The sequence below is a fragment of the Lissotriton helveticus genome, chromosome 12, assembly GCF_964261635.1.
Source record: "Lissotriton helveticus chromosome 12, aLisHel1.1, whole genome shotgun sequence".
NCBI lineage: Eukaryota > Metazoa > Chordata > Amphibia > Caudata > Salamandridae > Lissotriton > Lissotriton helveticus.
This window is the reverse complement of record NC_136073.1, coordinates 102,825,504-102,969,682: the sequence shown is the minus strand read 5'-3', so window position 1 is coordinate 102,969,682 and position 144,179 is coordinate 102,825,504. Positions and strand designations below refer to the sequence as shown.

Here is a 144,179-nt window from a genome sequence, read left to right as displayed (position 1 = left end):
TTTCTCACCCCAAAGGAGCCAACAAGGAACACGGCCTGAAAGTTTGGAAACTGTCGAGAGACAAGTCGCCATTGTTGACTTGCGAGTTGGCCTGACCACACTGGTTTGTCCTGCTGAAATCTCCAGAGCTCCTTGCCATTGAGTAAAAAAACTTCTGTAGGCTCATAGATTTATTGCGCTGCAGCAGGCCGTAGTATTCAAATTAAAGTCCCGACTCGAGGAACAAGAGGACTCGGAGTCGAGAGAAAAGCTAAAAGAAAAAGGCTAAGGGGTCCATTAGGATGTCAGGCGGTGCGGAAAAATGAATTTTCCTGCCCGCAAGTAGCGGAATTCACGTCTGCCATATTAGTGTGGCCAAACACAGACCATTTCCTGTCCGCCGCGGTGCAACACGCACTGCCATCAAAGTGCGCCAGCCGCCGGGATAGTAGGAGCCAATGGAGACTCATCGCCGTGCGGAATTACGTCCGCCACGCTCCGCAAATTAGGATGCCCCAAACAAGCAGACGCACCAGAGCAGAGACCCCACACAATCAGAGGTGGTGGTGGAAGCTCGACAGCGGAGCACGAAACCAGAGTCCCGGTCCACATCACCCGGTCACGGCCGCCATGGACCCAGCTCTACACGTTTTTCCGGTGCTGTACCTGCTACATCACCAGCAACTCATGGACCACCGCTGATGCCGCTGCTGGTACGCAACTACACAACACACAACACATGGGCTGACACAGGGTCCAAATCCACATCAGACACCCTGGTGGGGACAAGAACAAATCCTCAAGGGCACCCACCCATGATCCACCTGCCACCAAGTCACCCCTCCGCATCCAGGATACACATACACCGTGATCTTGCAGCAATATCCCAGTCACGTCACCGCAACAGTGAAAACAAGGGAATACATGCACACAATGCAGAAGGCAAGGCCAGCCAAAGGCATGGGCAAGGCACAAATACTACAGGGCCACACCTCCTCCCTCCACACATTAGCACACCCCATGAAGGCACATGCCATGTGCCTATCCTGTGCACCCCCATGCACATCAACAAGCCACATCAAACCACACCCTTCACCACACAACAAACAACCAGGGAGACAGCGACTGCTGGAGTGGCTGCACAGTAACACACAACACACAGCACAGTAGCACAGGGTCAGGGAAACACAAACACCACAGCTCCACAACACCCAGGGAAACAAAAATGAGTACAAGTACCAAATGAACACATACAAGGAACAAACATACAAATGGACACACAGCCTGCACAGTCACACATACATACCACAGCCTGACACACAGACACATACACACCCCAACTGCCAACAGCAATGGAGCACAACAAATAGGAAAACCAAAGTGGGATGCACACAAATGGAAGGCCATGGAGACACACAACAAGCATGTGCACATCACATGCAAGACAAGGAACACAGATCACCCCCTCAGACCATCAAACCACACATGGCTGGAACAGTCAGTGAAGTCAAACTACAGACACCACAGTGCAACAACACAGGGAGACAGCAAGGCAAACAATGTATAGGCACAAGGATGAAAGGAAGGCCCTGAAGTCAAAGTTTTTAACAGCCAAACAAGCATACAACCACTTCACAGGAGTACACCACCAGCACAACACACAGCACAGGGCCCATTGACACACACCATGACTACCAAACACCAGGAGGAATGTACACATATACCCCCTCACACCAGCAGCACACAACACCAGTGCCAAACACACTGAAGGCTGGCAATACTTGCCAGTCTATACACACACAAACAAACACACACGCTGGTTGTAGCCACAAACATCACACACACACACAGGGTTGCCAGAACAAATGGCTTCCTAAAAACAACAGACAAACACATAACCCAACAGAAACAGACACAGAACCACACCAAAAACAGACATGATTTGTGCAGCCAAACTGTGGAAAGGCAATGGGAGCACAGACACAACAGGAGTGCGCAACCTTATCACTCAGGAACAATGCACAGATAACATACCACAACACACACAAGAAGTGCACCATCACATAACAACAGAGCCACATCAAAGAAACAACAGAAACAACAGATGCACATGCAAAAAAATCAGAGCAAACACTGCAGGGCATCAGGGGATGTACACCAGGCAATGACAAGGCAACATACACACAGCACTGCACGTACAACAAGCAGTGTGTGCACACCAAGCATACCAGTCACACACAGACATGAGTGACACAACATCAACCCACATAACAGAAATCAGCACAAAGACAACAGCACACCCGGGAAGTGAAGCAATACCACAGCCAACACACATACATCCAACACAACAACAACAGATGCACAAATCTGGGATACAAAGGTGGAATCAACTTGACCAGAGGACTGGGCAGCACACACCGCTGAACAGCAGATGAGCAACCATGAATGCCAAACAGCACAAGAACATCACAAATAAACAATTGGGGAAATATACTGAGTGGCACATTGCTCCTGGACAAAGAACTGAATCACAAAGCACAGTGACACAAATGAAGTGATGAGGAGGCACACACACATAGAAACCAAGGGGACAGCTGACATCTAAGTGAAGTGTACTGCACACCAGTAGTGGACATGACAGAGGGAGTTCAGACCCACAATGGGTAGGCATCTGAAGCACATATAGGAGATGGCATGACACCACACACAACATGCCATACTGGAGGCAAAAAGGCACCAAGTGACAGCAATGCATGAGAAAACACAACCACAATGGCAGTGTGGAGCAGCAGGTCTGCACAGTCTACACAAACAGTATCAGGACCCATGGATGATCAACACACTCTGCATACTCACAAGTGACATAAATAAAAAGTAGGAGTCAGACAGAACTGCATGGACACACCAACACAGTGTACAGTGCACAACATACAACTCACACATGTGCATACAACCACATCCACAGGGCTGAACAATCCAAACAACAGGCACCCAACTCCTGGGTGACACGTGTGTAGTTGACAATGCAGGGGCACACACACATCAATACTCCCTAAAAGTCACACCCTTCACACTGCACACTTCTGGACTACTCAAGAGCATGCATCTAAGGTAGGCCATGGGAGCAGGATGACTGGCCATCACAAGATGACCACACACATACACTGCTGTGCACACATAAAGGAATAACACACATACATGATGACACTGGCCAGCCTGCCTGAAAATCTGTGGACAGAATCACACTCTGTGCTGACAGTGCCCCCAACCTGACACGTGAAGAATCTAACCAACATTTACAAGCCATGAAAATTACAACTGCATTACAGGTAAAATTCACATCATAGACATCACAAGTATCAGTGTCATGAAGAACTGAAGACCATGTCACCCCTGTAAAAAAAGAGTATGCGAGCAAAGACATTGGTAATGTTGAAGTGGAACACAGAGCATGGGGCACTGTCAACCATATACACACACTAAAATAACTTTATTCAGTAAGGACACTGACAAAACAGACAATGGAAGCAACTGTCGTTATTCATATATTGCACAGATAGGCACCAACAGTAGAGAAGAGCAAGGCACAGAATGCAGAGCATGCCCATGAGAATCTGCACAAGCACGGTCAAAACAGGAAGCCAATGGCCAGTTCAGGGAGCACAGCATATCCATTAGAATCTGCACAGGCAAGGGCAAAACAGCAGTCCAAAGTGCAGAGGAAGTACATGAGAATCTGCACAGGCAAGGGCAAAACAGCAAGGCCAGTGGCCAGTCCTGGCTGTAGAGAGAGTACATGAGGGGCTGCACAGGCATGGGCAAACAGGAAGGCTAGTGTCCAGGGCAAAGTGCAGAGCGAGTGCATGAGAGGTTGCACAGGGAATAGGCCAACACAGCAAAGAGCAACCAGGCCTGTGTCCAGGGCAAAGTGCAGAGTGAGTACACGCGAGGCTGCACAGGAAAGGCCAAAACAGCAATGCCAGTGGCCAGTGTAGGGTGTAGACTGAGTACATGAAAACCTGCACAGGCAAGGGCAAAACAGCAAGGCCAGTGGCCAGTCCAGGCTGCAGAGTACGCACATGAGAGACTGCACAGGGTAAGGTCCAACACAGCAAAGAGCATCAAGGCCAGTGTCCAGGGCAAAGTGCAGAGCAAGTACATGAGAGGCAAAACAGCAAGGCCAGTGGTCAATCCAGCAGAGTGGCAGTCCTTCAGCAGCACAGCAGTCCATCATCCAGGCAGAGTATCTACAGGTTCAGAAGTGTACTGAAGTGGTGTTGTCCGAGGCCATTCTTTTATTGACAGTTGTGCCTTTAAAATGGGGTGAACCTTGCCTTTGAATTGCACTGATGCCTTACCTCTCTTGCCCTGGTTCCAGACTAAATACAGCCGGTATGCACTCCTTTGTGTGGGGAAAGGACACAGCCTATTCAGGTGTAATTTAGGCTGTGTCCAGCTCCTTTTTCCAGTCCTGTCAGTGATGGTCCATGCAGTCACACCTAAGTTCCCATTGTGTGTGTCTGTATAGGAGGAATACTCAAAGCCCAACTGCCAACTACAGCCAGTGATGTGACCAGAGACAGGCTGCAGGCACGAAATTGCTAAGGCAAAAAAACTGCCACCTTTCTAAAAGTGCATTTTCAGATTTGTAATTTAAAAATGGGCTTCATCAAAAGTTAGGATTTTAAATTAGGATACCAGAGAAACCAAACTTGAACCAGTCATATCTTCTCATTTGGAAATTACTCTTACAAAAATGCAATATGGTAATCCTAATATTATCCAATGGGAGATATAACCATTGAAGTAGTGAAAAACAAATTTAATTGTTTTTCACTATCAAGACATGTACAACCTAAATGTACATGACCAACTTTTTAAATACCCTGCAACCTGCCCTTGGGGCTTTCTAGGCCTACCAAAGGCGTGAATTATATGCATTAAAAAGGATGGTTTGGAGCTTGCGAAAGGTTTGTTATGCCAGGTCGACACGTCAGTTTAAACTGCACACACAGACTATGCGATGGCAGGCTTGCGACATGGTTAAAGGTCTACTGAAGTGTGTGGCACAATGCTTGCTGCAAGTCCACTAGTAGCATTTAATTGACATGCCCTTGGCACATGTACTGCACTGTTCTAGGGACTAATCAGAAATGTAAATATGGCAATTGAGTGTGAGACAATTCTACCCTGTTTTAAGGAGTAAGAACATGCACTTTAGCAATGGTTAGCAGTGGTAAAGTGCACAGAGTCCTGAACCAACAAAAACAAATTCAGCAAACTAGTGAGGAAGAAGGAAAACATTTGGAGTTGACCCTGCTGAAAGGGTAATTTCCAACAATCACCTTAAAGTTACATTGTTGTTTTGTTTCGTGTGAACCTCTGACTGCTGTGATTCTCTATTTTCTACGTATAAGTGGGTGATGGTTAGTTAAAAAAGGAGGTGAAGTGATGTGGATTACAAATATAGGGATCCTCAACATGATGCAGTCCACAAAGTAAAGAATGATATATAGAAAATGTGGGTCAAGATGAAATTATAATTTACCATTATATATTTGGTCTAAGGTCCCAATGTCATATTTTGTTCACTTGGTCTTGTCTAGAAATAAGCCAATTTTAGGCTATGGTTTTACTGAGTTTTATTGTGGTTTCAAAGTTTTTTACCAATGTAATCATCATGATATGATAACATCCTGATGTTTACATAAGCATATTAATTAAAATCATAAAGAATAACCTGTAATCAATATAATGATTACCTTTTATATAGTCATAGAAGACCAAGGATGCTTTCAGTATTGACCTAATGTACAGCAGAATGCATTTTATTCTCTGTAATACATGGTCACAACCTCTTAAATCGTTGAGTCTTGCTCCTTCAACTGAAACAATTAATATGGTTAAAGACATACAGAATAACAGTGGAATCTATAAAGTAAAATTAATTACACCAGAATTTAGTTAGCATTTTGTTGATAAAACATATTAAATGCACATGTTTCCTATTTTGAAGTATGTACAAGACATAAAAATGTTGCCATAAATCTGTCTTTTCTGCTAATTACTGTTCATTTTAGAAAAACAGCTCATAAAAGCAACAAGCCAGTTCTAATTTCCCTTGTATAACTGCAGTGATTCCCATTGACATGTATTTTACATTGGCTACTGGCTCTGGCCGTAGTCATTATATATCACAACTCAACTGTAACAAGCTATTACAGTAAAGACATTATGCTATGACCTTGTTAAAGGTACTAAAGACACCACCACTCATTTATAAAATAAAAAAAGAGGCAAATATTTTCTGAAATGCTAGACTTCCATGTGTTATGAAAGGATTATGCATATGTGAACAGACACATTTAAAAAAAAAAAAATATTTAACAACTTAAGGAAATGACAATAAACAAATAAATGAATAGCATCGACAATAACAAAATCAAACCGATTTAAAAAAAAAAACAAGAAAGAAAACACTCAAATATATAGATAGGAGTATAGCCCGAAGTAATTTTGGCTATACAATAATACTTCATAGATTTTAGAACAACGATCCCCAGATTTTTTAAAGTTTACATAGTGAACGGATCCCCCATCGTTTTAGCCAGTGCATATTCCATATCAGATGTTTCTTTAACCAACCCTCACCACTTCAAAGCCACTGGTGGTCCCCGTGAGATCCAGACCCGGGCAATTGTCAGTCTAGCACATGCCAATAAGATGGTGAATAGGTCTTTCGGGCTAGAGTTCTCATTCTGCCCCCCCATCATTACATCTAATAATGTAAATATTATTGGTCTTCCAAGTTTCTGGGACAGAATTTGAGTGATCCTCCGCCGAAACTCTGTTAGCTCAGAGCAGGAAAAAAACGTATGTTTTAGATCAGCTGCCAGTAAGTTGCATTTTGGGCACTTTGTCTGGTTGCTAGCAGGGTTATTAGAAAACCATTTTGCTATCCTTTCAGGTGTATAATATAGTGAACATATTGCTCTATACTGCTGCAGCCTTAAGTTGGATGAATGTACATACCTGCTGATATGCTGAGAGCTAGCGAGATGGTGTTAGCCGTGATAGAAATCCCCATTCATTGACTCCAGCATTCAGCTAATCTCTCACAATCATCCTCCTTGTAAGTATTGAAGCTTTTATACCTAGTACTAATCAGTGATTAATCATTTACAGCCTAGAGGCAATTCCATATATCAGAATCCAAAACATTTATGAAATTCAGGCGGCGTATTAAATAATCTCAGATTCGAAAGTACTTAAACCGCATGCTTTCTAGAAGTATATATAAGATCTTCAATCTTTCAAATGTCATGAACCCACTATGATCATACAAATCCCCCAGGATTTTGATACCAAAGCTAGACTATCGCTTACCCGCCACATCATGAAAAATTTCTGGAAGGCCTGGGTTATCCCATAGGGGAAGTTTGGCATGATAAAACAAAGTGTTGCATTTAGTCAAGATAGCACGCCAGATGGTTACAATATCACGCGCGGTCTTGAATTTGACCCACCTATAGTAGTTTGGATCGTTGGTTCTGAAAATAAACATGTTATAATCTTCCCCCAACATAAATTCGTGAAAACAAAAGTTATTCCTTGGATTTATTAAAGTACGAAGATGACACAGTAAAGCTGACCAAAAGTATAATTTGAAATCTGGAAAGTCCAATCCCCCCTGATTAAATGGGAGATTTAAAAGATCGATTGCTCGGCGCGCTTTTTTATAGCCCCAAATGAAGCTACTCAGAATCCCATCTAGACGTTTAAAGAAAGAGTTATTCACTCGTAGAAGGATGGACCGGAACACGTAAAGGAATTTGGGCAAAATCTTCATTTTCATTAAATTTATCCACCCACTAATTCCCATAGCTACATTGTGCCACTTTTTAAGCGATTTGACTGATTCTTTTAATAAAGCCTCGTAATTTAAGGCAACTATCTTATCTGTTTTAGTAGAGATTAACAGACACATTTATGAACAAAATGTATTGTGAGTGTAAATAAAATATAATTTTTATGGGAGATATACAGGGAGAGATGAAGAAAAATGGGAGGGGCAGAATGAGGATGCATAATCTTTGAGAAGTCACTCACTTTTGATTCTCAAGTGCTTGTTTCTAAAACTTTTAAGAAAGATTCTTTTTTTTGTTCCTGTGGAACACAGAATTGCAGAGGTCATTGCACTTATCACCTCTCGCCTTGTCTACTGCAGTGCACTCTACTTGAGTATTTATAAAACCACACTCACTTAACTCTAGTTTATCAAAACGTGGCTGCCCATCAGATTTTGAGTGTTCCCAAGTATAAGTCAATGAGGGAGGGTTTCTGCTCTCTCTCTCTCTTTACCGGCTTCCTGTGAGGAAACAGATACTATTTAAAGCTTTAAGCATGGTTCTTCAGGCCCTTCACCAACAAGGATCACGTGCCCTGCGGTGAGCATTCCAATTGACCACACCTAAAAGGCAGCTAAAGTCTACTTTCCTGAGGAAAGTGTTTGATCTGAGGGTTGGAAAGTTGATGTAGTGGCTGTCAAATTGTGGAATACCTTGCTAATCCACATTGCTAGTCTAATTGATCACATGGCTATTCATAAGAATTTAAAGACTTGGTTTTATTCCCTCCCTTAAATTCTCCACCTGCAGTTTGCTCCTTTAAGATGGCAGTGCCTTAACACCTCAGGTCATAGTGTGCTCAATAAATCAAAATCTAAATATTACATATTAGCATAGTATCACATATTTAAGAAATCTCATTGACCCTTGAAAACATTTGAATGTTATTACTGTATCATAATCATAACTTGAAGAATTAAAAAACTGTAGATAAGGAAGAGAACATATTGTGTAGACATTAATATTAGGGAATAAAGTGTACTGTAAAAGTACAAAGATTAATTATAAAAGGCCACTTAGGACATTTGGTGCTGGATAGACGTCCTATGGGAACTATTAAGAAATTATATCACCAGACACTTCAGCAATTCCTCTTTTGATGACATGGGAAGTAGGCAATATGTATGGTCTATCATGCTTGGTTACAACAAACTCAATATCACCAATTAAAAATATACAGCATTTTTTCAAATTGTAGTTGTCTGTTGAAAAACTGATAACAGATCATTTCCTGTATACGGAAATGGACACCCCTCCTAATCATCAGAAAGGCATCCAGAAAAAGTAAATCTGAAAGGAATTTTAGCTAAAAAATTATAACTATCTCTTCCTAAAAAAGCTGCCAAAATATTTGTATGTGAGGACATGTAAAGAGCATGTGGCTTAATACTGTTTGTATCTTGCCAAAATTTGTGGCAGCACTGCTCTGTGATTGTACCATGAGAAGACTGTAAAAGATGCAACGCCAAAAGACGATTTACAGATGACGATGTAATGCATGAATATATGTAAAATCAATAAAAAAATTGAAACAAAAAAAAGAGCATATGGCTTAAATAACGAGTTGTAGTATTACATGACCTTCAATTATATTTGTTTAATTATTTACCTTATTCAATGCAAATTGACTTAGAAACCATCTGATATTGAGAAAAAGCATTTGAGCGCTACTAGAAGCATAAAGTGATTTGTGCACTTTCAAATAAATGTTATTCCATAGGTCAATGGGCCATGACACATCTAAATCATACTCCCAAAGCAATTTAGTCTTAAATTTAATTATAATATCCACACTGCCTCTAAATGATTTGTAAAATGCAGAAGCATGTGGACAAGACGAAAGCAAAAGTCAGGTGTAAGCACATTTATTGTAAAGATCTGAAAGTATTTTTATACAATGATATTATTTCAGATGTGCTTCTTTCTGTAGTTTACATGGTCAATTGAGCGCTAGGTAAGAACCTCCCCTCCCCCTGAACACTCTCATCCACAGTGATCATCAAATGTATACAATATCTACTTTGTCAATAAAGTACTATTCTCTTGTGTATTAGATCAGAATTGCTACACTGTATAATACTAGGCCCAGGCACTACGCTGGCATAATTAAACACATTTTTCTGTTGAGCTTGATATACCTGTTACATCTCTACTGTGAAGTATGGCACACCCACCAATTGTCATTGGCTGTTACATGGGCCATTTAAAAATGCTGGCTTGCTATTGGTGCATTTGCTTAAATGTCCCTCCTTTGTGGGCTTAGGTCCCTCGCAGGCTTATTTCACTACGAGATCGTTTTGTTTGGCCATCACACTGTGCAAGGGAGTGATGGCATATCTTCTCTCCTCCCTTCCGTCTGATTTATTTATATCTGTTTTTTGCCTGCCCTCAGCACGGCCGCCTCCTTGCCTGAAATAAGCGCAGTTAGGGGCCGATTAGGATGGCGGACGGAAATGGGTACTGTCCGCCATGGTGGGGGAAATTTTACTCCCGGCAGCGCCGCGGAGAAACCGCGGTTGGGATTAGGATATTCATGTCACGAAACTCCGACCGCGGCGGACGGAACACAACCAACACCGTCCGCGGTGGACGGAACACAACCAAGTCCGTCCGCGGCGGACGGAGTCCAATGAACAACCACTGCCGCGGACGGAAATGACCGCGGAAAATAAAACATGTACCGCCATCCCTGAGAATACTCCGTGGCCGCAATTAGGATAAATCCGCCCGTACAACGGAACTCACAGCCATCCACGTCCGCGGCGGAAACAATGCAACGAGAACCACAGCATCAGGGCGGAAGGCCAACACGCACAACATCCCTAGCGCCTAACAAATGTATGAAAGTGCACCGCAAGTCCTAAGCAAACATACGAACATTGACAAGGCCCCCCCCCCCAGCACAAGCCACCATGACACGTCCCAATTATCCAATAATGCACACAAGTCAACACGCCCACCTACCACCTGACTGCCAACAACCATCGAGACACGACTATAAAAAGACACCCCCACACAACCACAATCCCTTGCACCACAGCATTGCTGCCAGCAAGAGGGCCATTCGAGACACTGCTAACTCACATAAAATCACATAGAAGACACCCACCCACCACCCTACCACACAAACACCCACCACACAAATCCTACACATCACACACCACACACCTGCACCTCCCAACTCACTCAACTCACACACTGAGCACCACACACCATGGCACCCAAAAAAAAACCCAAATTCACGGAGACAGAGTTGCGGGTAATGGTAGATGAAATTATCCGTGTGGAGCCCAACATCTTCGGGGCCCAAGTCCAGCAGACGACCGTGGCGCAAAAGAACCACATGTGGGACAGGATCGTCACTCGTGTGAATGCGTCGGGGACTGTGCCGAGGACCAAGCACGACATTCAGAGGCGGTGGCATGACCTTAAGACCAGGGTCAAGGGCATCCGAGCGAAAAACCACGCCAGAGCCAATCTTACTGGCGGTGGCACACCCCCGGAGCCCATACCCTACACCGATTGGGAGGAGAAGGTGCTGGTGATACTACACCCAGAGAGCCTAGACGGCCTTGACGAAGGAGAAGAGACTGGTGAGTACAAACCAAGCACCACGATCAGCACGACATGGTCAGGCTCACACAACTGAGAAGAAACATCCCCCACGCCCCAACCCATGCACGTCGGACACCAACACACTAACATGTCCATGGCTCCCAACAGGCCCCCATGTTCACGGGGAGGGTGGTGGTGGTGGTGGCGGTGGTGGAGGGTGGGGTGTGTGAGAGGCCCAAACTACAACTCCCAACAGGCCCCCATGTGCACGGGGAGGGTGGCGGTGGTGGAGGGTGGGGTGTGTGAGAGGCCCAAACTACAACTCCCAACAGGCCCCCATGTGCACGGGGAGGGTGGCGGTGGTGGAGGGTGGGGTGTGTGAGAGGCCCAAACTACAACTCCCAACAGGCCCCCATGTGCACGGGGAGGGTGGCGGTGGTGGAGGGTGGGGTGTGTGAGAGGCCCAAACTACAACTCCCAACAGGCCCCCATGTGCACGGGGAGGGTGGCGGTGGTGGAGGGTGGGGTGTGTGAGAGGCCCAAACTACAACTCCCAACAGGCCCCCATGTGCACGGGGAGGGTGGCGGTGGTGGAGGGTGGGGTGTGTGAGAGGCCCAAACTACAACTCCCAACAGGCCCCCATGTGCACGGGGAGGGTGGCGGTGGTGGAGGGTGGGGTGTGTGAGAGGCCCAAACTACAACTCCCAACAGGCCCCCATGTGCACGGGGAGGGTGGCGGTGGTGGTGGAGGGTGGGGTGTGTGAGAGGCCCAAACTACAACTCCCAACAGGCCCCCATGTGCACGGGGAGGGTGGCGGTGGTGGAGGGTGGGGTGTGTGAGAGGCCCAAACTACAACTCCCAACAGGCCCCCATGTGCACGGGGAGGGTGGCGGTGGTGGTGGAGGGTGGGGTGTATGCGACAGGAAACAGAAATGTCTACAAATCAATGTAACCATGTACTGTCCACATTACTGACCTGCTCGATCTTGTCCCTCAGGTGATCGTCAACTGACTGGGGAAAGCAGTACCCGGCCGCCAGCCTCGCCTCCCACACCTACAGGACTCTCTGCCGACGACGACACAGGCAGCTCCGGGGCGGAGGATGGAGCGGGACCAAGCACGCAGCCAGGGCCATCTGGCTCACAGGGACTCCCGGGACCGACCAACGTCGCATGTGTGACTCCCGCGGCACCCGTCTCTGTGATCTGCACAGTCCCCACCACCACCAGTACCACCAGTACCACCAGTACCACCACTACCACCACTACCACGAGCACCACGACTCCTGCCGGTGCCACCCAGCATGACCCAGCGCGCAACGCTGGTCCAACGGCCCCACACACAAGCAGGGTGAGTGGGCCACAAACACAGGCAACGGGACAACTGCCAATCAGGCGACCCACACACCGCCGGTCAGAGGAGGGACAGCTACCCGAGCCAGTGGCACAGTCCCTACAAGCTCTTGCCAGGTTCCAGGCCTCATACGACCGGTCCCAGGCAAACGCTGATCGTGTTCACGAGGACTCAGTGGACAACACCAACAGCCTGCGCGAGATCTCTGGCATCCTTGGCCAGATGTTGGTGATCATGGGCCAGCAGGCAACGATGTGGAGGGAATGGGTTGCCCGGAACAACCCCCCCCCTCCTCCACCATGTGTGTCAGCGCCACCGCCACCGTCACCTCCGCCTCCCCCGTCGCCTCCGCCTCCGCCTCCACCGCCGCCACCACCACCTGAGCCCCTGGCGACGGATGTGGCCCATCACCAACCTGCCCTCCCAGCTGCCTCTGTACCACCTCCGAGACGGAGGGGGCGGCCGAGGCAGGAAGTTGCTGAGAGCAGTGTTGGAGCGCCAGGCACACGCTCCAAGAGGGGACGACCTTGACAATGCCACTGCCTGTGCCAGACATTCACCCTGCAAACCATCCTGTCCCACATAGACAATCATTGCCACTGGTCTGCTGGACTAGCCTGACACCCCCCAATGTGGTGTCAGCACGGACATTTCATCTGCCATTACCTACAACTCCAACTCCCTCCCTCCCACTTACTTGTATATATTCACCAGCACAAAAGCACAACCTGTCAATAAATTGCATTTACTCACACAATGATGTTTTGCCTCCATGTTTATTCACATGATTGCCATCAGATACAGACGTAAACAGGTACAGGGATCATAGTCGCACATGATCATGGCGCTGCGGGAGTGACCTAGAGAAAACCAGAGACAGCAAACACACGTCAGTAAAGAGATTCACACACATCACAACACAATGCACAGCAACATTACACAAACGACAACCATCACACAAGCATGGGATGGGAGCACACACATCATGGACACTCCTATGTCCAAAGACATGAAGACACACATGTGCAACCATCACAAACCACACCCAGCTGAATAACCCCATATCCACACAACACCAGAAAACATACATGAGGCATTGTCAACCGCCACTAGAGGTAGATACTCACATTCAAGGGAAGTAGCGATCAATGAGCTGGCGCCTCTGGTCCACACCTTCCTCCTCACCACTATCCTCATCAGTCGACATGGGTGGGATGGGAGGCCGAGGAACTCCTTCGTCTTCAGGGTCCAACAGCAGTTCAATGTCATTGCGTACTGCCAGGTTGTGGAGCATGCAGCAGGCAATCACGATCTTGCATACTTTTCCTGGTGAGTAAGGCAGTGCCCCTCCGGTCTTATCGAGGCACCGAAACCTAGACTTCAGCAGTCCAAAGGTACGTTCGATGACTCTCCGTGTCCTTCCATGTGCCTCATTGTACCGCATTTCACCCGCCGTCCTCGGATTACGTAGGGGACTGAGGAGCCAGGGCCGGTTTGGGTAAGCCGAGTCGCCTATGTAGGGGGATGACAGAGACAAACATCAGAACAAGATATGGTGGGTACCCCATGCAACACAGAGATCACAAGAGTCCCCACTGCACACTCACCAACAAGCCACGCTTGACCGGGTGGCAGATTTGCCATGAGTCGTGGGACATTGCTGGTTCGCATGATGTGGGCGTCATGTGCGGATCCAGGAAATCTTGCACACACATGGGAGATGATGTTGCTCGCCAGGCACACCACCTGCACGTTCAGCGAATGAAAGTGTTTCCGATTCCTGAACACTTGTTCGCGTGCCCGTGGTGGAATGAGCGCGATGTGCGTGCCATCAATTGAGCCCACAACGTGAGGTATGTGGCCCAGTGCATAGAAACCAGCTTTGACAGCTGGCAACTCTTCCGGACGTGGGAAATGTATGTACTCATCCTTGTACAGCATCATAGCTGTTAACACATCCCGAAGAACCGTGCTGAACATTGCCTGTGACATACCCCCGGCACCTCCAACTGTATACTGAAATGTGCCAGTAGCGAAGAAATGTAGTACCGCCATGACCTTTGCAGTGGGTGTAAACGAGCCAGGATACGTTCTACGTGGCTGCAGATGAGGAGCCAATTGAGCCACAAGCTCCAGCAACCGACGTCGATCCAGCCTGAATTTCCGAATCACCTCCTCGTCTACCATATCCTCCAGCTGAGTGTATGGGCGATGCACATTTGGAGCCCTCCTGTGTGGGAGAGAGATGTAACTTAGGTCAACGTACAAACGACGCATACGTGTACAACTCCATCACATGTGTACCTTACTGACATAACTCCAGTCGTCACCCTAATGTATCGTAGACACATCACAGACACTCATGCAACTGCATGCACACAAACGATAAGTTTACACACGCCATGTCATCAAGCACAAATGCCACCACCAATGATGATGTGCATACGGTAATGACATGCATGGTGACAGAACGTATAAATCACATACACGGAATGCATGTGTACCACCACCACTGTAGTCACCTCGACACAACAATAAACCGACAACAGATGCATGAATTGGCCACACAGCCGTGATGTACTGTGTAGTTGTGAAGATGTAACAACGTCTGTAGGGTCAAACCCGACGTCAACACGTACGAATGCACATCTGTTGGCCATTGTGTGCCGACCGATGTCCATTGTATGGACACACATGCTATATTGTATGACATATGACCTTTCACAATCACGCTCACATCCCTCATGACGCAACTGCACACAACACATCACGGTGCAGCGTCTGACAAGATCACATATTTGGCGCCGCCATGGCGGTGCTCAACTTCCGCTACTTCCCAAAGGCAGAATGCGGCCTGCGTCCCTCTTCCCATTGGCTGCATGTGCAGGGACCGTGACGGGCACACATCGGCAACCGCACGTGCAAGCTTCAGGCACGGATGCTTCAGTTGCAACAATGTACTATCACTGGCGCCTCCATGGCGGGGCACGTACACAGCGGGGGAGGTGCAGGCCTATACACCCTGCAGATGTACTCAATGGACATGCCAGTTCATGACCCCCCTTACAGTCACCTTGCATCATCCACCGTACACCGGCCGGAGCGGCCGGCCCATGAACAACCGCCGTGCACGGCCATGAACACAACCGCCATGGCCGTGCCCGGCCATGAACAACCGCCGTGCCCGGCCATGAACAACCGCCGTGCCCGGCCATGAACACAACCGCCATGGCCGTGCCCGGCCATGAACAACCGCCGTGCCCGGCCATGAACACAACCGCCATGGCCGTGCCCGGCCATGAACAACCGCCGGTCCCGGCCATGGCGGTTGTGTTCATGGCCGGGCACGGCGGATGTTCATGGGCCGGCCGCTCCGGCCGGTGTACGGTGGATGATGCAAGGTGACTGTAAGGGGGGTCATGAACTGGCATGTCCATTGAGTACATCTGCAGGGTGTATAGGCCTGCACCTCCCCCGCTGTGTACGTGCCCCGCCATGGAGGCGCCAGTGATAGTACATTGTTGCAACTGAAGCATCCGTGCCTGAAGCTTGCACGTGCGGTTGCCGATGTGTGCCCGTCACGGTCCCTGCACATGCAGCCAATGGGAAGAGGGACGCTGGCCGCATACGGCCAATCGCAAGTAGCGGAAGCTGTGCACCGCAACAACAGGGCCAGTCATTGGCCCATTTCACGATCACGCTCCCAGGGCTGACCAATTGCTGGCGACGTATGCCACTGACACGTGCTGAGGGCCCTATATATGTGTCTTGGCCAACATGAAACTTCCTACCCTGGGGACCAGTGCTGCCTGTGACCATCACCTCGACCTGCTGCTGCTGCTGAGCTGACCACCGACTGCTGCCTGTGACCATCACCTCGACCTGCTGCTGCTGCTGAGCTGACCACCGACTGCTGCTCTAGTGCCATACTCCGTGATCTTGCCATGTCGAGAGGCAAAGAGATCCGGTCTCGACCCTTCACCGCCGCGGAGCTTGATGTCCTCGTGGACGGTGTACTCCGCAACTATGGACGCCTCTACGGCGCACCGGGACGGGTGGTAAGTGCAGTGTGGGACATGTTGGTGTGCATGAGGGGGCCAAATGATCAGGCCTATTTATATCTTAGCTGTGTAGTGTGGGCTAGACATATGTTCCTGATTGTGCATGGCTGCTGACAGTAACGTCTTGCCCCTATGTGTGTGACAGGCCACCTGTCCACTGACTTAAACCCTTTTGTCTCCCATCATGGTAGGTCAAGCTGCACCTTCGCAAGGACCTGTGGAGGACCATAGCACGGGAAGTACGGGCATTGGGGGTGTGCAACAGACGACATACACACTGCCACAAACGCTGGGACGACATTTCCAGGCTGAGCAAGAATGTAGCGGAAGTAACACTGGGCCTGATTCCAAGGACGCCCCGTCTGGCCCGACGCTCCATGACCCCTCTCATGCACCGTATCATTGCAGTGACGCATCCTGAACTGGCCGAACGTCTGAGTGCCGATCAACAGCAAACTAGCGGTGAGCATACTGTCTGTGTAGGAAACTTGTGAGTGCTATGCATGTATTGGTGCACAGACACACCATTGAGTTCCGTGTTGCGTATGTATGCCTGTGATGGCATTTTGGTCCCATTGGGTGGTACTCATTTGACATCCAGGTCCGCCATGTTGACACGCCACTTGCTTAGTAGTTGAGTGTTAAAGCACATCCCCTAGTGGTCCATGTCCCCATGGCAGAAAATGTGAGGATGACTGGTAGGGGTGGGCCATGTGCAGGCTGAGGGCTCATGAACCTTTGTCTGCTATGTGATTTGGCTATCCTGTTCCTTCTGTACGTGAGTGTGCCCATGACTCACACATCTTTTCTGTGCATTTCAGCTTTGACAGAGGACACTCAGCCACAGACGGTGGAGAGTAGCCGAGGAAATGAGTCCGGCTCAGACTTCGCACACACGCAGACTGACACGGAGGAGGCCAGCGCCGGAGAGGGGGACAGGACCGTCCCTGAGGACTCGCATGTGGAGACACCATCGTCCTCCTCGTCGGACACTCTTGGTGAGCCTGCACTGTTGTCACAGACTGGGAGTGGGCACTCATCACCTTCTGTCGGAAGACAGCACACAGGGCCCACACTTCCGCCAACTGCACCATGTATTGTTCGTGGCCGAAGGAGTAGGGGGAGCAGAGTGGCGTTCGGTGCAGGCACCGCTGCCCCTGCCACGGTGAGCCAAAATGCACTGTGTGCTGAGGCCGTTGATCTGCTGCGACAGCTGTGTGTGGGTCAGACCAATATGACAAATGCTTTCCAGGATCATGATAGGAAGTTGGGGCAGGTGGTGGCATTCATGGAAGGGATGCATGGCGATCTTGCAGGTCTACACAGGACAGTGCAGTCATTGGCAAGCAGTGTGTCGTCTGCAATAGTACAGTCGAATGAACAGGGTGCTACTTCTGTTTCCCCATCTACACCGCTGGATGTCTCAGGGGGTAGTGATTATTCAGAGCAGGACTCAAATACAGGTTATTGCACTAGAAGCAGCGTCAGACAGCACGTCAGGGCACGCAGGGCACAGACCCCATCCCCTAGATCAGCTAAATCTGTTCACGTAGACGACGTCAGATGCACTGGAGTACACACACAGGATCCACAAGTGTTGTTGGGGGACATGCCTTCCGGAGCTACACAGGCATTCAACACGAAAGGTACTCCGAAGGCAAGGGATACTCACATGTCCATGGACTGTTCCTTGGACAAGGCCAGTCAGAAGACAAAGGCACCTACTGAGAGCAGGGAGACTCCCAAGAGCAGGCCCACAGCAGAGGTAAGGGACACTCCCAAGGACAGTGAGAAGACTAAGGCACCTACTAAGAGCAGGGAGACTCCCAAGAGCAGGCCCACATCAGTGGATAGGAACACTCCCAAGGACAGTGAGAAGACTAAGGCACCTACTGAGAGCAGGGAGACCCCCAAGAGCAGGCCCACAGCAGTGGATAGGAACACTCCCAAGGACAGTGAGAAGACTAAGGCACCTACTAAGAGCAGGGAGACTCCCAAGAGCAGGCCCACAGCAGTGGATAGGAACACTCCCAAGGGCAGCGACACACACAGGGAGCAGGTGTCTGCTGGAGGCAGGTGCACCACAGACGACAAGTCTGCTGGCAGGAACAGGGCGGCGAGCAGGGCACAGGCTACATCCAGAGACAACACTCCACCTAAGGATAAGGCACATCCTACGGACAAGGCATCTAGCATGGACAATGGCGCAATCAAGGACAGGCATACTTCACCCCTGGCTGCACTGAGGCTGATGTTTTCTACTAAACGCCAAACTGATGTCTCCGCGGCGGAGTCCCCCCATACCTCCACTCCCATCCAGGCCAGTCAGAAGCAGAGGAGGGTGTCCCCTGTTGTTGCATCCCCCATTACACATCATTCCGAGTCCAGGCGGCAGGCACAGAGCAAACGACAAGCAGGCTCCAGCACGTCCCCCGAAACCAGATCCCCGGCAGCAGTTGCTCCACCTATACTGGGTGGTGATTCTTTGGAGTCCCCACCACTTGGCAGTCCTGTCCTGTCCAGGGTGCACTCACACCTCCCTAAGAAACGCAGACACACACCATTGACACCTGCAAACCCCGATTTGGCTCTAGGTGAGCTATCCCCAGCTCCCAGGCCCACCCTGCCTCCTGGCCCATACAGCCCTGTGGCTCATCATTTCAGTTGTCCCAGTGGCGCCGGTGCAGTTGACTCTCATGTATCAGATGGTGGCACAGTGTCAGTTGTGCCCTCTCCTGTTGCAGGTCCTGGCAGTGTATCTGGGTCTATGGCTCACGTGTCAGTTAGAAGATCTGTGGCTGTGTTGCACACTCCTGTTTCTGGTGCTGGCAGTCTGTCTGGGTCAGTGGCTCACGTGTCAGTGACTACATCTGTGGCTGTGTCTCACACTCCTGTTGCTGGTGCTGCCAGTGTGTCTGGGTCCGTGGCCCATGTGTGTGTCACTCGGGCTGTGGCTGTGTCTCACACTCCTGTTGCTGGTGCTGCCAGTGTGTCTGGGTCCGTGGCCCATGTGTGTGTCACTCGGGCTGTGGCTGTGTCTCACACTCCTGTTGCTGGTGCTGCCAGTGTGTCTGGGTCCGTGGCCCATGTGTGTGTCACTCGGGCTGTGGCTGTGTCTCACACTCCTGTTGCTGGTGCTGCCAGTGTGTCTGGGTCCGTGGCCCATGTGTGTGTCACTCGGGCTGTGGCTGTGTCTCACACTCCTGTTGCTGGTGCTGCCAGTGTGTCCGAGGCAGGTAGTTCACGCAGTCCCCCCTGATTCTGTGATGTGACGTGCTGTACACTTCACTCAAATGTTAATTCACATGGTGTGTCCATTGAGAACTGCGTGGCACTCTTGTGGTCCCTGTGACGGGTTGGTAGGGACACGTAGTTGTGCTGCCTCTGATGTACCTGCTCTGTAATGCACAATGCCCTGTTGATGCTCTGATACTGCATACTGGCCTCTCGTTACCTGCCTCTGATGTACCTGCTCTGTAATGCACAATGCCCTGTTGATGCTCTGATACTGGCCTCTCGTTACCTGCCTCTGATGTACCTGCTCTGTAATGCACAATGCCCTGTTGATGCTCTGATACTGCATGCTGCCCTCTCGTTACCTGCCTCTGATGTACCTGCTCTGTTGGCCACACTGCCCTGTTGCTGTTCTGATACTGCATTCTGCCCTCTCATGTGCTGCCAGTGATGTGACTGTTCTGTGCAATGGACTGTTGATGCACTTGGCCCCTCTCACGTGCTGCCTCTGATGGAGCTGTTCTGTGCAATGGACTGTTGATGCACTTGGCCCCTCTCACGTGCTGCCTCTGATGGAGCTGTTCTGTGCAATGGACTGTTGATGCACTTGGCCCCTCTCACGTGCTGCCTCTGATGGAGCTGTTCTGTGCAATGGACTGTTGATGCACTTAGCCCCTCTCACGTGCTGCCTCTGATGTACCTGCTCTGTTGGCCACACTGCCCTGTTGCTGTTCTGATACTGCATTCTGCCCTCTCATGTGCTGCCAGTGATGTGACTGTTCTGTGCAATGGACTGTTGATGCACTTGGCCCCTCTCACGTGCTGCCTCTGATGGAGCTGTTCTGTGCAATGGACTGTTGATGCACTTGGCCCCTCTCACGTGCTGCCTCTGATGGAGCTGTTCTGTGCAATGGACTGTTGATGCACTTAGCCCCTCTCACGTGCTGCCTCTGATGTACCTGCTCTGTACTCTACAATGCCCTGTTGATGCTCTGATACTGCATACTGGCCTCTCGTTACCTGCCTCTGATGTACCTGCTCTGTAATGCACAATGCCCTGTTGATGCTCTGATACTGCATGCTGCCCTCTCGTTACCTGCCTCTGATGTACCTGCTCTGTAATGCACAATGCCCTGTTGATGCTCTGATACTGCATACTGCCCTCTCGTTACCTGCCTATGATGTACCTGCTCTGTACTCTACAATGCCCTGTTGATGCTCTGATACTGCATACTGCCCTCTCGTTACCTGCCTATGATGTACCTGCTCTGTACTCTACAATGCCCTGTTGATGCTCTGATACTGCATACTGGCCTCTCGTTACCTGCCTATGATGTACCTGCTCTGTAATGCACAATGCCCTGTTGATGCTCTGATACTGCATGCTGCCCTCTCGTTACCTGCCTCTGATGTACCTGCTCTGTAATGCACAATGCCCTGTTGATGCTCTGATACTGCATGCTGCCCTCTCGTTACCTGCTATGTTGTACCTGCTCTGGTGCCCACTTTGCCCATGTTCACGCATACACTGTGATTTGACCCCTATTATTTGACAATAAAGGTAGTCTATCAAGTCTCGTGGTCTGTCGTTGTCATTCCTGCTTGCGTCCTGCTAATGTGTATTCGTATATGCTTCTCATCAGTGGTTTCGGTAACATGACACTCCCCCTCCCTACGTCACGTCCCTTGCTGGTATTCCCCTCCAGACAGCCAATGGTTTGTACCTTACCTGCGTCGTCGTCCATAGTAGGCCATGACTAGGACGTGGTGGATCGCGAAGAGCATCGGGAAAGCGTGTAGCGCCGGGTCCATGGTGGTGGTCAGCTTGCGGTGGGTATCTCGGCTGTGTCACCTATGTTCGCTGTGGGGATTCCGCCGTGTTAAGACAGGTTGTTTTTCCGCAGCGGTTTTATGTGTGTTTTCCGCCATCTTGATTTGGGGGACGGTCTTCGACGTCAGTGCGTACGGCGGAGCGTTTGGATGTGTTCCGTCCGCCGTGTGGTCGTGTGTAGTTGGCCGGCGGAGCGTGTTTTTCCGTCGCGGACGGAAATTTGACACGTTTTCCTATCCTGATATGGCGGACGGAGTATCCGCGGCAGGCGGACACGGAAAAGGCTTTTTCCGCCTACTCCAGGGCCGCGGTGGCTCTTCCGTCCGCCATCCTGATCGACCCCTTAGTGTGCACGTCAGCATCTTGCTTGTTTTTTCAGTTTGGCTCGTTTTTAGCTTCAGAATGGTGATACAGTAACAGATGCTCCCATCAAAATAGAATGCAAGTTCAGCATTTAGCTCATCTTTTGGCTGCTCATCTTTCGTTTGTAGGTCCTCCTTTCTTTGTTCTGATTTGCTCTTCCTGTGCATTTTAAATATGTCTGTAGCTACTCTTCGTCGTGTGTCGCTGCTTCCACTGTCCCTCTCCTGCTTTGCTGTTAGACTAGTCTACCCCCTCCCTCTCCCTCACCCCCACTCTGCTGTTGCTCACCCAGCCCCCCTCCCGGGTTGATACCCTATTGTAGTTTGTTACCCCGTATCTCCCCTTTCACCTTTCCCTCATCACTGACTCCAGGACAACAACTAGACTGAAGCCTGGCACCTACCTGGTAGACGGTGTGCTATGAGGCAGGGCTCCTTGCCTCAGCATTCTGCTAGAGTTGCACCCCATTCGTGGCACATGGACCATGCAAGACAAAGTCGATCATACCCAACTCCACGTGGGAGCCCCAGCACCTCTCTTACAGGCGGGGCGATATTGTACTGAAGTCCCTCATTATCCCACTGATGAGTTGGAGCCGATTCCAGCTTGGGCAGATTACCCACTACCCACCAGCTTCATTCTAATGCCTAGGCATGGAAAACTCTACCACCCACCAGCTCCCTTATAATGCATAGGAATGGAAAACTCTACCACCCACCAGGTTCCCTCTAATGCCTAGGAATGGAAAACTCGACAACCCACCAGCTTCCGTCTAACGCCTAGGCATGGAAAACTCTACCACCCACCAGCTTTCATCTCACGCCTAAGCATGGAAAACTCTACCACCCACCATCTTCTCGCCACACTGTATGATCTTGCCCATGATCTGTGGCAAACTTTGTATGATCTTGGGCAAGATGTTTTTTTGCTGCTGTTAAATGATGCAAGAAGTGCCCTGAGCACAAACATTAAATTATGAATCGAAGGCCTTGGAAAACCGTATGCACAAACAGACTGTACTTGACTGACAGGGCCTGACTGACTACTGGGCGTTTTGGAATGCTGCCAAGCTGGGGGCTGATTTCACTGCAGTGGGGGTTGATTTTGTTGATTAAGATGCAGGTCCCCATCAACGAAATCAGAACCCCAGCTCAGCAGCATTCCAAAACACCCGGTAGCCAGTCTGGCCCTGTTGACCGAGGTGACAAAGAGGCCTCCCGCCAGCAGCAGCGCGTCCGTGACAGTACATGAAAATGTACTTCGATACGTGATAGATAAGCAGCCACGGCCGGCAGTGGGGGGAAATGCAGGGCGGTGAAGTGGGGAGGGGGAGGGGCAGGGTCGGGAGTAGTAATGTATGGATTACGGAGTTTTACAGGTAAGTAAACATTTAAATAAATAAAATGAATTTCGTTGAGTACACTGCATCCCAAAATGCGATGCAGTGCGCGCAACAAAATTCGTTTTATTTATTTAAATGTTTACTTACCTGTAAAACGCCGTAATCCATACATTCCTACCCCCCACCCTGCCCCTCCCCCTTCCCACATCACCACCCTGCATTTCCTCCCACTGCCGACCGCGAATAAGGTACTCTTCTGCAATAATTCACGTATTGGGCCAATATTGTGTTTACCACGGTGGGCTTTTTATGCACAATTAGAAAAATAGATTGTCTTGCATCATAACTTCACATATTAAAATGTACAGTTTACTTGTCTAATCCCGACGGTTTCTTATATGCAAACAGTTTAAAGATTGCATTAGGACGGCGCAGATCTGAGAGAGGGGTCGCCCTTTTCCATCGCATAGATTATTTGTTTTATTTTGCCATATATCTCCATCTGTTTTTCAAACAAGAGGGTCGTTTTCAAAAACGCGATTTTGGTTTGAAAGTCAGGTTTTTCGAAGTTGCATTAGCGGATGATGGGGGTACGATGGCCCACGAGGACCCCGACCTCGACCGACCAGCCTGACGTACACCGCCGCCACCCTCATCGCACTCAACACCGGCCGACTCCCAGATTGCCACCAAGCCTCACCACGACGCACCCACGGACCTTTCAGCTGCCACGCCTGCAAATTCTCCTGCACCCGGACCTGCCGCACACCTGCACCCGCCAAGTCGAACACCAGCAGCACCCACCTCAAGTGCATCCTGCTCAACACCCGCTCCGTCCACAGACACGCCATCGAACTCTGGAACCTCCTCGACACCACTGCCCCTGACGTCGCCTTCCTCACGGAGACCTGGATGAACGCCTCCTCAGCGCCCGACATCGCCATCGCTATCCCAGAAGGCTACAAGATCGTCCGGAGGGACCGCAACGCCAACCAGATGGGAGGAGGCATCGCCATCATCCACAGGAACACCATCCGGCTCACGACCAGCACCGACAACACCCTGACCACCGCCGAACACCTGCATTTCCAGATCCACACCGACCCGAACACCACCCTCAGAGGCACCCTGATCTACCGACCCCCGGGACCACGCACACAATTCAGCGAGGACATCGCCGACTTCGTCAGCCCGCACGCCCTCCCCTCCGCCGACTACATCCTCCTGGGGGACCTCAACTTCCACCTGGAGAACAACAACGACCGCAACACCAGCTCCCTGCTCGACAACCTCGCCAATCTTGGACTCAAGCAGCTGGTGTCCACCCCCACCCACCTCGCCGGACACACACTCGACGCAGTCTTCTCCTCCAGCCCAGACATCGACTTCAGCCACGCCACAGAGCTTCAATGGACGGACCACAGCTGCGTCCACTTCACCTTCAAGAGAACGACGACCCACCACCACCAGCAACAGACCGCCCGCAGAAGCTGGAACAAGATCACAGCAGACCAGCTCGCCACCTCCCTGAGCCAGCACCCTCCTGCCAGCTCAGCGAACCCCAGCCAGGCTGCCGACAACCTCACGAAGTGGATCAGCATCTGCGCGGACGAGCTCGCCCCGCTAAGGACCCCGCCCAGCAGACCCGGCAGCAAGAAAGCCCCGTGGTTCACCGACGAACTCAAGAGCTCAAAGAAGAACTGCCGAGCCCTCGAGAAAGTCTGGAGAAGGGAACCTACAATGGACAACAGGACCACCTTCAAGCTGGCCACCCGTAAGCACCACCAGCTGATCCGCGCCGCCAAGAAAACTGCATTCAAGGACCGACTGGACAACAACGCACACAACTGCAAGGAACTCTTCAACATCGTGAAAGAGCTATCCAACCCCAGCGCAGGAAACAACGACATCACCCCATCGCAAGACCTCTGCAACTCCCTCGCTTCATACTTCCACAACAAGATCGCGGACATACACAACAGCTTCAGCAACCAACCAACGCACACCAGGACCGAACAACCACCCCCCACCGCCACCCTCCACGCCTGGACCCCGATCAACACCGAAGACACCATCCAAACGATGAACTCCATCCACTCCGGATCACCGACCGACCCCTGCCTTCACTACGTCTTCAACAAGGCCGACGCTGTCATCGCACCCCACCTGCGAGACATCATCAACACATCCTTCGACACCGCCACCTTCCCTGAGAGCTGGAAGCACGCCGAACTCAGCGCTCTACTCAAGAAACCCACAGCGGACCCCACCGAACTCAAGAATTACCGCCCCATCTCGCTCCTCCCGTTTCCAGCCAAAGTCATCGAGAAGACCGTCAACAAGCAGATGGCTGCCTTCCTCGAGACGAATGGATCCCTCGACCCCTCACAGTCCGGCTTCCGAGCCAATCACAGCACCGAGACCGCCCTCATCGCCGCCACCGATGACATCCGAGCCCTGATGGACAACGGAGAAACAGCGGCCCTCATCCTCCTAGACCTCTCCGCGGCATTCGACACTGTCTGCCACCGCACCCTAGTACAGCGCCTCAGCAACGTCGGAATCCAGGACAAGGCGCTGGAATGGATCATCTCCTTCCTCGACGGAAGAACACAGAGAGTCCGCCTCCCACCGTACAAGTCAGAGGCATCCGAAGTCATCTGCGGCGTCCCTCAAGGATCCTCGCTGAGCCCCACCCTCTTCAACGTCTACATGAGCCCCCTCGCGGCCATCGCACGCCAACACAACCTGAACATCATCTCCTACGCCGATGACACCCAGCTGATCCTCTCACTGACCAACGACCCCGCCGCTTCCAGAGCCAACCTTCACGAAGGGATGAAAGATGTAGCCGAATGGATGACGACCAGCCGCCTGAAACTGAACTCAGACAAGACGGAAGTCCTCATCCTGGGCTCCTCGCCCTCCGCCTGGGACGACTCCTGGTGGCCCCCCGCCCTGGGCACCGCACCCAAACTGACGGACCACGCACGCAACCTGGGCTTCATCCTGGACTCCTCCCTCTCCATGACCAGGCAAGTCAACAACGTCTCCTCGGCGTGCTTCAACATCCTACGCATGCTACGGAAGATCTTCTGGTGGATCCCCACCGAGACCAGGAAGACCGTCACCCAGGCCCTCGTCACTAGCCGACTGGACTACGGCAACGCCCTCTACGCCGGTACCACCGCCAAGCTCCAGAAGAGACTCCAGCGGATCCAGAACGCCTCTGCCAGACTCATCCTCGACATCCCACGAACCAGCCACATCTCCGGACACCTGAGAGACCTTCACTGGCTCCCCGTCAACAAAAGAATCACCTTCCGCCTCCTCACCCACGCACACAAAGCCCTACACGACCAAGGCCCGAGCTACCTCAACAGCCGAATCAACTTCTACGCTCCCAAACGCCACCTCCGATCAGCCAACCACGCCCTCGCCGCCGTCCCCCGCATCCAAAGAGCGACTACAGGAGGAAGGTCCTTCTCCTACCTGGCCGCCAAAACCTGGAACTCCCTCCCGACCGACCTGCGCCTGACCCAAGACCACCTCTCCTTCAGGAAGAAGCTGAAGACCTGGCTGTTCGAGCAGTAGCGGCACCCCCCTCCCCCAGCGCCTTGAGACCCTACGGGTATGTAGTGCGCTCTATAAATGCCATTGATTGATTGATTGATTGATAAGCTTTTCTGTGCATTGGGCTGGGGAGATGTGTATAAATAATAATATAAGCTTTATTTGAGTAAGAATAAATGTACATCAATGATATATTTGTTGACAAAGATTTATTGTGGAAAAAAATTTATAGTGAACTTTAGGCAAGTACATGGCTTAAAGTTCCAGGTTTCAATAGTTATTGTAGTAAATGTCAACACATGAACTTCTCAAGTTATTTAGGGCATGCCCAGGTTGCTCAAAATCGTGAAGTTAAAGTATTTTTGCACTTGTGGGGGTGTGGCTACGGCGCCAACTAAGATGGCCGCCTAGCGTGGGGTGTCCGCCGCATCGGGACGAACTACGTCTGGCTCGTTCGTCTTCTGCCACTTTCGTGGATTCAGGATGCTTGCAGATATGAGCGGAATGTACCCGGATCCCAACGCGACCTTCTTGAAGCTCTGGGAGCCTGTCTGCGCTGAGTTACGGCCGCGACCCATTCTCCTCACATCGGAGCGGGCCGCCGCCATTTCATGAGCTCTCCTGACGGTATTTGCCTGCCGCCTGTCACCGCTGCTCAGGACTTTCTAATATGCTGGTGAGCATGCCCCCTGCAGCATAATTACGACGGCCTGCCTTTTAATCACAGTCTTTGCTGTGTTCTCATTTAATCTCCCACAGTGGCCTCAAATGTCTTTTATGTCTATGTTTTCACTCAGGCTTTTCTAGTTTTTGCCTGCAACATGTACACAGCAATGAAATGTCACTTCAGCCGTCATGTCTCCAATATAACTGACTATCACTGATGCTCACATCCTATAGTGGCGTATTCAGGAGTGCTTTGCCACAGGATTCCTTTGCCTCCAGTTCTACGCTTCACACTCTGTGCCTGCTTATTCATTTATGTTGCCTCCTGCTGCTATTTAGGTTTTTCAGGCTGCTGGTGACTACATTTCATGCTCCTAAGTCCTCTTCCTACTTAACCTGGCCGCAGTCCATCTTTCCTCACAACGGATCGGTCCGCCACCTGTATTACATTTTCGAGGACTGCTGTTTTGGAGTTTGCCTATATTCCTGATTCCTTAATTTTTGGCTGCATTTGTGTTGCAAAAAGAGTGTCCCTTCAAGCATGTTATTACAATGTCCTTTATAATTGACAAGTACTAAGGCTCTTTTCATACACCGGCGTCTTGGAAGTGTTTTCTCACAGGATTCCTCTGCTGTTAATTGCACGCCTCATGTTCTGTTCTACTTACCTGAGGCTCTGGATTTTGCCATCCTTCACTATTCATTTTGCAGACATTTTTTTTTTATGGTTTCTCCAATTTTCTATATTTCCACTACACTCCGTTTTCGCATGCCCTACTAATTTCTGAGACTTTTGTGCCTTATCAGGTGTCTCCTTTATATTTTTTTCAGATAATTTCAGGACATACCTTACGCATATGGTCAAGCTGCGCAAGCCAAAATTTCTTTTTGTTCCCTCCACGAATGTTCTACAGTCTTCCTCTGCAAATTTGTGTGCCTCAGTTCAACACCAACAATGGCTGGATATGCACCTCATCGCTCTTCCGTTACGCATGCTACTTCCAATAAATCTTCACCCCCTGCATCATCTTCCAAGCGCTTAAAGCATGATCCCCCATCTCCTGACAAGCCACCGTCTCCTATCTCCATGGAGCTGATTCTGGAAGAAATACGCGCATTGCGTCCATTCATTGAGGAAACAAATAAAGACATGCAATTGTTGAAAGAAAAATGGTCAGTCATGGATACCCGGATTACCTCAGTTGAACAGCAAGTCTCTGAAATTCAATCCAACTCACAACGTATTTCTTCCCTGGAAAAGTCAGTTCTCTCCCTCCAACAGCATACGGAGGATTTGGAAAATAGGAACAGAAGGAACAATCTTCGTATTTATGGCCTGCCAGAATCCCTTGAGGGAGATGACCCAGTGGCTTTCTTCACCTCCTTCCTTCCAAAGCTCTTGGTCTTGGATACGCCACCATCCACCTTCATCAGTATTCAAAGAGATCATAGACTTGGTCCACGTTCAGCTGCCTCTACTAAGCCACGCGGGGTCATTATCCTTTTTCTGAAATTTACTGACCTCCTTTCCGTCCTTTCTGCAGCTAGAGCCAAACGTCAAGTCTCCTGGTTGGGTCAGCGTGTATTTCTTTCTCAAGATGTCTCTAATGCTACTGCTTCAAGGAGGAAGGAATTCCTCTCTCTTCGCCCTTCTTTACGTTCCCTGGGTACACGCTATGGTCTGTTTCATCCCTGCATTTTCAAGGTAACCCATCAAAACCGAACTTGGACTTTTCAGGACCCTGGTGAACTTAAGAACTTCATTCTTCTGCAGACCAACGGTGGCATGGATACTTTCTCTTCTTCTAGTGGCTGAGCGGTTCCTGGATGCTTTTTGATGCTATTTGATTTTATTGTTGTTTCTTATAACTCTTCTTCTGCGTTTATAAATTCAGTTATGATCTTGATTTGTTCTATATTCATTCTCATTTTATGACTTTGTCATATTAGTTTGTTACAAGCTTCATAATGTACTTTAGTGCCCCTTATTTCGTTCTAACATCTCTCTTCCCTCCCACAGATTCGTATTTATTATGTTCCCTCCTTCCTATGATCTTCTTCCTGTGGTTCTAGGATGTCCCGGTGCGGTTGAGTCCCCTGCTCTTCGATTGGTCCGTCTTGTTAAGTGTCACCATTTCCCCACCTTCCTTTTGTATCTCTCTCTCAGGTATGTTTTTTGCAGTCATCCTTTTGGATTTGTACTGTCTCTTCTGTCTTTTCCTTCCCTATTTCTCTCCTAATTTTCTTCCTGCTTCTCTATCTTTTTTCTCTCCTATGCCTCTTGGTTCCTGCTTTTCCTTTCTTTCTCCTTTACTCTTTTCATCCTTCGCCCTGTCATTGTTTGCTTGTACTTTTGCACTTTTTTAAATGATTATGTTTATTTGCTTATACATTTAAGTTGTTTCCTGGAATGTGAAAGGTTTTAATAATCCGATTAAGTAGCAGAGAGTGCTCTCCCACTTGTCCTCTTACAATCCTGATATTGTCCTTTTACAGGAAACCCATCTTTCTGAACTTGAATCTATGAAATTGAAAAGGAATTGGGTTGGTAATGTTTTACTTTCTCCTTCTGTCAAAAAAAAAATGGTGTTGCTGTTTTAATTCACAAAAAGTCTAAATGTAAAATCCTATTGGAGGAAAGGGATGCTGATGGTCGATGGATTTTAGCTAAGTTACTCATTAATGCAATTCCTATCACTATTTTTAATGTATATGGCCCTACTCAACTTGATTCTTCCTTTTGGCCATTAGTCACTAGCAAATGTATCCAACACAAAGATGATCTTTTCCTTTTGGGAGGTGACTGCAATCAAGTAGTGGACAGGTTTTTGGATCGCAAATCCTCTGTCCGTTTTATCCCTCACAAACCCCTCAAGCAATTCTTGGATACTATTTCCCAAGTCCGTCTTTCTGACTCCTGTAGACTTACCCACCCAGACACTTTTGACTTCTCCTTTTTCTTGCCTGCTCATGCCTCTTTTTCTCACTTAGACTATATCTTTCTCTCCCCTTCTCTATCACAAAATTTGTTGTCTTCCTCTATTGAACCTATTGTTATTTCGGATACATGTGCAAAACCTCTAATCTGACCTGTTAATCCTTCAAAATAGAGTTAATCTAAATATTTCACAGACATGCAACCTTGATAGAAAATATTCACATGGACATATTATTCTTTAGTTTTTCATTTATTTTAATTTTCATGCTTCAAAATTGGAAAGATATTTAAAAAAAAAATTTTTGGGTATTTTTAAACATAAAGCAAAGATTTTTGATTCAGTGCTAAATACTCAATATTAACAATGATACATTTATTTTGAACCCCACATAAAAACTCCACAGTGCTATCAATCTCTCTAACTATCACTCAATATAAGTGATAGTGGTCAGATTAGAGGTTTTGCACATGTATCTGTTGTTTATTTCTCCCCCTCTAGACCTATAAAGTATATTTGGGAGTACCCTCATTAATAACCTATTGTTATTTCGGACCATGCTCCTGTTCTTACAGACTTTGACTTGCATCCTCCTCATCCTAAATCTTCTCGTTAGCGTTTTAATTGTTCTCTTCTTACTGATCCTACTTTTTCTTCTTCTTTTTGTTCCTTTACTAATTATTTTTTTAAGCTCAATTCTGATCCTCATACCCCCCACGTCCTTTGGGACTCTTTTAAGGCTACTGCGCGTGGCTATATAATCGACTTTGTCTCTAAGAAAAAGAAAAAATTTATTCAGAAGCGTAAGGTTTCTTTAGCCCATATAAAACGTTTGGTACATCAATTCTACACTTACTCCAATAAACACATGTCACCTGACCTTCTCCGTGCCAAGATTGCTTTTAATAAACTCACTACCGACAATGCTTCGTCTTTTCTTCTTCGCAGCAGTGCGCGATATTATGGAGGTCGCAATAAATCTGGTAAACTTTTGGCTAACCATCTTAAATCTCGTAAAGCCCGTACCTCTATTGAGTCCATTTATTCTCCTGACAACATTCTCCTTCATACAGACAAGGATATTCTCAATCAATTTCAGTCGTTTTATCGGAGTTTGTATACTCCGGAGGCTCCACCTACGCCATCTCTTCTCCAATCTTATTTTGACAAATTGCCCAAACCTTCTAATCCTCAACTTAATTTCCCAGACCTTGAAGTTGATCTTTCCGTGCATGAACTTTCCACTGCTTTGTCCTCCCTTACTAAAGGTAAAATTCTGGGCCCTGATGGCTTTCCAGTTGAATTTTACTTACACTTTTCGGACCTTTTGCTTCCTAAACTTCCTTCTCTTTTTCAATCATTTTGCTCTTCGGGTATGGTGGAAGGTTCCTTTCAGGATGCTACTATCTGTCTTTTTCCTAAGGAGGGTCGTGATCCGAAGTTTTGTAAAAATTACCGCCAAATTTCGTTAGTCACTGTTGATTATAAACTCTTTGCTAAATTGCTCGCTCTTCATTTGGATCCTTTTATGCCTCACCTTATCGGAAAAGAGGAATGCGGTTTTGTTAACCGCTTCTGTGCGGCGCCGATTCCGCCCCTGTGCTGCACATTCCAGAACAGGGCGCGGTCGTGACGGAACCGTTCCGTCATCAGCACAGCTCAGCCGTGACTGATGACGGAACAGTTCCGTCACAAGCATCGAAGGGGTTAAGGGTCGTCTCACTTCTGACAATTCTCTACTTTTTTTAAACATCTTAAACAAGGCTTCTTCTTTTTCTATTCCCTTAGCATTTATTTCTGTAGATGCTGAAAAAGCTTTCAATAGGGTTGACTGGTCTTTTTTATCTGCCTCCCTAAAATGGCATGGTTTTGGCCCTAAATGTATCTCTCTTATTTCTTTGTTATATTGAATGCCCAAGGCTTCGGTTCTTGTTAATGGTCAGCTTTCATCTTCCTTTACCCTTCAACGTGGGGTCCGTCAGGTTTGTCCTCTCTCCCCTCTTCTTTTTGTTTTGGCCCTTGAACCTTTTCTCTCCTCTATCCGTAATAATTCCTCCATCTCTGGCTTCCCATATGGTGATAATCAATTAAAGCTCTCTGCCTATGCTGATGACATTCTTTTATTTATTTCAGAACCAGAGTCATCCGTACCTTCTTTATTGGCTGAATTTGAAGCGTTTTCTCTTGTTTCAGGATATAAAATCAATTCTGACAAAACAGAAATTCTTCCTTTAACCAAATTTTGTCTTCCTCATCTTTTTTCTTCTACTTGTTTTGCCTGGAACAGTACCAAAATAAAATATCTTGGTGTTTGGTTCTCCAATTCTATCTCCTCATCTATTAAATTAAACATGTCTGCCGTTACCTCTCGGATAGAGCAATTGTTCTCCTCCTGGAATCCTCTCTTACTCTTTTGGTGGGGTCGTCTTGATTCTATTAGAATGATGATTGCTCCTATTCTTATTTACCTTCTTTCTATGCTTCCTGTTCATATCCCTGCCTTCTATTTTACACGTATTGATTCGTCTCTATCAAAATTCCTTTTGAGACACAAAAAAGCTAGAATCTCTTTATTAGCTCTCCGCAAAGTTAAATCAAATGGTGGTGTTAACTTCCCTGATTTCCGCCTATATCACAAAGCCTTTTCTCTACGTCAGGCTTCGAGATGGCTTTCATCAGAACTTTCTTCTTTTTCCCCCCTCTGGCTTCATATTGAGCAATCCTTATTACTGCCTTTTTCCTTTCAAGACGTCTCTCGTTTCACTACCAGATCTCCTTATACCATTCCTCCTTTATTTAAACACACATCTTCGCTCCTCAAGCCTTTACTCCCTCCATTGACTATTTCTCGTGAATCTTTCTAACACTCTCCCATTTGGTATAATTTGTTTATTTTATTAAACCACAGACCTGTCGCTTGGACGTCTTGCAGATCAAGGGGTATCATTTGGCTTAATCAACTCTTTGATGGTATTTCACCATGTACCTTCCCCCAATTACAGTCACGTTTTCATTGTCCTCGCTCTTTTTTACAGAAATATAACATTCTCATGGAAATAATTCTTGATCGTTATTACTCACTCCCTTCTCTAACTTCCCCTTCCACTCCCTCTCCTCTTTTTGTGGTACTTTCTACTCTTCCTAAAGCTTCGCTTATTTATCGATTCTTCTCTGCTCCTAACCTTGAGCGTGTCAAAACTAAATTGGAGATTTCTTGGGAGAAAGATTTGGACTGCTCTTGGCCTGTTGCTCTTTGGGATAAACTTTGGTCGAGAATCCTGAAAACTTCTCTTTTGGCTTCTCTTACTCAATCTTTATTCTTTTTGTATCATAGGCTTTACCTCTCTTCTCTCTCTCTTTCTCGCTTTACTCCCTCCTCTAATTCTAACTGATGGACATGTGGCAAGCCAGACACTGATCTTCTTCATCTCTTCTTTTTCTGTCCTTCATTAGCTACTTTCTGGAAAAAAATCTGGACTTACATTTCTCTCATTTTTACACTCTCTGTTTCGTATTCCATTACCCTGGTGTTTTTGGGGGAGTCTTTCAGACTCTCTAACTCTTCCTCCATGCTCACTTGGCCTTTTTGACCTCATGCTTGCACTTGCATTCAAACATATTACCTCCAATTGGAAATCCCTTAATAAAGTCTCCATACGTTGTTGGTGGAATTCTCTATGCCATTTTCATAGACTAGATGTTGCATTTGCCGCTTCCTGTAAACCTTCTCGTAATTTTGAGCTTTACTGGTTACCCCTTACCACTTACTTGGATCATTTAGCTCAAAAGAAATACACCTCCCTTTCCTCAGAAAATGTTAAGCCTCCATGAGTGATTTTTGCTCTCTCCTCCTTACTTTTATTTACTAATGTTCGCAGTTTTTGTTATACTATAATGTGCCTTGGATGCTCTGTATTTTTTCTCTCTTATGCAATTTCTTTATCTGCCGAAAGTTTTGTGTAAGCATTACTCTATTATAACTTTGTTTTTATTTCCTCCTTTCCCTCCCTCCTTCCCTTCCCTTTAAAATTCAAAAATGCTTTGGTTTCTTAGTAATGACATCAGTAGGCTCTTGGTTTTTTTTTTCAACATGTTCGTCTCTGCCTTTTTTAGTCAGTGCTGATGTCATCGTGTGGTTTTTCTTATCATTTCTTTCAATAAAGCTTTCCAACATAAAAAAAAGTGTTTTTGCACTTGTAATGTTGCTTCAGAGCCAGTTGATCAGTGCCCTACACAACTCGCATCTATTGTTTTGTTTCTGGATCCTGGACAAGGACTGTTTTTGTGAGATCGACGTCCTCTTTCCAACCATGGTTCTTTCCAATGATACTCCCCTCAGCTTTCTCTTTAGTCCACTCTGCTCTAGTCTCTTCCTCTTAAACTCGCAAGCGCCCTCTGTTTCCCACTCACTCTCATATTCCTTCTCCCTAGGTCCTGCCTCATTCTTCTCTAACCATCCCTTTTCCCTGTCACTCACACAAGCTTCTCTCTAAACCCTCTGTCACTCTCTGTCTCTCACACACATGTCCTGCTCCGGTATCCGCTCTCTCCTGTCAGACATTATCCCCGACCCTTTAGAGCAGCTTCTTCTCTATGTTTTGAATTCATTTTTCTATTGATGCCATTTAATATCCACCTCCCCTGCGTCCTAACCTATTGTCCATTTTCTGGTTCCCCATCTCCGCAAGGTCATACGAATGACAATAGCGCTGTGCAAACATAGTCACTCCACTGCAAACAAACAACAGATGTAAAAAAACATTGCAATATACAATCCCAAGAGCTCTAACTTTCACAAAAGCGAGGCCGATTTTCACATTTTTTTTGCCCTGAGTCCCTACATTTTAAGTTGACACAAGGGCACATTTCATCCCCAAATATTGCCCTAAATGTCCGATTAGCATTTTGTGTGCTTACACATAATTTTGTCATAATGTTGAGTAAGTGAAAGCAAATTACATGATTTTGGAATATATATATATTCATAGTCATTCTTTATTATGGACACATGTATAACTTTGGGATATCTTCCCATAGTCTTTGCATTTTTTTATGAGAACTTCTCCTTCCAAGATTTGATGCTAACTTGTAAGGCCATTCAATCTTTGAATTGTGGATTGTGAGAGTGGAGTAAATGTTAGACATTGTCACAAATGAAATGAGTTCTCTCATGAATGTGTGCCAGTGCTGTACCCCTACAAATACAGCTCAGTGGCGCACCCAGGAGTTGGGTGGATCGAGGGCGGTGTTAACCTCAATTTCATGAGTCAATGTGTCCCAGAAGTAAGGTACTGAAGAGCATTTCAAAATACAGTCAAATAAAAAAAGGACTGACTCCAAGACTTAGAAAAAACCATGAAGGTTTATTCCAAAAGGATTATAATACATTCATTGCAAAGTGCAGATGCAGTAATTATCATTTAAATGCATAAAATCATTTCCATGAAGCGTCTCAGTAATAGAGCAATGCAGAATATTAGGCAAAATTAAAAACAGACTATGTCCCAAATGTTCCACAAAATCAGTAAGACATTGGAACACAGCCCTAGTAGAACATCATAAGTCTCAAAAGAGTTCTGACTTACCCCAAACATTGAGGGGTTTTATACCCAATACATCCATAGAAGAGCATTAGGACTAACCCACTACATGAATAGGTATTCAGAGGGTCTTAAATATCACCAGAGGCATCAGAACAAACTAGTCACGTGAACAACAATGAACCCATCTGAATGAATGTAATATTGCATGCAAGTGGAAGATCCTTGAAAAACAGTAGGTTGGCGGACTTTGTCCAGAACAGAGTAATCCAGAAATAAACAAATGGACATCTTGTTTGACTACATGCACCATAAAGTAATCAAAGAATAAATATGATGCTTTGATAAGATGGCGATGAGGCCTTATTGAGGTCTAGTTAGCATAAGTCAGGAAAACACACTTTATTTATTTTATTTTTATTTAAGGAGTTTTGTATAGCGCTAGCTGGACCCGAGGGTATCAGAGCGCTTTACAACAAGTAAATTATGGGCAAGTAGGCTGTACAGAGTATAGTCAAATATGTGGATCATGCCGAGAATAGGACGAGCAAAGGCCGAGTCGCGCGGACGGGCATGGAGGATGAAGTTCAAACAAGGCGGGCCACCCAAAAGTTGCTTTGTGCACACCGGATGAGAGTCCAGAAAGATTTTCTTAATCGGAGTAAGTGTCATTGGTCAAAATTTAAAGTTAGAAAGAGTGCAGGCTGGGGTGCATCTTTGGCTTCTATCGGTTCGTTCGAGAGCGGTCAAGGAAGAGGAATTTGAGCAGATTTTTTAATTTGGGAAATGAGGGGATTGTTCTGATGTGGAGGGGATGGAGTTCCAGATTTTGGGGGTGCTTCCGCCAACCATTTTGTGGCGGTTTTATGCTTACGAGATTTCAGCGGGATGAGTAGCAGAGTGTTGGAGCTCCTGAGGTTTCTGGATTGTCCGACCTTTTTGAGTTTGGCAGCCAGGTATTCCGGTTTGCCTCGGTGCAGGGCTTTGTGGTTGAGCTATAGCACAATCGGTTCATATGCATTAGTTCCATGACAGTCTACACATGTGAATTCAAGTGTAGATTAATTGTTCTGCACACTATTACCAATGCACATTCTGAACAAAACTCATTACCGCGTTGTCATATGTAAGCCTATTATCTGGTGCTAAGACCCAATGATATATTGCCACTTGTGCATGCTTTCAAGGTTGCTTAGATGAAACTCTTTTTTACAGGATTCAAAAGATTTTATTTCCCTCTAGAAAATTGATCTCTAATCATTATGTATCCATCCTAACTCCACTCAGAGAAGCGATCCTACTCTCCCCTTTTGTAAATCTAGATTAAAAAAGAGAGGAGTGAAAAAGTATGGCAAGGATGTTATCTGGTTTAGCATGACCGTATCACAAGCCTCCAAGTTGTATGCAATGTCTGACACATACCCCATTTGCATGACTGGGTTGGCACCATTTGAAGCACAAGACCCAGGTCATTCTGTTCAAGAAAGAAAAGACACCCAAGCCCTTTGTCTACTATATGGGAGACTGGGCTTAACTGGGAGAATACCAAATTTCTAAAAATTCGTAATTTCAAAATAGTAATATGAAATCCAACCTGCTCATTAAATTGGATTATAAATTAATATTACATTGAGTCCTTGAATTATTTTTGTAGCTGCTTCCAATTTGAATTTAGCATTTAAAAAAGGTAGCAATGTAGCCCAGTGTTTCCCTATGGAAACAGCCAGCCTTGGTACAGTGAAAATATCTTTAGGGTATCTTTCACTGTAAGCACATGTTGTGCATGACATTCTTCACATCCTATTTTTTAAACATACGCAATCTGTCCTTAGGGGCAATACAGCCTCCTTAGTGGTGTCTTGTTTATATTAAAAAGGATAGTTTGTGCCTGTCAAATTTTGACAGATCGAATTAGTAGTTCAAAACTACCACAGACATGTCACCTGTGTGCAGCTATCATTTGAGCACAACAATAGTCTCTCACCCACAGACTTTCACATGCACACGTAAGAGTGCACATGTTTTCAAGTATAATCCGTCCAGTAACCCTCACCCAAACTGTGCTGCAGTGGCCTTATCTTAAAGGGAGGACACTGCCAGTAAACCATGAAGGAACCATGGTTGAGACAAAGGTAGTGAGACTCACAATCAGTAAAGGTCCAAAAACAAAGGCGTAGATGTATCAAGATTCCATTTTGCGATTTCTAAATAGCGATTTTTAAGGAATCGCTATTTAGAAATCGCAAAATGGAATGTATGTAGAAAATCGCTATTTTTTAGCGATTTCTAAATCTTCCTTATTTGCGAATTCGCATTTTGCGAATTCGCAATTAAGGAATAATTTCCCATGCATTCCTATGGGCCAAGAGGCCCATAGGAATGATTGCGAAATAATTCTCAAATTGCGAATTCGCAATTTGCTAATCGCAATTTGAGAATTATTTCAAGGGTGCAGGGGTGTCTCAAAGACACCCTGCTGCACCCCTGAAATGTACATGTGTGTGCATGTGGCGCACATACATGCCCTATGGGCATGTATGTGCGTCACATGCCACCCTCACAAATGCCAAATAGGGCATTTTTAAAAGAAATCACAAATTACCACCAACTACAAGTTGGTGGTAATTTGCGATTTCTTAACCCAAATTCGCAAACTCTAAAAGGTACATACATTGCATTTAAGGAATCGCAAAATTTGCGATTCCTTAAATGCTTAAGCAAAATAAGGAATCGCCAATTTTAGCGATTTCTTAGTTTGCGAAATTTTCATACATGTGAAAAAATGCTAAAAAGCCTTTTGCGAATTTCGGCCTTTGCGAATCGCAAAAGGCTTGATACATCTACACCCAAGTGATCAAAAGTAGAAAATCCTTGTGGACTAAATGTTCGAAAACCATTTGGAACACAGGGTGATACAAATTCCTATATACTTCATTTTCTCTGTGGCCTGTGAGATACCAGATATTTTGGTTTTACCACCAGACTGATCTTAAAATCCTAACTTCACTGTACTTGTATGATAGTTATGGCAGTTCCACTAGATTCTTCAATGTTAGTCACTGTTAGAAGGAAAACATGGATTTGGTAAGCCTCATTACCAAACGAAATTCCTTTTATACCTTTGTTTTCACTGATCTTTGCTTTCAGAGGCTAAATTACTAGGCTGAAGATAAGCAGGGGTAACAGGAATAGGTGCCTTGTTTACTATGAGAACTGTATCACCTCTGTCTTCACCCCATTGATTTGTATTTTGGCAGTGTGAGTTTTATAATTGACTTCAATTGAGGGAATCATGTAAAGGCCCAATCCTTTGACCTCTATCATTTGTCTAAGGACACTCTGATTGATTTTATGAAATTGTATAGTTTTAAGTAGTAATAGCACCAAAAAAGACAAAGGGGCCTATTAGGATGGCGGGCGGACTTACGTCCACCCACCACCCTTGCGGAACTGGGACCGGCCGCCAGTGGTGCGGCCGTCCCACACCAACAATCAGGATGTCACCGCCACGGTGGCATCCCCCATCCACATCTTTGTGGTGGGCGATGCACACAGCACCGCCCACCACAATGCTGTGGCTGCACACTGTGCATTGGCAAGCACAATGTGGCAGGGACCGCGTGGTGCCTGCCACATTGTGCATGCAAATCCAGGGGGTACCATAAGTACCCCCATGTGTCCCCCACCCCCCAACATCCTGGGGGCCAGCAACTGGCCCCAACTGCGAAATCCGCAGTGCCGCCACAGAAAGGCTGATCCCCGCTTGCATAGTAATTCATACAGAACAGATAACAATATGACACTACCATGTATCCTGGATTCTGTGGCTATCAGAAGTGATACATACGTATGTATATGTAGGCAATAATCAAAAATATTTCCAGTACTCCATAGACTGTTATTTACAGAACATACCATTTCCAATATCATATATATTCTTAAATATTATTTGTCCTACCTTGTGGGCAAGCAGCACTTATAGGTGACTAATGTCATTTCTGAAATCAGGTTTTCCTACCTGTAAAAAGGGTGATTTTGACATGTCTGTTCAGCAGGCCTCAGGCTGCTGATGTCATGAAACACAAGGTAGGCCTGAAGCAATGTTTTCATGGCCACAGTAGTGGATGGCTCAGGAGGTGGTGAGGTCCACATGTGGCATTTAACTTCCAACCCCTAGGTACATTTTCTACACAATATATTAGGGACCTATAGGCATGTTAAATAAGTCAATTAGGGATAAACCAAGTTAACCACACACTTTACTAATGTTTAGCATGGGTAAACTTTATTGAGTTTTAAGTCCAGTAACATTAAAGTTCAGTTAAATGTGAAAAATCTGGGTTGGCCGTGCAGAAAAGAAAGATTTCCTTCAATAATCAGATGCTTGCCCTCTGGGAATATCATGTTGGTTGTTATCCTATTAGTCAGAACTTTGCAGAGATTTTAACATGAGTTCAATAGGCCTACTAGCCAATAAGATGTACACATCTCTGTAGGTTTGCCAGTTTAATGTATCAGAGTTATAATGTCTATCAAAAGTGTAATTATTTTAGATAAACAAGTTAAAAGTCAACTATTCTAGGTGTTATTTCAGCTTAGAATTGGTTATAAAGGATTTTCATGTGACCATCTGGACCTGGAGTTTAATAGCAATCTAGGGTTATTAATTGCATCTATTAAAGCTTAGGAAGAGATCAGAGATTGCATTGCCTCTCTATTGGCTCCTGAAAGTTTGGGCAGGTTAGGCAGGGTCAAAAATGGCACTAAATTTTGTTAGGTCAAATGGATCATTAAATACTCGAAAAAAATATTGGGTTGGAATGCTTCTCACAAACAAGGTCAGTTGTAAGACATTCCTTCCATCATCTTTTCTGTGTTTGATGTACCACCCTAAGTAGCAAGGGCATGCCCATACATGGGTCTTGTGCGCACTGCCACTGGTTCCAAGCTCCATACACTTGTTGAGCTTTAATTATGGCAAAACTGGTCTTGCGTTGCTTATGTTCTGGTTCAAGGAGGACCTGGTGTCATGTTCTCATCGGTGTGCACTATAGGTTCACTAGAACACTTACACACTTACCTGGTTCTCAGCCGGTGTGGAGGACTTCGTGGCACTATGCCTTGTCGAGAGTGTACATTCAAAGGAGAAGTAAATGATGGAGGTTACAGTGTCAAAATGTATAATCAAGAAGTCTGTATTTAATACACTGTTGGAACATAAGAGATGTGCTGAATTGCTAAACTGTGTTATAACCTCTTATCTTGAACTCCATATCTAATATGGGGATTTGCATTGTGAGGTGGAATCACAATCCATAGGTTTCCCAGTGCTCCCCCAACTGCTGACTCATTGGATGGGGCACCCGTCTCAGGTTCCCTGGTGCTCTTTACAGAGTGGGGCATACTTCCTAGATTCCCTGGTGCTCTCTCCAGTGTACTGAGACTGCGGACTTGGTTCAAGAATAAAAGCTGGTTCCCCCCAGCACACATGCTCACTATTCTGAAGCCTGGAGCAAAGAATGTCTTTTGATCTTGTGGTCATTCGTCTCTTGGTTCTGGAGCGCTTCCAAGGCAAAGTCACCTCAGGGCTCCTTTGCTGTTGTACTTTTTTGTTGAACCTTCAGTAGCATCCATCTGGATTCTGCAGAGCAGATTACAATGAGTCTAGGAGACCAGTCAGGTCTCAAACAGTAAGGCACTAATTGGCTATTTGACTATTTTGGAAAGACCAATTTCAATGTAAACAATATTCCAAAATCTTGATGAAACGTATAAAGCAAGGGGCATATTTACAAGCCCCTTGCGCTGGTCATGCATCACTTTTTTCCCATGTTAAAAGTGACACACTGGCGACGCAAGGGGCTTGAGAATAAACCTCCAAGTTTTTAAGGAATTCAAGGACTAAACAAACTGTGAACTCAAAGGTAAAAGCTGAAAACAAAGGTAAAGATTAAATATATGATTCCTTTGATGTAATAGTAGCTCCAATATTTTCTCTCTAGAACTAGAGAGATGGAACCCTGTCCAGCTTCCTATTCTATGGAGAGAGACAGGTAGAGTCAAAGTCAAACAACTTGGTATGTTCCTGTTTTAAAAGACTTAAAGACATAAATCACTTGATGAAAAAAGAGTGTTTTGATGAAAAGTAAGAAATCATAATTTTGTTTTGATACCACAGCAGCTACTCAGGAGACACTGGGAATTCTCCTGACGTCATATTAACCCCCAAAACTCCCCAAAGGAACAGGTTAATATTTATATTCAACTTAATTAGTAATAGAGAAAGGAAATTTAAGCGCTGAAGATTTTAAACATTTAATTCTTTGCTTTTGGACCTCTCTTCCAATTGTTGTTTCCTCCAACACCCTTTCCCTCTCCTTGCTACTCCAATCCCAAGGCAATCGGAGTTGGTGGTGCCAGTAGGTGGACCCCAAAGATCTTGGTGTAAGCTCTGAGAAATGGACATCGCTGACACCTTGCCTGGCAGTTCAGCTATACTGTTTCTGTTGGAGCAGGGTGAAGAACAATGAGCTGAAATACTACCCAAGAGATTGCCAGTGGTAGGCACTCTTCCCATCATCTTTTGTGTCTTTGATGTGCGGTCCTAAATGGCAAGGGCATGCTCCCATGTGGGTCTCTTGCTCACTGTGCCACTGGAACCAAGCTACACTTGCCATCCTTAGGAGGATTCTGGTCATTGGTTGCTTGTGTTCTTCTTCAGGGAGGACATGGTGAGGCAGTTCATGCTGAACTATTCATATCGGGGTAGGATCAAGAATGATTTGCATAAAGCTGGGTCCAAACTGAGCTGGCATTGTGGACAAGAGTATGATGGGTTGGAATGATATCCCAAGCGATTGCCAGTGATTAGACAATTCCAAACATTCCTCCTATTACATTTTGTGTGTTTGATATTTGAAATTTCGCCAAGGCCTAAGAACTACCTTTCCAGAGCATTTTATGTTTTCTGTGAACATTAGAGGTGTGTGCATATCATGAAAAATAAGGTATTTTCTTCACAATAATGACTCTTTCGCCAAAATGATGTTCATGATGGTAACATAGTGTATGCTTGTCTCATTATCTCAGTCTGAATAACATCTGGTGAATGTCTGGTTATGGCTTTGCTGGTAATGATGGTAAACACGGCAAAGTGTTACTGAAGTAGGTAACCCATTGACAAACAAATACTTATGCTCAGTTTTTGAGGGTGATTAATCGGTTCCTCAATGTTTCTTTTCTCATTAGCAGTTGCCTTGTGTTCAGTTCGGGTTTTGTCAATATGATGTAACATTTTGGGATGAATATACAAACAAGTATACCAGCACTAGAGGTGAGGATCCCAAAAACCTCCATAGCATCCACATACTTGCCTTCGGTGCTCAGATAACTTGGCACAAATGTCAACCACACACTGAGGAAGACAAGCATGCTGAATGTGATCCACTTGGCCTCATTAAAGCTGTCGGGCAAATTACGGACCAGGAATGCTACAAGAAAACAGGCAGCAGCCAACACCACCATGTATCCCAGCAGGCCCCAGAGGGCAATCTCAGAGCATTCATTGCAATGTAAAACAATTGTTCCAATTCTTATTGACATGTTCTTTTCTGGAAATGGTGGACAGAGCACTAACCAGGTGGCTGAGATGAGGACTTGAAGAAATGTGCAACCAGAAACTATAACCACAGGAACACACGGGTTCAGCCACCTCCTCATGTTACTGCCAGGCTTTGTAGCATTAAAGGCAATGACCACCAAGATGGTTTTGGCCAATAAGCATGATAAACAGAGGACAAATATGATGCCAAAGGAGGTTTGCCGGAGAAGGCAGGTTATTCTCTGAGGTTCTCCTAAGAAGAGAAAAGAGCAGAGGAAGCTCATCATAAGTGCTCCCAGGAGAAGGTAACTGAGACCCCGGTTGTTGGCTTTTACTATCGGAGTGCGACGGTGTTTGAAAAAGATGCACATAACACAAGCTGTGAAGGTGAAGGAGATCATTGCAACCCCAGCCAGTGTGGTCCCCAGGGGTTTCTGAAAAGAAAGGAATTCAATTGTTTTCGGTACACATGCTGTTCTCTGGTAATTGGGCCATTCGTCACTGGAACACTGCAAGCAAGTACTTGAATCTGAAACAAAAATAAGGCATTTTTGGTTTAATTGCATTTGAGAAATTAAATGTATTCTGAGCATATACATCAAATGACTTTTTAATTTTTGTGGTAGCTTCCTTAGATTTTATACACCTGTTATCACTTTTAATGGCTATGAAATCAGGAAACAGAAGGTCCTCCTAAAAAGGTAATGAAGTTGTGAGATTCTGAGACGGCCATTAAAAAAAACATAAAATAGGTGGGTCAGGTGATAATAGAGGGCAACATTTAATAGGAAGGCATTAGACTCCAGACACCCCTTTAATAGGTAGGGAAATAGGAAAGTGCAGGGTCACACAGACCACAGCCTGTGGGCTCAAATTCAGTCATGAAGAAAACATGAGACCGAAAGGTCACTTTGAGGTATAAGAAAGACTTCTGAGAGAAAGCTCACTTTTAGAGTTCAGAAACACATAAGATTCTGGGCTCACCTTTAATAGTTTAAAAGACATGAAGGTGGACATGTATCTGTCATTGCCAGAGAGGAAAGCCACCAGAGGCTAGTCTTTTGGGTTTGTGGAGGTTTCACAATTAATGTGTATAAAGTTATAAAATAATAGGTTCAACCTTCATAGTAAAAAAAGATGTAAGACTGGGTATTCACCTCTCATTACAACATGAAAGTGGAGGTTCCCTTTTATTAAGACTACATGAAAGGTGAGGCTCCCATTCTACAGGAAGCTATTAGGCAACAGTTTCGCAGTTAATAGTGAGGACAGTGAGTCACTAGAGGGTGACCTTTACTAGGTAAGACGACTTACCTTTGAAGTTTAGAAAGACATGAGACTGGTGGTCGTACGTAATGATTAGGAAGACATATGACTGAACTCTGACCTCCATGGGTCAGAAACAGATGAGTCTGGGGTCTGCATGCTTGTCTACAGGGGTGTGAAAAATGTCACAGAGAAGTTTTAGAGGTTAGGTTCAGAAAGGCACATGGCTAGAGAGACTCCTGAAAACTCATGTATCCCATTCTTTGAAAGACATTTCATTGATATTCGCTTGGCAGCTTGGCAGTAGCTCTTTAGGGGTAAACTTTAATGAAAACACTCTATGTTACTGTCATGTCCTCTACTGGCAGGCACGGCAGAGAGAGTGAGCTAAAAAGCTGTGGATTTACTAATCTTTCATGCCACTGCAACGCGGCAGGGAACTTACTGCACAGTGTTTTGTAAAACGGAGAGAGCAGAAATGTGCCATTTTTACTAAAATATAGCTCACTTCTGGTAGCTGCTTACGCAGACACACTGTGTGCAGCCTAGTTCCATTGCAGGCACGCTTGCTTCATGAGGCGAGGGTGACTGGATTGTTTTTGTGTTCGAAAGGACACTTTCCTGCATAAAAACAACCCTGAAACGTATTTTTTTTTCTATGTGTGATAGAAAAACCATTAGCAAAGCCAATAGATCTGGCATAACCATTTGGATTTTTTTTTTGTGCTTGTCGTACTTTTTTGCAAAACTGAATTTTTCAGGAAGCTGCTGGGTCCTCATTGAATCTAAAAAAAATGTCTAGAAACAAAAGTGTTTTCTGGTCTTAAAAAAGTATACATTACAATGGTACACCTGGCGCTGAAGGGAACTACTTTGGGTGTGGGTGTTCTACTTATGAAAGGGAAGCATGCCATAACTCATATGAAGTCAGGAAATGGCTGAAGTGGGCTAACAATGCATGCAAGTATGGAAGAAAGAGTCAAAAAGGCAGAAAGGAAAACAAAAAATTAAGAAAGGCAGCCAAAAAAGAAGGAAGGATGGCAAAAAAGAAAGAAAAATGGGAAGGAGGAAAGTAGGGAAAGAAGGAAGTCAAAAAGGAAGAAAAGATGAAAGCGGAAAGAAGGGAAAAAAAGGGCGGAAAAAACACAAATAACAAGAAAGAAAGAAGGAAAGAAAAATAATACAGAAGACAAAAAAGAGGGAAAGAAATAAGTTAAAGGGTGCAAAACAGACAGAAAAAAGGAAAGAAGGCAACAAAGAAGGAAGAAAAGAAGGGAACTGAAGTAATAAAACAGGCGAAAAGAAAGAAAGGAGGTAGGAATGAAATAACGGAAGATAAAAAAGAAAGAAGGAACGAAAAACCAAGAAAGGCGAAAAAGGAAAATGATAAAATAAAAAAAGGAAGAATGAAAGAAAGCACAGCAAAATGAGTAAAGGAAGAAATAAAAAGGAAAGAAAGCAAACAGAAAGGGAATAAGGAAAGAAAAAGAAAAGAAGATATATAATTAAAGAAGGAAGCGAGCAAAAAGGAAGAAGGAAAAAATAAAAAAGAAGGAAAGAAAGAAGGCAAAACAAAAAAGGAGAGGAGAAAGAAAAAAGGAAAGAATGCAAAAAGAAATGTCAAAGAAAAAAGGCAAAGAAGGAAGGAAAGAAAAGAAAAGAAGACAAAGAAAGAAAGAAAGAATGAAGGAATGAAGTTAAAAAAGAAAGAAAAAAGTAAGGAAAGATAAAAAAAAGTAAAGAAGGCAAGAAATAAAGATGCAAAAAAGGAAAGGAAAGAAAAATGAATGAAGGCATAAAATAAATTGAGGAAAAAAGGAAAAAAGAAAGGCTAAAAATTAACACGAAGGAAATAAAAAGGAGTAGGCAAGAAAGAGGGCAAGAATGAAAGAAGGCAAAAAAAAAGAAAGGAGGTAAGCCAGAAAGAAGGAAAGAAGGAAAGAAAGAAAGAAAATAGGGAAATAAAATAAAAGGAAAGCAGACAAACAAGGAAGAAAAATAAAGAAAAAGATTAAAAGAAGGTAAAAAAGAAAGCAGAAAAGAATAGAAAAAGGGTAGAAGGCAAACATGTAAAAAGAAGGAAAGAAAGAAAGAAGAAAACATAGAAGGAAAGACAACAAATTACAAAAAAAGAAAAGAAATGAAAGAAAGTAAAAAGAAACAAGGGAAAAGATAGCAAAGGGGATAGAAAAAAGAAAGAAAAATAACAACGCAAATGAAAGAAAGGAATTTGGAAAGAAGATGGACAGAAAAAAGGAAAGAGGGTTCACTGTATAAAAATGTGCACACTAAAACCCAAATTTCACCCCACCCATGTTTAAATACAATTGTTACAAGTGTGCTGCAAAATAAACACCATAAAGTTTGGGCTTCTTATTAGGTAGAGTTTATCAAAGAACCCCTGGTGAAACTGAGTCCTGGAAAACAATATGGTATGTTGTGAAATAGCAGCAGTCACTTTGAATGCAATTTATAACAGAATTTGAAGGAGACAGGAAATGATAAAGAAAAAATGTAAAACTGTCCAGTGCTCACTTCATATGCATCCTATTATCACATCAGGCAACACTTGCATTAAAGGGAACTCTATGTGTGTGGATGTGCACCTTGTGAAAGAGCAAAATGCAGTCACTCAAAGTGATGTTAACCAGAGACTTAAGTATGATGATGATGATAATGATGATTTAGTACTTATATAGCGCATACTGTCACCCTACGGGTATCCTGGCGCTTCCAACTGTAGAAAGTGACCAGAGTGGAAAAAGTCGGGCCTTAATAGATAGGAGATTAAGCTTTAGGGAAAGAGCCAGGTTTTAAGCTCTTACGGAACTCTATCAAGGAGTCCGTTTGTCTGAGATTCCGGGGAAGTTCATTCCAAAGGCGGGCAGGCAGGCAGATAGTTAGACAAGAAAATACCTACTTTCTGAAATTGGTATTTTCAAACACAGAATGTTAAAATCAACTTCACTAATAGATGCATTTTATCATTCTCAGTTCAGGCATACTAAACTCGAATGTCTCCCTAGTTTCCTGAGGCACTTAGGATTATAAGATGTAATAATCAAACTGCCCATTCTGGCCTATGGGGAATAGGTAGCCTTGCAATAGCAAGAAACGAAAATGGCTGTAATTAACTATTAGGACATGCCACGCACATCAGGGCTTGTCCTACCTTTTACTTACTTGGGCCTTGGGCCTACCATAGGGGTATCTGATATGATGAAAAGGGACGGTTTAGCGACTGGCAAGTGGGTGTACTTGCCCAGTCAACATGGCAGTATCAGACTGCACACAGGCTCTGCAATGGCAGACCTGAGACACACTTTTACAAGATGCTTCTGTGGGAGGAGTGAAATATATATATATATATTCACTGAAAAAATATAGGTTTCAGGGGTGTTATAGTTAGCTGGACATTTCACTCATACAAAACCATTGAAATTCCCCCGTTATAGTTAGTTCAACTAACTGCTAACTATAACTCATGCGCCCGCAATGCACTGCTGATGACGTCACATATTACATCACTCATGACATGGTCAGTGACATCACTCATGACATCACTAATGACATCTCAAATGACATCACTGATGACATCATCCTGTGAATGTGTGTTTTTCTGAAAAAGAAATAATTTTTATATATATATATATCTAAAGGTCGATGGAAGAATAAATGGGTATATACGTGTCTAAATGGATGATTTTTCCTGAAAAATTGATTGTATGATTGATTAAATGTATCTTAGTAAATACATGGGTGAGTGAGTAATGTTTAAATATGTAAATATCTGTATCAGTCTCTCACTTTGTCTATAAGTGGCTGCATGGGTTGGTGAGTAGCTACATGAGTGTCTATATGGATTATTAGTTGGTTTTATGAGTATCTGTATGAGTGTCTGAGTGTCTGTAGGGTTCGGTGGAGGGTATTACTTAGTGCATAGATGCATGAATGAGTGACTCACTGTTTGTATGTGTAGAAGACAGCATCTGTGCAGGTCTTTATGGGTGGATGAGTGTGTGTATGGGTGTGTTAGTGAGTGAATGACTGTCTCAATAGTATCTTTATAAGTAACTACATATGTTTTAAACTAGTATATGTGAGTATTAGTGTATATAAGTGAGTATATGTGAGAGTGAGAGATTTAAAGAGTTCCTGTATAAATAAGTATGTGTTTCTATAAGAGATTGTTTAAGAGAGTCAGTATGTGTATGTTTCTGTAGAAGTAAGTGTGGTGGTGTGTGTATAAATGCATTTGCAAGTAAATGGAAGTTTGATACTTTCTTTGCATATGTGACTATGTGTGTGAATAACTCTATGGATGAGTGTCAGTGTGTAATAGGATGTATAGATGTATGAGTACATATGATGAGTGTGTACATGTATGAGTGACTGTATAGAACTATTGGTGATTGAGTGGATGTGTGTGTAGATCTTGGAATTACTAAATAGGTGTGTTGTAACTGGTATTGGTTTTTCCATTTTTTTAAAATGTTAGTTTCTATTTTTGAGTGTGTGTATCAAAGGGTATATTAGTGTGAGAGGAGGTCTGCCACTCTATCACAAGGATGATGTCATCAGTGCTGTCATCAGTGATGTCATTTGAGACTACAGCAATGGTCTGTTTCTGGGCGCCCCTGAATCTACTTTTAACAAACTTCAGCAGGTGCAAAACGCGGCGGCCAGACTTCTTATGGGCATCCCCAGAACAGAATCTGCCAGACCTGCTCTTAAGGCCCTGCACTGGTTACCAGTGCGGGAGAGAGTGAAGTTTAAGGCACTATCCATCGCACACAAAATTCTTCAGGGCAGTGGACCTCCTATCCTGAGGAATTTGGTTGTGCCTTACAAAGCTAACAGAGCGCTGAGGTCTGACCAGAGGTGTTTGCTCCATGTCCCGAGAGTAAAAAGATCACGCACGGGCGGGAGACGATTCTCTGTGCACACAGCAACGCTCTGGAACTCTCTGCCCCTAAAACTTCGTGCTGAGACCTGCACCCTGCGCTTTCGCAGGGGTTTGAAAACACATCTGTTCCCCGTGTGAGTCGATACTACTATCTCATGGTCTTACGGTTGATGCACTGTTCATAGCGCCGGGATGCCTTAGGGTAGCTGTGCGCTATACAAGTTTTAATAATAATAATAATAATAATGTCATGAGTGATGTCACTGACCATGTCATGAGTGATGTAATTTGTGGCGTCATTAGCAGTGCATTGCGGGCGCGCAAGTTATAGTTAGCTTAACAAACTATAACAGGGGAATTTCAATGGTTTTGTATGAGTGAAATGTCCAGCTAACTATAACGCCCCTGAAACCTATGTTTTTTCAGTGAATTTCTAAGGTTTTTTTAAATGATAATTCCTAACTATAATGTGCCTAAAATCTATGGTTTTTTCAGTGAATTTCAAAGGTTTTTTAAATCATAATTTGTAACTATAACATGCCTGAAACCTATGTTTTTTTCAGTTGTTTTCAAGGGTTATTTAAATGCTAGTTTCTAACTATGCCTACAGAGGTAGGACATGTAAAGAAAGATGAAAAACACACAGAAAGAAGAAAAAGAAATGCAGAAAGAAGCAACAGAAGTCCTCAAAGACAAAGAAAAGTGCAGGAAGAAGGAAGACATGCATAAAGAACAAACAGAGGAGCAGAAAGAGGCCCTGTTGCAAAATCATCCTGTACCCTCAACTTTTTCAGATCGGTAATGGTGGTAACTGACTCTGACTAACCAGTCCTAGAGCCAGTTATATGCTAAAAGACACTTAGAATACAGTTAAAACACCTACATACACTAGGGAACACTATGCGTTGGGTAACCCCTGTTATTAGCAGGACCTCCTCTGTAAGCCCCAAGTATATAATAGGGCAGGGGGATCAAAACTACCTCTTAAAACCCGCAACAGGGCGAGTTTGCACACTGGTGAAGGGAGGGGGGGCTGAACTGCCATGTGCAAACAAGCCCTGAGGCCGTTTTAATTTGGTGGATAAAGTCCCCTTGAATCCTGTGTGTCCCTTGGGTACAAGTAGCCCACAGGCATCTCCAGTTAGCGCCACAGAGCTGCGTTGCAGAGAGGTGAAAAAGGGCCACGGCCTGGACCACCTCTCTACAACGCAGCGCAGTGGCACTTACTGGAAGCAGCTGGTGGGCTAGTTGGCCCCCAGGGGCCCTCTGGATTAAAGGGGAATTATTTCCCCAACTTAAAACGCTCCACAGGGCGTGTTTACACCGTCACCTCAGGCCCCCTCCCTTCACCACTATGTAAACGCGACCTGTGGCCGCTAGGTACCTCCAGTAAGTGCCACAGAGCTGCGTTGCATAGAGGTATAAAAAGGGGTACGGCCTGGACCACTTCTCTGCAACACAGCTCAGTGGTGCTTACTGGAAACATCTGGTGGCTAGTTAATCCCCAGTGGACCGCAGAATTGAAGGGGAATTATTTCCCCAACTTAAAACGCGCTGCAGGGCGTGTTTGCACACGTCACATCAGGCCCCGCACCCCTCCCTTCTCCATTATGTAAACATTACCTGTGTCCATTTTAAGTTGGGAGATTAAGTCCCCTTGAATGCTGAAGGTCCCTAGGGTCAAAGTATCCCACTAGGTACCTCCAGTAAGCGCCTTTGCAGAGAAGTGTAAAAAGAAGTACAGCCTGGACCACCTCTCTGCAATGCAGCACAATGGCGCTTATTAGAAGCACCTGGTGGGCTAGTTTGCCCACAGGGGCTCTCAGGGTTGAAGGGGAATTATTTCCCCAATTTAAAACACACCACACGGCGTGTTTGCACATGTCACCTCAGGCCCCGTCCCTTCCCTTCGCCCCTGTATAAACGCGCCCTGTGTCTGTTTAAAGTTGGGAGATTAAGTCCCCTTGAATCCTGAGGGTCAAACTAGTCCACTAGGTACCTCTAGTAAGTGCCACAGAGCTGCGTGGCAGAGAGGTGCAAAAAGGGGCATGGCCTCTGAACACCTCTCTGCAATGCAGCTCCCTGGCACATACTGGAGGTACCTGGTGGGCTAGTTAGCCCCCAGGGACCCTCAGGATTAAAGAGGAATTAATTCCTCAACTTAAAATGCACCACAGGGCGCGTTTGCACAATGGTGAAGGAAGGGGGAGGGCCTGAGGTGACAGGTCTGCAAAAACGCCCTGTGACGCGTTTTAAGATGGAAAAATATTTCCTCCTCAATCCTGAGGGTCCCTAGGGCCCAACTAGCCCACCAGGTACCTCATGGAGGCAACAGAGAGCTGCATTGCAGAGAGGTGTTCAGATGCCACCCCCTTTTTTACAACACTCTGCAACGCAGCTCCATGTGCAAACGCACCCCGTGGCGCCTTTTAAGTTGGGGAATTAACTCCCCTTGAATCCTGAGAGTCTCTGGGGTGCAACTAGCCCACCAGCTACCTCCATTAAGCACCACAGAGCTGCATTGCAGAGAGGTGTAAAAAGGAGCGTGGCCTCAGAACACCTCTCTGTAGCACAGCCCCCTGGAGCATACTGGAGGTTCCTGGTGGGCTAGTTGGCCCCAGGGACCCCCAGTATTCAAGGGGAATTTGTTCCCCATCTGCAAACGCTCCAGGGGGCGCATTTGCATAGTGCATAGTGCTGCAGCAAAGGGGCTGGGCCTCTGCGCGATGCCGTTTTTTCCCCCCTTTTTTTTAAGAAGGAAGACTGTGTGGCCCCCCTTCTTTTCCTATTTTTTTGGCCCTGGGGACCCCATTCCCAGGGCCTGACCCCTTTTTTATTTCTATTTTAAAAAATAATTTGGAAGGGGGGCTTCTTGGCCCCCCTTCCAAGGCCTTAATCGGTCCCAGGGACCCCATCCCGGGGCATGGCCTTTATTTTTTTTTAAATCTTTAGGAGGGTGCTGCGTTGCCCCCCTCCTCAGGCCACTTATGGCCCCAGGGACCCCATCCCTAGACCAGCCTTTAAAAAAAAATATATATATATATATTTTGGGCCACTTATGGCCCCGGGGACCCCATCCCTGGGGCCTGGCCCCTCATTGGGGACCGTGGGGGGGGGGTCCCCAATCCCCCACTGTCCCAGACGGCTCCCCGCCTCCTGCGTGAGCCGGCATTGCTTTTCCACATGGGGAGGTGCTTAGATGCAGCTCCCCATGAGGAAAAGCAATTTGGTTTGAATTTTGAAAGAGAGAGCAGGTTTCTCTCTTTCAAAATGCGTATCAAGTTTGCTATGGCAGGGCAGGAGCCACGAGGCTCCCGCCCTGCCATTGCAAACTAAAGTGTCCCAGGGATGGGCACCTGGGATACTGCAGGAGCCGGCCTTTGGGGATGTGGTCCCCGGGGCCACGACAAGGCTCCAGGAGAGGGGCCGCGCGGCCACCCTCCCAACATTTTCAAAGCCCCGGGGGGGTGGTGGTCCCCAGGGCTTGTGGAGGGGGCTCAAGCCCCCCCAACACAGGTTTATTTAAAAAGCCCTGGGGGATGGCGTCCCCGGGGCTGCGGTGTGGCAATGACCCCAAGTCCGTGGCAGCGACCACAGCACCAGACTCCCTTTGATCAGTCAGGCATATTTCCATATGCAAAGCCGGCGACACGTGGTGCCACTAATGCTGTTCAGCATAAGCCAGACAGAATTCAATAGAAAAAAGACATTGGTCCAAGTGCGGCCCCCCTGAACCACACATCATCGCAGGCTACATACACGCTGAGCACCAAAGGTACTACTAACTCACTGCACCATAAGTTTTCTTAAGGAAGACTGAACAGTTTTATGTCAGCAGTGAGGCATACTATCTTTTGAAAATCATGGAAAAATACTTATAATATGAAAAGAACAGAACAATCGAAGTACATTAATAATTATAATGCGGTGATTAAAAGATGTGGAATGCAAATATGGACATACAATATGTTGCAGATAACTGAATTGCTGTTTCTCGCTATGTCACGTCATATATTACCAAGTCTGAGAAGACAGAATTGAATGAAAAGTGGAAAAAGTTTCACAGGAGAAGACAGCAAAATATTGTGAAGCTTCAGCTTAAAGATGCTTTCACATCAAGAAATTAGATCCTATGAATGTTTGCATTAATAGACATCTGCAAGTTTATATTCAAAGTCAAGAGGAATTATCTGGATAAGTCTAGGTCTTGCTGCGGAACGAAAATGGACTTTTAATAGAAATCATATAAAACAAGTTTTTGAAGATATAGACTTATGTTTCTTTCATAGACAAGAGAAGTGTACAGAAAATAACAGTTTGATAACTATACGTGTTGAAGAAGAGATGTAAGATAATAGTGATGTGAAGTTTCAAAAAGAAATAACAAAATTTAAAGTAGTTTCTGGTAAAATCCCAAATAAGTATAATCTCTCTCAAATCTACACCATATCCTTTTAGTATCCTTGCTTCAAGAACTTGTTTTATATCACGTGGTGCCATGAACCTCAACTATGCAAGCTGGCGAAACATAGTCCCACTAACCCTCTTTAACATGAGCCGCTCTCACATGTGTAACTGTGTCCTGAGTCCTGAATGGTAGTGACCCCAACTTTGTGGCAGCGACCACAGCACCAGGCTCCCTTCGATCAGTGAGGCATATTTCAATATGCAAAGCCAGCGACAAATAGTCCCACTAACCCTCTTTAACACAAGCCGATCCCACATGTGTAACTGTGTCCTGAGTCCTGAATGGCAGTGACTCCAAGTCCGTGGTACCGACCACAGCACCACACTCCCTTCGATCAGTGAGGCATATTTCAATATGCAAGGCCGGCGACACGTAGTCCCACTAACCCTCTTTAACACAAGCCGATTCCACATGTGTAACTGTGTCCTGAGTCCTGAATGGCAGTGACCCCAAGTCTGTGGCACCGACCACAGCTCCACATTCCCTCTGATCAGTAAGGCATATTTCCATATGCAAGAACGGTGACAAGTACGCCCACTAACCCTCTTTAACACATGCCAATCCCACATGTGTAACTGTGTCATGAGTCCTGAATGGCAGTGATCCCAAGTCAGTGGCACGACCACAGCACCACACTCCCTTCGATCAGTGAGGCATATTTCGATATGCAAGGCCGGCGACACGTAGTCCCACTAACCCTCTTTAATACAAGGCGATCCCACATGTGTAACTGTGTCCTGACTCCTAAATGGCACTGACCCCAAGTCCGTGGTACGACCACAGCACCACACTCCCTTCGATCAGTGAGGCATATTTTGATATACAAGGCCAGCAACATGTACTCCCAATAACCCTCTTTAACACAAGCCGATCCCACATGTGTAACTGTGTCCTGAGTCCTGAATGGCAGTAACCTCAACTTTGTGACAGCCACCACAGCACCACAATCCCTTCGATTAGTGAGGGGTATTTGCCTATGGAAGGCCGGAGACACGTGGTGCCACTGAACCTGCAGTACGCAGGCCAGTGGAGCCAACAAGGTATGCACGTGGCTGTGGGCCCTTGCTCACCGCTTCCTCTGGCCTACACTATGGTCAGCAGGGCTCACAATTCAGACAGAGTCCTGATTCCACATGACGCAGTCCAGTAGGCAACACACACTGCTCCCAGTGAGGCAGTCCACACCAAGCACAATCACAGGCTCATACAGTCTCAATGCTTCTGGTTCCACTAACCCTATTTAACACAAGCCGATCCCACATCCGTAACTGTGTCCTGTGTCCTGAATGGCAGTGACCCCAAGTCTGTGGCACCGACCACAGCACCACACTCCCTTCGATCAGTGAGGCATATTTCGATAAGCAAGGCCGGCGACACGTAGCCCCACCAACCCTCTTTAACAGAAGCCGAATTCACATGTATAAGTGTGTCCTGAGTCCTGAATGACAGCTACCTCAATTTCATGGCAGCGACCATAGCACCAGACTCCCTTCAGTCTTTTTTGTTGTTCTTTTCTTTAAATCATTTTTTTAATATATAAATCTATACATGACTAAGATTCTTCTTTGTCCAACCGCACAGTTACACTTCCGGCTCCAAGAAGGTTGTTGGGGGTATGTTGGTAATGTGGGAAGAGGGAGCGTCAAAGGGGTATCTATCACAGAAACAACTCTGATATGTTTTCACAAATGCCTCATACAGATGCCTAGCTAGAAAACAACTACGGGTGGGCTCTAATCAGCAAGGCTGAGCCTAATTAACAAAAAACAAAAATACGATGCCAATGCTGATCTGTATAATTTAAACAACCAATGTATTGTCCAGAACAGAAGAATTCAGGAACTGGAATTGCTATTTAATAGCTTTTTATTTTAATATTTTTAGAAAAGATCAATTTCTATTTTTTCAAATAATCAGAACACCAATTTATAAGGAAAGAACACATACAATTAGAAAAAATATTTACCTTCAACCATTCACTATTACATCCATATCACAGGCATTCAACACACTTACACACCATTTATAGAAGCATACATTGTAATTTTTTAAAAAATATATATATACAGATTCTACTTTACACAAGAACAAAAAGGCCACAATCTGCGAGCAAAAGTTATTATACAAGTGGTCAGAGTGATTTTTTCAAAAGTACATTCTTCAAACAATTGTTTTTAAATTTTTACAAGTTTCTTCGTAATGTACAAACGGAATGGGAAAAATTAATTAGATAACCAAGCCGTTATCGCAGGTATGTAGTGGCCAAGGGCCTACGCGTTTCGAATCCAAATTGTTTCCTAAGGATTCTCTTCAGGGCCTCGAGTAGTATCTACACAAAACACAACCGGGGGTTGAAACACAGAAAAAGTGTGAATTAATAATTTGGACAAACAAAGTGACAAACAAGACAGCAAATGAACATGTCTGGAAAGGCTTTTTACATGTAGCTTTTGTTTAGACCACCTGACAAGGAACCTCACCAAGCTACCCAAACCGCACACACAGTGGCTTACCAAATAGAGAAATTACGCCAATTAGATGGAAGATGGTCGTGAATGGGACACAGAATCTGTATATATATATTTTTTCTCTCTCTCTCAATTCCCTGTCTCTCCCTCTCTCACTCTCTCTCTCACTCTCTTCATTCCTTTCCTTCTATCTCTCTCTTCCTTCCCCCCCTTTCTTTCCTTCCCTCTCTTTTTCTCTCTTCCTTTTTTTACCTTCTCTGTTTCTCTGTCACGCACTCCTTTGATATGCGCATTACACACACCCTTATTTTGTGCTTTATTTTGCAGGCTCTGTCGTCGACATCTAAAGTCGTGTTGTTTTGTATTATTTTTGTTAAATTTTGTTTATTAGTTTATCGTTTATACATATATATGTTAATAAAAAATTAAAGTTTGAAAAAAGTTCATCGTTTATATATCTATGTTTAAAAAAAAAGTTTGACAAAAAAAATTAATAATGTTTTTGGCTGTTTTCTTAACTACTTTGTGACTCTTTCTTGTTCTTTTTACTGTTATTTGCTGCTACCCACCATAGTGTTACATTTTGGGGCACTTATCGGGGGAATACTGATGATGTCTGCAGTTTGCACCAACTTCTGAATACTGTGTTAAATTTATCTCAACTTTAGTTGCATTAAAGTGCTGATAATGAAATGCAGACTATCGGTTCCTATTCAAAAAGACACGTGGTGCACCTTTGCGATTTATTCTAAATACTAAAATCCTGTATTGAATTGCACTGAGGTAGTGGCTGCACTTACAGTGTACACACAAAATCAATGAAGAAATCTCATTGTATTTATATTGATTGGGAATAGTTTGTCAGGTACTAGATCTTGATGGGATACACTGCACAGTTTGTTTATTGTTCTGCACACTAAAAAAATCACATCACAACTTTCACAACAACTGCAATGCGAAACAAATTCCAGCGATGAGCCACGTTAGCACCAGGGATTTTACACCAGCTCTCTGCTGGTGTTAAGCAGGATGACTACCTGCAGCATGAAAGAGAACACGGCCAAGAGCCACACCGGAAGACCCACAGGTGTCATAGAGTCAATGTACCCCCTCAGTACCGCCAACGCCCCCCAAACCCGCATCTGAACAAGTGTGTCCCTGTGGTCATTGTGTTAGCATGATACGCACGGACCCTGCAACATCACAGTGTGCTGCCTTTACTGGACATTACCATGTCACCTCAGTGTTGACAGTGACCCTGGACATGTAGCTATGCACGCATCCTCCTGCATGCACAAGCGGCGTGTGCTGGTCCGTCATACACAGGTCAGCGCAGGGGTGTGCCTATACGGCAAGGGGAACGGGGTGTCTCGGACATGTCCATTTGCAGGAAGTGCCGGAAGTGTGTCTCTGTGTTCCGGTTGTGGCCTGCCACAAGGGCCGCAGCATTCGATGTTGTAAAGTGGCATGCACCTGAGCCTAGAAAATGCCCATAAAATTACATGGCTAAACTATATTAAAAATGTTATGCACAATATTGGTTACCCAGAATATTACACATCTCCTGATATCATGAGGTCTATCAGTCGAAAAGAGTTTAAAAAGCTTTGTATGAACCATTTGGAAGAAACTAGGCAAACCCTCGAGTTGGTTAAAACTACGGTGGCTTTACATCAAGTCATCGTCTTTACGTGTGATTTTCAACCCTATCTGATACATGTTACGGAGAGGTATTGCAGATATCTATTGACCAGATTTAGATTCGATACCTTCCATCGTTTGATTTCCCTCCCTGTCATAAATGTTTGGACAAAGGAACTTTGCTGCTGTTCTTGCGATAACATCTCTGTGCAGAGTACTATACACACAATTCTGTTCTGCAAGTTCTACAGTAGTGAAAGGTGCAGATGGTTAATTCCCCTATCGAAACAGGGAGGGTGGAGGCAATGCCGCCCACCCTTTATGCACTTACAGATGCTGGGTAATTTTTACTGTATTGGATCAATGGTGGGCTACTTAAAGAGTGTGTTGAGGGCCAGGAAATCTTTAAACAGTTAAACCGATGTATTCGAAGTGTAATGGCCCTATATATTGTGAAAATGGATTAATTAGGCTAGCTCTGTCTAAACAGGGAATTATTGCACTTGCACTTGCACTTTTTAAAGGTTTGATAAATCACCTTCAACAACTATGTACAAATGAATTTTGTTTGTTTTTAATGATGATGATGTATTTTTATATGTTTGCTTTTATGATTTTTAATCTTAAAATCGAATAAAGCTCGATTCTGATTCTGATTCTGAATTGGCAGGCAATCTGCGATGTTGCCAAAGGTCGCACGTTGCAGGAGATATTTCGTGGCTGTGCAGAAATCCCATTCCACCATTATATTTTTTTGCTTTGCATTTGCCATTGCTCCACTGCCTGAACAATCAAGTTCATGGTTTACAAGATACTCGATTACTTGCTGGATATCGGGAGTGGTTTTTGTGATGTTGGCAAGACATAGATCCATTCGCCAGTCGGATGGGCAAGTTTTGCAATAAAAAAATTGCCGTATGCAAATTGCATATGTGTACATAAATGTCATGTTGTAGCTGGCTCTGATAATAGAGAGAGGCAGGCAGCCAAAAAGTTGTTCCATTTTTTCACAGTATTGATGTAGCTTCCCGTAGAGGCGTATTCTCTCGGACATAGTTGTTAGCACAGGGAGCGCAGCCATTCTTTAGAAGCAAAAATAGTAGTAGGATGTCCTGAAAGAGAGAGAAAATTATGGGCACTGTTCCTGTTATTCCATAGATGATCGAATAAATAAAGTCTGATATCATACGAAAAGTGGTTTGGAAGAGTGTGAGAAGGCCGGGGGAGACCGTGTTAAAAAAAAAGTGTGCCAGACCTTGAGTGTGAGATGTGTTAAAAATTGTGTAACAATTTACAAAGTGTAATGGGAGGTTCGTATTTAAAAGGGACTGTATTTTACTTGAAGTTTGTGTTATCTGCAGTCGATACATTTCTTTTGCAGAGGTGAGGGACACTTCTGTTCTGAACAAAAGCTGTTTCAATATGGTTAGTTAAATGAAATCTGTTTTCAAAGTAGGGTTTGAAGGTCAAGTGGAAGTTTGGGAGTTGTTTTGTGTGGGTGGGAATAGACATTGCCACAGGAAGTTACTCAGTTTGAAACAGTAAGGACAGACGGTATGCCAGCTCATATTCTGTGGGAGTGCATGTAATTGAGAAGCAGATAAATGCTGTTAGAAGGCTGTGTGAATGTTGGGCTGATTGTGGGAGTTGGTGTGGTTTTAAAAAAGCATGCAAGATTGGGAGCTGTAAACTTAGACGTGCAGTTGGACATTCTTGGATAGCAATGAATGAGTGCTATTGTGGTAGCACTTTTCACCTGTGAGAAAAAGTCCTCTATCCTCCTTAAGACAGCGATGTGTAAATGGGAGAAACCACAGCTCGTGAATAAACGCGGTACCTTATATAATGACATGAAATATGACAAACAAGATGTACACCTAGCAGACACAACAACAGTACGTACTGTGGGAACAGTTGCTAGCCATGTATATAAACCAAACATGGCACGGCACCTCTGCCACAGAATGCATAATGCGGGGAGAGATGGGAGCAAAGTATGTGCAAAGGTGGGAATTTATTCTATATTATAAAAGAATACAATGCAAATTGTTGAGGGGATGTGCTGGACAGACTTGAGTATGTAGAACACAGACATGGACATGTGAACATACAGTTATGGTATATTGAGTGAAGTTGACAGCGGGCGCAACCATGATAGTACAGTCAGTAGGGCCGATTATGAAAACATAGTGCGTACGTGCCCCCTCCCTCCCCAATTCTTTAGCGTAGTGGGCTGGCTCGGCATACGCAAGGCTAGCGTAGGGGTATGAATAAAAGGTTACATTCGTGTGGGTTTGTTCAGGAATGGCGAACGTGTCTGCCAGGTCTAGGCAGCTTACACCCCCACGAGGTTGAATCCGTGAGTGAAGATGGCTGCGTGAAGGATGCTCTCAGCCTGCTGGTATCCAGAAATCGTTATGACCGCTGAAACTTACATAAGCCCCACAGTTCACCTTTCGCTGGTGCATTATGTGAAAGAGGGCCCACCACGTGCCGGCGGAAGCTCCTGGCCCGACGTCTGCGAGGTCAGAAGGTTCCTGAGATCAATGCTGGCTACCGCAAAACAGCACCCAGCCTGAGGCTCAGCACCATGGAGTGCTCAGTATATTACTAACACAGAAGTCCAACAGGTACCAACAGTGGAACGGTGTTTTGATACCATAGTGGACAATGTTAGAACTGTATCTGAGAGAGGAGATGAAGGTACTCGCTTCGAACAGGTGCAACCAACTTTAAGTCCCAACAGTGGAATGGTGACTTGATCCCACAGTGGACAATGTTAGAACTGTATCTGAGAGTGGAGATGAAGGTACTCCCTTCGACCAGGTGCAGCCAACTCTAGGTCCCAACAGTGGAACGGTGTCTTGATTCCACAATGGATGATGTTAGAACTGCATCTGAGAGTGGAGATGAAGGTACTCCCTTCGACCAGGTGCAACCAACTTTAGGTCCCAACAGTGGAACGGTGTCTTGATTCCACAATGGATGATGTTAGAACTGCATCTGAGAGTGGAGATGAAGGTACTCCCTTCGACCAGGTGCAACCAACTCTAGATCCCAACAGCGGAATGGTGTCTTGCTCCCACAATGGACGATGTCCGATATTACCTCCTGCATGCTTTTCACAGAACTCCCTCCATTGAGGTGCATCACACTCTGTGCTTTGGTAGTTAACTGCTGCACATAATTATTGGGCTTGGCTGATGGCAGTCGCTGGACTTCATCGCGGTACAGCAGGTCCGAACAGTGAAATGGGGTCTTGATTCTATGATTGAGGATGTCAGAAGTTAAAGTCTGTGATATTTTGCATGTACCCCCTCTGACCAGGTGCAACCAACTGTAGGTCCCAACAGTGGAACGGTGTCTTGATCCAACAATGGACGATGTTAGAACTTCATTTGAGTGTGGAGATGAAGGTACTCACTTTGACGAGGTGCAACTTACTCTAGGTCACAACTGAGGAACGGTGTCTTGATCCCAATATGGAAGATATCTGATATTACTTGTTGCTTGGTTTACATAGAACTCCCTCCGTTGAGGTGCATCACACTCTGTGCTTGCGTAGCTACCTGTTGCACATGATTATTGGGCTTGGTTGACTGTAGTCGCTGGACTATACTGTGGTAGAGCAGGTTCGAACAGTGAAACGGGGTCTTGATTCTGTGAATGAAGATGTGAGAAATTAAAGTCTGTCATTATTTCTGGGCACCCCCTCTGACCAGGTGCAACCAACTGTGGGTCCCAACAGTGGAACGGTGTCTTGATCCCACAATGGACGGTGTTCGAAATTCATCTGAGAGTTGAGATGAAGGTACTCCTTTCGACGAGGTGCAACCTACTCTAGGTCACAACGGTAGAACGGTGTCTTGATTCCACAATGAACGATGTCCAATATTACCTACTGCTTGGTTTTCATAGAACTCCCTCCGTTGAGGTGCATCAGATTTTGTGCTTGCGTACCTACCTGTTGCACATGATTATTGTGCTTGGTTGACACCAGTCGGTGGAGTACACCGCAGTACAGCAGGTCCGAACAGTGAAACAGGGTCTTGATTTTATGATTGAGGATGTGAGAAGTTCAAGTCTGTGATTATTTCTGTGTACCTCGTCTGATCTGGTGCAACCAACTCCATGCTTTCGAATTCATTGGTACGTGGCTGTGAGGCGTTAATGAATAGTGCCTCTGGCCTACACTGCGTTCAGCAGGGCTCACAATTTAGATTGAGTGGTGATTGTTTAATTACAGAATCCAGTAGTCAAGTAACTAGTACGTCTATTGAAACATACACAATATCCTTTTAGTATACTTGCTTGAAGACAATTTTTAAATGACTTATAGGTTTAGTACACTGACCAAATTTATCTTGCAAGTGGAAAGGAACACTGAATAGTCTACATTGTGGACAGCAGAAATCGGAATTCGAATTGTTTTGATTTATTTATTGGAGAGTTTTCTGTAATTTATGTTGTTGTATTTTGTGAAGAGGAAGTGAGAAAAAGTATTCATGGATGTCTGTGTGAGTACTGCCTTCAATTAACACTGCAGACAGCAGTGTTCACAATTCAAGTTGAGTCGGTATTATAAATGAGGCAGTCCTGTAGGAAAATACATTGCTCCAGTGCGCTCTGTCTGCACCATACATACATGTCATTAAAGGCTCCGCACACGCTTTTTTTGAGAAACAGGGCAGATCAAGTCAATGCCACATGGCTCTGGGCCCTTGCTGAACGCTCTCTCTGGCCTACACTGCAGACAGCAGTGTTCACATTTGAGATTGAGTCGGTATTGTAGATGATGAAGTCCTGTAGGAAAAGACATTGCTGCAGTGCGCTCTGTCTGTACCACTCATACGCATCATTGCTGCGTGTGCACTTGCTTTTTTGTTGCTTCACGTATTGCATACTGTGGATCTCATGTGGATCTCAAGTCAATGCCACGTAGCCGTGGGCCTTTGGTGACCTCTCTGTCTGGCTTACACTGTAGAGAGCAGTGCTCACAATTCAGATCGAGTTGCTATTGCACCTGATGCAGTGTTAATGACAACAGATGTTGCTCCTAGTACGGCCCGCCCACAGCACCCATCATGGCTGGCTGTGCACATGCTGAATGATTTTGATGTGGCTATGTGAGTGCACTAGAACTGATGGAGCGTTTATGATATAATCTTTTTGTGTATTATTTCAAATCTAGTGATTGTGTCTCAGTATACCACAAGTTGTGGTTGTTTTACAATATAATTTTTTCTGTATTATTTCACATCTACTGTCCCTACCTTAATGCAGCACACATTATTGATTCTTTTAATATTGAATCTCTGTGTGTGATCTAATGATTACTGTTGTAGTTGATGCTAGCAGCTACCATTCCCTCAGGGGTGTTTTACACTCACCCCACACGCATCCAGCACAGACGTCACTGGATATGTGACCCTGGTAATAAAAAGGTGTCAAGCGCACGTGCCCATACCCCCTTCCACTATCTATCTGTGTCCGTGTGTTCATTATCTATGCATGATACTGCCTCTGGACCGTACTACATTATATTTTGCTGTGGACAGTGTATGCTACCATGTTACCTCTGGCAGTGGAGAAAACTTCGGTTATGTAACTTTTAGGTGTATGGCTATCACAGGTGGAAGGCTACTTTACAAAGTATGAATATTGATGAAGATGATTGTTGCAAGTTGTGTGTAGTGTAAGATTTGTGTACATTGCAAAAAGTTTAGAAAAAAGTTCTCTAAGCAGAAGAGGTGTGTCTCCTCAAATGCAGTACAGATAAAGTTAAACAAAAGGATAATAGAGTTGCAAAATATTAAAAAATAATTTGAAAAAATATCAGTGATTTCATCAGTGATGTCATTTGAGATGTTATCAGTGATGTCACTGACCATGTCATGAGTGATGTAACATGTGACGTCATCAGCAGTGCATTGCCGGCACGCAAGTTATAGTTAGCTCAATTAACTATAACTGGACAATTTCTATGGTTTTATATGAGTCAAATGTCCAACTAACTATAACATCTGTAAAACCTATGATTTTTTCAGTGAATATATATATATATATATATATGAACAAATCCTCCTCAAAAGAAAAGGCAGTGACCCGTAGGGAATTGAAGAAGCACTTTATTTTCGGCAAGCCGTAGGCGAATGCATTTCGGAGTTTCCTCCTTCATCAGCGCCCCTCTCCAACCGCTCCTTCTGCTGCGAAATGTTTAGAACTGCCTCTAAGTAGGTGGTCACAGTTTGCTCCGCCTCCTGGTAATGTTCAGCCCTCCCAATGTAGTCCTTGCGTGTAGGGACCACAAAACCCATAATGCCACAGTCATCGGCATCACGGGAATGGAGATGCCGCTTTGGAGAAATAGCGGAGTGTCAGAGTACAGACGCAGGCTGGGAGCACGAAGGAAGGTGAGGCATGTCGACAGTCCAGTGCCCCTTCAGCTCCCCACTTGAAACCCCAGCAACCTTTCAGTCCAGCATTATCAAACGGGGGTCAGCGCGGAATCCGGCTACCCAAGAGGGAGGTAGGCATACCTCCTCCACCGCTTTATTTCGCCAGGCGTCGAGGTGGGTCATAGACGATGTTGCTTCCACAACGAAAACAGGATGCTCCAGAGAGCTATGCCAGGGCGTCCATACCTCTTTGTGCGGGGGTGGGTACACCACAATTGTGTTCTGGCTCGACGCAAATTAAACACGAACAAATCCTCCTCAAAAGAAAAGGCAGTGACCCGTAGGGAATTGAAGAAGCACTTTATTTTCGGCAAGCCGTAGGCGAATGCATTTCGGAGTTTCCTCCTTCATCAGCGCCCCTCTCCAACCGCTCCTTCTGCTGCGAAATGTTTAGAACTGCCTCTAAGTAGGTGGTCACAGTTTGCTCCGCCTCCTGGTAATGTTCAGCCCTCCCAATGTAGTCCTTGCGTGTAGGGACCACAAAACCCATAATGCCACAGTCATCGGCATCACGGGAATGGAGATGCCGCTTTGGAGAAATAGCGGAGTGTCAGAGTACAGACGCAGGCTGGGAGCACGAAGGAAGGTGAGGCATGTCGACAGTCCAGTGCCCCTTCAGCTCCCCACTTGAAACCCCAGCAACCTTTCAGTCCAGCATTATCAAACGGGGGTCAGCGCGGAATCCGGCTACCCAAGAGGGAGGTAGGCATACCTCCTCCACCGCTTTATTTCGCCAGGCGTCGAGGTGGGTCATAGACGATGTTGCTTCCACAACGAAAACAGGATGCTCCAGAGAGCTATGCCAGGGCGTCCATACCTCTTTGTGCGGGGGTGGGTACACCACAATTGCGTTCTGGCTCGACGCAAATTAAACACGAACAAATCCTCCTCAAAAGAAAAGGCAGTGACCCGTAGGGAATTGAAGAAGCACTTTATTTTCGGCAAGCCGTAGGCGAATGCATTTCGGAGTTTCCTCCTTCATCAGCGCCCCTCTCCAACCGCTCCTTCTGCTGCGAAATGTTTAGAACTGCCTCTAAGTAGGTGGTCACAGTTTGCTCCGCCTCCTGGTAATGTTCAGCCCTCCCAATGTAGTCCTTGCGTGTAGGGACCACAAAACCCATAATGCCACAGTCATCGGCATCACGGGAACCTATGATTTTTTCAGTGAATATATATATATATATATATATATATATATATATATATATATATATATACATATATATATATATATATAGAGAGAGAGAGAGAGAGAGGGAGAGAGAGTATGAGAGAGAGAGAAAGAAAGAAAGAAAGAAAGAAAGAAAGAAAGAAAGAAAGAAAGAAAGAAGGAAAGAAATAAACAAACAAACAAAGAAAGAAGGAGTGAGAAGTCAGATCAGTCCAGCCTAGTATAATGACCTTCCTAGACAATCGTCTCATTCAATGCTTACCTGTTTCATTAGAGATTTCCCCTTCTGAACATGGGACACAGTCAAAGCAGCAGCGAGGCCGACCTGGCAGCACTGCTTTCCAGTAACCAGGGGCACAGCTCTCACTGCATACAGATCTTGGTACCTAAACCACAGGGCACAAAAATAAGCTTCACAATGCTGACCAGATACTACTAAATGAGACTGGCCATTGATATCATAAGTGTTATGCCTGAACAGCCTGTCTATTACAAGAAATATTGTAATTGTATTGATGTGTCTGTATAATTTATAGATTGAGTGACATGATTAGCTACAAGGGAAGGAAATAATATTGCATGCTGCCCATATGCTTGTAATGCATTCCAACTAGGTGTTTTCTTTGTTAATTAAGTGCACAGCTGCACTTTGTAACAAAAATTATATGGACAGCCCATTGATTCCAATGTCTCACTAAATGCTTAAAATGCATTTAACTTCTGGTGACAGTGGAAAGAAGTAGCCACTACCATTGCACTCCTTATGTTTGTGCTGAGGGCAGGCTACAGGGAATAACAGTGACTGTTAACCTGAAAACCGGTGCCCTGTCCACATTTCACCATGTCCATTTCTGCCTTTGCCTTCCCTCACCACAGTGTAAACATGGGGGCTGTATTTATAACCCCAGGTGCATTGCTCTTTCAACATGCAACATGGTACATGTAATCTGTAATCTGTAATACATTTATTGTATAGTTGATTGAAACAACAATGAAATAAAATCTGCATGATACTCTAAATTTGTAAATACTTAATTAACAATAAAATCAGCGATAGTCCATTATTCAGGTATTATGTGCAGTATACCTTATTTAAAGTGCCAAGTGCATATATCTAACCCAATCTAAAATGAACAATTTCCTTAATAAAATAAAACATAACCACATAACCACTAAGATTCGTCATCAATATAAAATGTTCATAATACGAAGTCGGCAATATATACGCAGATCTGTTTCATAAATACGTGAACTAAATTACAATAACGCCTAAAGCCTTTCCAGGGGCACCAATGGAGCAGTACAATATAGGAGGACAAAGTGATTGTTGCATTCTAGTCTTATCATACTCAGAGCCTCCAATATACCCGCTTGAGCTTAATGCATCCTGGACTTGTCCCTCCTGTTACCTCAGGCATACCCTCCTGGTGCCTCCCTCTCCAAACGGGAATTGCCAAAATACAAGGGTACCCACAAAAATGCCCAACACAATCTTCTTTTAGGTGCAATGATAATGCAAGGCAATTCTTTCTAAGAAGGTTTAAACCCGACTCACAGGGTCCAACCATCCTAGGGGACACCTTCCTCCAAATCCGATCTTACTTACACCCCAACTGTTGAGCAGGTAGCTCAGTACTTATTGTAAATGACGTTGTTTCAATGGAAGGGCTATCGCCCGGGCATTGAACAATAATTGGTTTTAAAATATTCACAAATTTAGCACATCTCCCCAACTCCCCAGGTGAGCTACTGCTGAAGCAAAATGAGGATGCCTGTGCACAAGAACGAACTCCCTATGCCCAAAAAATTGACTTTAACAATATTCTCCTTTTGATGATCTAGGGCAGGCAACAGCATAACAACCATGGTTCTCGATAATTGTAGCATAGCCTGCAATTGGTGTCGCCCTCTAAGCTTAGCCAGCGTGGGTCTAAATCTTTTATTGGGAGCACAAGCACTTTCATGTAAAGGATTTGATCCTGAGTACTTGCATTAATGAGAACCGAAGAGTATTTTTGTGATTTCCCAACATAATAGGAATCGTTTAGGGGCTATGCCAATCCTCAGCACTCAAGCGTACGTAAGTCTTGTTCCCTGGCAGACACTTTCATTTGCTTGTTAATAGCTGCCTTCTATGCCCGATATGGAATATCACCATCCCCCCCAAGGCAGACCCCTTAATCTTGAGTACCAGAATTGCCTCATTAAGTTGTCTAGACCATGGTTTACCAGATTTCTCTGAAATCTTTTTCAAAAGATATTTTACAAAACTCGATTGAATTACTAACCCTAGCTCAAGTCTTAATCAGGAGCGTCGGACGTGTCGCGGTTGATGGAATAATTTTTGTATACTCTAATGTGACATGACTCCAGAGATGTTTTAAGGCATGGGCAAAGTGGGCTCTGGTCCAGCGCCCCACCCTTTCAGGGGGTCCTCTGAAAGAGGCAGCTCAGTTCTGCAGAAAATCTTGCCCTGATCACCTTTATCATTTTTAAACAGATTGTTTCAAATACCGTTTTCCTTTCATTGATTTTTAATATGGGTGATGTGTGAAAGTCTATCACAGACATGTTGGCACTTAAATGTTGTGTTTATTGTCTCTATGACCAAAGCAGTAGATGAGTTAGCCCCCTCCTTATCTAAATCTGTGGCGCGACTTAAGCCTACAGCCCCTTGGTTTACGGATGAACTGAGAGCCCTTAGACAAGAATGTAGAAGGAAAGAACGGAGATGGCGCAAATCGTGGGATCCCAAGGATCGAGAAGCTTATAAAGGCCTGTTACGAGAATATAAAAACAGAGTTATTAAGGAGAAACAGGGTCATTTTACACACTTAACCTGTTCTCTTACATCATCTAAAGAGCTTTTTAAGATCGTAGACTCTCTATGCTCCCTCCAGGCTCCCGACCCTGTTGTTGTTTCTCAGGAGCTATGTAATAATATCTCAGATTTCTTCTATAAAAAAATAGATGATATCTATCTAGCTCTACAATCACAGAGGATCTCTTTGAGTGAGACTAACTCCTCTAGAATTAAACTTCTCGAATCCTGGGAGGCTGTTGCCCCTCAGACCTTTCATCGGTTTCCTGCTCTTTCCCTGGAGGGACTCAATCTCCTCCTAGATAAAACAAAATCAGCCTCTCCTTTGGACCCGGTTCCTTTGAAAATACTAAAGGAACATAGGGACATCATTCTTCCACCGATGTTGGAAATAATGAATGGAGCCATGGAACAGGGTATTTTTCCTGCAGCATGGAAGAGAGCTGCAGTAAAACCTCTTCTCAAAAAGTCCACATTGGATCCGGGCTTACTGCAGAACTTCAGGCCAATATCCCTTTTGCCGGCTCCTGCTAAGATGTTGGAGGCCCACTTGAATTGTCATCTCTCCAACTTCCTTGACTCTTCAGGGTTCCTGGATGGGTCCCAACATGGCTTTAGAAAGCTTCACAGCACGGAGTCCGCTTTGACCATGGTCACGGACAATATCCGCCGGAAGGTGGATATGGGTCAATCTACCGTGCTAGTCCTGCTGGATCTTACAGCAGCTTTTGATACCCTGTCTCCCTTGACTTTAACATCCAGGTTAAGGGAGGCAGGGGTAGTAGGGCCGGCTCTCAGTCTCCTGAGCTCTTTTCTTCACCAACGAGAGCAGCGTATAACGCTGGGAGACTTCCTCTCCCCTGCAAAGTCTTTGCAATGTGGGGTGCCACAAGGGTCGGCCTTGAGCCCGACCCTGTTCAATATCTATGTGGCCCCCCTTGCAAGACTAGTAAGATCTCAGGGGATGGAGGTAGTGTCGTATGCTGACGACACGCAGATTATGGTGTCCCTGACCCACCCTGTGGATGTCGCCGCGTCCAACTTTAGGTCCTGCATGCAACTTCTTGCAGAGTGGATGATTTTCAACTCCCTAAAGTTGAACGGCGATAAGACTGAAGTCCTGGTCTTTGGTAAAGACCAGGGCCTGTGGTCAGGTGAGTGGTGGCCTTCATCTCTGGGCATCTGCCCCACTCCGACACAATCTGCTAGGAATCTTGGCGTCATTTTTGATACCCGGCTTTCCATGGAACTCCAGGTCAATAGGACCGTGGCCACCTGTTGGGGTGTCATTAGGACTCTTAAAAGAATTGTCCATTATCTTTCCCCTCAGGCACGCAAGCAGGTTGTTATCGCCCTTGTTGGTTCACGGCTTGATTATTGCAATTCACTCTATGCCGGGACCAACAAGGGCCTCCTGCAGCGCCTGCAGGTTGTACAGAATGCGGCGGCGCGTTTTGTACTGGCCCTGCCCTGGCTGTCATCTATGACCTTGGCCAGGAAGAGTCTCCACTGGCTCCCTATCTCTTCAAGAGTTTCGTTCAAACTTCTCTGCCTCACGTACCGTGCCCTGATGGCAGGTCCGACTGACGCTTTGGGATCCTTGCTCACGAGGTATGTTCCTAACAGATGTCTACGCTCATCAGAGCTAAACCAACTGGTGGTTCCACGCGCTAAGAAGGCTAGATGGGGGAGCAAGGCCTTCTCCATTCTTGCACCCCAGCTATGGAACATACTTCCCCTGGAGATCAAATTACAGCCTTCCCTTGATCTCTTCAGGAAAGCGTTGAAGACCTGGTATTTCATTAAAGCATATCAGTAAGCTCCTGTTTTTGACTGCCCCTGCTAGGTTGTTTTGAGTTAGGCGCCTTGACGCCCATTGGGCATAGCTGCGCGGTACAAAAGCCTGTTCATTCATGTTGCATGCAACATCCATAAAAAGGTTTTTTAGACCAAAACAGGACCTCACATATTCATATGAGATTGTTTTCAGTAATATTAGTAAGCTGTTGATGTGTTACAACATTGAAAACATAGGTCACTATCCCAAAATATTAGATGTCCAACACATTTTGAATTTGGACCAGTGTGCCTGTGCACTGCTAGTAACCTGCCCAACAGGGCATGAAAGAGCTGAAATTGGATCATAAATACAAGGCTGTTCGGAACAGGGGCCCCAAAATACACTTGGCCCAGGGCCCCCAAAATCCTTAAGATGTCCCGGCATGACTCCAACATATCATCCAGTGCACCAGGATAAGCAAAGTGGTCATACTACAGGGCTGGGGTAAGGTTGCCTTTATTACTCTTAAGATAAGGGAAGCAGAAGCTATACTTATAAGTGATTCAGTTGACCAATTCCATAAGTAATAGCTGCCGCTTTCTTGTTAAGGTCTTTAACTTGGGCAACAGCAAAACCAGTTTCACTAAAGCACACGCCCAGATATTAATAATGCCTTGCTGTAGTAATGGTCTTACCATCCAATTGCCAGGTTGCCAGCTTCTTCCTTTGGTAACCACCGAATATCAGGACTTTAGTTTTGGACTAATTTACCAGTAGATGGTTAGCCTTTTTAGGTCTACCCAAGGTGTTTAAAGCATTTTGCAAACCCGACTTGGTATGATCCATAACCACAATATCATCAGCACATTGAATTATTTGCAATCGGACTGAGCTTAAGAGTAGGGGGAACCAAACTGCAGCCATCCAGTGCTTTCTCTAAATCAGCCAAGTACAAATTAAACAACATGGGTGCCATGTACAACGCAACTGAAAAATGAAATTGATGAAGTCACGTAAGTCCACTTTGTGTGGCCCTGAGTGGCTTCATAAATCTTGAGTAAAGCAATGCAGCACAAATCGCTGCAGTGCCTTACGCTGCATTAGGGAGGAACTGCGTGGGTGTTCCCAAACAACTCACATGGTTTTTGAGGAATTCCCAGATTTACCAGAACTGTTAAACCTGGGAAAGCACCAAAAAAGATACGCCTTCCCAAGAGAGCCGTAAAGAGGAGAAATAACTTTATTTATCATTACTTCCTCTTTCTATGTACACTGCATTCTGGAGCACACATAGATAAAGGAAAGCACCTCTTAGGATTGTGTGCAGGAAGGTGCCCCTTCATGCACAAAAACGATCTTGCATGCAACACATGTACCCTTGCACGATGGCAGGCAAAACCGTGCCAGTGCTAGGGAAAAGGCAGGAATGCAACATATTCTTTTAAATACTAGTAACTGGTCTAATGGAAAATCCTTTGGAAATTTGCCATAAATGAAGAAAGTATCACCCAGTTTCAGCAAAAATGAGACCCATCCAAAAAGCCGGAAAGGCACTGAAAAGTAACATGCCAATGGGTGTAACTCTCAATAAGTGGACAGAGCTATATAAAGGCTATGTCTGCCATCTTTAAAGTGAGCATACAGGAAAGAACCTACTGATCTCAGAGAAGACAGCAGTATTTGAATTTCTCGAAAACAAAGATCTCCAGCTGAGCCCACTTGCTAACATGCTATTAATTAAAGACCAAAATAGAAGAACTGGCATTATCCACCATTTGAAAACTTGATGCAACCTAATCTTATAACTTTTGCTGCTCAGTGCACTGGTATCTATATAGATCGATTTATGATATTTAGATATTCAGATTGTTTTGAATGTGGCTTCTCACCAATATGCCACACCCAATCACTATACTCCCACCTGGGAGGCAAATATATAATTACACCTTTGAATAATATACACTTTTAAGCATGTCTTACCACCCCTGGCACAGCAAGACTGCAAAACAAACAGCAGCTTTTGAAAAGGAGTTTTATATAACAAAATGCTAAGACTAACACTTTTAGAATAAGGCTAGGGGTTTATTACATAATACTCTCTAAACACAGGCTGTCTCAGATACCAAATGCATTAGATTCAAATATATGTAGTAAACTTATAATCTAAAGGCATGAATCAATTACAGAGCAAATTATAATACTGATTAATGAACAAGCAATAACTGATATAAGATAAGATACACTGGACGTCCTGCAAGAGATCAGAAAGATATATATATATATATATATACAGAGTAGAGGCTCACTCTGGATGTGCACCTCCCACACCACAAAGAAAACACCTCATATGATCACAGCCACTGGCTCACATCACAATGGCAATAATTACAAAACTCAATACGTCACCTAATGCATACACTGCCCACTTCTGTCCGGGGGAAATCTTCACACAGCCGGGGTTCAGAGCTCAGCAATCAGGGTTCAATCCGAGATAGACACGTCTGCCCTCACTCGGAATCCAAACTCCCAAACTTCCACTTCCACCAGACCAGTGGAGGCTCCCCCTTTTAATACAAGTGGAAACGTTGGTCGAAGCTTCAAGCAAGCCTTGCCTCCTTTTCCAATCAGATTCCGTACCACTCCGTGCCAAGGACAGATCATCAGTTGATCAGGCCTTTGCTATGACTTCGAGAAGGAGCCTGTACATTCCTCCGATAAGAGCAGGTTTCTACTAGCACACAGAGTGCAGAAAACAAGTGAAAGCAAAACATGCCCTCTTCAGCTCTGCAGCTTCGGGCAGGACAGAAAGGCCCAAAGCAAGATGGAATTGAAAAGCAAGATGACATGAGAGCACGTCAAAGACAATAGTCAGCACTGTCATAAAGCAAGGTAAAGTCAGAAAACAGAATGGTCAAAGCCAATAGTAAGAATTCATAATTCTCACCAATGCACAATACAATACACATTCTTGCACAACTGCACACCTTCAAATGCACATCCCACACGCTCTGCTCTTGGCAAGACCTTTCCACTCAGTAACAACTACCACTGAAGGACAGCAAGATTACATAACAGAAGAGAAGCAGGCAAATGCAGGACTATGCTACATTATGGAACACACTAGAATCAATTAAAATGGTGGTGGTGAGGGTCATTATAGGGTGCCAAAATCACAAGAGTGGCTCATTTATTACACAGATAACGATAAATGCACAGTGCTGATTGGAAATACTCAAATTTCAGAATATTATCTAAAGTGTTCTTCTAAATTCTGACCTACAGCACTGTTGGACCTGGCCCTCTCTGCAAGGTCTTCCCCAAAAATGTTGCCTTCACTCCTCCTGCTTTGGAACCAGTTCTGTTGACTGCCAGGATTCTGGGCACTTTACCCCTGCTAACCAATGCTAAAATGTTATTGGCACCCAATTGGCACATTTCATTGCCTTATAACTCCCTAGTAAAGTGATACTCCATGTACCCAGTGCCTGTAAATAAGTGTTACTAGTCGACCTGCAGCTGGCATTGTGCCACCCACTTATGTAGGTTTTTAAAACATGTCTAAGGCCTGACATTGCAGCCTGTATACAGTTTTGAACTGCAGATTCGACTTTGCAAGATAGCCAGTTAACCAGGCCTAATCCTTCCTTTTTAATACATATAGGTCACCCCTAAGGAATACCCAAAACGGCCTTTAGGACAGGGTGCAGTACATTTATAAAGTTGGACATGCAAGTTCAAGCTTTACATGACTTGGTAGTGCAGAACTCTTAGCAGGCAAGGCCTATGGCTCCCATAGGATAACTTTGGGTTACCGTATTACATTCAATAAGTGATAACGTTTCTATGTTATCAGGAACAAATGTCATGTTTGGTCCTAAAAGAATTGTAATTTAAAATCCTCTTTAAGGGTAAAGCAAGATTTTAATTCCCAATTCTGAAAATCTCACATTTAGAAAATATGCATTTTCTTGTCTTAAGACAAGATCCAAAGTTCCTCGGGAGCACTACTCTCCAGATGCCCACCTTCTGGCAGCACCGACTCTGACATTTTGTAGAACTAGAGGTTCGGAGTGGCCAGATGAGGGGAAGGGTTTAGGGAGGGTACTGTGGAAGGAGAGGTCTGAAACAAGATGGTGTATACTAATCGGGGGGTTCTCTTATATTTGTTTTTCCTAGTAAGAATAACACTAGGAAGCTTGTTCTACCTGATAGTTTACATGAATTGTTTACTCTTTACGCTTTCTTACCTGTGAAAAGAAATCTTGCTCCTGACAATGTGGGATCCAAATTGTGCAAAGATATCAGCACCAATAATACTGTAGATAGGTTTTCACCAAATGTCCAAATATGTACTTGCCAATGTCCTACTCCTTTCAGGAACCTCTCAACAGTAGGTCGCCTCAAGGTATTATTCACAAGCTCAGCAAATTTCAGCACTGATTGGTATTACCCAATCATCTAGTTCACTGGAATCAGCCTTGGGAATAGGTCATACTCAATTTATGACTAGAAAAGTCTTACTATGATTCTGAGATTTACACAATAACCAGCCTTAAATAATTTGCAGACTAAAGATTCGTCACCTGAAATTTGCCGAGTTTTCCTGCACCACCACACACTCAGATTGGTGCATCCTTGGGAACGCCATATATCAGGAGCTGCTTCGCTCCAAACTGTGATGACAACAAGCATTGGATAGATGCAGAGTTCCTACAACATAGCAGCCGTGATTTAGAGCATCTTTGCGAGATCTCGCCACCACAGTGCTTTTTCTCTCTTGCAACAGGGATAAAAGGTTAAAAAGAATGCACAGAGCGCAAAACAAAATGAAAATTACATTAACAAACTTCTGCAACATTATCAGTTTTAGCAGTTTCACCTAAAACAAATATAAGAACCTTTGAATATGTTTGTTGGCACTATTTGTGAGATGGACTTTTATTCCACTGTCTAGTTGTACAGAGTAAGTACTTGTAATTAGGGAAGGCTGAAATTGACAGAGTTCAATTCCACTGGCCTGAAACTGAACTCAGATAAGACGGAAGTCCTCATCCTGGGACCATCTCCCTCCGCCTGGGACGACTCCTGGTGGCCCCCTGCACTGGGCTCCACTCCCAAGCCAACGGACCACACACATAACCTGGGCTTCATCCTGGACTCCTCCCTCTCGATGACCAGACAAGTTAACACCGTATCGTCATCATGCTTCAACACCCTGCGCATGCTCCGAAAGATCTTCCGATGGATCCCCACTGAAACCAGGAAGACGGTCACCCAGGCACTCGTCACCAGCCGGCTGGACTACGGGAACACCCTCTACGCCGGCACCACAGCCAAACTACAAAAAAGACTCCAACGCATCCAGAACGCCTCCGCCCGACTCATCCTGGACATCCCCCGACACAGCCACATCTCCGGCCACCTGAGAGACCTGCACTGGCTCCCCGTCAGCAAGAGGATCATGTTCAGACTCCTAACCCACGCACACAAGGCCCTACACGACCTGGGCCCAAAGTACCTCCCCCAGCGCCTTGAGACCCTTCCGGGTGAGTAGTGCGCCAAACAAATGCCTTGATTGATTGATTGATTGGCATGAGCAGAATGACATTACAATTCAAAGAATTTCTGCAGAATTCACAAATGAGCAAAATGGGCTGGGTGCAAAATGCAAAATGCACGCTTAAGTCCAAAAGTGTATGCATTTTGTGCAATGAAAATAGCGCAGCCAAATACCACTCGGTGCCCTTATATACTCTCCAGTGATGAAAAGTTTTAATCACTGCAGAGTATGTAAGGGCGTTGATTGGCTGGCATGTAGTGGTGTCTAAAGTTTAGAAACCACTGCATATCAGTTGTAAGCACAGCACAGCACAGCATTCTTGGGTACTTTTGCGTCAAACACAGCATCATCAGAAAGTATGGAATGAATCTCATATGTGTGTATAACTACGTAAGGGACCTAAGAATGGTCATGATAACATGTCATAATCCAGGCCATGACACCAACTCACACTTAAAAGGAGCAGCCTCAGCACACACACAAAGGACTTCACAGGAAGTCTTTTGTCACCCTAGACATCCTGGAGCCAGGGCAAGGAGGTAGTAAATTCCAGAATAAACTGTGGGGGAAAACTTTTCCAGTTCAAAGCTGGCGCCAGGCATTACAATAGGGCCCTCAGACTCATTCTTCAGTTCATTCCTGGACTTGTGAAAGACACCCAGAAGGCTAGTCCAACATTTCAGAGACTGCCCTGCTGCTTGAGGCCTTCTTTGGAGTTCAGACATTTACTCTGCTGCTTGAAGCCTGTCTTGAACCCTCAGAGGACTGCCCTGCTGCTGGAGGAATGCCTTGCTTCTGGAACCCAGGACTACCAGAGTGTTGCCAAGAGTTGTATTGCTGGCCTCCTGTTCAGAGCAACAGGGACACAAAAATCTCAAACAGGTTTTAAAGTGCACCTCGTCCCAGGCTCTTGATGGTGGTGCTAAATGTGCCAAACCAGTCAAAATCCCAAGTCTGTGATTTTGCCAAAAAGCTCTATGAGAACTGAAGGGAAACCTAGACCTAACTTCTCATCAATCAGCCAAAGGTGCATCACCAATCAGCCTGCTTTTACAACAGCTCCGACTGTGTTCTTTTCCACAGCAGAAAATGTTGTTTATTTGCTCCACTCTGGAAGCGTATTGTGCCTCCTGGAGCTATCACCAGTTAAAACCTGTTGCTTCATCCTGCTGGATATTTTTAACTTTCAAAAAAGTTACAAAGTACAAACGTAGAAATCTTCCCTGCAACTTCATTCAGCGGCTCCCAGATGCCGCCTATTCCTCGGCTACAGATGGCTGCCTTGACCCACCAAACTTTACTTTCTGAGAGATCTTTCTCCAAAATTTCTTATGAGTCCAAAGGTAGGCCAAGACCGAGGGCAATCCTCTTCTAGTATGTGAACATCACTTAATCACGCTCAGCAACAACTTCTGACTTTGCCCCAGTCTCATGTGAATAAATGTTGGGGATTTTCACCTTGGTTTTTTTAGTTACTAGAGTACACTAAAAACCTGAATAATTCATAGCTATAGTTTAACTGATGCGATTCTTGTTATTTTGGTGTCAAATCATCGAAATTGGTTTGGGATTTTTCTTGAGTTGTGTTTTCATGTTATTCCTGTTTAGATGTTGAATACATTCTTACCAAAGTGCCTCTGAGTTAAGCCGGACTGCTTGTGTGCCAAGCTACCATAGGGTTAAGCATAGGTACATTTAAGGACTTTTTTTAGATACACCTTGACCAAATTGTGGCATTTGCTTGCGAAGGGATCATACCTGTGCTTAACTAAAACCCAATTTCTACTGAAAACACTATATAGAGTCATGGATCTCCCTCATTGGAGTTTAGGTATGTGTGTGTCAGAAAAAAAAGAATAGGAAATATTTAACTCAATAATGACATTTCTTTTATTTCACCTTTATTCATTTTCATACTTAGGCCCTCGTGTATTAAGCAATTTTCATACTTAGACCCTAGTCTATAAAGCTCTGAGTTATGAAATCAGAACATTTCTGACCACAGAATAACATTTTTTAATTCACAAAACCCATTTGGGGATTCAGTAAGTTGTTACTGAATCCTACTCAATTGCAATTTGGTTTTGGAAATAGATACTGACTCAGTATTTGGAAGGGGTGCGTTTAGAGCGTCACTTCCAAATCCCTCAGGGATCTAGTAATATTTTGTGACTGAAATATGATTGCAAATCATTAATATTTTACTACCTCCAAAAAGGAGGTGGGAAGCCATTCACAATTGAAAAATGGTCCCCAAGGAATAACAATGCATGGACTTCACAACAACAAACTGCCTAGCACCTGGGACAAGGTTTTTACTTACCAAGATTGTGCTGATACTTAGGGGTTAACAAAGCTCTTGTTTAGTGCATGCAGACAGAGAAGTTGCCTTGTGTCAGCACAGAATAATAGAAAGCAGGTGTCCTAAAAATGACAAACAAATGACAGCCAAGAACAATCCTGAGCACAGAGTATAGGACTAGAGACTGCTCTAGACTCTCTTCTAAAAAGTAAAATAGAAGCATTGGTGTGCTGAAACATAGAATGAGCATGTATACGTATTTTAATTAGGGTTGCTCAAGTAAATGATAAATACAAAGGCAAAACCAAATATCAGATATAAATAGTGTAGAGCTGATTGTAATCTAAAATTGGGAATAGTCGGAAGTAGCTACCTTTTGGTTTATATCATTATCATCGGCCAGCAACAAGATCTTTTAAATTCAATATCCCTCGTGTAAACTTACATTCCTTAGTTTTTTGTAGTATATGAACAGCCGTTCCTCAAATAAAAATATATCAAGAACCTATTGTATCCAATTGCTAATGTGAGGACTTGTAATATCCTTTCAATGTCACACAAAATGCCAGAGGGAAATCAGATTGCCATCAACAATAAAGCTTGATTGCTTATTTGCTTAGGTGTCATCCCCATCATGATAATCTCAGTTTCTAAAGGGACTAAACAGAAATCCTGACAAAGACTGGGTTGGGTCCTAATTTGATCTAATCGCAGCAAACCTTGACAACAGCGAGTGTAGAAGGTCTGTGGCCAGTGTAGTGAGCCTCCCAGCTCCCCTGAGCTCTGCCCACATCAGCATGGCCAACAGCTATGAATAAATGGGCAGCTGCCTGGTTGTGTAGTGTGTCTGTGAGTGCAGCACAGGGTATAGGACAGGAGCTGCATACTACACTGATAAAGAGGACATGGAGTAAGCAGCCCTCACTCCACAGACCCACTTTGTACTGAGGAGCCAGCCATGCAGAGCAGTGGTTAGTTTGTAAAACAATACGTGCCAGATCTCTCATCAGGAGGCAGCTTGCACCAGCCCATTTCTCCTGTGAGTGCTACCTAAAATAGAACAAACTACTAGCCATGAAAGTGGGGAGAGGGTGTTGAGTCCATGGCCAGAGTAGCCGGCTTCAGAGTTGGGGAACGTCTCATGTCGGCTCAACATCCTGCAACTCTGGACAAATCACTTAATCTCCCTGTAAATTAATGTGTCCTTAACTGGTGCTCATGAAAAGTGCCGGTGTTGAGGATGAAGTGATAGTGCTGAGCACCGGAAACCACTGGCTCAAATTAAGCATTGGTGCAGAGTGCTTGTGCCATACAGAAGCGTCACCCAGTGGCCAATTCAAGGCAACCCACTTTAAGTGGCCTGCACAGCATGGATTGAAGGCTGCTGCTGCACTCCTCTGCTTGGCTGCCCCCATTTAGTACCGTTTGGTGGTATGAATGTGCCACCACTCCCAAAGACCATGGGGAAAGGCAGCACAACCCTTCAGACCAACAGGCAGTACGCCAGCCAGGCCTCAGTGACGAGTGACTCTACTGCCCTGCACCCTGGATGTAAAGCCCTAACTACAAGCACAGTGACATTGTGGCTACACTGTAGGTCTGTGAGGCAGCCATGCATCAGTGCTGAGTGACTCGAATGTCCGGCATCGTGGACGTAGAGTTCTAACTACAAGCATAGTGACTTTGTAGTCCCACTGTAGGACTGTGGGGGGCGCAGCACCATGCCCTTCCCCAGCATGGCTGACAACTAGTGTTCCAAAGGATTTGCCCCATGTCACCCTAAAAGGTAGCAGCAAACAATCCCGGAACTACGTTGGACTACTCTTCGGATGGCGCCCTCATGCCCTTCAGCGAGTTGGCTGACTCATACCTACTGAACTGGCATAGAAGGCCTGGCTCAACAGACTCAATAATTGGGAGACAGACCCACTGGTAGAGTGGGCACCCAGGACGCACTTCGCAGGGGAATAAATTCATGAAATATTTGAAAACCTGCTAACAATGGAGATGATCAAGACTGATTAATGCTTTTGGGAAATTAATGCATATTTGGAGCACAACTTGACCCAGACTATGAATGTTTCAAATTGCGCCAAGCCAATCAGAGATGGGTGAGACCATTGATCGCTTCTATGCCTTCCTGCATAGGTTGGCGAGCATATACATGGCTGCCAAGGTTTCAAATTGCTATCTGTGACCATTTCATAATATCAGTGTAATTATCGGTGACATTTCAATGACTATGAGTGACACTTTCTTGCCAGCAAAATCAAGCAATGAAGACAAACAAAAAGTATAAATATTAGAAATTACACCTACTTGAGCAACAAGAAACTCTAAGAAGATCTTACAATGGCTGAGAAGCACCAGAAATGGAATGGCACAACCTGGAGACAGACTGCATGAATGCAGGGCTGGCACATAGCTGCTAAGTTTTCAGATTTCCTATGTGTGACATGTGCATGGTATTAGTAGACTTATGAATGACATTTAACTGCCAAATGTGTGGCACTTAGTGTAACACTTTCTCATGAGTAAATCCACATAATGAGGTGCATGGAAAGAGATAAGTATCAGAAAGTACACACAATGAGAAGTTCAAATAATATCTTGCAAATTGAGCAAAACCCCTGGATTGAAAGGTGTTAGTTGCTATATAATGAACTCTAAATGTCTGCACTGTTATACTGTTATAATGTCTGCGCTGTTATACTGTTATAATGTCTGCACTGTTATACTGTTATAATGTCTGCACTGTTATACTGTGTGTAATATCATTTTAAAGCCATGTGCATATTCATGTGCTTACACTCGCAGGCTGGGTCCTTGTGGCACTTTACTATGGAAGTAACTAGCCACCACTAGCCAAGAAGGACAAACTTTTGTTCCTCTCTGGTTACACACAAAACATATGCAGTGCTTGCATTAACCAATTGAGATTCCATAACATTAATGTGAAAGATTGCATTTCCAGCAATTTTTGTTTACCTTGCATGACTGCATTTGTGCATCATTCATTTAAGGTGTATGATTATTTTGCATGTAGTTGCCTAAACACCACAAAATGTGTATAGAATACTATGTATTTCTGTTTTGTTGTGAGACTGCGGCTGCCTTGGATGCACTGATCAGTTCAAACTAAAGGCATTGAGACCCTCAAGGGTGAGTAGTGGCTTCACAAATCCCTGATTGATTGATTGATTGATTGATTGATTGACTTATGCCTTATGACCTGCGCAGGTTCAACTATGACCACCTATTCAAAAGTGCCTTTACAGCAGGGCATCCGAGCAGCATATGTGATGCTGACAGCTTGGCTTTTACAGCTGCATGGAGCTGGAAATTGCCAGACATCAATCATCGTACTCAGAACATGAATACAATTCATCCTCTACATGAGCCAAGTAGATTCCCAGGCTCAGTTTTAAATCTGAATTAAGATAAACATTCCTATGCATGGTGCAAACTAACTGGCATTGAGGCCTAGTATTGCTAAGTAAATGCTGCTGAGATCAACTGAACTTGGCAGTGTGGAGCCTGTGGACTGAGAATGCGTGAATGGCTTAGCTGACTGCTGCCAGTAAATAAATGTGCACAAGTGTATAAACCAGGCTGAACGTATCTCCTGAGCTGCGTCTTGTGGCTGATGGGACACGGGTTGCAAGAGCAGGCAGAAGTTAAAGGGTGTACCTGAGCAGACGTTGGACGTTTGGGGACTCACAAGCAGCATCTGTTTTTGCTCAGAAGTGTCTTATTTGGGCTGACTGGCAGGCAGCAGTAGCGCTTTTTATTATTGCTCGCTCTACGATCGGCTTCCACCCGAAGCCTCTCATTGGGGCAGTTAAACAACAAGCATTTGCAATGCAATAGGTCTCGCATTAGGAAAGTTTGAGCTATTGGTATTGTAAATGACACATTTTTTGTTTATGTGTTGGTTTTGAAAATAGTGAAATTAATAGCTTTGTCACTTACAATGCCAATAGTTTGAACTTTGGCAAATGTGACACCTATAGCATTTGTAATGCAATATGTGTTGTATTTACGTGACTTAGATGTATTGATATCACAAATAACAATGGCTTTTACATTTTTTTAATAATTAAGACTTAAATAAAAGTTATTGTAATGTAAAATGGCAATAGCTTAAACTTTTGTAAATAACTTTTGTGAAGATTATGTTCAGTGTATTTTATTGTGACGAAAATCCAAGAACAGAAGTGAAATATTAACATCTTTTTGTGACATTTGTAATAAAGTTTGAAACATAGAAAGAACATATTTGAACCAGTTGTTGTTGAATGTTGAATGGTTGCACAGATTGATGCAGTGGTGACGCCGAGTGATGTTTTGGTGGCGACGAGTGATGCTGTGGTGGTGCGATAGATAGATAGAGTGAGGGCGATAGATAGATTGAGTGAGGGCGATAGATAGATAGATAGAGTGAGTGAGGGCGATAGAGTGAGGGCGATAGATAGATTGAGTGAGGGCGATAGATAGATAGAGATAGAGTGAGGGCGATAGATAGAGTAAGGGCGATAGATAGATAGAGGGAGTGAGATAGACAGATAGATTGAGGGCGATAGACAGATAGAGTGAGGGCGATAGACAGATAGAGTGAGGGCGATAGACAGATAGAGTGAGGGCGATAGATAGATTGAGTGAGGGCGATAGATAGATAGATAGAGATAGACTGAGGGCAATAGATAGATAGATAGATAGATAGATAGATAGATAGATAGATAGATAGATAGATAGATAGATAGATAGATAGATAGATGGATGGATAGATAGATAGATAGATAGATAGATAGATAGATAGATAGATAGATAGATAGATAGATAGATAGATAGATAGATAGATAGATAGATAGATAGATAGATAGATAGATAGATAGATAGATAGATAGATAGATAGATAGATAGATAGATAGATAGATAGATAGATAGATAGATAGAGTGAGGGCGATAGAGTGAGGGCGATAGAGTGAGGGCGATAGACAGATAGAGTGAGGGCGATAGACAGATAGAGTGAGGGCGATAGACAGATAGAGTGAGGGCGATAGACAGATAGAGTGAGGGCGATAGACAGATAGAGTGAGTGGGATAGACAGATAGAGTGAAGGCGATAGATAGATAGATAGAGTGAAGGCGATAGACAGATAGAGTGAGGGCGATAGATAGAGAGAGGGCAATAGATAGATAGATAGATAGATAGATAGATAGATAGATAGATAGATAGATAGAGAAATATAAACCCCAATAACCTGAGTCCCTTGTTGCAGCTCAATCAGTTCAACATGTGCCACTGATTCAGATAACTGAGCAATAGCATGCACAATGTCAGATTTACCTCTGCTTGTTAAATAAAACTGGGAACCAAATCATGTTCACACAGTGTTTAAGCTACTTCTATCTGCAAGACAGCTTCCTGTGAACCAGGCACACAACAATGTCAATAAGAGCAGAATCAATCCACCTTTTGGCTTCCAGCCTCCTGAGCCGCTCCAACTCAATACACTGTGTAAAAAACCTGGGAAGGCTGGGTGGTAGTACTTATATGGTTCCTGGCGGTTTTCAGAACTTTCCCTGCACTGAAATGTGAGGAAACTGTGAGATATTGGCCAAAATGTGTAGTTTGCAGGTCATTCTGCATACGAAAACCTAATGGGATACACGTAGATGAATGAGCCCTTACACAACGTGATCTTACGTCACCTTTCTGATGAGCAAAAGGTTCATTAATGTATCATATTTTCTCGCTCTAAATTGTTTGCAAAGAGGAAGCTATTATTCCAGAGTTTAACCAGCATAATTAAGTAGGATTTTTTAACAGGAAATTATGCAGTTTCATGAATTTAGGATATATCAAAGAAAGAGCACAGATAATTTTATGAATGAGGTCAATCGTAGTTAAATTAAAACTTTCCCTTTCAATAGATAGCATGTATTCTGATTTACTAAGTTGGGACGCTTCTGCGTGTTTAAGCAAGTGATTTCATTGCATTTAGAAGGCACCTTATTTTTTCCTAACATTTTCTTTGCAGCCCTGCTAAGTGCCAAACATCGAAGGTTAGACGGACTCATTTCGGTGCATATTCCCACATCACTGGACTGAAATGCAATGTCACGCAAATGTAGTAGTGCCCCTCTCCCACCACGTTTCCTCTAGGTGCTTTACAGGCGCGATGCCGGTGTCTGTGCTGGAGGAGAGATTCAATGCTAGCAGCATCTCGCTGTTTAGTGTCTCTCTGCCCTCCACTGTCTTCAGTCTGGTTCAACTTAGACCAGTACTGCTCCAGCAGGTACAGTGCTCTCTGCGTATCTGGAAAGTAACAAACAATAGGTCATGCAAGTCTGTAAAAGGGTCACATGCGTGGATGCAGGCGAGTCCTACCCGCGTGGACAGGGCGAGTATGGCCACCTCATTCTCTGTCATCAAGAACAGTTTCTCTTCAGTCTGGGACTTTCACCTGACAACCAAATGCATCCTGGGCGATGTAACCTTTGTTTCTATTTAATAATTAAAGTAATCGAACTTGATATCAATGGCCTTTGGGTGAAAATTTCAGCACATGAAACTGTCAGAGGCCACTGAGTGAGGTGACCGTCTTAACAAACACACAAAATGTATGCAACCGAAACCCCCTCTACAGAAAACCCTCACGTTGTGGAGTGCGAGAAGCCCATGTTTGATCTGGCAGCACTCAAGTTTCCCAGACCCATTCCTCTGTTGAAGGCTACATGACCCAGAATTCAACTTTAAAAAATGGGTTTGGTAGTGCTGTTTTATACTGGGGCTACAAGACTCAGAAGGCAAAAAAAATAATCACAGATACCATGTAAAATTGGGAACTCTTATTTTGTTGTTATTTAGCCGTTTTACTCTGGTACGTGTAGCCCCGTGTTTATCGTGAACAAATGAAACTACGAGGATCAGAATGGAGAGCAAAACAGGAATGGGCTTGAAATTAAACATTTTGAGTTGTGTTTCACAACACATCGCCTGTTCCATTTAAGGGTACTGATAGACCTCTCTTGTAGCCAACACATGCAACCGTGCATCCACTTTCCCGACACCAACCCTGCGACGCCCACAGCTTTCTGAAAGGCGAAGAGTGAGCATGCCCCTCGTTTGAACCCAAACACGCCCCCCTCACGTCAGGCAGCTGTGCTGTCACTTAAACAACTTCTAGTGTCTGGACCCAACCAAGGAGCCGTGTCACTGAGGAGAAACAACAACACGCCTTTCTCCCTCGGTACATTTGCAAAGTAGATAGATTAACGTCAACAGGTCCCGGGAATTGACGTGTCATAAAACTCTGCCCAGGCGGCTCGATCGCCTCATGCTTAGCCAGCAAGAACGGCTCGTCTAATCGAAAGCATTAAACAGGGGGGGGGGGGGGGATTAAGCATGCAGGAGGCATCGTGCGGATCAATGCCCAGGAATCCCAACTGGAGGCTCCCAATCCGGAAGCGGCTTCCACAGCCCACAGGAATGCACGGGCGCACTTTGTCACAGGATCCCTCATTCTCAGGGTCTGCCCCTCCTTAAGCAGCCACGAGTACACTCTGGCTCTCAACTTTCTGTTTTGGGGGGAGAGATGGCAAATGCTGATGTAGGACTGCGAAGCCTCTAAGCAGGTGTCAAGGGGCCAAGAAAGGGATGGTTGTGAGCTCAAAACAACAACTGCACCAGAAGTTATGGAGCCGCTGCAAATCGCGCACACAATCAGAGATACACACGAAGCATGCACAACACTTGTCCTCTGCTTACCTTGCTTCCTGACGGGCATGTTTGCAGATCCCACAGGTCCGAATAGGAGTACAGAGGCTCTTAATGAAAAAATGTCTGTAATAATATCCGGAGGGTTGACAGAGGCTCTATATAATGGACGTGGCCAGCAGTATAAAAAATGCAACGTTGCTTATTTTCGGGGAAACTGATTTTTATACGTAACACATACACATATAATGAGCGACCATAACAGACACATAATAGGGTGTAAGGTTGCAAATGCCGAGGACCGCAATACCAAGTGCGCAGAACGACTGCCGATATTATATACACTGTTGCGGGACAGTTCAGTTTCGAAAACGAGGCCTGACACGCAAAAAGGATTTCCGGCCGGGAGAAAGGAGAGGCGTGACACGCACTGAAGGGGCGGAGAAACAACGGAGCGGGCTGCGGAGTCTGGTCTGTCATGGAGGGACAGGACGAGAGGAGCCGGTGAGGGGGGGCGTCGGGCCACATTGACGGTGCCCGCCCCCCCAGTGATGGAAGCCCTGCGTGTGCCCGGTGAGCGGGGTTGGGAGTACGTGTGTGCGCGTTTGTAAGATGGGGAGGGGGGTGCGCGCGCTTGTATGTGCCTGCGTGTGTTGTGCCTGTCTGCGTGTATGTGTGTGTGTGTGTGGGGGGGGGGGCGCGTGGCGCGTGTGCCTGTGCCTGTGCGTACGTGTGCCTGTGTGGTGTATGTGCTCTGGAATGTGAGACACGAGAGGGGCACGGCGCAGTGCGCGCCCACGAGGTCAAATCTGCGCTCGTGCACCCTCTCGTGTCCACATTCCCAGAAACGGGTGACAATAGATGTCTTCGCAGACTAAGCAATGCTTCGCATTGCTTACGTCTAGCTCGACCTAAAAACCGGTATCCTCCTCTGCAGTAATTGCTCCAACTGTAATGAGCTGGCGGTCTAACTCATTTGACCGGCACAGGCTGGATGTGTAGCACCCACCCACTCACGTCAGGGGGAGGAGCGTGAATAATTAACGGGGCGTGACCGCACGGGGTCAGTTGACACCCAACCTGCTAACTGTGTAGTGTCTATTCTTTTCCCTGTGCAATACGTGCTTTAGGTCCATGAGGTCTGATCCAGGCAGATCACCACAACAACCACCTGCCATCACCAGTCAGCCTGGTGCGCATAACAGTTGCACAATCCTCAGAAAAACAACAGAAGATGCAAGATGCACTTGAGGTTGCCTGGCACATTGCCTTTTGTTGCCTTTTGTTTAAGCTGTGGGGGTTACGTTGTCTGAGGGTCAGTCATACCATTGCATCTAGCAATGAATTGAAATGCACCCCTGCCCGAGCTCACCGCCGGCAGTACGAGGGACCTGACAGACACCTGCCTATTAAAGTGAGTCTGACAAACTAAACTCACACTGTGTCCATAGTCGCCAGTCATTGGGCACTGTCAAGGACTCCTCCTGATGTCAATATGCAGTGTGATGTGTTGTGTGTTACATTGTAGCACACCAGTAGCCGCTAGCAAGCAGAAGAGCCTGCCTCCAGGGCTTTCAGTATTTGTAAGATATAGCAGGCCTCGGCTTGAGTTGCAGAGAGGCGCTTTAATGCGTGATTTCGCGTTTCAGTGCGGTGATGTGGACCACCACACTGAAATACGTTAGTCTAACGGCTGATGAGTGGTACTTGGCAGGGCTGCGCATATACTGATGATAACACAGCAAAGGAAGTGTGCACACAGAGGGTGTAAGTCATCTATACTCAGACACCTAATTCTCAGAGAAACTGCCATGGAGCACGAAAACATGCTGATCTTAGGGTGATCTCGCAAGCTGTCGGAGAGCAGTGGAGAACAGAGAGAACTGGACCTAGGGATGGTCATGGTCTAGTCGGAAACTAAAATGTGGCCTCAGGTTCAAGCCAGAAAGCTGCAGATACCATTCTGATGAAAAGAATGGCAAAAGGTGGGCCATCACCTAAAGATGACCCTAAATCATGTGGGAACTGTTGCCTAGAATCTCACGCGATGACTAAGTGCCTAGCACAAGGAAGGACATGTCCAAGTTGTGGATACCTGAACCGCTTTGTATGGGTATGCAGTGATGGGGACAAGGGACAATGGAATGTGCATAGCAGTGGATGCAGAGCACTGATGCAGTATATCATGACTCCACTTAAATGACTCCAACAATCAATGACGTTAGCACCACTGGACAGAGATATGGATGACTAAGAAATATCGCTTATCTCATCTGCGAGAAATTGTTTGCAATCAATAAGACCACAACAAGCTTGTGAGGCAAGGATCGCAAACACTCTAGTGAAGGCCTTTAACTACACCAGCACTTCGGTGAATATGCTGGACTATTTGCAATACAAAGCACTGTCCTAATGCACAAAGTTAAGTTTAAGTCACACCAAAATATTTTCAAAGGTAGAACCCGACCCCCTATGCTAGCAGATGCATTCAAGGGCATCATGTACCATGGAGTGGCATCAGTCCAGAGGGGCACACTGTTAAGCTGCCATATGTAGGGAAGGTATGACTGGTGTTTTTTACCTAATTCAGGAATCAGACATGGATAGCATTCTTGCAAAATTAATTATCTTGTTCAAATGACTATGGTGCCTGACGGGCAAACTCATCTTGCTGCACATGAACAAACCCCTCAAATTTACAACACTGCAGAGTTTCTTTTCATCTATGCTAATAGGTAAAAAAAGAGACAGGACAACTAGAAGTGATGGGGTATTTAAGAAATAGGGGGCAGATCTGTTGTGTTTCTCATATTTTCATCACAACCAAATCAAACCTACCATGGACTGTGTGCCTCTGCATTGACATGAGGCTCCTGAACCAGGCCTTAAAGAGAGAGGAATACATAATGTCCTCCATGGATGGCAATATCATCAAATTCAACTGGACCTAGTGGCTGTCAACCGGACCTAGTGGCTCTCAACTCTGGGCAGCCTCAGCTCATGTTAGACCCCAATAGCCACTACATTACAACCTTTGTCAACACACATGTGACTAAGAAGATATACTTGGCGCAAATGTATCATCAGTAGATGAGGTCTTAAAGGATGCAATAAGGAAGAATCCTTCCGGTCTAAATTTAGTGCTCAGCATTTATGGTATGCTGAAAAATTGCTTAAATACATCAGACTTAATACAATAGAGCCACCCAATAATCCCCTAGGGACTGGGTGTAATCAATAACAAATTATAAGTGTCCCTCGAGGAACCATTTAAACGGTGTGTCCATTGCCAGGCATCAATTTTTTGGAAAAATGAATGCAGTTGAATAAAATATATATCTTTTTAGATACATGCAAGTGTATGTACATGCATTTTCCTGATACACTGAATTACTGATCACAAATGTGACATTGAATACAAATTGTAACTAATTTGAAATGGTTCCTCGAGGGACACTTATAATTTGTTACTGGAATACATCAGCAGCAGCTAACAGCAGTATCACAGAAACTGTCTGACCATGGCTTCACTGTGCACAAAGACAGATGCACATTCTTTGCCAACCACATGGAGTTTTGTGGCTACATATCCTCTAAGGACAGTGTTCAGGTAAACCCTAAAAAGTCTAGAGACATGCAATAAGCCCACATCCCAAGAACAGCCATGAAGGCAAGAAAACGTCTTAGGGATGGCCAACCACTGTGACTGTGTATCCCTAAACTTTCCACCCTAAGAGAGCCCTGAGAGCACTCACCAAAGCCAACTCCAAGTGGGAGTGGAACATGAACAAGGAAAGCAACTTGCAGGACTTCAAAGACACTCTGCATCAGAACGCCACCATGGTCTACTTTGATCCCCACTATAAGACCGAATTAATAGTAGTCACCACTGTTAAACTATAAGGGGGTGGGAGCGCAACGCTGACATGCCCCAACGTAATTACCTCTTGCATGATGGTTCATGTAGTTCTTGATTTCTCGCTCAATACTCAGTTCAAAGTGTTCATAGCCAGTGCTGCATTATTAATTTCCAATTCGTATCCCTAGACACGTGTTTCATGATTCCTCAATCGTCAGTAGGGAAAAAACAAACAAAGTTCATAGGTTGCAGGGCATGCTGCCGTTATCTCTCAGGACCAGTTCCACTCTCAGCATGCAGGCGCAAGCTCCCGAGCTCGTCAGCTCTACGGCATTTTTAAACTATAAGGGGGTGGGAGCGCACCACTGACATGCCCCAACGTAATTACGTCTTGCATGATGGTTCATGTAGTTTTTGATTTCTCGCTCAATACTCAGTTCAAAGTGTTCATAGCCAGTGCTGCATTAATAATTTCCAATTCGTATCCCTAGACACGTGTTTCATGATTCCTCAATCGTCAGTAGGGAAAAAACAAACAAAGTTCATAGGTTGCAGGGCATGCTGCCATTATCTCTCAGGACCAGTTCCACTCTCAGCATGCAGGCGCAAGCTCCCGAGCTCGTCAGCTCTACGGCATTTTTAAACTATAAGGGGGTGGGAGCGCACCGCTGACATGCCCCAACGTATTTACCTCTTGCATGATGGTTCATGTAGTTCTTGATTTCTCGCTCAATACTCAGTTCAAAGTGTTCATAGCCAGTGCTGCATTATTAATTTCCAATTCGTATCCCTAGACACGTGTTTCATGATTCCTCAATCCCCAGTAGCGAAAAAACAAACAAAGTTCATAGGTTGCAGGGCATGCTGCCGTTATCTCTCAGGACCAGTTCCACACTTAGCATCCAGGCGCAAGCTCCCGAGCTCGTCAGCTCTACGGCATTTTTCAACTATAAGGGGGTGGGAGCGCACCGCTGACATGCCCCAACGTAATTACTTCTTGCATGATGGTTCATGTAGTTCTTGATTTCTCGCTCAATACTCAGTTCAAAGTGTTCATAGCCAGTGCTGCATTATTAATTTCCAATTCGTATCCCTAGACACATGTTTCATGATTCCTCAATCGTCAGTAGGGAAAAAACAAACAAAGTTCATAGGTTGCAGGGCATGCTGCCGTTATCTCTCAGGACCAGTTCCACTCTCAGCATGCAGGCGCAAGCTCCCGAGCTCGTCAGCTCTATGGCATTTTTAAACTATAAGGGGGTGGGAGCGCACCGCTGACATGCCCCAACGTAATTACCTCTTGCATGATGGTTCATGTAGTTTTTGATTTCTCGCTCAATACTAAGTTCAAAGTGTTCATAGCCAGTGCTGCATTATTAATTTCCAATTCGTATCCCTAGACACGTGTTTCATGATTCCTCAATCGTCAGTAGGGAAAAAACAAACAAAGTTCATAGGTTGCAGGGCATGCTGCCATTATCTCTCAGGACCAGTTCCACTCTCAGCATGCAGGCGCAAGCTCCCGAGCTCGTCAGCTCTACAGCATTTTTAAACTATAAGGGGGTGGGAGCGCACCGCTGACATGCCCCAACGTAATTACTTCTTGCATGATGGTTCATGTAGTTCTTGATTTCTCGCTCAATACTCAGTTCAAAGTGTTCATAGCCAGTGCTGCATTATTAATTTCCAATTCATATCCCTAGACACGTGTTTCATGATTCCTCAATCGTCAGTAGGGAAAAAACAAACAAAGTTCATAGGTTGCAGAGCATGCTGCCGTTATCTCTCAGGACCAGTTCCACTCTCAGCATGCAGGCGCAAGCTCCCGAGCTCGTCAGCTCTACGGCATTTTTAAACTATATGGGGGTGGGAGCGCACAGCTGACATGCCCCAACGTAATTACTTCTTGCATGATGGTTCATGTAGTTCTTGATTTCTCGCTCAATACTCAGTTCAAAGTGTTCAAATCCAGTGCTGTATAATTAATTTCCAATTCGTATCCCTAGACACGTGTTTCATGATTCCTCAATCGTCAGTAGGGAAAAACAAACAAAGTTCATAGGTTGCAGGGCATGCTACAGTTATCTCTCAGGACCAGTTCCACTCTCAGCATGCAGGCGCAAGCTCCCGAGCTCGTCAGCTCTATGGCATTTTTAAACTATAAGGGGGTGGGAGCGCACCGCTGACATGTCCCAACGTAATTACCTCTTGCATGATGGTTCATGTAGTTCTTGATTTCTCGCTCAATACTCAGTTCAAAGTGTTCATAGCCAGTGCTGCATTATTAATTTCCAATTCGTATCCCTAGACACGTGTTTAATGATTCCTCAATCGCCAGTAGCGAAAAAACAAACAAAGTTCATAGGTTGCAGGGCATGCTGCCGTTATCTCTCAGGACCAGTTCCACTCTTAGCATCCAGGCGCAAGCTCCCGAGCTCGTCAGCTCTACGGCATTTTTAAAATATAAGGGGGTGGGAGCGCACCGCTGACATGCCCCAACGTAATTACTTCTTGCATGATGGTTCATGTAGTTCTTGATTTCTCGCTCAATACTCAGTTCAAAGTGTTCATAGCCAGTGCTGCATTATTAATTTCCAATTCGTATCCCTAGACACGTGTTTCATGATTCCTCAATCGTCAGTAGGGAAAAAACAAACAAAGTTCATAGGTTGCAGGGCATGCTGCCGTTATCTCTCAGGACCAGTTCCACTCTCAGCAGGCAGGCGCAAGCTCCCGAGCTCGTCAGCTCTATGGCATTTTTAAACTATAAGGGGGTTGGAGCGCACAGCTGACATGCCCCAACGTAATTACTTCTTGCATGATGGTTCATGTAGTTCTTGATTTCTCGCTCAATACTCAGTTCAAGTGTTCATAGCCAGTGCTGCATTATTAATTTCCAATTCGTATCCCTAGACACGTGTTTCATGATTCCTCAATCGTCAGTAGGGAAAAAACAAACAAAGTTCATAGGTTGCAGGGCATGCTGTCGTTATCTCTCAGGACCAGTTCCACTCTCAGCATGTAGGCGCAAGCTCCCGAGCTCGTCAGCTCTACGGCATTTTTAACCTATAAGGGGGTGGGAGCGCACCGCTGACATGCCCCAACGTAATTACCTCTTTCATGATGGTTCATGTAGTTTTTGATTTCTCGCTCATTACTCAGTTTAAAGTGTTCATAGCCAGTGCTGCATTATTAATTTCCAATTCGTATCCCTAGACACGTGTTTCATGATTCCTCAATCGTCAGTAGGGAAAAAACAAACAAAGTTCATAGGTTGCAGGGCATGCTGCCATTATCTCTCAGGACCAGTTCCACTCTCAGCATGCAGGCGCAAGCTCCCGAGCTCGTCAGCTCTATGGCATTTTTAAACTATAAGGAGGTGGGAGCGCACCGCTGACATGCCCCAACGTAATTACTTCTTGCATGATGGTTCATGTAGTTCTTGATTTCTCGCTCAATACTCAGTTCAAAGTGTTCATAGCCAGTGCTGCATTATTAATTTCCAATTCGTATCCCTAGACACGTGTTTCATGATTCCTCAATCGTCAGTAGGGAAAAAACAGACAAAGTTCATAGGTTGCAGAGCATGCTGCCGTTATCTCTCAGGACCAGTTCCACTCTCAGCATGCAGGCGCAAGCTCCCGAGCTCGTCAGCTCTACGGCATTTTTAAACTATAAGGGGGTTGGAGCGCACAGCTGACATGCCCCAACGTAATTACTTCTTGCATGATGGTTCATGTAGTTCTTGATTTCTCGCTCAATACTCAGTTCAAAGTGTTCAAATCCACTGCTGCATAATTAATTTCCAATTCGTATCCCATGACACGTGTTTCATGATTCCTCAATCGTCAGTAGCGAAAAAACAAACAAAGTTCATAGGTTGCAGGGCATGCTGCAGTTATCTCTCAGGACCAGTTCCACTCTCAGCATGCAGGCGCAAGCTCCCGAGCTCGTCAGCTCTATGGCATTTTTAAACTATAAGGGGGTGGGAGCGCACCGCTGACATGTCCCAACGTAATTACCTCTTGCATGATGGTTCATGTAGTTCTTGATTTCTCGCTCAATACTCAGTTCAAAGTGTTCATAGCCAGTGCTGCATTATTAATTTCCAATTCGTATCCCTAGACACGTGTTTCATGATTCCTCAATCGCCAGTAGCGAAAAAACAAACAAAGTTCATAGGTTGCAGGGCATGCTGCCGTTATCTCTCAGGACCAGTTCCACTCTTAGCATCCAGGCGCAAGCTCCCGAGCTCGTCAGCTCTACGGCATTTTCAAAATATAAGGGGGTGGGAGCGCACCGCTGACATGCCCCAACGTAATTACTTCTTGCATGATGGTTCATGTAGTTCTTGATTTCTCGCTCAATACTCAGTTCAAAGTGTTCATAGCCAGTGCTGCATTATTAATTTCCAATTCGTATCCCTAGACACGTGTTTCATGATTCCTCAATCGTCAGTAGGGAAAAAACAAACAAAGTTCATAGGTTGCAGGGCATGCTGCCGTTATCTCTCAGGACCAGTTCCACTCTCAGCATGCAGGCGCAAGCTCCCGAGCTCGTCAGCTCTACGACATTTTTAAACTATAAGGGGGTGGGAGCGCACCGCTGACATGCCCCCAACGTAATTACCTCTTGCATGATGGTTCATGTAGTTTTTGATTTCTCGCTCAATACTCAGTTCAAAGTGTTCATAGCCAGTGCTGCATTATTAATTTCCAATTCGTATCCCTAGACACGTGTTTCATGATTCCTCAATCGTCAGTAGGGAAAAAACAAACAAAGTTCATAGGTTGCAGGGCATGCTGCCGTTATCTCTCAGGACCAGTTCCACTCTCAGCATGCAGGCGCAAGCTCCCGAGCTCGTCAGCTCTACGACATTTTTAAACTATAAGGGGGTGGGAGCGCACCGCTGACATGCCCCAACGTAATTACTTCTTGCATGATGGTTCATGTAGTTCTTGATTTCTCGCTCAATACTCAGTTCAAAGTGTTCATAGCCAGTGCTGCATCATTAATTTCCAATTCGTATCCCTAGACACGTGTTTCATGATTCCTCAATCGTCAGTAGGGAAAAAAAATGACAAAGTTCATAGGTTGCAGAGCATGCTGCCGTTATCTCTCAGGACCAGTTCCACTCTCAGCAGGCAGGCGCAAGCTCCCGAGCTCGTCAGCTCTATGGCATTTTTAAACTATAAGGGGGTTGGAGCGCACAGCTGACATGCCCCAACGTAATTACTTCTTGCATGATGGTTCATGTAGTTCTTGATTTCTCGCTCAATACTCAGTTCAAAGTGTTCAAATCCACTGCTGCATAATTAATTTCCAATTCGTATCCCATGACACGTGTTTCATGATTCCTCAATCGTCAGTAGCGAAAAAACAAACAAAGTTCATAGGTTGCAGGGCATGCTGCCGTTATCTCTCAGGACCAGTTCCACTCTTAGCATGCAGGCGCAAGCTCCCGAGCTCGTCAGCTCTACGGCATTTTTAAACTATAAGGGGGTGGGAGCACACCGCTGACATGCCCCAACGTAATTACTTCTTGCATGATGGTTCATGTAGTTCTTGATTTCTCGCTCAATACTCAGTTCAAAGTGTTCATAGCCAGTGCTGCATTATTAATTTCCAATTCGTATCCCTAGACACGTGTTTCATGATTCCTCAATCGTCAGTAGGGAAAAACAAACAAAGTTCATAGGTTGCAGGGCATGCTGCAGTTATCTCTCAGGACCAGTTCCACTCTCAGCATGCAGGCGCAAGCTCCCGAGCTCGTCAGCTCTATGGCATTTTTAAACTATAAGGGGGTGGGAGCGCACCGCTGACATGTCCCAACGTAATTACCTCTTGCATGATGGTTCATGTAGTTCTTGATTTCTCGCTCAATACTCAGTTCAAAGTGTTCATAGCCAGTGCTGCAATATTAATTTCCAATTCGTATCCCTAGACACGTGTTTCATGATTCCTCAATCGTCACCGAGAGTGGTAATAGTCCTGAGGAGATGACGGTGGCATGTCGAGCAACCCCTGAAAATATTGTTCCCTACTGATGAAGGTATTTAACCAGAAACACGTGTCTAGGGATATGATTGGAGAATATACTGGCACTGGCCACGAACGTTTGAATATTTTGAGAATTTCGAACGAAAACGAAGAATACCAAACTACAATGACCATGAGGCAATGGGGTAATCCGGCAAGGACATGTTCGCGGCTCTCCCAACCCCCTGTGTTTTGTATTGAATGGCTCCCGTGGGCCATGAGCTGACGAGCTCTGGGAGATGCCCGTGCACACCGAGAGTGGTAATAGTCCTGAGGAGATGACGGTGGCATGTCGAGCAACCCCTGAAAATATTTTTCCCTACTGATGAAGGTATTTAACCAGAAACACCTGTCTAGGGATATGATTGGAGAATATACTGGCACTGGCCACGAACTTTTGAATATTTTGAGAATTTCGAACGAAAACGAAGAATACCAAACTACAATGACCATGAGGCAATGGGGCAATCCGGCAAGGACATGTTCGCGGCTCTCCCAACCCCCTGTGTTTAGTAGTCACCACTGTGGTAAAACTGGGTGCAGTATTCAATCAATCAGGAATTTGTGAAGTGCGCTACTCACCCACGAGGGTCTCAAGGCGCTGGTTGGGGGGCAAGGTGTGCAGCTCCGAATGACCACAAGAGCCAGGTCTTGTGGCTTTTCCGATGATGTGCAGAGAGAGGGAAAGTCTGCTGTTGAGTGGGAGTTCGTTCCAGGTCTTTGCCGTGATGTAGGACTAGGCTCTTCTGCCCACTCTGGCTAGGCAGATATGTGAGGTTTCGACAAGTGTGAGGTTGGCAGAGGGGAGGTTTCTCTTGGGTATGTGGAAAGAGACTCTTTCATTGAGATATTGGGGTCTTGTGTTGTGGAGGGATCTGCAGGCATGAGTGAGCCAGCAGAGATCACGTAGGGGCTGGGTGATGTGCTCATGTTGTGGAATGCAGAGGACGAGTCTAGCAGCGAGGACGTGGATGGGTTGGAGTTTAGTTTTAGTATTAGTAGTACTACAGCATCACAAACACTTGAATTCCTATTGCATTCAGCTTTAGGACTTTCACTAAGGTGGAGTGGAGGTATGCCCAAATCGAATAACAGTCCCTGACTATCATATGGGAAAGTCAATACTTCCACATTTTTATGTGTGCGAATAGGCATTTACTATTGTCACTAACCACAAACTGATAATTGAACTACTTCAAGGTCATCCCCAACTAACCTCCACCACCACAAATAAAGAAGTTGGTAGTCCAGGCTAAGCAGTACTGGTTTGAGGTTGTACACTATCAAGGTGCAGAGAAACCACCAACTACTGCTAAGCCATCCTGTATGTGAGGAAGGGAAACCACTGGGTTGCAAGAAGAAGATAGAAGAATATATGGACATGATTGTTAGAAACTTATGCCCTGTAACCATGAAACTAGAGGACATTGTTACAGAGACAATACATTACAGCGATCTCCGAGTGACCGAGGACACACAGTGCCCCACCTCCTCCACAACGCCCACAAGGAACAGTCCAAGATCACCCACCCCAGCTCTGTAGAGTCTGAAGGGAACTATGGGTGACCCAGCACAGTCTTGTACTGTACTGAGAGGCCATTGCCAAGTGACATCCTACTTACTGCATGCAACACACGACCACAAGAGAATCACAAAGAAAAAGGCTTGTTTGCACTCCAAAATCTTGTTCCCAAGAAAGGACCAACAGAGGGAGGAGGTGTATGAGGTATGTGCCCTCTTGTTGCTGAATGGCGAGTCTTAGGGGTCTGTCCATATTGCTACAGAGGACCTGTGCACTGCCTCTAGACACAACTTATTATAGACTTTGGCAGATTCCTGGGTAGGAGTTGACAAAGTCTCCTCTGGTCAAATTGGTTACCACCATGGTGTATGAGGATGTGAGGCGAAATGTGAAGAAGATCTTTACCACCTTTGAGGTGCCAGAGGAGGTGCAAGCAGACTAAGGACTGCTGTTTCCAAGGCACGATTTTAAAGAGTACTTGAGCAATCTGGGGTTTGAGCTCCACAAAATGACGCATGGTGGCTGCAGGCCAACAGTGGTGCCAAGTGTTTCATGCGGACTCTCAACAAAGTACTCTGCATTGGCCGTTAACAAAATGAAGTCCTTGAATTTGCACTGCATAGCTTCCATTGAATGTACTGGAACATGCTGCACTGTGTGATCCAATGCATACCATGGAATCTCATATTTTGAAGAGCAACCAGAGACACTCTATCATCTGCCTGCATTGGAGACTGTCAAATTCCAATTGTTCCACGGGAGCCGAAGATGATCCCGATGCCCCTCCATCAATGCCCTCACCAGAAGATATTTTCTTGGTAAGAACAACAGCAGGGGGGAAAGGGGAAGTGGAAGAAAAGAGAGGCTGCCTCAGGATGAAGACACTCAAAAACGTCTGGCGTCTCCACTATATACTGTCAGGATTGGTTACTCAGCATCTGTTAAGGAAACAAGAAGATTATGTACACACACCCAACCCCTATTTCTAGATTATTATTCTGCAATTACTTTTTGATAAATTACCCCAGCATTTAGAGGCCGGTGCTTCTCTCTGTTTATTTTAATATTACCTGTCTGTATTCTTTTCAGCTTCAGTGCTTTGTATTTATGCCTTACTTTTGTTTTAGCCCAAAAGAGGTTAACCCTTCTCACATATATTTAATGTCCATAAAGTCTTTTTATCAGTAAATACGGTATGAACACACTTGTCGCTTCAGCTTCACCTATGCTTCAAACGATACCTTAGTCTTCAAGCTGATATCCCATGACGTTCAGCAATGCGATGCTTCTCCTTAAGAAAATTGTTAACAAAAGCTATTTTGGATACTAACTAACTGAACCTCTAGCGCGCTAGCTATCTATACTTATTTGGCTCACGTAAATATTGTTCTCCAAGTCTTCAATGGCTTCATATAAGATAAGCGGAGTCTCTACCTTAGTTCAAAAATTTACTCTTTGAATAGGCGGAGTTCCATTTTATAAAAAGGAACAAAATGAGTCTGTTAATTCTTTTCAGAAAATCTCTTCAGAAATCGGGAAACTGCGACGAGATGTAGAGCACGTCTCGAGTCACAGCTGAAGTGCGAAGTTCGTTAGTTCAGCGAACGCACTGCAGGATTGGGTGCCAAGCGCGAGGGAGAAAACTGGAGCGCTGACCTGAATTTTGAAGAAGTCCACCTTTTGCACTCTTGGGCATGACAGGCACCATTTGCAGAAGTTTAAAAAAGAGTTTTAAAATGTTCATAGTAATTAAATGCCTTCTTCTCCAATGTGCATATTTTGCCTTTTTCTTTAAATATGCCTTTTCCTTCTTCTTTTCCTCTCCTATACTGACACTTGCTATAGTAGTCCCGACAGAGACCCACCTCAGTAGACCTGGGGGCCAGCCAAAGAAGACAATAAACGAACAATGACTCATATTTAGTCTAGTTAGACTACATAGATATTTAACTCAGTTTGTTATGCATGCGTTAATAACCGGAAAGTTCTGTTAAAGCTGTCGAGACACAGTTAGATCACAAATAATTTGTTCTATTACTATTAATGCAATTATGGGTAATATTTCCACCAGATGGGAGGAAATTGTGTTCTGGAATGCACAAAAAATAAACTAGCCAATAGCAGTGTTTCCTATTATGGAAACCCATGATAAACATAGAACTCTTACAACATACTTGACACTTAGAATGGTTCCCCCGATTGACAACTGCCCCACTTGGGGTACAGTTTTTTCTGCAATACATACCATAATCCATGGTACATCATCATTTGTGATTTTGATGGAAGTACGAAAACAAATTCTGAATGAATACGTGGCAGCTGCTGCCCTGGATTTGGGGTTGGAATTAATTGGCAATTTTGCTATATTATCCTCAATTATATTTAGTGCTATTAAAGGGGAAGTAGCAGCACTGGTGATATGCCAGCTCCTTCCATATATAGCATCAGTAGACGATGAGAACGAGTTACCAAAGCTTACTGCAGAAACCTTTACATTTATAGGTTGAGATACTTTGTGTGCCAGACAAAATAAATCACAGTTCAAATGTAGTTCTGAGAAAGACAATACCAAACAAGCAGCAGAGCATCTAAAAAGGTTGGGACAAACATAAAAATAAAGAAAAAACTAAATCATGGGGTGGATCTCTGCAGCTAGAGTCCTTCGATAAACGTTGCAATTTATATTGACGAGATACAACTAAATAGCCTGATAGCTATCAGTATACTAATTCACTTCATTCTAGTTCCTTTCAGGACTTATCAGGCAATCAAAGAGAGGGGAGGGGTCAGAGAACAGAAAAGAAGACTATGCAAAAGCGAAAAAGGACTCACAATACTCGGCTGATGTCAGCATGAAAAAGGAAGAGAAATTTCCACTACAGAAACATAATGAAATAAAAAAGAATACAGGAATTTTGGCAAAATATGCCACACATATTAAGAACTCTCCTTCTGAACAAGACAGTGACTCTGCTAGACAATAGTTCTCCGCAATCTTTAAGAGTAACTGGATGTAAAAGCACCTGATGACTTTATAGAAATCGAAACCCCAGATTAACGCGTCAACCCTCTACACAGAATTTACAAATTAAACATACAAATCGAGGGTGACATAAAGTGGAGGATTAAAGTAGTATTCTGGGAAAACTTAACACTTAGTTAGGACATACTCTAAGCGGAGGTCAATTGGCCACCAGACTTAGTAAAAACAGCCCCACAATGAGAGGAAGTAATTTAAAAATCATTTTCAGTGCTTGTCTCCGAAGAGGTTAAACAAGCATATGCTGCAGAATGGGCTCCTGCACAAGCCCCGGATTTATACAACAACCATGCTGGCTAGGATAAGGACTCCCCTTATCACGTTATACCCCTACGGTCCAGTCCACAAGTGAAGCCAAAATACCCTATTAAACATGAAGTGAATGTTCTAGTGAGAGAGATTCTCTCACAACTTGTATACCAGGGAGTGTGAACCCTGCATTTTCCTATGAATATTCCCTTATTTCTGGTAGCTATACCAGGTCATTCCTAGTGTTAGACTATAGACATTTAAACAGTTGCACATGCACACTTGTAATACAAAATTCACACAGTAAGGCGCTAATGAACATAGTCTGGAAAAAAAATACAAAACAACCTTGGATGTTTCAAATGCTTTTTTCTGCCTAAACATGCAGCCTGAAAGCAGATATCTGACAGCATTCCCTAAGCTTGGTTCTCAACATCATTTTCGTCGACTCCCTCAAGGGTCTTTGAACATTCCAGGGCTATTTTCTGCCTGAGTAATGTTAATTCTACAAGAAATTGACACAGAAGCATTGGCCTGTGCTGATGACATATATCTGATGGACGATGACTTGAACACAGATTTAGCCAGAGTAGATTGCGTTGTATTGGGGTTTGCTGAACATGGCTTCAATTTTAATTTCAAGAAAAACTAAATTGCCTTCCTCAATGTCCTATTCTTAGGATATGGTCTATCAAATGAGGGTAAGAGCCTTGTGCCACATTTCCTAGAAAAATGTGCTCTTTTAAAACCACCAAACACACTTACAAAATTGCAATCTTTACTAGTATTTTTCAACTTTAGCAGAACATATATATCCGATTATGTGTAATGAATAAAACCTTTATGCAATTTGATCCACCCTACTTTTTCTAGTACACATTGGACATCAGAAAATACACAAATACTCAGATCACTATAGACTGATATGCTTGCATCATGACACCTACACTTGCCAACAAAACAGATTTGGTCATCCGTATCATTGCGGGTGCCATAGGCTTTACGTATGTCACATTCAATGAGGGTGACACAGTACCAATACCATATAAATCACATCTATATTCAAATGCTAAGATGTGTTTTGCATCCACTGAAAAAATATTAACTGCTGTTCAGATAGCTGTAATTAAGGAAAGTCTACTGGCTTAAGGGAAACAAATAATTGTTGTTACTGCTGTCCCAGCCTTAGAGGCAGTCACAAAGGCTAGTGTTCCTAAAGCGAAAGCCTCACATCCTAGTTGGGTACAATGAGCCACTTCCCTGACTGCTACTGACGTAAACTCTTTTGACCCTACTTTACAAACTCAAGAATTTCTCCAATATGAACATGAATACCGCATGCCCAGTAACATTTTGCCTCTTCATCAATACAAACTTGTCATATATACTGATAGTTCAGCCAAACGCGCTATAGGTACAAAACAGCAATACTCAGCAGCTTGCGCAGCGGTACACAGTGTCATGGTGGATGGAAAGTTCCATCCTCAAAAAACCTTTATGGAATCTCTAGGGATTGATTGTACTGCACAACTGACTGAACTAAAAGCATTGATACTAGCACTGGATAATACAGATTCTGAATTCCCAACACTCATAGTGTGTGATTCGTATTACTGTTTCCAGTCTTTCAATGAAAACTCACATAACTGGTGCCTGAACGGATTCAGAGACTCAAAGGGTAATGCTATCAAGCAAAAAACTGCTTTGGGGAAAAGTGGCACAACTTAAAGACTGTTTGCCACAGGCTCATGTGATAAACACATTGAGCCATCAGCATGTTAGAATACACATTCTAGGGATTTGATTGGCAGATGAAGCTTACAAATCTGCAGTTTAGACTGCAACTGTAACTGTGATGACTCATTCTCACACAAGGGTAGATGAAGATATCATGGCTGGCTCAATGCTTTGTGCGATGGCACCATCTTACATAACAAATATCCAGCAAAATATCCCTACCCCTGTGTGCCCAAAATATTCCTTTTACTACCATTCCTGGGGTGGGTGATCATGTGATTCCCAACCAAAACCGCAGGCTAGAATTATTCATAGCTGCACATGAGAGTGTAACCTCTGCCCGTGTTGATATGGTGGCCACAATTTCATTATTGCAAATAAGCTATTGATGGCATGGTGTGAACAAGCAGAAAAAACAGTATTTCCTTAGTTGTGGCATCTGCTAACAAATTAATAGCTCCAACAAAGCACACCCACCACTGACACCCCTCTTAGTTTCCACCTCTCCAATGAATGTACCTAGACCACTGCAGTTCTCTAAATTCGGATGGTGCATTTAAATGTAGTTAAATTGTTGTTGATTCTTGCTCTAAGATTCCGATGGGTGTGGACACAACGATCAGCTGACGCTCGGACTGTTATGAAAGATCTGCAAGTCTTCATTGGGATATGCAGTAGCTGCAGTAGCTGCATTCCACTCAGAATTAGGCCCTGCTTTTGCCTCTAAGGCTTACAGGTAAACTTTGGGAACCCTGGGGGTGGTTGCATATTATTCCCTACCATATCACCCTGTGGGAAATTCTATAGTGAAGAGGAAAAACTGTGATTTAAAGCAATCCTTAACAGAAAGAGTTTTATGTTCAGGCCGTAGTTGGGTCCATCACTTGTATGGTGTCCAGAGGGCAATAAATAATCTACCTAGACGATCACTGGGTGGCCAGACCCTGAACAAGGTCTTATTTGGCATCCAGATTTGCGTTCCAGATCTTGACTGTCCTGGTGGTGGAGGCAGATGCACCATTTGACATTAATGAACATTTCACTGTCTTACAAGAAGTACAGACTTTTGGGGTGAGTGGTCTAATGACATTTCTAAAAAGCCCCCCCTTGAAGGAGTAAAGGAGCAACTTGCAACTTCCAGTTGGATTCCAAAAGTTGGGGAGCTAGTTTGACAGACGATTGCAGCAAAGAAATAGTTTGGCCCATCATACTGCGCACTGGTGCAAGTCCCTGGCATTCAATGTACAAGGACCTTGTTTTTGCCATTACTTGCTGGTTGTAAAGACAAACAACTTGTCTCCATTGATTAAATTAAGTTACATCATGTGGCCAGTACTACACAGCAGGCCACAAGGGTTCCTGAGTAGTTCCCTGACCCCTCTTACTACCCTGTAGGACTCCCGCTACAAGTTTTAGGTAACACCAATGTTGTTTATCCCTGGCTGGGGAGGGCGGAGAATAAACTATTGTTGATTCCAGTTACTGCTGCAAATACAACCCATGCATCAGATGTGAGTATTCAGAAGTGGTGGCTGCTGTGAAATGAAGATTGTGGGGCAGCATAGGGGAGAATAACAAAAAGATTAAAGAGGATACTTACCCACCAGCCACTGCCTAGACACTTTGCTTCTGTCCCGGCTGTTCATGGACTGATGCACCAGCTCCCAGACTCAAGTGAGCTCCCTTACATCATTGCAGACACTGGTCTCAACCTGGCAATACTATTACCCAGCATGAAAGAAGAGCTGGGATTGGTTGGAGTGGGCTGGTTTGGCACTCACTTAGGTCCTGGGACCCTGTGCCTGTTCTCCACACGCCTCTGGTTGGAGAGATCTAAGTGTGCATGTCAAGCAGGCATTTGAAAGACAGCCAGCCAAACTGACATGCACACTTGTAGTGCCTGCCACACCTCCTTCCCGCTGCAGCTGCTGTCCAGGAAGCCCCAACCTGCTCAACCTCAGCTCGACTTCCAGCCTGCAGGATTAAAAATAAAATTCCAGCCTGCAGGATTAAACATAAAATGATCTTGAAATTGTTTTATACCTTTTTATTTTCAAGATTGACTTTTCAGGACTCACAGCAGTGGGGTGATGCTCCTCCACCCTAATGGGAGAACCACCACTGCTCTACAGCTTGATTTTGCTACTTCTAACAACACAGTTGTTTATGATGAACCACCTTTGGAAGTGTCTATCAGTTCTCTCCTGCCTACTTTGGCTCCTGCTTTTCAACAGACTGCTTCTGGTAATTTTGTCAATGTTGATGACTTCTCTTCTGACTCTTCTCACACTTCACTACATGGTGTACATGACTTTCTTCTTTGGTCAACACTTATCTGATCCCTCTACGGTTTTACATTTGTTTAACTCTACACAGGGTTTTAAAGCTAACAGGCCTGACCCTCATTGCATCCTGTGGCAACACTCAGGGATCGTTCATTTATTTATAGACTTTTATGTAGCGCAAGTGTGACCGAAAGGGGTCTCCAAGTAATTTACAAATAGTCAGGAGCCACCATTCCATAAGAATATAATACCAGCAATGGTTGCAACACTCCACTTTATCTGCAGTAAAAGTACATATTTCTCTTCTTTCAGGGAACATGGATTTGCAGGCTTTTTTGTTAGGTCTTAAGTCTCCGCATTCTAAAGATTTATTTATGCTACGTACAATTGAATATGGTGTCACAACTAGAAGCTGCTGTGTGCTTAAGGCAAATTGATCAAGACAATTCAGAAAAAGCACTTGCTGTTGTTGTAATGGCATGAATATATTGTCAACTCATATTTACAATTTGAATACCTTTGTATTGTCTGCAATTGGCATTATACAAAATGACAAGTCTTCTTTCTACGAGGGGCCGAGTGAGCTTAGGTCAATTATGCAGTTGAGCTGTACACTACAGGTTTCAGAATATCGCCATGTGGCCTAGACTTACCTGAACTCAACAGAGCTATTTTTGCCTTTAATTTAACATATAAGCAACAATTACTGGTAAGCAAGATGCTACATACACAATGGTAAACATTTAAAAATTAGAACAATGGCCTATCACAGCTACTGAGACACGGTCAGCAGTATGGTTAATACATGGGGTGATCTTGATACCAATATCTATGTTTTAATCCACATCATGCATGAAACATTTTCCAATAGGTAGATATGAGTCTTTAGGAAGGAGTTTTATCCATGAACTGTGGTCTTTGCACTTTGATTACAGATGTGTTAGTGGGAAACGAGAGATGTTTGTTAGCGGGAATGAATGTGAATCTTTGCTTTACCACTCACAAATGTGTAAACAGGTGAGACTTTATGGGGTGTGTAATGCTTTATTGGCCAATCTAGTGTGTTACTGGGAGTACCAGCTTCTTTGATTCACCCAGTCATTAGATTACTTTTGAATAGAAGTTATTTGATGTTGCACAATAAAACTTGCTTTAGAAGACAAAGGTCCTAAGCTTATCATGATAAGGAAAGTAAATAAAATATAGGCCATAATAGGAAGCTATATTTATCCTCTGTCCAGCCGGACAGGGTATTTATTTTCAACAGAATCACAATTATTTATATAAATGAGTGAAGGCACAGTCCTGTACCTTATTCAAGAACGACAAACAACACATAGGGAGAGGTTTCCACAGGCAAGAAAGATCTATACTGGCCACTTTCACATCAATGTTAAATTAAAGTTTTTGCCAGTCAGTACTAAATACAATTAAGGGACAGCACAATTGCTAAGTTATGGAAGTACTGCTTATAGTCAAGAGCTATACTGGCCACTTTCACATTAATGTTAAATTAAAGTTTTTGCCAGTCATTACTAAACACAATTAAGGTACAGCACAATTGCTAAGTTGTGGAAGTACTGCTTATAGTCGACGTTTCAATCCCTCTACGCTCTAATTACATGGGATCATCATCAGGACAACATTTGAAAAACATTTGCCTGTTTGTATTTAAAAATGCGACCACCTGTTGAGGAGGAAGGAAGAAAAGGGGAAGAAAATCATAGCCATGGGCTAAGTTAGAAACCATCAGCAAATCTTTATGTCCATCTACCTTGTACATTTCCCATTAATTCGGAATCGGCTTAACGTGTTTAAGGCTTGGTGTATTTTAAAGTGCGTCGTTTTGGGGCTTCCATACCCGAGTGCGTGTCCGTGACTAGTGTCAAACACATCCTGTCTTGACCCACAGCGTTACTCTAGCTATTCCTTTTAAGTTCATTAGATAAATGAAATTCATTAGATAAATAAAACATTCTATGCGGAAGCGGTTCGAAAGCAGGCGCTTGTGTACAGTCATACCGTGTCCGTTGGTAGGGGGAGGCACAGTGCACTTACTCGGAATCAAGCGGTTAACTCCCGATCCTAGCCTCACAATGGGGGAATTAGGGTGCAGCTAGACGCTGGCATGCTGGTCAGGGGTTTCGGTTTGGCTGTGATGCCTACGGGATTAAAGGTGAATAATAATAATCCTGAAGTATTCCTATATCTTCTTTAGGAGATGTACTCGTTATTACCTGCACGTCCGCCGGGTCTGGCTTCTACTACAGGTCTGCATAAGTAAAGACGCTGTATCTAGTGGGGGTGATAAGTGAATTTAAGGTCAAACTACTTTCAACCACTGAGGAGATTTGCGCGTTCTTTCGGCGTTCTATAGAAATTATCTTACCCAAGTGGCATGCTGACCACAAGAAGGACGGGATTCTTGGGAACGGGATGGAGGGGGTCCTGTCAATTCATCCAATGCGTGATGAAGGTTTTACCACAGGTATGCCTGTTGGTGGGAAAGAGTGAGTTAAATGACTTTGAGGTTAAGCCTCTTCGTAGCCGCTATTTTTAACCTGTCCATCATGGGCATGGGCTTACCTTAGTATTTTAGTTGATCCATAGTAACTGCGTTTCTGGTGGGAGAAGGAACGATGTCCTATCGATCCGCTGCTTCGATTGCAGTCTGGTTAGGCATTTCCACCGTGTTGCTTAAGGCAGCATGTAGTCAAAATAGAAAGGGGCCAATAGATGGCGGACATGATGGAATTGTCAGTTCATATTTATAGTAGGGTAGTCCAGTCCTCTGCTCGATTCAAACCATTCAATATGAACTTTACCTGCTCCATGTCCCAGATTTAAGTGGACACACAGACTATGTTCATTCCAAAGATTGACACGAATGCAGAGTGTTTTGATATAACCCAAAAATGAAATATTAATTTCTGAGGTTTTAAATCTTAAATCGGCGTCACTATGGTCACAAAATGCACTTTCGCATCCAAATAGTAATCACTCCCCCCACCAATCACAATCACGACTATTAATTCCACCCACTCGCCACCATCAGATGTGCAACAAACCCACTCCAAAATGGCCCCCCGCGACCATCAGATGTGCAACAAACCCACTACAAAATGGCCACCCCCGCGGCAAACTGACAATTCCATCATGTCCGCTATCTATTGGCCCCTTTCTATTTTGACTATCATGCTGCCTTAAGCAACACGGTGAAAATGCCTAACCAGACTGCAATCAAAGCAGCGGATCGATAGGACATCGTTCCTTCTCCCACCAGAAACCCAGTTACTATGGATCAACTCAAAGTCATTTAACTCACTCTTTCCCACCAACAGGCATACCTGTGGTAAAACCTTCATCACGCATTGGATGAATTGACAGGACCCCCTCCATCCCGTTCCCAAGAATCCCGTCCTTCTTGTGGCCAGCATGCCACTTGGGTAAGATAATTTCTATAGAACGCCGAAAGTACGTGCAAATCTCCTCAGTGGTTGAAAGTAGTTTGACCTTAAATTCACTTATCACCCCCACTAGATACAGCGTCTTTACTTATGCAGACCTGTAGTAGAAGCCAGACCCGGCGGACGTGCAGGTAGTAACGAGTACATCTCCTAAAGAAGATATAGGAATACTTCAGGATTATTATTAATCACCTTTAATCCCGTAGGTATCACAGCCAAACCGAAACCCCTGACCAGCATGCCAGCGTCTAGCTGCACCCTAATTCTCCCATTGTGAGGCTAGGATCGGGAGTTAAACGCTCGATTCCGAGTAAGTGCACTGTGCCTCCCCTACCAACGGACACGGTATGACTGTACACGAGCGCCTGCTTTCGAACCGCTTCCGCATAGAATGTTTTATTTATCTAATGAATTTCATTTATCTAATGAACTTAAAAGGAATAGCTAGAGTAACGCTGTGGGTCAAGACAGGATGTGTTTGACACTAGTCACGGACACGCACTCGGGTATGGAAGCCCCAAAACGACGCACTTTAAAATACACCAAGCCTTAAACACGTTAAGCCGATTCCGAATTAATGTGAAATGTACAAGGTAGATGGACATAAAGATTTGCTGATGGTTTCTAACTTAGCCCATGGCTATGATTTTCTTCCCCTTTTCTTCCTTCCTCCTCAACAGGTGGTCGCATTTTTAAATACAAACAGGCAAATGTTTTTCAAATGTTGTCCTGATGATGATCCCATGTAATTAGAGCGTAGAGGGATCGAAACGTCGACTATAAGCAGTACTTCCACAACTTAGCAATTGTGCTGTACCTTAATTGTGTTTAGTACTGACTGGCAAAAACTTTAATTTAACATTGATGTGAAAGTGGCCAGTATAGCTCTTGACTATAAGCAGTACTTCCACAACTTAGCAATTGTGCTGTACCTTAATTGTGTTTAGTACTGACTGGCAAAAACTTTAATTTAACATTGATGTGAAAGTGGCCAGTATAGCTCTTTCTTGCTTGTAGAAACCTCTCCCTATGTGTTGTTTGTCGTTCTTGAATAAGGTACAGAACTGTGCCTTCACTTATTTATATAAATAATTGTGATTCTGTTGAAAATAAATACCCTGTCCGGCTGGACAGAGGATAAATATAGCTTCCTATTATGGCCTATATTTTATTTACTTTCCTTATCATGATAAGCTTAGGACCTTTGTCTTCTAAAGCATAATTCCCCATGGTCCTCAGCCAACCGTTTGGGTTCCCTTGTAGCATTAAGAGCACAATAAAACTTGAGCAGGTGTCCCATATGTGATTTTGATCTCTCAGATAGTCACAATTTGCAAATCTGTGCTTTTCATCCAAATCACATGGTTTTGAGAGTAAGCTTGTGGCCTTCCATTCCAATCTTGTGGCACTAACATCTGCTTGAGAAAACTTTGACTTACAAGTAGCAAGGTCGCCCTCTGAAATTCAGTTGCTACTGTGCACAACACTGCCTCGCCATTTTGGTAAACTTGGCTAAAGCATATTTAATGCTTCCAACATCGCTGGTGATACATTTCTTTGAAGCAGTTGGATCTGGCTTTATCAGCATGTTTCAGACCATTATTGGAGTGATTCCTTCCTTCATTCATTCCATATTTTTTTGTATTGTTGGAGACATAGCAGTTGTGTTGTTCCTGAATTTTGGTATTTTGGTTATATTATATTTTTGCTAGTCCTTAATGGATATTCCACCTCAAGGCCACTTGGTGATGGATCTACCTCACATTGACTGAGTAGTGAATGCATGATACAGTTTTTTAGAGTGTCCGAGCTTCAGGAAATGAAGAGTGACTGGTTCTTAATGTTTTGAACCATGCTGTTTATCTGCGTGCAACCCGTGTTCTTCTGTCTGTGGTCCTCTTTCGAAAGTGCACTTGACATTTGTCTTCCTTTGCAATTGTTACATTCAACGGACATGGATCTGCTGTGATGAGGACCCATTTTCCGAGTTGCCCTGTGAACTTGCCATTGCTTCAGAAAGCTTTCAATGAGCCATGTTCTTTCAAATTGGATCCCGGCTCCAGTAATACAAATGCACTGCAGGAGTATGCGCCTTCAGTGGAGACTGGGTGTGCAGACCATGTGTGTTCCTTGGAAATAATTAACGTGGCCATTGTGGAAATATTGCCTATGGATGATGAATCCTTAGATTCTCCTGAGACTGGAAGTATGGATGACATTATGGGAGCTTCCTGAGATATTTTAATTCAGCCATTGGCTTTATGAATTGATTTGAAAGCCTTTTTTCCTTCTCTTTTTATAACTTTTTAAATTGCCATATTTGTTTTAGATATTTTAAGTTTGCTTGGGTTGTGAAAGTGTTTAATATTCATTATATATATATTTTTTTAGACTAGTTTTGTGTAGAAACTGAGTCTTTCAACAGCCAAGTTGAGAGTGTAGTGAGGCCCTCGTGGACCAACTTAGGATCTCCTTTTAGTTTAACATTTTACACGTTTTAGCTGACTTCGTTTTAGCCTGGTCACCTTTTACATATTTTATTTTCAGAATAAGATTCTAAGTAAAGCTGTACAGACTGCTTGTTTTTTAGACAGCCTTTCCTGCTACATATTTAGTACTCTTCATTCAAGGTTGGTAACATAGGGCCACATGCATCAAGCATTTTACCAGTCGCAAACGGGCCGTTTCACAGAATCGGCCCATTTGCAAACGGTAAAATACTTTTTCCGATGCATGAAAGGGAATGCAGTCTCAAAATAGGTAATCATAATTTATTGCGATTACCTAATTTGCAAATGCATTTAGGGAATCTCAAATTGCGATTTCCAATTTGAGATGCATCAAGCCTTTCCTAAATACGACTTAGCATTTAGGAAACGCTAATTACCATCAACTTCAAGTTTATGATAATTTGCAAAAACTGTGCAAAATGCACAAAAGTGCATTTTTCAAAGTGCCATGTGGTGCACACTTACCTGGTTTTGGGGGTGCATCAGGGGAGTCTTAGGCCCCCTAGCACCCTTGAAAGTGAATTCACAATTTGCGATTACCTATTTGATAATCACAAATTACGAATGCTTTCCCATTCATTCCTATGGGCCTCTAGGCCCATGGGAATGATGGGCATGCATTCCCTAATAGCAAATTTCAATTCGCTATTAGGAAACGTGTAGGAATCGCTATGTTCTTTTGCGATTCCTACATGCATAACGAATTGCGACTCCTAAAAAGCAATTCCTTCAAAATCGCTATTAAGGAATCGCAATTTCTTATCTTGATGCATATGCCCCATAGAACGAGAATCCTAATATGTTGCGTTGACCACTCAGAGACAGCTTCTAACATCTAGACACATCATTGCTCAGAGCTGTACCTCTAACACAGTGGTTTTATTATATAAACATTGCACTGTCCCTTTGTGTTGAATGCAGTGTTCGATATGCAGGTCTGCCAATTCTGATCTACCGTCCTGATCCTGCAGAGGGGAACTGCTAATCCAACTCCAGACAAAGTCAACTGGGTATGGGGTCTCAGTCTATATTAACAGATCAGGCTAAGGGTACACGCATTATGCTCTCAGAGTAGGGGTAATGTTAGGTAGGTATATATAGATATGAAGAAATCAGACTGCCTATGTTGGACTGTTTATGTTTTGCCATATTCACAGCTGGTTACTTTGCTTTGTTTTATCTGCCTTATAATCACAGCTTATTCTTTCTATACAAGTTTACGATTGTTTCAATAAATGTATTGAAATCTCTATTTGTATAATTCCTGTGTTTTACCATAGGCATGCATGAATAGCAAGCAAAAGGAGTAAGATATGTTTCCACGACTCTCTCTTAGATCAGAGGTAAGGGCTTTGGGTGAGGCAATGTGAGCTAGCTAGGAATTGGGCCAACAGTCTCTGATGATGTATATGGACTCAGTCCCAGCATTCTGCTGTCCTGTTCTCCTAATACAAATTCCTACCTTTTCTAGTGGGAACGATATAACATTAGAGGGGAGCATGGAGAGTGAGAGAAACAAACAATGCTATGATATCTGTGCAAAGGAAAGCAGAACTGGTAACACAAAATGCCTCCTGGTTTAAAACAGTATCCACCACCATGTCCAGGGTCAAGTTAGTAACTTAGGACATAGAGGGGGAATCCCAAGAACTCCCAAATAGTTTTTATTGAAGAAGAGGAAAACACAGAAGGAGCTCTGCTGAGTAAATCCCAATGACACTCGGACACGTGAAGCACCCTTGATCAACCCAAGTGCAACAAGACTAGCAGTGGAATGCCCAACTACAGCTAAATGTATTCCGTGAACCTATATCCTTGATAATCTGCCACCTTCAACATTAATTATCATTCGCCATCAGGAAGCTGATTCCTTCCCTTCCACATGCACACATTGTGGAACAGTTTCTTGTCCATGATTATAAGGGATGTAGTGAGCTACTATGCTCCCCTGACCTGTACTGACATCAGACCTCAACCGGGCAGCTGGACATGGCCACTAAATATAAATAAACATACTGTGGACCGTTTGTGGTTCTAACCTATACAGTAGCTTTAAATTATGTGTGTCTGTCAGCGCTACTTCATGGTCAAGAGACTGTGCTAAGAGTGCCACACTACAGGCAGGATTATACATTTCAGACAATAAGCGGATGGATCGGAGCTCCATTTATTAATCTTATTTGGAGTGATAAAAAATTCACACCGATTACAGTAAGATTGTAATCTAAATATGGCTATTAAAATTACTGAGTAGCCCATGGACATAGACTCCTTAAACATTTCTTGTAATATATATCATGTATTATAACAGTTCCACCACTTAAAGGACCCTTGTAGGAGTTAGCTGTCCACCACACCCACAATCACTTGTTAAAAAGAATGATTTTTTAGCAGCCGCGGCCCGTGCAGGTAAGAGCGGTGCCGTCGTGGCCCGGTGGGGGGAATTTCGATGGACGATGATGAGGGAAAAATAAATATTTATTTAATTTTCCCTTTTCATCGTCCATCGAAATCCCCCCTCACCAGGCCCCACCACTCTTAACTGCACGGGCCGTAGCTGTTTTTTTGTATTTGCCAAATTCAATAGCAGAGAGGGAATGTATGGCAGGGAATCTGGGACTACCTCAAGAAAATATGACTTTCTCTGATTTTAAAGGACTTAAAGAATTCTCAACATACGAATATCAAATTCTGAAATGATAATGGAAAATTATTTTATTAATCCTTGAGAATATAGGTCCTTATCTAGCGTGCAGAGTATTACTCCATCACCATGACTCTGTCATGGTGATGGAGTAAAATTCGCCTTTGCCTTAACAGAGTATCCTTCGTCTGAATTTATAAATGCTGCTTGCCCTCAGGAAACATTTAAATTGTTTTTAGGTTTTCTAAAAACAACACACAAGTTTGTTCTTTTAAAATAAAAATATATAATTCCCCCATATCATAGAGATGTCTTTCATGCTCTCTAGGGTCTTAAAATATTATTACTGTGCCTTACCACCTGGTTTTACCTGGCAGTGACAGATGGTAAAAACTGGCCATTTTACCAGTGATTCGAAATCAGAGGGGTTGTCAAATTGCCAAAAACTCTAATAGACCATAATCCATCAGCCCATCAGAGCGCTGTCTTGGTGATAAAGCTGGAGTCAGTTCAGTCGTTGAAATATGGGAGGTCAATCCATCTATAAATCAGCTAGGCAGACCAGGATGTGGCAGAGCCAGTACTCTGATGAAGTTGCGATGGAGTACCATCTGCACTAAATCAAGTCCATAGTTAGTGCAAGATTTTTAGATTTGCAGAAAGAATGATTAGAAACCCTAAAGTAATATAATTTAGGAATTCTTAGGGGCCTCCAGATATTTTGCAAGATAGTGACTAGTGTATGTATAATGTTAAATTTGACATTTTTAGCTATTGTGTGGAATTAGAAAATCAAAGTGAGAAAAGCTGAGTGGTATTTCAAAAAATACTTACACAAACAAAAAAAAAGAAAAAGATTTTTGATACTTACAGTAATTGGGATAGTTCTTTGCTAAAGTGTCCCAAGAATAAAACAGAAAATCAGGGAGCACCCAACCACCCTAGACTACTGTAAACTGCAACAACTGGATGGCACAACTTGGTCTTTTGTGTTTCCATTTTAAAGATCAAATGGATGCATCAAGTTTTTAAACAAGATCATGGGGAGGGCATGAAATATGTATAGTAATTTAGGTAACATGATGATTGTAATGAGCTAGCACATCCTAAGAGGGGAGAAGCAGTTCCTCCCATTTATTAAGAAGTCGGGTTGTTTATTTTCAACTAGACTTACATTTATTGGGTCACAAATTGTCTGTTTGGTGGGTAGCTATATCCATGGAGAATTCATTTTTGAGCCGGAAATCATTCATACATCGGTAGCTGACTGATCAGGATTTAGGATTCAGAAAGAACCACTGCACTAAAACAGCACTCATCAAGGCCACCGATGAAAATCAAAACATCCTGGACCGAGGAGAAACTGCAGCCCTCATCCTGCTCTACTTCTTCGCAGCCGTCAACGTTGTCTCACACAACACCCTTATCAGAAGACTCCACAAGATTGGCATACAAGTATCCAATCTCAAATGGATCTGTTCCTTCCTCACAGGAAGAACCCAAAGGGTCAGACTGCCACCCTTCACATCAGAGTTCAATAAACTGATATGCGGTGTTCCTCAGGAATTGCCCCTCAGCCCCACCCTTTTCAACATATAAATGACAATGCTCAACATCATCTGATCACAAGACATCACCGTCATCTCCTTAGCCGATGACACCCAGCTCATCCTCTCCCTAATGGACAAGACAGACACCAGCAGAACTAACTTCACCAACTGCATGACTTTGGTAGCAGACTTGATGCCAATCAACTGCCTGAAGCTAAACTCCGGCAAGATAAATGTACTGGTCTTCTGCAACAAGACCTCCCCATGGAATTACAGCTGGTGGCCATTGGATCTAGGACCGACACCCACACCCACAGACCACTCAAGAAATCTCGGGATGACAAGCTCTAAATGACGGCTCAAGTCAACGCAGTTTGTGCCTCCTGCTTCTTCATCGTATGCATGCTGCAAAAGATCTTCAAATGGTTGCCTCAGATGGCCCGATGGACCATCACAGAAGCACTCATCACCAGCAGGCTAGACTACGGCAACACTTGTTAAAATCTAGATTGCGACGTAAACATTATTGGCGCCATCTTGTCCCCTTTTAGCTCAAATGTGCGCGTAAGTAGCAGCCATTTTGAACGCCATGGCCTCTCTGCCCACTGCCGATAGCCAGCGCGTCTCTCTCTCTCCCTCTCTGACCCCGCCAGAATCCCCCGCGCGCTGACAGCCCACGTTCTCACATGCTTGGGCCATAAACCACCCCTTCAGCGCGGCCCTGCCTCGGAGCCACATCCCGTACCCGACTAACACCTCCCTCCGTCCCTTTAATGATCACGCATCCTTTGATGAACCCCCTTCCTCTGTGCCCGATTGTCCCGCCCGATCCCAGGCCATCACCTAGCCCTGCGGATACAGTTTATTGCCCCTTACAGTAGGAAGCTGTCCCTCTTCAAAGAATCTATGACTGATAAAAGCCCCCACCCCATGAGATCCGATCAGCCGCACACCTTCCGGGAGCCGGCGGGATATCCAGCTGCGCGATAGTCATCACCTACTGAGATCGGGGTGGGGACTTTTACTGTAAATATGTGTGGGAACAGGTTTGGAGCGGAGATTCCGAGGATGCCTTTCCGTACATCAAAGTATTGACAAGAATGTGTTTTATGTAATAAAGCAATAAACCTGTGTATAAGAGGCCAGGCCTCAAGGATGTGTTTAGAGCACCTCGAGAAGATACCCTGTTGTCTGATTTGAAGTGTTCTGCTCCGTCGGAATAAACTCCTGTTTCCTGCCTTCTGTCTCCAGCGCCTGCCTCTTTGTTTGGTAATCTCGAATGGTATGAGAGGCGACTAACGCCGGGCAAATACTGAAGGGTTCTTGGTCGAATTCGGCCCTACCTTTCGACAATTGGCGTCCCAAACGTGGGGCCCATCAGCGACGCGTGGATCCAGTGGGAGAGGTCCCAACGACAGAGTGAACGACTGCAACGATCGGGAAGAGCTCCTGCCTGATAGACCCTCGTCTGGCAGCCGATCATCCGAACTTCACCGGTTCCGAGCAGACCTCTCTCGAGTGATTTACGGTCCTGACTGGGAACCATCAGGAGTGCCACAGCAATTACGGAGAACAAAGGACGATCAGGCGCTGGAAGCGGAAGACGAGAAACTGTCCATGCGGTCCGGGTAAGGTCGTGTAACACGACGAATTGCGAATTGATTGTTTGATTGTTTGAAAATACTAGTATTACTCATTTGATTGTTTCTGAGAGATTCTCTATTTGCAAACAAGCACAGAGTTGCCATACTCTGTTTAGTCTTTGCAGATAGTGAAGGGTAGGTAACGCAGGCCTTTGCCCCCTTTGTAATCCGTCGTGCCTACTTCCCTCTCCATTTGATTGATTGTTATCCAAGCATTTACTGTTTTGGAATTGGTTCTCTTTGGATCATTCTCTATTTACAAATAAGCACAGAGTCGCAATACTCTGTTTAGTCCTTGTGAATAGTGAAGGATAGGTAACGCAGGCTTTTTCCCCCGTTGTAATACGTCGTGCCTATTTTTATCCCTCATTTGATTGATTGTTTGTCCGAACATTGATCGTTCGGAATTGGTTCTCTTTGGCTTATTCTCTATTTACAAATAAGCACAGAGTCGCAATACTCTGTTTAGTCCTTGTGAATAGTGAAGGATAGGTAGTGCAGACTTTTGTCCCCTTTGTAACCTGTCATGCCTATTTTTGTTGGTAGTTGGTTCAGCCCGGACCGCTTATTAGAGGTGAACCATCCGGCTCCACTGGAGGGCACCCCTAATAAGGACATGTTTACTAAATATGGACTAGTCACCGTGGCTTATAGTAAGCTGTGGCATAAATACACGAGAAAGGATCGGGGAAGTCAGTGGCCACTGATAGGATCCTTTGATAACGACAAAATAAATGCGCTGGAAACAGCCCTTTATAACAATAAGACAACACCCACTATGCTCGATAGCTTCGGCATGTGGCGCAAAGAAACAGAACAGCGAAAGAAGAGAAATGAGGTCAGGTTAGAAAAGGAATTACGCAAGGCAGCTCACCTGGCCGCTAACAAATTAAAGGAAGAAATAAAAGAAAGAGAGGAAACCAAGCTAAAACAAGATTCCGAATCATCAGGCCAGTGTCCCGTCAGGACACCCTCTACACTTTACCCCGAGCTACCTTCGAAACAGCGAACGAACGATGATTTACTATTAGGTCCCCCGATCATCTACATGCCCCCTCCATACGCCCCTTCCCAACCCTTAGCGCAGCACCCGCAACCCCCACCGACAGGCGAGAGTAGTACCGGAGCCTCGGTCCCCATGGCCTCTGCGCCGACCGAACCCCTCATGCCCAGCGCAGCACGAGCAGCGACTTCAGATGATCCCGAAGCTGGGAGGAAAGACCCTGCGAGATCGAATAGATTAAGTAAGGATGAACGAGCTGGGATCGATAAGAGTGTAAAGACACTGGTGGTGCGAAAGGAAAGTGAGGATTATATAATGGATATGTACCATACATATGCCAATAGCCACAGGCGACACTTTGTCGTGCGCCTTTGTTACCATACCTTAATGCCTACGAAGACCGCTACCAAGGAAAAGGCCCCGAAAACCTAACGACCCTGTATAGAAAAGTTGATGTCGGAAATGGGGACGAGTGTGATGTGACGAACCTCTTCACGCGTACGCTTGAAGTTTTCCGCCACCTCACGGAACAGAAACCAGAGACTAACACCACGACTCCTGCAGTAACTGAGGCCGGAGTAGAAAAATTGACACGATGATGCCCATTAAGGAGGCTGCTCTCTATTGGGTTCCCCCACGAGGACAGGGAACACACGACGATATTAACCACCAAGATGCAAGAGGGAGGGTAGTTTACAACTGGGTTTACCAACCATGGGATCGGCAAGACATCCTGACTTTCCGAAAGTCCTTGCCTGATCTGCGAAAGAACCCCACAGCCTTCTATACAGAATTAGCCACCGCTCTGGGTTCAACGATTATGACCCTAGCGGATATCGATTTGTTTTTCGGGCTATGTCTGCCAGCTGATGTGTGGAAGCAAATCCGGAAAGTCGACCACCTTGAGCTGTTCGGACATACCTGGATACAACTCGGTAATGTTGACAAACAACGGGAGCCGGGACATAAACCTTTGAAGGCCATTCTAGACTTACCAGATAAGATTGTGCAGAAATTAAAAACCCTAGTTCCAGAAAGGAAGGTGGACTGGTCGATAGTAACGGCCTGTCGCCAGAAACCCCAGGAAGACGTATCAGAATACTTCTCCCGGTTTGAAACGGTGTTCTCCGATTACAGCGGCCAGGACATGACCACTGCGACCGGACATCACTTGTTTGTCCAGAACTATGAGAAAGGTCTGACACCAGAAGTCTCGCAGAAACTACAGACTAGCGAGAGTAGTTGGGCGGCCTCCAAGCCCGCAGCTATCCTTCAGATGGCTCAATACTATGAGCGACAAAAGAACGAGAACGATCAAGCGACTGAGAAGAAGAAAAAGGACTTGAAAGAGAGGGTGATGATTGCTCAGTTGCAAGGGGTGACTATAGGAAGGGAACAGTATAGAGGAAACTACCAGTCGAATGTTCCTAGAAATCCACCCCCTAGAGACCGCACACCCGCACCCGGCGCTCCACGAACAGACCTCGATGAGGACCAGTGTGCGTTTTGCAAAAGATTTGGCCACTGGAAGTCTCAATGTCCAGTTCTGCAAGAAGCACTCAGAAATAAAGACACGAGAGACGTAGCGGGCGGGCCGAGAAATAGAGGACAGGGACGAGGGCACACAAGCGACACCAACAATGACAGACCTGGTAGACCGAACACGTTTGACCGTCCCCGACAGAATCAGTGCCAACAGTCTGACTGCGACAATGCCCACGACTTTGCATAGGACTGCCAAGGGCAAGGAAGGGATCCAGTCGAGCTCTATGTTGCCCAGCAAGGCCCTTATGTCACCGCTAAGGTCCTAGGTACGAAGTCTCCATTTCTGGTAGATACTGGTGCAACACGTAGTGCATTGTCTAAACGATTGATTCCCAGGGCACCCTTGTCTGGCTCACATGTGACATCAATAGGTTTTGATGGAACGCCCTCCACTAATCCCTTGTCCACACCGATCTCTTTTAACTTGGACAATAACACCACTGACACAACGTTTTTGCTCTCCTCCAACACCCCCGACGCCATTATGGGACTTGACTTATTGAAACATTTTCGAGCTACTATTAGGTGTTCACAAGACGGAGTTCGAGTCATTCTGTACGACAACCCAACACTGCTCAGATCTTGTCGCACACAACGCATGTTTTCTATCACTGACACTGACTTGTCCTTACTCGACACCCTACCTCTGTACCTATGGGCAAAGACTGACTCGGACGTAGGACGCATGATGATAGACCCTGTACACATAACTGTTCGACAGGACGCAGTACTCCCCAAACTCCCACAGTATCGGATATCGCCCGAAGGCGAGAAGGCGTTGGTAAAAATCATCCAGTCCCTGGTAGATGCAGGAGTGGTAGAAGAAGTAGTTAGCAATGTTTGCAACAGCCCTATCCTACCCATTGTGAAGAAGCAGGGTGAGGGAGATGAAAAAGCGTACCGCTTCATCATCGACCTACGAGAAGTCAACAAAGTGGTTGTACCCCAGTACCCTGTAGTCTCAGACATCACCACCATTCTGACCCTGATTCCTTCTACTGCCACCACCTTCACGGTAATGGACCTCAAGAACGCATTCTTCTCCATCCCCATTCACTCGGACAGCCGCTACCTTTTCGGCTTCACTTTAAAATCCCGCTCATACAGATTTTGCAGAGCACCCCAGGGCTACACTGAAAGTCCAAGCATCTACAGCCAGGCCCTCGAGAGACAGCTGGATGCAGTCCAATTGCCGGATGGAGTGGTGTTGATACAGTACGTCGATGATATCCTTTTGGCGGCCGACACCACTCCACTTGCAGTCACAGCCACCATCCAACTCCTGCACTTCCTTGCGGAAAATGGCCACAAGGTCTCCAAGAAGAAGTTGCAATTCTGCCAACCTCAAGTCACTTACCTAGGCCACCTCTTGTCCAAAGACGGGAGAAAGCTCACACCCGATCGAATACAGGCTATTCTAGAGACCCCTATCCCTAAAACCCCGAAGCAAGTCCTCTCTTTGGTAGGCCTCACCTCCTTCTGCCGACAATGGTTGCCAAATTTCAGCCTCATTGTGAAACCACTACTTTCCCTACTGGCTAAAGATGTCCCCTTCCCGCTCCCTTGGACCCCTGAATGTCAATCCTCCTTCAAGGAACTACGAGACGCCCTTTGTTCCGCGCCCGTCCTAGGAACCCCTGATTATACAAAGCCCTTCTCTCTCTACACTCACGAAAGGGAGGGATGCGCTTTGTCTGTCCTGACTCAGTCCATTGGCCCCAAACAACGACCATGTGCCTATTTCTCTGCCACTCTTGACCCTGTAGCAAGAGCTTTGCCTGCCTGCCTTCGAGCAGTAGCCGCTGCTGCTGTCTCTATCCGACAAAGTGAGGGAATCGTACTCTCGAATTCCCTCACGGTACTAGTGCCTCATGCTGTTAAAACCCTCCTAAACCAGACCAAGACACAAAACCTGACCAGCGCACGACTGACTGGGTACGAACTGACACTGCTTTCACCTCACATCACGCTGAAACGATGCACCACACTGAACCTAGCCACCTTGCTGCCTCTGCCTGAAAACGATCCCGATGTGCCCCCAATACAAGACTGTGTGACCCTCACGGACGAACAGACTAGGAGTAGAGTTGACCTCCGAGACACTGCCTTCCCAAACCCTGACGGAGAACTATGGGTAGACGGCTCTTGCATTAAACTCCCCGACGGCACCACCTCAGCTGCCTATGCAGTTACCACAGCCCAAACTGTAGTTGAAACCGCCCGCATCACGCAACGATCCGCCCAGGCGGCAGAACTGATTGCCCTCACACGAGCATGTATCATAGCAAAGGGGACGACAGCAAACATTTACACGGACAGCCAGTATGCCTTCGGGGTGGTTCATCATTTTGGGCTCTTATGGAAGGAGAGGGGATTTCTGACATCTCATGGCACGCCCATCCTGCACGGAGATCTAGTCTCCGCTCTGACTGAAGCGGTTCTCCTCCCCAAACGACTTGCCGTAATCAAATGCAATGCACACAAAAAGGTGACAGACATCATTGGACAGGGAAATGCACTGGCCGACATCACTGCCCGAACCACAGCCGAGAACAGGACGACGACTCGCATGTACGTGACTAGGTCACAAGCAGAAAAATGGACGGACGCTAGGGAAACTATTAGGGACATCCAAATGGCCAGCTCACCACAAGAATTGACTGAATGGGCACGGGTGGGATTAAAGGATGATGAAGGCTGCTGGCGGACAAAAGACACGAACAAATGGTTGCTACCCAACTCGTACCTGATCCCCATAGTGACGATGGCCTATTCCCCTGCACACATAGGATCTGCCCCTATGGCCGAACTTGTCTCCCGAGTTTGGCATAACGATAGAATTACAGACTCAGCCAGACGATTAGTCCAGCAATGTCTTGTCTGCCTGCAACACAACCCTGGGAAAGGAACTGTCGTACCCCGGGGAGGGGAGGTCCTACAGATGGACTATATCCAGTTAGAGAGATGTCAAGGACTGAAGTATGTACTTGTTGTTGTGTGCGCTTTTAGCAAATGGGTGGAAGCCTACCCGACGCGTGACAACACTGCTATTGCCACTACAAAAGTACTACTGAAAGAGTTCTTCCCTCGCTACGGCCTTTGCCGTATTTTATGGAGTGACAATGGCCCCCATTTTGTAGCCGAGGTTATCCAGCTCATCCTGAAAGGACTGGGGGTACGACAGAAATTCCACGCAGTTTTTCACCCCCAATCTGCTGGACTGGTCGAGCGGCACAATGCCACATTGAAACTAAAACTGGCGAAAATAGTGGCTACCACAGGACTAAAATGGCCAGACGCTCTCCCCCTAGCATTGCTGTCAATGCGTTCCACCCCCACCAAACACCACTTGACCCCTTACGAGGTCGTTTTCGGCCGGCCCATGAGTATCTGATCTGCACCCAAACCGACATCTATTCACGACGTCCCGGACGTCCTAATGTCTGACTACCTGTGTAACCTAACTAAAACACTGTCTGTTATTCATCATCAGGTGCTGCAGGCCATCCCCGATGCTTCCAGGGGCCCCGGACATACCATCCAGCCTGGAGATTTCGTCCTGATTCGGAACTTCCAGCGGGAGTAGAGTCTGGAACCCCACTGGACGGGCCCCTGGCAAGTCTTGATCCCCACCCGAACAGCTCTTCGAGTGGAGGGGAAGCGAAATTGGCTGCATGCACATCATTGCAAGAAAATCTCTCCGGCCCTGACGTCGACCGAAGACGTGAGCACCCAGGAAGAGCTCCTGAACAAAGACCGACCATCCCTGAGCTGCTACCCTGAAAAAGAGACACTCAAATTGGCGTAATTCCCATATCCCACTGTGCCATCCAGAGAAGGGTATAACCTGCGACGAAAGGAGGGAGCTTCGGTTAAGTAGACCACTGACTAAGTTATCATTCTCAGAGCGGCGGCCTAACACTACAAAGGCTGCCAGGAGAGAAACCAAACGAAGTCTGTGGTTCTGCCCACTACTGAGCACCTTGAAGATGATGGAAGCGCCCGATACGAAGTTGATGGAAGCAACCGGACATCCGAAGACCCGCTACAGGAACCCGAAAACTGACAGTTTGCACAGCTCAAAGACTATTGCTCTTCTTATCACTCTTCTCTTTTGCCTCCTCCTCATGACTACCTTCTGGATCGTGGAAGAGAACGCACCGGCTCATAAGACATTTCTAACGACTGCACAGCCTACCACCATGAAAGAACACTACCTGGTCTCTCTTTCACCTCAAATCCAAGAAAGGCGTAAGGAGTTCTGGAACAACTCCTTCGTACAGTTGCTGCACCAACACAACCTTGCTGCAAATGCCACGAATTGCTGGATCTGTGGGTTGATACCACATGCCACCGGACATTCCATCCCCTTCATCCCTTCACCTTTCTCTGTTCATGGCTCCTGCCTTGCCTGGCTGATCCTCTTGCAAGAGAGCTACAGAGACAATGCCACTTCCAGCTAAACTATGTCACACTTTTATCATGGAGTCTGGCTGAACAAAACCGGGAGAACTGCTGCTCCTTTTTGCCCTCCATCCTCCAATGCCTCTGTTCACATGGACATCCCCGCTAAAGAAATGGTGGAGATGCAAATATTCAACAATCCAGCCAGACCCACCTTCACCTACCTCCGGAAACGAACAGCTGCCACCCTGACTGTGGCCCTATCTGTCGTCAATGTCTCGGGCCTCGTATGCATCACAGGCCATGGGACACAAATGGTGGGCCACAGCACTTGCCGCATCACCAGAACTTTGTACTCAACCGACCCACCCTCTTTTGTCACCTCTCCAAACATGTACTTTGTCTGTGGTACAAAAGCCTACACCTGGCTCCCAAAGGGCTGGGGAGGTACCTGCTACATAGCCTTCATCCTTCTTCCAACCTATGTGGCTCCGGCAAACCATCACCGACAGAGACGAGCAAAGGATATCGAGCAGGTCGACTCCACTGGAGCACAATTCTTGGATGCAATGAAAGGACTTGTTCCACTTTGGGGTCCGATGGCGAACAGTCGTGCCATTCGACATTTATCCCAGGCAGTCGAGACAACGATGAACATTACAGCTGGTATCCTCACAAACAATACAGCCGAGCTTCAGGCGGTCCGTCTGGTGGCTTTTCAAAACCGCCTTGTTCTAGATGTGGTTCTGGCGGACCGTGGAGGAGCATGTCGTATCATCGGGTCCAGCTGTTGTACCTACATACCAGACAATTCACCCTCCGTTTACAAGGCCATCGAACACCTCCACAGACTCTCCTCAGAAGTTCATCAGGAACAAGAAGGATGGTCGCTCGGGAGTTGGTTCTGGAGTACTGTAAAGGACTGGGGATGGAGGTTGCTCATGATTGTACTGATACCAATCGTCGTAATATGCGGACTCTGCCTGGGTATTCAATGCTTGCCACCTCTGTGTTCACTATTTGCTAACTGTGTTTGCCCTGAGACTCAGAACTTTGAAGCTGAACGCATGAAAGCTTTGTATGATCTAGAAATCCGTAATATGATGGGGATAGACATAAATTGACAAGCTGGCTAGATATGTTGAAAAGGGAGGACTGTTAAAATCTAGATTGCGACGTAAACATTATCGGCGCCATCTTGTCCCCTTTTAGCTCAAATGTGCGCGTAAGTAGCAGCCATTTTGAACGCCATGGCCTCTCTGCCTACTGCCGATAGCCAGCGCGTCTCTCTCTCTCCCTCTCTGACCCCGCCAGCATCCCCCGCGCGCTGACAGCCCATGTTCTCACATGCTTGGGCCATAAACCACCCCTTCAGCGCGGCCCTGCCTCGGAGCCACATCCCGTACCCGACTAACACCTCCCTCTGTCCCTTTAATGATCACGCATCCTTTGATGAACCCCCTTCCTCTGTGCCCGATTGTCCCGCCCGATCCCAGGCCATCACCTAGCCCTGCGGATACAGTTTATTGCCCCTTACAGTAGGAAGCTGTCCCTCTTCAAAGAATCTATGACTGATAAAAGCCCCCACCCCATGAGACCCGATCAGCCGCACACATTCCGGGAGCCGGGGGGATATCCAGCTGCGCGATAGTCATCACCTACTGAGATCGAGGTGGGGACTTTTACTGTAAATATGTGTGGGAACGGGTTTGGAGCGGAGATTCCGAGGATGCCTTTCCGTACATCAAAGTATTGACAAGAATGTGTTTTATGTAATAAAGCAATAAACCTGTGTATAAGAGGCCAGGCCTCAAGGATGCGTTTAGAGCACCTCGAGAAGATACCCTGTTGTCTGATTTGACGTGTTCTGCTCCATCGGAATAAACTCCTGTTTCCTGCCTTCTGTCTCCAGCGCCTGCCTCTTTGTTTGGTAATCTCGAATGGTATGAGAGGCGGCTAACGCCGGGCAAATACTGAAGGGTTCTTGGTCGAATTCGGCCCTACCTTTCGACACACTCTGTATGTTGAAATTTCCAAACAGCTCCTACAATGATTCCAGACCATAAAAAATGCAGCCTCAAGACTGATATTCAACTTCCCACACTGCACCCACATGATACCGCACAATAGTAAGCTTCAGTGGCTCCCCACTCATAAGCGCAGCCAATTCAAACTTCTCATGCACACATACAAATCCCTTCACAACAGAGGACCAGAATGCCTGAACAGCCACAGACAGGTTCACTAACCTACCAGATACCTATGCTCTGCCTCATTCTCACATGCACACACCCCTCATCCCAAAAAGAAAAACTGGAGGTTGCTCATTCTCCTACTTCGCACCGAAGACATGGAGTGACCTCCCTCAACACATCAGAGCCTCCTCCTCACGTATTTAGTTCTGCAAGAAGATGAAGATCTAGTTCTTCATCTAAGCACCTTGGGACCACACACCTACACACTTTGCCCAAAAACTGAATACACTCTTTGGCGATTAGTGCACTATGCCAATCAACATACCATAACAACATGTTCCAAGTTTAACTTTTACCTTTAATTAATTTACAAATAGAAACCCTAGGGAAAGAAGAATAAGCACCTTCAAGTGATGGCATAGCTAGGGTTGTGATGAGCACATCACCAGCATGTGCCAGTATTTTAGTTTCACCGCCGGGAAAGGTCACTGAGGAATATCTGGTCTTTCAAAATCGAGGCAAAAAAAAGGTTAATTTATAATGCATGAACTGCCAGACAAAGCACATCCTTGTAAAGTGCCATGGGCGATGGTAAATATGGGTAATGGGTGGTCATTGATGATTATAAATGCACTGGTGCCCCAATCCAAATCATGACACCCAAAGGAATAGTCACTCCACATGGTTGAATGTCTTCACGACATTGAGAGATATGAAGAGAAATGAGTGTTGTCCTTCATCTGTCCTATCCATCAGCAAGGCATCTATGCTTGTATTTCCCATAATGTCCTGACCTGGAAGGATTCCATGTTCTGAAGGATTTGCTAGCTTCATAATGATTTGATTAATTCTTGATGATAAAAGACAAGCGTATATTTTAAAGTCTGAGCCTATGAGAAAAATTGGACGGTATGAGTCCAATTGCAGGAGTAGTTTGTCCCTTTTAAGAAAACACATGACTTGAGCTGAGCCCAGAGAAGGAGATATTGATGCGCCCAACATGATATCATCAATTAAGTGCAGGAAAAAGGGAGCAACCTCACAGCTGATAGCTTTAAGATCTTGCTCAGAATTATGTTGGTGCCTGCAGCTTTGCCGAACTGGGCATTGTGGATGTCCCCTAGAAGTTTCTATAAAGTGACTGGAGCAGGAAGTATCTTCTGTTGAGCAGTGGCTGGGAGTGACACTTGATCCAGGAAAGGGTCAAAAGCACCCTTTAGGTTAAGTATGTCAGACAAGCAAGATAAAGTTGTCTATTGAAATAAGTAAAGTAATAGTAATTCCACTTTTAATCAGCCGTTTCTAGGATGGTGTTGTAGGAGATGCTGTTGTGGGTATAAGTGTCTAGAAGTAATCAATTTTTGGGACGTCTCTCAAATCCGAAGTATCTGGAAGATTGAGGTTGTTGGGCTGTGGTTTAGCATGGAGTGGTTTAAGCTGAGTTAGGCTATGAACCTGATACCCCCAGATTAGTTTGTGCACCAGAAAGATTATTTTGTTATGGATAAACTGAGCATTGACATGTTTACACCTAGTTAAGAGAGCAAATATATTGTAGGTCGTACATGTCAATAAAATACAATGTCAAAGAACATGCATTCCTTGGAATATTGTTCCAAATTTGGGATTTGATTGTTGCTTGGGCCTATTAATTTAATACTGCTAAATAAGAATGGGGTGTTCATGAACAGGGACATAGATAAATCCTTGGTGAATAATATGCGCCTAAACAGATTTATAGGAAGAATTGCATGCCATGGATGGCAATGAAGTCAAGATGAATTATATTAATTTATAAGCAGATATATCACTGCCACATCACTGGTAGCACATGTTAAGGTAAGATTCTCTGCCTCTTTATCAGTTCATACCAAAACATCTGCTGTCATCAATTTTCAGCACTGTAGAAGGTAAGCAACCTGGTTATGGTATGACCTTCCCAGTTCATCAGCTCTAGTCCGGGTCTCCTACTCAAGGGCACACTGTTTAGCCGGCTAAAATAGAATCTATCCATTTAATATTGGAATCTTTACGCTATATCACTTTTTCTTTACTTCCTACCTCTGTTTTGAGCATATTCCAGTATATCATGTTGTGAAAAAAGTTGAATTGCTCCCCTCGCGGTGCCTTTGGATCAAAGGTACCAACGATCACCCTCTTAGTAGTGATGTTTGGATGTTTCTGCAGGTTTATGATGAAGTAAAAGTCACTGCTGCCGTCGAAGGCTATGTCATCTCCAATCTTGTTCCGGAAGCGTACCTTCTTCATGTAATGGTGGACCTGGCGAAAGGCAAGAAAAAGGGATTGCAAGCATTAGAAGGTACATTGCAAAAAAATCCTTTTTGAGTGCTATGTATCTACAAACTCTAAATCAGTTTACATATATCCTTTGATATCTCATACCAGTTCGACCTAAGGCCCTTTACAAGACTTAGAGCGCCGTATACCTATCTCAAAGAATTTCTTCTGCTTAACCGCTGAATATTTCAGGGAGTGAGCTGCAATGTTTCTAAGCTTGTTGCATTGTTTGCTGTTTATGTTCTTAAATAAACACCTAGGAAAAACTTTTTTTTTCAAAGAATGAGAAGTACTATATGAGAACCCTTTGAAACTAGGCGTGGTTGAGGCTCACAGTTCGGTCCCCGGTGCTTGCGGCATGTTAGCCCAGCACCATGTGACTCTGGGCAATAGCTCGCTTGATCTTCCCGACGGCCCCCTGTGCTTTACAAATGCTGCTATTATTATTATTATTATTATTATTATTATTATTTACTTCTCCCTCAGCTGCATTTCCCTCTCCATGTCTTCTATCTCCCTCTGACCCTTTTGGTGAAGACTGGAACCTTCATATTTCCAGCAACATGAAGGTGTTATGGCTTTTATCTTTAAAAAAATTCTTCCACTAAGACACAAGGCTGTGGTCCACAGAATGTTATGTATTACATACAATTGAATGGGGAAAAACAGTGCTCTGAGACATTTTGGATGGTATAATGCTTTTCCACCTATCAGCACTTCTCACCTGCCATGGTGTCATGGTCCGTAGATCAGCACAGGAATTGTTGATGAAGGGTCCTTGCCCTGGTTTACATGACCTAATGTCTTCAAGTGCATTAGCCACCATGTAAACAGCATTATATACATTATAGTTGATTCTCGCAGTTGGGTTGTTAAATGAAGGGTTCTTGAATGTTCTCAGGTCCTCAGCACCTGAACAAAATGCTTCCATCTTTACATTTCCATCTGACTGGTTAATGCTAGTGTCTTGTCGTGGCCATTGGCACCCAAAAGCCTCTTGCCAGAAATAATTAGCAAACATATTATTTAGCGGTGAGGAGGGGTGAACTTTAAGAAGAAACTCTTTCAAACCAGGAATCCACCTCTCCTGCATTTCAAACCCAAGGGCACCATTCAGCATGTCTTCTACCTCTTGTGTGTTATACTTGAGCAAGATGGACCCTATAGAAATGGGGATCCAAACCTTTCCAGTTAGATTCTCTCTTGAAAGTGCAGTTATTACTGGGTTTCTAAATGGTTCATTAGAGTAGACAATAATGACATTGGCTGAGGACTTCTTGACCACTTCAACAATGGCATTGACTTTAAGGGCTGTTGTCACCAATGGGATGATCTCATGGAAAGCGACACAGACTCCCTGCTTCTGAAACTCTTCCTTCACAATAGATGATCCAATATCACCCAAGTCATTATCTGAAGAAAGCAGACCCACCCATGTCCAGCCAAACTGCACTACCAGCCTAGCAATTCCCATTGCTTGGACATCATCAGAAGGCACGCTGCGTAGGAATGATGGAAACTGCAACTTGTCCTTTAGCAGAGGGCTGGATGAAAAGTAACACACCTGGAAAAAAGGAAGAGGTTCAATTATCTTCTGACTAAACACGAGCCTTGATGTAACATCACATGTGCATAACTGAATGCACTATGAATTAATTACACATATCTTGTATTCCCTCATTGGGGTTCATAGATCAAAGAAGGCAATTTTGCATTTATTTTTATTTGTTGACAATCTGGAAAGACACAAAGATGACATCCAAAGTGCAGAGGTTTGTTGCAGGTCCTAATATAGAATTGGATCTATTTACTTATTGAGTAAAATTATTTCTTGACTCAAAATTATTTATTGAGTAAATGCATGGCTATTGGACTGAAGTCAGAAAGTGCACATGCTGTCATCACTGCTACTCAACACAGTGCTTTCTGAGGTAGCTGAATTCCAGGTTTTCTCTAATTCATGGAAAAGCTCATATGGAGGTTTTCTGCCATTGGTGGATAGCCCCTATACCAGTGACCCCCTAAAGAGTATGAAAGACCTCTGAAAGAATTAACAGACAGAGACCACCATTTAATTTTTTGAAATTCTTTTTATTTAGACGTGTATCATACAGCATAGACAGATGTTTGGAGATGCAATCATCATACTGCATACTAAACATGCATTAGTACATTTTACATTTGAGCATAATGTCTTCATCATATTGTTCATTTACGTCCCATCATCCACTTTATTGCTCTGTCCTAAAGTAAGGAAGGATCCCGGATGTCATACTTATCCTCTATTCCCTCTGTCTTCCCTCACCCTAAATACCTTGGAAAGCCCTCCATCCCCCCACACCTTCTCCCATCTCTTGGGACACCTCATACTCTGATACACCACTCGTTCCTCTCTCTGACACCAGCCCACATCTGATATCTATTCTTCCATGGTCGAGCTGCCTCTTTACCCATGCCCTTGCTATATTCTGCTTGGCCACTCCTTCCGCCAGTGTTAGCCTTATATTTTGAAATCTGGGCCATGGCTCCTCCCCAGGTATATTTAAAATACGCCTCTTGGCATCCACCAGGACTGATCATGACATCAACTGGGCCATAATTTCTGTTATTTGTTTCCAATACTCTTTGATCATTGGACATTCCTAAAGGATATGAAAAAATGTGCCTTCTTGTTCACTCCTCTTTAGAGATAGCGGTATTGCCACTTTCGCAATCTTACAAAAGGGAGCTGTCTACGGTTACCAGGATTGCACTTAAATTCTGGCAGTGGTCGTTCCGTTTGGAGAGATGAAGTTGCATGGGTGGATCACAAAAGAATCCCTCCTTTGGCACATGAAATGGCTGCCAGAGCTTTCACTGTTGCCTTCCCCGAAGTATTGCATCTGCCAAGATCCAAATAAGGCTCATAGGGGCATATTCACAAGTGTGTTGCTCCATAGCACCGTCACTTTTATTGGCTTTTCGGCAGCACAACGCCCTGCTCCATATTTACAAAGTGGTGTTAAGCCACGTTTTGTGGCTTAACGCCACTTTGTAAATGTGGTTCCCTTTCATACAGGTATCTGCGTGAAAGGGGTGTACAGTAGGTGTTGCTGTGGGAATTCTAACGCAACACCCATTGCTTTTTGACGCTGCCCCAGATTTTCAAGGATGTGTACACCTGAGGCAGAGCCAAAATGAATGCCATGCAAAAGCAGGCGTTACAATAGCAATACGAGGACAAATACTTTTATTTCTCCTCGCTGTTACTTTTTCTGCAGGACACATAGAAAGAGCAAAACACCATGAATGATTGTTTATGTGCAGGAAGGTGTCCCTTTATGTGCAGGAAGGTGTTCCTGCACATAAACTGCTGCATATACCAAATCACCATTAAGGATTGTTTATGTGCAGGAATGGACACCTTTCTGCACATAGCGGTACAAAAGGGAGTGGTGATGGACGGAGCATCTGAACCAATCAAACACTCACACCCAGTCAAAAGATCTGGGTTTAATTCATCGCCGTTCTTTAGCCCACTCTGCCACCCCAGTTCAGACGTGACCATATGCAAATCAGTCTGACCCTGTGCCTCATGGGAACAGTCCAGCCTGAACTACCAAGCCATGCCTTCCCTGTACCGGAAACAAGCTTTCTAGGACCGGTTTCTGGCATTTCAGCCTTCTTCAGCCAGGCTTGCTTGAATCCAGTGACAAAGTGAGCAAGGGACTCACGTCTGAGAATACCCTGCCAACTTATGGTGAACAAAGCTTTTGTACCGCTTTGTTCTCCATATGTTGGCGGGGTATACGGCGCATCTCTGCATTTTGGAAATGTAGGCGTGTGGTGCTACCAAATTTTGGACAGCTCCGTGCTCCAACATTTCCTAGTACATGTGGCCTAAGTTGCAAATGTGATGGATATCCCCTCCACTATATTACGATCTGCATAGGAGATAGTGGGATATTATTAATACGGCGGACGGGATCTCATCACATTTGTGATGAAGTATTCCACTCCTCCAATATATGCCTTATGACAAAGCTAAATTAGCTTTTTCTTGGCTACTGAAATTAAGAAACATGTGAACCCAACATGTGACCAGGGTTGTTGGTGATGAAGCTACTTGAAGATGATGCTGTCCGGCTTGAATATAATTTTGAATTTGGTGTAAAAGAGTGAAGGCCTTCTAGCACAGTGTTAATGTCATCAAATCCTTTCTTTCTTGACAGTAATTTTGTGGTAGATTGCATTACAGCATTGAGAGATTGTTGTTAATCATTTATGGAGACATTGGCAAAGAATATTGGTGAATGAACAACAAAGAATATTGGTGAATAGCGATGCCGAACTCCTCCAATCAGATTCTAATGGGTTCTGTGTACAAGTTGAACAGTATTGGTGCAACAACAGAAACCCAGGGATTTTGAGAATGGCCTATCCAGAATCAATGGAGAAGTGACCATCCTACCTGGTTTTATTTACAACTAGTTAACAGTGAGATAAACCTTAGGTGGGACTTGGTAGCGTTAGATGGTGGGCGCAAGACTCTAACTTTCCAAACACATGGAGCCTCTAAATCTTTCACCTTCATGTTGATGGGTCACAATTTGGAGATGCTCCCAGGTTAATCTCTGGGATCAAGTGGGGTGATTCTGACCAATCCCTTCTGAGCACCCCCACCCTCTAGCGACACGATTATCTGAAGCAAGCCGAGTGTGCAGATAGCAAGATGAGACCAGAATGACTGCGTACGATTATTTTTCGTTGCTGCCGGGTGCGGTAGGAAGTGCTCTGAATGATCGCCATACAGGGCGGGGGCTTCCCAGGTGAAGAAGTTGTTGGATGCAGAGGGGATTAGCAGTTTGCCCTGGCTGAGCACCTACCTTGGACAATAAGGGGACTGGAACAAAGCCTGAAAAGAACTGGATACAAGGTGCCCTGTGCCACTTCTGAGACCTCCAGAGGGGAGATGGTGCGTATCTCAGCGATCCTAAGCCCTCCTGGCTTTACTATGCTCTGGTCCTGGGAGCATCAATTGGAGATCAGTCACTCCCTTGCCCTGGGTCCCTGTGATATCTTCTAAAATGGAGATGCCCACTTCTGTGATCTTCCTCACCAGGCCTGTTGGTGTGGTGGCCCAGCAGATTTAGGACTGTGAGTGCCATAGGAGTGGAAGTAGGGGTGTCCGATCTCCCCTCATCATCGTAGCAAATAGTCGGGGGAGGGGCATAAGGTCTCTTTTTTTTAGAACTTCTAAATAGCGCCTGGATTGCTCTGAAGCACGCGGTTGGTCTGGGTCCTGGGTCCTGCATTTGTGGTGGCATGTGCAAATTTATGCCTGTTACCGTTGACTATAAGTTGGTGTGAAAGTATCGCGCCTATGGCAGGATCTGCAAAAATGGGCAGACCACAGCAGTTAAAAGCCATGTTTCTATGGTGAAGTATGAAGTCAGTACACCTCCCCAAAAAAATTCAAGCAGCTGCACACCAAAATCAGCCTGCAACATAGAGCTGAGGATGAGGTGGGCCACTCTAGGAGCATTTGCTTGGTCAGGGTATAAAGGTAGCAAACCTGAATTATTCTTCACTACTTGGCTAAAACCCTGGATCCCCGGTAAAGAGATAACTTCTTCTTTTGTGTTAGAGAAGCAGTGTTTAATAACTACATACAGTCAAGGTATGATGGGGGTTTGAAGTTCTGCCAATATTAGGCAGTACTAGCAAGCTGCCCAACTGCTGGTAATAAAAGAATGGCTGCTTATAAGCAGGGCAGGGTCCACAAGATGGCTGGAGGTTGTGGTTGCGGAAGTTCCACTTTTCCTGTCAATTCAATCAAGCTTTATTCGGCACTAGCGGCCCGTCCCGACGTTGTCCGGGTATGAAACAGAAGCCTGCAATGGTGGCTCACCTAGCCACGTTTTCCATTTTCGGGTCCTGCGCACCTCACAGTTCTGTCACTCAGTTGTCCTTGCTTCTCCTTTGTGGCATCGCACTTAGTCTCTTCCCACTGCATCCGCTGATTAATGCGCCGACGTTCAGCGTGTGTCTGCAATTGTGGCTCAGCTGGGCACGTTTTCCATTTTCGGGTCCTGCGCACCTCACAGTTCCGTGACTCAGTCGTCCTTGCTTCTCCTTTGTGGCATCGCACTAAGTCTCTGCCCGCTGTATCCGCTGATTAAGGCGCCAAAGTTCAGCGTGTGTACCTGCTCGGCGCAGAAGTTGAGCGTGTGTGACGCTATTCTCACGCTTCAAACATAACATAATGCTGAACGCAAACGCCCACCTCAGAGGTGGTGCTACATCCAACGGACTACTTTGTCCCACAACGTGCTTTGTCCCTTCCAAACTACATTTTGCGCTGGAGTATAGCCTATGTCCATCTGCTTTGCCTCACCTTTCCAATGCTGTATTCGGTGTTCCGGTTGGTGCAGTGGTTCCGGAGCTTACCCGCCTGAAAGGTTTGGTCTCTTACTTTATTATATTAGTATGGATATATTATACAACCTTAAAATCTTTCTAAAAATGTCTCCATTATTACCGGTCCCAACAATATAGCTGCAGAGTACCAGAGAGTTGTCCATGGTTACCAGAATTGCTCTTGAATTCTGGCACTGGGTGCTCCGCTCAGAGAGATGAACGAACCAGCAAATTAATGCCCGAGTCACCCAACATAGATCGCGCATTAAGAATAAAGTCACATCTGCTCCCATGGTACAACATTTTGTGGATCATGGGCACACAGAGATGGACTTTAAATGGACAGTCCTGCACACAATTGGGCACAATAGAAGAGTCCTTGATGTTGATGATGCCCTACTTAAAAAGGAAGCTTACTTGATATTACGATTTAATAGCCACCAGACTGGGCTAAACTCTATGTCTGAAATTTCAAGATTATAAATGTAAATCTCCACTGCAGAAACATAATGACATATCCCCGGACTACATGTCCCACAATTCCTGAAGTCAGGTGACTTAATATAGTACCCACCCCCCTTCCAACATGGCGCATTGATGTTTGGTCGCCAGCACTTGGAAGGAGAGCCTTTAACACAAAGCCAAAAGGTAAGTGAACCCCAGCAATCGCTACCGCTTTGAATCAGGGATATTTTATAAATAAACCAGTCAGTGACTGAGCGCCCGTTTTTCCTGCAGATTTAATCACGATCTGACTTGGTCTTCAGGGATGCAGCCCTAAACTCGCAACAAGCAGTTCAAAATACATGACCTGAATTCAAGGTAAAAGCGTCTGCCTGTTGTGAATAATTGTTGCCTTGCATTATGATAATGTGAGTTTAGAAGTCAGCGCTTTTTGGTAATGATGGTACAAACGACCTATGTTGCCACTTGCAGGTCCTGCACTGCACTAAACCACGCTGATCTGCCCGAAAATCATCTGTGATACACCAGTATAACCGACTGAGGTTTTGAAAACACTTGAAGCCAAGCGCAGGTACATGCGTTGCTCAGTTAAAACTTTGCATACCTGGTTCAGCAAAAAACGAGTATCTTTTACATCCCACCCCATTTTAACCCTTTAGGCTCGCAACCGGTCCCGGTGGGCACGTCACAAGTCCCCTGTGTAATCACCAGAGATGCCCCATGCAAACAGCTTCAGGTAATAAATGTCACAAATGTCCATAAAATGGTGCACGCTGTTAGCATCAAAAACGGACTTTATCCTGGCACAAATTGTCCCTCTTTCAGAAATTCCGGCAGGGACCACAATAAGCAACTGAACCCCCCAACTGAAACCCTATAGAAAAAGTGCGACGGCCTTTTGTAAGGTAACCCCATCATAATTACAGTTCACATTGGAGCTTTTTACAGAGGCTTTTTTAATTCAGGAACTCATGCATATATTTTTCTCTTTATTTTTTGCACAAAATCAAACAGGAAAATCACCCAGCCCTGATGAGAACCCGTTAATTCATATCTCGAGTTCGAAACGCGTCGGCCTATTGGAGAATAGCACTTTTGAATGATTGAAACATTGATTCAGTGTTTTCTTTTCTTTCACTGATTAAGATTGTGCATGTTACTGATTCATCTGTTCTCCATTTGATTTCTTCTTGATTTTCTCTTAATTGTGTTCACCATTCCTTGATTGGAATTGCATCAATAATATGAACATTTTGGTAATGTATATATGATATTGACCAAATTTGAATATTGTGCAAATGTACATATGAAATGTGCATATGAAATGTTTTGCTTCATGTTTTATGTAGTAGTGTCATAATTTTGTACTGTTGAGTTTTTGAATAATTGTGTATATATTGGATGTCTTTTTCGTCAAACTATAATGTGTTGTTTGAAAATGAATAATTCATAAGGTATAAATAAAAATACCATACAAATCCTCAATCAATAGGTGATTTGTTACTCCAATTAAGGAGACGTTACAAAGTATTTGTACGGCCAGCACTACGCTTTTTCTAAGATTTACATATGGTCCAGCTGCCCGTACGTCCCAGGACCTAACTCCCTGTTTACAACAGTTTAGGGCGGGTGAATGCCCGCGAGAGTTGTAAGGGCACTAAAAGTAATACGTGCACTTAACTCATTAAGATTTGATCCAGTGGAGGGACGGCCTCGCCCCTCCTAGATATGTCCGAGAAAGACACCCTGTCGTTTACTGAAAATCACATTCAGTCTTTAATAGCCTCTGCTCCATTCTCCAACATCGACTTAAGCACCACCGCACAGCAACAAAATGAATCTGATAAATTAATCAGACTCAGCAAAAAACATATTCTAACCGAACTACACGGCCATTTTCTTTTGAGGCACCTGAAGGGTGGCACCATCCCTTGGGGACTTCAAGTAAAAAATGTGCCGGTGATCTTCACAGATGATGCGGAATACAAAAAGGGTTTCAGTTGTATAAATACTAAGTGTAGTAGGGACCTCATGGTCCACACGATTGAGACAGCTCAACGTTTGTGTCAGAAGGAATTAGAAGAAATTGAGGAAGTCACCAAAAGTATCCAGGATAATCAGTTAGTTACTGATGCCAAAGCACTGCTCGAAAAAATCGAAAAAGAGATTTTGGCTTTTAAAGACACTGCCATAAACAATAAAACAGCCCAATACGAAAGGGACTCCAAATCCTTCACTTTGGAGAAAGCCTATCCGTTCTTGAAGGACGATTACTATTCTCAGGCCGAAGCAAGGGGGGCCCTTTATAACTATCAGGGACGATCACGAAACAGGTTTAAAACTTTTTCAGAGACATCATCTTCATCTGACTCGTCCGGCCCTGAATCACGAGGTAATACCAACAAGAAACAGGTCTCTTTTTTAGAGAAAGGCCAGCAAAGCAAACCCAGACAAAAAATACCATGGGAAATGCGCACCCGGAAAAACTCCTACAAATCATAGAGGCGCCATCTTCAGTAGTTAACTTGTCAACTAAAATTCTTACAGCGGACGAGCAATCTGTGCTCAACTTGGGACTGAAATTTGTGCCGAACACACGGCCAAATTTCACTAAAACTAAAATGGAAATGATCGCATTTTGCCGTAAGATCCGGCTCAAGGCTTTCTTTCACAACCAGCCACTCACAAACAACTATGAAACAACTGGGCTGAGGAACAAGTCCACATTTATTCCCAACCAGAATATTCCTAAACAGATTCGTGCTTTTGAGGAAGTGGTTCTTTCCTCAATTAACAATCTTGAGAATAAGCACATGTTTGTCAAACCCAATTTGAGTAAAAACAAACGGATAGCACTGAGGGGCCTCAGCGAAGACGGCACAATCATAGTAAAGCCCGCCGACAAGGGCGGAGCAACGGTTCTGTGGCCGAGGGATAAATACTTGAAGGAAGGTGAACTCCAGGTAAACAACCAAACCTGGTACAGAAAAGTAACTGTGGACCCAACAAAAGAAATCCAAGGAATAATTGTGGACCTTATCCAAAAGGGATATGACGGTGGGTATGTGGGTGGGAAAGAAAAAGACTTTCTAGTGAAAAAATTCCCCCGCACACCCGTGTTATATCTTCTTCCCAAGATACATAAGAACCCAGCAGAGCCCCCTGGAAGACCGATCGTCTCAGGGTGTGACTCGTGCCTGGAACCGCTGTCCAAATACGTTGACTATTTTTTGAAACCGTTTTTGACCACTGTTAAATCATACTTACAGGACACCACGGATTTCCTGGTAAAAATTGAAAACATGGAGTTCAACGCCTCCACCGAAATCATGGTCACAATGGACGTGACATCATTGTATACGCAAATCCCTCAAAGTGAAGCACTAGAGGTGATGGAGCTATACCTAGATAGGAGAATACGACCACACAGGGTTCCCACGTCTTTCATTTTAGAACTTGCTGAGCTCACGTTGAAGAAAAATTACTTTCGCTTTAACGATGAGTTCTTCGTTCAAATCAAGGGGACAGCCATGGGTTGTCCCTATGCGCCGGAGATGGCCGTATTGTTTATGGCTGAGTACGAGAACAAATTCGTGGAGAACAATAATCCATACAAGAAACACATTAAACAGTGGCTCAGATATATTGACGACGTGTGGCTCCTGTGGCAGGGGAACCACACCAAATTGACTGAATTCCATCAGTGGCTCAATAATAAGCATCCGGACATTAAGTTTTCAATGGAACAGAGCAATGCTACGATGACGTTCCTAGATGTTGAAATAAAATGTAAGGAAGGACGTCTCAAATCATCTCTTTTTAAGAAAGAGACTGACAGAAATACTATCCTCCACCATCAGAGTGCACACCCAAGGAATTTGAGGACTAATTTGCCCTATGGACAGCTGCTCCGCATAAGGAGGAACTGCTCAGAGATTACAGATTTTGATTCACATGCCAAGAATTTTTGCGAAGAGATGGTGACGAGGGGTTACCCCAGAAAACTGCTCAAACACGCATGCAAGAGGGCATGTTACACTCCACGAGAGTGCCTACTCGAACGCAAAACCAAACCGGAACTAGACAAAATGGTTTGTGTGACAACGTTTGGCGCCCATGCCCACCAAATTAGACAGACTATACTTAAGAACTGGCATTTGCTTGAAGAGCTGGAATGCCCATTTCCGAAGCCCATCTTTGCTTTTAAAAAAAATAAAAGCATCGGACAACAGATTATTCGTGCTGATATAAGGGTGGATAAACCTAAACATGACTTGCTATCAGCATGGGGCTTGAAACAGATCACGGGCCACCACAGATGTGGCACCTGCGTGTCGTGTGACACAACGATCGAGGGCAGTGAATTCACCCACAGACATACAAAATGGAAAAATGAAAACTTCAGCAATTGCAAAACCAAAAATGTGGTTTACGCAATTATTTGCGTGTGCAACAAACTGGACATAGGCAAAACGAACTAGCAAATTAATGCCCGAGTCACCCAACATAGATCGCGCATTAAGAATAAAGTCACATCTGCTCCCATGGTACAACATTTTGTGGATCATGGGCACACAGAGATGGACTTTAAATGGACAGTCCTGCACACAATTGGGCACAATAGAAGAGTCCTTGATGTTGATGATGCCCTACTTAAAAAGGAACGATTCAGAAAAGGGTGTGGTGATGAACAGAGTGTCTGAATTAAGCAGACCACTCTTACCCAGTCCAAAGATCAGGGCTTGATCCATCACCGTTATTTAGCTCACTGCCCCATCCCAGCTCAGAACCTGGCTATATGCAAATTAGTCTGTCCCTGGCCCAGTGCATCATGGGAACAGGGCAGACCAAACTACCAAGCCAATTCTTCACCAGAAAGGAGACAAGCTACCGGGGACCGGTTTCTGGCATTTCAGCCTCGTCGGCCCGGCTTGCTTGAATCCTGATGGAGCAGTGAGCAAGGGACTCATGTCTGAGTATACCCTGCCACACCTATAGTGGCCAAAAACGATTCAGAAAAGGGGGTGGTGATGAACAGAGTGTCTGAATTAAGCAGACCACTCTTACCCAGTCCAAAGATCAGGGCTTGATCCATCACCGTTATTTAGCTCACTGCCCCATCCCAGCTCAGAACCTGGCTATATGCAAATTAGTCTGTCCCTGGCCCAGTGCATCATGGGAACAGGGCAGACCAAACTACCAAGCCAATTCTTCACCAGAAAGGAGACAAGCTACCGGGACCGGTTTCTGGCATTTCAGCCTCGTCGGCCCGGCTTGCTTGAATCCTGATGGAGCAGTGAGCAAGGGACTCATGTCTGAGTATACCCTGCCACACCTATAGTGGCCAAAAACGATTCAGAAAAGGGGGTGGTGATGAACAGAGTGTCTGAATTAAGCAGACCACTCTTACCCAGTCCAAAGATCAGGGCTTGATCCATCACCGTTATTTAGCTCACTGCCCCATCCCAGCTCAGAACCTGGCTATATGCAAATTAGTCTGTCCCTGGCCCAGTGCATCATGGGAACAGGGCAGACCAAACTACCAAGCCAATTCTTCACCAGAAAGGAGACAAGCTACCGGGGACCGGTTTCTGGCATTTCAGCCTCGTCGGCCCGGCTTGCTTGAATCCTGATGGAGCAGTGAGCAAGGGACTCATGTCTGAGTATACCCTGCCACACCTATAGTGGCCAAAAACGATTCAGAAAAGGGGGTGGTGATGAACAGAGTGTCTGAATTAAGCAGACCACTCTTACCCAGTCCAAAGATCAGGGCTTGACCCATCACCGTTATTTAGCTCACTGCCCCATCCCAGCTCAGAACCTGGCTATATGCAAATTAGTCTGTCCCTGGCCCAGTGCATCATGGGAACAGGGCAGACCAAACTACCAAGCCAATTCTTCACCAGAAAGGAGACAAGCTACCGGGGACCGGTTTCTGGCATTTCAGCCTCGTCGGCCCGGCTTGCTTGAATCCTGATGGAGCAGTGAGCAAGGGACTCATGTCTGAGTATACCCTGCCACACCTATAGTGGCCAAAAACGATTCAGAAAAGGGGGTGGTGATGAACAGAGTGTCTGAATTAAGCAGACCACTCTTACCCAGTCCAAAGATCAGGGCTTGATCCATCACCGTTATTTAGCTCACTGCCCCATCCCAGCTCAGAACCTGGCTATATGCAAATTAGTCTGTCCCTGGCCCAGTGCATCATGGGAACAGGGCAGACCAAACTACCAAGCCAATTCTTCACCAGAAAGGAGACAAGCTACCGGGACCGGTTTCTGGCATTTCAGCCTCGTCGGCCCGGCTTGCTTGAATCCTGATGGAGCAGTGAGCAAGGGACTCATGTCTGAGTATACCCTGCCACACCTATAGTGGCCAAAAACGATTCAGAAAAGGGGGTGGTGATGAACAGAGTGTCTGAATTAAGCAGACCACTCTTACCCAGTCCAAAGATCAGGGCTTGATCCATCACCGTTATTTAGCTCACTGCCCCATCCCAGCTCAGAACCTGGCTATATGCAAATTAGTCTGTCCCTGGCCCAGTGCATCATGGGAACAGGGCAGACCAAACTACCAAGCCAATTCTTCACCAGAAAGGAGACAAGCTACCGGGGACCGGTTTCTGGCATTTCAGCCTCGTCGGCCCGGCTTGCTTGAATCCTGATGGAGCAGTGAGCAAGGGACTCATGTCTGAGTATACCCTGCCACACCTATAGTGGCCAAAAACGATTCAGAAAAGGGGGTGGTGATGAACAGAGTGTCTGAATTAAGCAGACCACTCTTACCCAGTCCAAAGATCAGGGCTTGATCCATCACCGTTATTTAGCTCACTGCCCCATCCCAGCTCAGAACCTGGCTATATGCAAATTAGTCTGTCCCTGGCCCAGTGCATCATGGGAACAGGGCAGACCAAACTACCAAGCCAATTCTTCACCAGAAAGGAGACAAGCTACCGGGGACCGGTTTCTGGCATTTCAGCCTCGTCGGCCCGGCTTGCTTGAATCCTGATGGAGCAGTGAGCAAGGGACTCATGTCTGAGTATACCCTGCCACACCTATAGTGGCCAAAAACGATTCAGAAAAGGGGGTGGTGATGAACAGAGTGTCTGAATTAAGCAGACCACTCTTACCCAGTCCAAAGATCAGGGCTTGATCCATCACCGTTATTTAGCTCACTGCCCCATCCCAGCTCAGAACCTGGCTATATGCAAATTAGTCTGTCCCTGGCCCAGTGCATCATGGGAACAGGGCAGACGAAACTACCAAGCCAATTCTTCACCAGAAAGGAGACAAGCTACCGGGGACCGGTTTCTGGCATTTCAGCCTCGTCGGCCCGGCTTGCTTGAATCCTGATGGAGCAGTGAGCAAGGGACTCATGTCTGAGTATACCCTGCCACACCTATAGTGGCCAAAAACGATTCAGAAAAGGGGGTGGTGATGAACAGAGTGTCTGAATTAAGCAGACCACTCTTACCCAGTCCAAAGATCAGGGCTTGATCCATCACCGTTATTTAGCTCACTGCCCCATCCCAGCTCAGAACCTGGCTATATGCAAATTAGTCTGTCCCTGGCCCAGTGCATCATGGGAACAGGGCAGACCAAACTACCAAGCCAATTCTTCACCAGAAAGGAGACAAGCTACCGGAGACCGGTTTCTGGCATTTCAGCCTCGTCGACCCGGCTTGCTTGAATCCTGATGGAGCAGTGAGCAAGGGACTCATGTCTGAGTATACCCTGCCACACCTATAGTGGCCAAAAACGATTCAGAAAAGGGGGTGGTGATGAACAGAGTGTCTGAATTAAGCAGACCACTCTTACCCAGTCCAAAGATCAGGGCTTGATCCATCACCGTTATTTAGCTCACTGCCCCATCCCAGCTCAGAACCTGGCTATATGCAAATTAGTCTGTCCCTGGCCCAGTGCATCATGGGAACAGGGCAGACCAAACTACCAAGCCAATTCTTCACCAGAAAGGAGACAAGCTACCGGGGACCGGTTTCTGGCATTTCAGCCTCGTCGGCCCGGCTTGCTTGAATCCTGATGGAGCAGTGAGCAAGGGACTCATGTCTGAGTATACCCTGCCACACCTATAGTGGCCAAAAACGATTCAGAAAAGGGGGTGGTGATGAACAGAGTGTCTGAATTAAGCAGACCACTCTTACCCAGTCCAAAGATCAGGGCTTGATCCATCACCGTTATTTAGCTCACTGCCCCATCCCAGCTCAGAACCTGGCTATATGCAAATTAGTCTGTCCCTGGCCCAGTGCATCATGGGAACAGGGCAGACCAAACTACCAAGCCAATTCTTCACCAGAAAGGAGACAAGCTACCGGGGACCGGTTTCTGGCATTTCAGCCTCGTCGGCCCGGCTTGCTTGAATCCTGATGGAGCAGTGAGCAAGGGACTCATGTCTGAGTATACCCTGCCACACCTATAGTGGCCAAAAACGATTCAGAAAAGGGGGTGGTGATGAACAGAGTGTCTGAATTAAGCAGACCACTCTTACCCAGTCCAAAGATCAGGGCTTGATCCATCACCGTTATTTAGCTCACTGCCCCATCCCAGCTCAGAACCTGGCTATATGCAAATTAGTCTGTCCCTGGCCCAGTGCATCATGGGAACAGGGCAGACCAAACTACCAAGCCAATTCTTCACCAGAAAGGAGACAAGCTACCGGGGACCGGTTTCTGGCATTTCAGCCTCGTCGGCCCGGCTTGCTTGAATCCTGATGGAGCAGTGAGCAAGGGACTCATGTCTGAGTATACCCTGCCACACCTATAGTGGCCAAAAACGATTCAGAAAAGGGGGTGGTGATGAACA

The 144,179-nt window shown here is 45.0% G+C and overlaps 1 protein-coding gene across 1 annotated transcript; it reads right to left on the bottom strand.

The window, feature by feature from the left end:
- Positions 1–43,539: 43,539 nt before the first annotated feature.
- Positions 43,540–136,006, bottom strand: LOC144797958 (extracellular calcium-sensing receptor-like). Its single transcript, XM_078668763.1, has 5 exons — positions 135,965–136,006; positions 129,221–130,060; positions 128,343–128,478; positions 84,962–85,105; positions 43,540–44,471 (listed from the first exon to the last, which is right to left on the bottom strand). The coding sequence occupies exons 1-5, from the start codon at positions 136,004–136,006 to the stop codon at positions 43,540–43,542; spliced, it is 2,094 nt and encodes a 697-aa protein (XP_078524889.1).
- Between the last annotated feature and the right edge of the window lie 8,173 nt (positions 136,007–144,179).

Coding starts and splice junctions, on each gene's coding strand:
- LOC144797958 (XM_078668763.1), bottom strand. CDS start 136,006: ATGGGGTGGGATGTAAAAGATACTCGTTTTTTGCTGAACCAG. Junction 130,061..135,964: donor CTCGTTTTTTGCTGAACCAG/GTATGCAAAGTT, acceptor CCTTTTTTCCAG/GTGTGTTACTTTTCATCCAG. Junction 85,106..128,342: donor TACTAAGAGGGTGATCGTTG/GTACCTTTGATC, acceptor GTTACTTTCCAG/ATACGCAGAGAGCACTGTAC.